This window comes from the organism of the source record quoted next, unplaced genomic scaffold, assembly GCF_019419815.1.
Source record: "Pyrus x bretschneideri cultivar Hongxiangsu unplaced genomic scaffold, Pyrus_bretschneideri_v1 Contig28, whole genome shotgun sequence".
Lineage (NCBI taxonomy): Eukaryota > Viridiplantae > Streptophyta > Magnoliopsida > Rosales > Rosaceae > Pyrus > Pyrus x bretschneideri.
In genome coordinates, this window is record NW_025999590.1 from 4202980 (window position 1) to 4330054 (window position 127075).

General features: G+C 37.2%; 10 protein-coding genes and 7 pseudogenes across 10 annotated transcripts; 11 read left to right on the plus strand and 6 right to left on the minus strand.

Annotated features, from left to right (window-relative positions):
- The first annotated feature begins 337 nt into the window (after window positions 1–337).
- Window positions 338–6669, plus strand: LOC125479189 (beta-galactosidase 5-like). The gene is made up of 18 exons (XM_048588265.1): window positions 338–558; window positions 862–957; window positions 1081–1193; window positions 2389–2455; window positions 3080–3172; window positions 3292–3435; window positions 3544–3632; window positions 3722–3827; window positions 3911–3998; window positions 4111–4229; window positions 4333–4494; window positions 4592–4770; window positions 4856–4959; window positions 5044–5153; window positions 5266–5376; window positions 5474–5587; window positions 5670–6209; window positions 6299–6669. The coding sequence occupies exons 1-18, from the start codon at window positions 382–384 to the stop codon at window positions 6443–6445; spliced, it is 2559 nt and encodes an 852-aa protein (XP_048444222.1). The 5' UTR covers window positions 338–381; the 3' UTR covers window positions 6446–6669.
- Window positions 6670–7019: 350 nt separating this feature from the next.
- Window positions 7020–8977, minus strand: LOC125479190 (thioredoxin H-type-like). Its single transcript, XM_048588266.1, has 2 exons — window positions 8743–8977; window positions 7020–7524 (listed from the first exon to the last, which is right to left on the minus strand). Exons 1-2 carry the CDS (start codon window positions 8824–8826, stop codon window positions 7171–7173), a joined length of 438 nt encoding a protein of 145 aa, XP_048444223.1. The 5' UTR covers window positions 8827–8977; the 3' UTR covers window positions 7020–7170.
- Window positions 8978–10978: 2001 nt separating this feature from the next.
- Window positions 10979–12311, plus strand: LOC125479262 (lon protease 2-like). Its single transcript, XM_048588417.1, has one exon. The coding sequence runs from the start codon at window positions 11309–11311 to the stop codon at window positions 12152–12154; it is 846 nt and encodes a 281-aa protein (XP_048444374.1). The 5' UTR covers window positions 10979–11308; the 3' UTR covers window positions 12155–12311.
- A 359-nt stretch (window positions 12312–12670) lies between these two features.
- On the minus strand, window positions 12671–15448 carry LOC125479261 (low-temperature-induced cysteine proteinase). Its single transcript, XM_048588416.1, has 5 exons — window positions 14936–15448; window positions 13977–14215; window positions 13762–13902; window positions 13218–13658; window positions 12671–12995 (listed from the first exon to the last, which is right to left on the minus strand). The coding sequence occupies exons 1-5, from the start codon at window positions 15354–15356 to the stop codon at window positions 12903–12905; spliced, it is 1335 nt and encodes a 444-aa protein (XP_048444373.1). The 5' UTR covers window positions 15357–15448; the 3' UTR covers window positions 12671–12902.
- Window positions 15449–24570: 9122 nt separating this feature from the next.
- On the plus strand, window positions 24571–26940 carry LOC125479318 (glucose-induced degradation protein 8-A homolog). The gene is made up of 7 exons (XM_048588513.1): window positions 24571–24803; window positions 25063–25204; window positions 25567–25714; window positions 25787–25862; window positions 25963–26074; window positions 26228–26319; window positions 26584–26940. The coding sequence occupies exons 1-7, from the start codon at window positions 24771–24773 to the stop codon at window positions 26626–26628; spliced, it is 648 nt and encodes a 215-aa protein (XP_048444470.1). The 5' UTR covers window positions 24571–24770; the 3' UTR covers window positions 26629–26940.
- A 149-nt stretch (window positions 26941–27089) lies between these two features.
- Window positions 27090–30600, plus strand: LOC125479319 (annotated as a pseudogene).
- Window positions 30601–34794: 4194 nt separating this feature from the next.
- On the plus strand, window positions 34795–35860 carry LOC103942944 (dehydration-responsive element-binding protein 2D). Its single transcript, XM_009353144.2, has one exon. The coding sequence runs from the start codon at window positions 34795–34797 to the stop codon at window positions 35584–35586; it is 792 nt and encodes a 263-aa protein (XP_009351419.2). The 3' UTR covers window positions 35587–35860.
- A 1408-nt stretch (window positions 35861–37268) lies between these two features.
- Window positions 37269–38359, minus strand: LOC125479118 (annotated as a pseudogene).
- A 1711-nt stretch (window positions 38360–40070) lies between these two features.
- LOC125479119 lies at window positions 40071–50183 on the plus strand (annotated as a pseudogene).
- Window positions 50184–62679: 12496 nt separating this feature from the next.
- LOC125479142 lies at window positions 62680–64047 on the plus strand (annotated as a pseudogene).
- Window positions 64048–65534: 1487 nt separating this feature from the next.
- Window positions 65535–67797, minus strand: LOC125479120 (annotated as a pseudogene).
- Window positions 67798–71871: 4074 nt separating this feature from the next.
- On the plus strand, window positions 71872–75067 carry LOC125479168 (annotated as a pseudogene).
- A 1323-nt stretch (window positions 75068–76390) lies between these two features.
- On the minus strand, window positions 76391–79886 carry LOC125479150 (protein WALLS ARE THIN 1-like). Its single transcript, XM_048588192.1, has 6 exons — window positions 79586–79886; window positions 79287–79349; window positions 79057–79173; window positions 78484–78946; window positions 77682–77833; window positions 76391–76950 (listed from the first exon to the last, which is right to left on the minus strand). The coding sequence occupies exons 1-6, from the start codon at window positions 79804–79806 to the stop codon at window positions 76746–76748; spliced, it is 1221 nt and encodes a 406-aa protein (XP_048444149.1). The 5' UTR covers window positions 79807–79886; the 3' UTR covers window positions 76391–76745.
- Window positions 79887–102994: 23108 nt separating this feature from the next.
- LOC125479325 (transcription initiation factor IIF subunit beta-like) lies at window positions 102995–105315 on the minus strand. The gene is made up of 6 exons (XM_048588522.1): window positions 104994–105315; window positions 104640–104748; window positions 104018–104148; window positions 103852–103926; window positions 103620–103772; window positions 102995–103478 (listed from the first exon to the last, which is right to left on the minus strand). Exons 1-6 carry the CDS (start codon window positions 105222–105224, stop codon window positions 103362–103364), a joined length of 816 nt encoding a protein of 271 aa, XP_048444479.1. The 5' UTR covers window positions 105225–105315; the 3' UTR covers window positions 102995–103361.
- Window positions 105316–105785: 470 nt separating this feature from the next.
- Window positions 105786–110491, plus strand: LOC125479121 (annotated as a pseudogene).
- A 1421-nt stretch (window positions 110492–111912) lies between these two features.
- On the plus strand, window positions 111913–114159 carry LOC103928316 (probable cysteine protease RD19C). Its single transcript, XM_009337351.3, has 4 exons — window positions 111913–112459; window positions 112560–112679; window positions 113350–113593; window positions 113680–114159. Exons 1-4 carry the CDS (start codon window positions 111998–112000, stop codon window positions 113955–113957), a joined length of 1104 nt encoding a protein of 367 aa, XP_009335626.2. The 5' UTR covers window positions 111913–111997; the 3' UTR covers window positions 113958–114159.
- An 8399-nt stretch (window positions 114160–122558) lies between these two features.
- On the plus strand, window positions 122559–125127 carry LOC125479293 (protein EXPRESSION OF TERPENOIDS 1-like). The gene is made up of 2 exons (XM_048588459.1): window positions 122559–123775; window positions 124307–125127. The coding sequence occupies exons 1-2, from the start codon at window positions 123115–123117 to the stop codon at window positions 124735–124737; spliced, it is 1092 nt and encodes a 363-aa protein (XP_048444416.1). The 5' UTR covers window positions 122559–123114; the 3' UTR covers window positions 124738–125127.
- Window positions 125128–127075: the final 1948 nt, after the last annotated feature.

Sequence of the window (127075 nt, forward strand, 5' to 3'; positions counted from 1 at the left end):
CAAAGGCGCATTTTAAACGTACGTGATGCACATAAAATTTCTAATTACGTAACAATAAAAAAGCTAAAACTCAAAGTAATATATCCTTAATTTTAAATAATTGCTTGATTAAACTGAATTTTCCACCTCCCAGCTGAACCCATCAAATATTGAATAATGTAGTTAAGAGTAAGAATCACACAGCTAATTTAAGTACAATCCAAACCAAACCTCAGTGTTGCTGTCAGTGTCGTCTTGTCACTGCACAGTTTTATGGATCAGAATTCAGAATTTTAAGCTCAGAACTTCTCTCTCTCACTCACTCTGCCTTTCCTCTTTCCAGTTTCCACACACACACAAACACATTTTCCAGGTTCAAATTTCCCTCCAACATTTGCAGAGATGGAAATTCACTCGGTTTCCAAGCTCTTAGTTTTGTTCTTGACGATGACATTGTTCATGGCTTCCGAGCTGATCCACTGCACCACCGTCACCTACGACAAGAAGGCCATTCTCATCAATGGCCAAAGAAGATTGCTCATTTCTGGATCCATTCACTATCCCAGAAGTACCCCTGAAGTATTTCTCCTCTCTCTCTCTCTCTCACTCTCTCTCTCTCTCATATTTTTTGTCTGAAAAATAATTTCCGCACTCTAGTTTTCTCATCTTGCACAATTCTATTTATTTATGTCTTTTAATTCTTGTTTGATTTATTTAATACAAAGTATAAAAGATAAAAACGAGCATTGTGTATGCGAAGAAAAAATGTGTGCGAAAATCACTTACACCGTCCTTCTTTCACTATCCCAAAATCATAAAAATGTGAATTTTGTGACTTTTTTTTGTGGTCTTTGAGAAATCATGAATTGGGTTTTTCTGTAGATGTGGGAAGGCCTCATACAGAAAGCCAAAGATGGAGGCTTGGATGTGATCGACACCTACGTTTTCTGGAACGGCCATGAACCTTCTCCGGGCAACGTACTATTTTTACTACTACTCCTATTAATTTTCACTTAATTGTTCAAATTTTAGATTATTATTATTATTTTTTTGTAATTCTATTTTCCTTTTTTATTTATTTATTAATTTTGTATTTTTCAGTATTATTTTGAAGGGAGATACGATCTGGTACGGTTTATAAAGACAGTACAGAAAGCAGGGCTCTTTCTTCATCTGCGCATTGGACCTTATGTTTGTGCAGAGTGGAATTTCGGGTACCGTACTTTCCCTTTCATTTATTTATCTATTTTTGCTAGAAACTCCGCTTATCTTAGGATGTAAATCTGGATAAAAAAAAAGGAGGAAGAAGGCATTAGATAGTCGACAGTTGGCAATCCGTTTTCACGTCGAATCCCTATAGTTTATTTTTGCTAGAAACTCCGCGTATCTTACGATGTTGGTCTCAAATCTGGATAAAAAAAAGGAGGAAGAAGGCATTAGATAGTCGACAGCTGGCAGTCCGTTTTCACGTCGAATCTTTATAGTTTATTTTTGCTAGAGTTATATCAGAGGGGGCGTTAAGGGGGAGCAAAAGGTGCAGTCGCACAGGGCCCCAAATTTGAAGGGGCCCTAAATTTTTGCCATCTAACATCATGTAATAATGTTCTATATTTAAAAAAATTGATTTATTAGCACTTTAAAACCGCGTTGTGCACTCCTTATTAGAGATTTTTTTTCTTTTTAAATATAAAAACTTAGAGTACAATGAGATATTTTGTGTGTCTAATAACACCCTAAAAAACGAAAGTTTCTTAATTTTATTATATAACAACATTATACATTCAAGTAAAACTTTAAAGTTAGAGGCTTGAAGTTTTTTTTTTTTTCATGTTTGATTGTTTAAGATAAAATTGCTTCTGATTAATTAGTGAAGGTTATGTTTGTAGATCTTTTTACTTATCATTAATGACACTTGTAAACATGCAATCAGTAAGTGCTAAAATTTGTTTGTTTGTTTGTTTTATTTGTTTATTTTTGAACAAACAATATTATATACACTAAGGATGTGGGGGAAGTGGGCTAAGCCTCACAATGGGCTAACAATTATGTGGTTCAAATTTACCTTTGACGATAATTAAACCGAAGACCTCTCACTTACAAGTAAAGAGGAATATTACTAAACCGTAGTACTAAGTGGCTTTGTTTTGATTTAAGTGAATGTTTTCTAGTATCAATATATTGTCATACTTTTATTAATACTTAAAACTATCTTAAGGAGGGCCCTTTTTACAAATTTCGTACAGACCCCCAAAATTTCAAAGACAGCCTGAGTTATATCTGCATTCTGTATGATGCAGTGAGGAATAAACGCTTCAGATATCAGAATTGTTTATTTATTTTAGTTTTTCTGATATTCCATATTTATTATCTTTAACTTGAGTGCTTAAATTTTGACTCCCATTTGTGCAGAGGATTTCCTGTTTGGCTTAAATATGTACCTGGCATCAGTTTCAGAACAGATAATGGGCCATTTAAGGTATCTTTCTTCCTGAAAAATTCTACTGAAAGCTCTAGATTTTGACCAAATTAGAGGGTTAATTGTAGAGCTTGTACCTAGCAAACGCGGATTAGGCCAGTTGGCTAGAAGAATGTGTTTGTCCCTTTGTCCGTAGATTACAGTAGTTTAGAATATTGGTATGTAAAATGAAAAAACTTGAAACTTCATTCTTTTGTTTTTTGGGTGAAGGTGGCAATGCAAGGGTAAAGCTCTAGATTTTGTTAGATTTTGATGAAATTAGAGGGTTAATTGTAGAGCTTGTCCCTAGTAGATGCGGATTAGGCCAGTTGGCTAGAAGAGTGTTCTTCCCTTTCTCCGTAGATTACAGTAGTTTAGAATATTGGTATGTAAAATGAAAAAACTTGAAACTTCATTCTTTTGTTTTTTGGGTGAAGGTGGCAATGCAAGGGTAAAGCTCTAGATTTTGTTAGATTTTGATGAAATTAGAGGGTTAATTGTAGAGCTTGTCCCTAGCAGACGTGGATTAGGCCAATTGGCTAGAAGAGTGTGCTCGTCCCTTTCTCCATAGATTATAGTAGTTTAGAATATTGGTGTGTAAAATGAAAAAACTTGAAACTTCATTCTTTTGTTTTTTGGGTGAAGGTGGCAATGCAAGGGTTTACCCAGAAGATTGTCCAGATGATGAAAAATGAGAAGCTATTTGCATCACAAGGTGGTCCTATCATCCTTTCCCAGGTAATGTATTCGAGTTTCGATCAACTTGATCCGCTGGAATTCGACTACATTTACTTGAAAATGTTTGAATTCTTTGATGAACTTGTTTGACTCGATCTTTTGAATTTTGTGCTGTGCAGATTGAGAATGAGTATGGACCGGAGCGGAAGGCACTTGGAGCTGCTGGACAGAACTACATTAACTGGGCTGCTAAAATGGCAGTTGGATTGGATACGGGAGTCCCATGGGTGATGTGCAAGGAAGATGATGCCCCGGACCCTATGGTTAGCTGCTTGTTTTTTTTCGGTTTTCTTGGTGCGCTAGGATTGGATTGGATTGGATAACTCTGATGCTCGTAATCCTTTCTCGACGTTACTATATCTTGGTTACAGATAAATGCATGCAACGGTTTTTACTGCGATGGATTCACTCCCAACAAACCTTACAAGCCTACCATGTGGACGGAAGCTTGGAGCGGCTGGTAAGTCGATCTTAACCAATGTTCGGAATTTAGCTCAGTGTATTCATGTTCATTCTTCTAATTCCGTCAGTGCAACAAAATTTTTTTAGGTTTACGGAGTTTGGTGGCACAATTCACCATCGACCTGTTCAAGATTTAGCATTTGCAGTTGCTCGATTCATAGAAAGGGGCGGCTCATATGTGAATTACTACATGGTTAGTTTCCTTGTTCATCGGTTCCTAGTTTTAAAAGACTGCCGGCTGAAAATTTGAGTTTCGCCGTTTATGGTTTATGACAGTATCATGGAGGAACAAACTTCGGACGCACTGCTGGAGGCCCCTTCATTACAACCAGTTACGACTATGATGCCCCCATTGATGAATACGGTACAAATTTAGTATGAAAATCTATAAATTTTTTCGATGAATTCAAAATACAGTTGACTTTCGATTACTGTCTTATGATCGTACACGGAACTAACCACCCAACTGTTTTTAGGTTTGATCAGACAACCGAAATACGGTCATCTGAAGGAGCTTCACAAGGCTATCAAATTATGTGAACATTCTTTACTCTCTTCAGAGCCTACCGTCACTTCACTCGGAACCTATCATCAGGTTTGGCTTCTTGAATGCGCATAATTTCTTGCATCAATCGCACGATCCCTGCTACATTATCAACCTTATGGAAAAATCTTTACATATCTTGGTTATCTTCCAGGCTTATGTATTCAATTCAGGACCGAGAAGATGCGCAGCGTTTCTCTCAAACTTCCATTCAGTGGAAGCAAGGGTGACTTTTAACAACAAGCACTATGATTTGCCTCCTTGGTCTGTAAGCATCCTTCCTGATTGCAGGAATGAAGTATATAACACTGCAAAGGTAAGCAAAGATGTTGGCGCTTGTATTGCAAGTCCTTTTATTCATAAATTCGTATCTCTATCTCTCAATTTACTGATACAACTGGCTTTCCATCAAGGTGGGAGTTCAAACGTCACACGTGCAGATGATCCCAACGAACAGTCGATTGTTTTCATGGCAGACTTACGATGAAGATATCTCTTCTGTACACGAGAGATCAAGCATACCAGCTATCGGACTTCTTGAGCAGATAAATGTTACTAGAGATACTAGTGACTATCTGTGGTACATGACGAAGTGAGCAGCCACGCAATCCTTTCTTTCAAAAATCGTTTCTTAATCTATGTCACACTTTGACATTTTCGGTTTCCATGCTATTCAGTGTTGACATCAGTTCTTCAGACCTCAGCGGAGGAAAAAAGCCTACTCTTACTGTACAGTCAGCTGGCCATGCCCTCCATGTCTTCGTCAACGGACAGTTTTCAGGTATGCTGTCAAATTTTTGTTTTCCAACAGCAAGCAGGAATTTACTCTCCACTGGAAGTAAAACTTTGTCATAATTTTCTTCAGGGTCGGCGTTTGGAACTAGGGAGCAGAGGCAATTTACATTTGCTGATCCAGTCAACCTGCACGCTGGAATAAACAGAATTGCACTGCTCAGCATAGCTGTTGGATTACCGGTTAGAGCCTTACTCATAGAGTCATAACTCATTGACTCCGAAAAACTTGTGCATATAAACTCAATGATGATGCCCGTAAAAAAACTCATAAGTTTTTGTTTTGGTGTTGAAGAATGTCGGGTTGCATTACGAGTCATGGAAAACAGGAATCCAAGGTCCAGTTTTTCTGGATGGTCTTGGCAACGGAAAGAAAGACTTAACATTGCATAAGTGGTTCAACAAGGTCGGACAACCTGCCGAATATACATTTCTGTCACTTGTTGTTCTCACCCTCTCTACTTTTCGCTGAGGTTTTAATCTCATTAAAATCTTTCAAACAGGTCGGCCTTAAGGGAGAAGCAATGAATTTGGTCTCTCCAAACGGAGCATCATCGGTTGGTTGGATTCGAAGGTCACTAGCTACTCAAACCAAGCAGACATTGAAATGGTACAAGGTAAAGATTTCGAGATAGTGATGAAAACTAGTCAAGCATTAGGCTTTGTAAGCTAAACTAAATGTTATCTCGGATTGTGCAGGCTTATTTCAATGCACCCGGAGGAAATGAGCCGTTGGCGTTGGACATGAGGAGGATGGGAAAGGGACAAGTATGGATCAATGGGCAGAGTATCGGTAGATACTGGATGGCTTATGCCAAAGGTGACTGCAGTTCGTGTAGTTACATTGGGACATTCCGACCCACGAAGTGTCAACTTCACTGTGGCCGACCAACTCAACGATGGTATCATGTTCCTCGTTCATGGTTAAAGCCAACGCAAAATTTGGTGGTAGTGTTTGAGGAACTAGGCGGAGATCCATCAAAGATAACCCTAGTGAGGAGATCAGTGACCGGTGTATGTGGTGACTTACATGAGAACCACCCGAACGCTGAAAATTTTGATGTCGATGGTAATGAAGATTCTAAAACGCTTCACCAGGCTCAGGTTCATCTGCATTGTGCACCAGGGCAGTCTATCTCGAGCATTAAGTTTGCAAGTTTTGGAACTCCTAGCGGAACTTGTGGGAGTTTCCAGCAAGGAACATGTCACGCGACCAACTCACACGCTGTTGTGGAGAAGGCATTTCCCCATCTATAATCTTTTACTCTTTTCTTTTCTTGTCCTTTCACACACACAGGTTTACTAATATCCGTTAACATGTTTTGCAGAATTGTATCGGCCGCGAGAGTTGCTCAGTTGCTGTATCAAATAGCACCTTCGAGACAGATCCATGTCCGAACGTACTCAAGCGGCTGTCTGTTGAAGCTGTTTGTTCGACAGAAGTTACGACCGATGAAGCCAATTCGAGGAGATGAAGATATTGCAAAAGGAGGTGGAGAAAAACCTCGACACAAAGATAATATTATATGCACACCACACCATGTACGTTATAAAACATACAAATAAAGGCAGATTGAAGGCATTAATGTTTGGTTTTCACAAAATATTAGTGCATAGGTAAGTGCTTTTACCTTAAGTACTAAAGCACAAGCAAGTGCTTTTACCTTGTGTTTGATTAGATGGCTAAGATTTTGACTCTCGTTCCCGGCCTAGGGCTCGTTTGAACATGCTTATAAATTCCTGAAAGTGCTTTTAAATTATGGAAAGCGCTTTTAGTCAAAATATTTTTGGTACCAATTAACAAAAATGCAAGTGAATCTTGAAAAGTGCTTTTTGTAAGAAACATCAGTCATATGCTTCTTATGGGAAGCACTTCAGGTTTCTGAAATCCAAAGACATTTTCTATAAAAACGCTTTCTATCATTTCAAATGAACTCCCAAACGACATAGTTGGGAACGAGCAATCCCAGCGCTTACTATTGAATTCGAAGCATCTCAATTAAATATGATTCGTCAAGAAAATTCATCTTAATTAAATGTGATGCCATCTTAACATTAAAATAAAAGCATTCATAGATAGTTACCATGAGGCATCAGTCATATACATAAAACATTCAAGTCTTGGAGAAACCCATAAAAGTTACAAACAACCAGCAAAGCACAATAGGAGGTTCACATTCTCGAAAGATAACGCGAAAAGTTAAGCAGAAGCAGTAGTGGGATCACCAGCAGTCACGGGATCACCAGCAGTCGCGGCATCACCAGCAGTAGCGGGTTCATCAGCAGTAGCGGGTTCATCTGCAGTTGCATGCTTCGCAACTTTGAGCTGTAACTCTTCTTTCTTAGCACCCACAACCTTGTCGACTACCTTGCCTTCCTTGAGGAACAAGAAGGTCGGCATTGCCTCCACTCCCCACTCCTCGGAAACAGTTTTCAGCTCATCCACGTCCACCTTTAGGAATGTCACCTCCGGGTTCTTCCTGGCCAACTCTGCGAAGATGGGGGCAATGAACCGGCACGGTCCACACCATGTAGCTGTGAAGTCGACCACAATCTATTGAAATACACACCAAATTAGTTTTAACTTAATTTGCTAAACATTGTATAAAGAAGACACACAAAATCAACCACCAGGTATGCAAAAATTCACAAGCAGTCATTAGCATAAACCCTTAAAGCAATGAAAACAACAACCAAACCTATCCCGCTAAGTGAGGTCGGCAGCTTAAAGAAATGAATCGTGAAAATGACAATTTGTTCTCCAAACGGGAATCTCTAGGACAAAAGTTTAATAAATTCAAACCCAAAGCGGCACCAAAATCTATGACTTCGTTTGAGGAAGCACATTGGAACCCAAAAACGTATGTAAAAGCACTTTGAAACAAGAAGAGAGACTTAGGAATCGTTTAGATGTGCTTTTAAAATAATTAAAAGTATTTTTAGAGAAAATATTTTTGATTTCCAAAAGTATTTTAAGTGTTTTTTCAAAATTTACTTGTATTTTTACTAAAATTGATTCTAAAAACATCTTCACAAAAAACGTTTTCAATCATTTTAAAAGCACATCCAAATGAATTCTTATAATCACCCTGGATGCCACCATGGAGTCTCAAACCACTAATAGAATGTCATACAAGACCGTTACAACACATGACATTGTATTATTGACTTGGAATGACATGCCAAGAGGTGTAGGTAAGTCATTCCCTAATCGACGACATGAAATCGACCACGAACTATAACATATTTAATAAGCTAAGCAATGTACCAAAGCAATCCAAACATAAAGGGAGCAGGATAAACAGCCGTAAACCCTAGGTCTTCCAACCATTACCCAAATTGCATCTTTTCAAAAAATGTAATATGCAACAAACCCAATTATTGCTCTTGATTTTGAAAACCGCACACCAATTTTTACTTCTCATACATCTTCCAATACAAACCCCTTAATTTTCTCAATTTTTTACTGTCAGATAAAAAAATCAATTTTTTACTCTTTTGAATTTTTTTAATTTTCGACCGTCAGATCCAACGAAAAACATAAAAAATTAACAAGGGTGGTCGAACATGTTTGAATAGTCATTTTCTTTTGAAAATTTTACTAAGATTTTTAGCCACAAATCCAGAACGGTGAAAGAAAAATCAAAATCCCTATAGATTTTTAGCCACCGCATCACAGAACTACAAACAAATTCACTAATTTACTGTCTGCAGGAAAAAAATTAAAGAAAAAAAAATAGCAAAAAAAACGATTGAAGATTTGAAAATATACCAGTTTCTTGCTGACGTGGCTCTTCTCGAGGTGCTCGGTCCAGGCGGCAACAGAGTGGCAGCCGATGACTTTTTCTTCCGACATTTTCTTCTTCTTTTACTCGCAAATGTTTACCGAAGCGAATCTAGGTTTTCTCAGAGCTCAATTCTTTTGCGACGATTTGGGAAAGGGATCGGAGCTCCGCGTATATATAGGCCGGGCTTTACAAAAGAGGTCATGTTTCGAGGTTTATTGCGGAATTGCCATTTGGTGTGAATAGCGTGCGCGGTGGTGACGGTAAGCGCGGGTGTCAACAGCGGACGTGGAAGGAAGGTACAAAATGAACCTGGACAGAGAGGCCCAAATGGAAAAGGAACATCTTCGGATCAGTTCCTCTTAATCTTTCAAATCAGCGAACTCGTGTCATTGAAATTTGATCAAACGACTACAAGTATGAGACCACTTTAAAAGTTATAATAATTTCAGTCGTTAAATCAAATTTTAATGGCATGAATTTTCTAATTTGGTTGATTAGGAGGAACGGATCCGGAAAGGATTCCTCTCCGTTCAAATGGAATGGAATAATATTCCACACGGTCGTAGATGGAGCTCACAGAGATATTTCATCGTATTTTTGTCATTATTGTGTGGTTTATTAGCATTAAAAATTAAACTCAAGTTTTGAGCCTATTTTACTTCCTGAACTATCGCTTGTATACAAAAAAGTGCAACGTAATTGAAGATTGATTTTGATCTTTATTTTACTTTAGCTATGTTTTAAAGGTGTTTTTTCAAACGGAAAGGGATTCTTTCTACCAAGTTTATCCATTCGAACAATTAAAATTTGATCTAACGGCTAAAGTTATTATAACTTTTAAAGGAATCCTTTATATGTAGCCGTTGAATCAAATTTTAATAATTCGAATTAGTAAATTTAGTGAATTTAATAGAAGGAATCCGAGATGATCCCTTCAAAACATTCTAATACAAAACGAGATGGATTTAAAGTTTAGTGAAAAAGGACGAGCATTTTGTCTGCACAACCTTATCCAATCACATCTGCTTAGTTGTACGTAATTGACAATTATTATTTTCTTGGTTACTTGATATTGATGGTGACAATGATAATTATAAATTGAAATTTTTTGGAATTGATATTGTAACTTAAAATTTATTTTTTATTTTATTTTAAGTATATTAATATTTTTACATTAGGGAAAGAAATGTTTGGGTAAGTCACATAATGAACAGCCTAATTTGATGTCGAATTTGCCATTCATGAGATTCGAACCTAAGACTTCTCACTTCTAAGCGAAGAAGAATACCACCAAATTGTAATATGAAAAATAAATATACAAAATTATTAAAATCAAAATGTTAGTTTTGGAAAATACATAAAAGGACTTCCTTTAAACCTAAATTGGACAATGGGCTTTTTTCTTCAAACAGAAGGAGTTAAAACTTAAAACTTGCCAGCCCATTTATATAAATGGACTGAACATCACTGAGTCGGCCCGTTTTATTTTTCCGCCTATCCATCAACATAATCGGCTTAGGCCTATTGCATAAACCTCGGCAATTAAATGGGGAAACGACGTTTTTAATAAAATAAAAAATAAATATCAGGGTTTTCATCGCAAATTATCCTTGACAATGACCCAAGTTTTTGTTTTGATCTCTGAATTTTAAAATCAATCGATCTGATTGCCACACAACAATGTGATCATTTTCACGGTAACATATTAATGTGGTCATTTTGTTAAATTTTCATCGAATATATAATTTTTTAACCTTTAAGTGAATCAAAAGAAAATTAGAAGAAAGAAAAAAAATGATAAATAAAAAATTGGAGTACAGATCTCGTTATCCTAACAATATCAACATTATTAACACATTATAGGATGGAAATGAGGACAAATAAAAAAGGGGTTGTGGATTTTTGTGTTTGAAAGAAAAAGATAGACCAAACCATAGAAACCACCAGCCCAACTTCCACGTGGGAAATCTAAAGCCACATCCCAAACACTCCCCATATTTTCAATTCCTTTCGCATCTATCAAATTACAATAACAATTTACATTAAACAAGTTCACTAACGTTTTAATTTAATAATATATTGTATTATGACCAAAAACATAATTTTGAACCAAAACGTTATACAGTGCCACAGTGGTGAATCCGCTCCATACAATACTTCTCACCAAACAATAAACCAAATAAGCTCTTGCTAAGCTGATCACTTGCCCTGAAGAAATTTTTAGTATGGTGAAAACATAATTCAATACATCAAGTGTCACAATACAAATGATTAAATACTTAAAAAAAAAAATTTTAACTAATTATATTATGACACATCCGGACATATTTCCGGCACAAAATTTCTCCCTCTCTTGCCTTCTCTCTCCATATTATCCACATCCCCTTCACTGCCTCAAAGCCACCAGATTTTTCCACATTTTCTAAAAATTTAGAGGGAGAAAAACAGAAAACCAGAAAAAAAAAATTAGTCACTCCCACGCTTACTCACTCTTTCAAACATGGCAATCTGACTACTCTCTCTCTCCTCCTCCTCCCAAACATCACTCCAATGGCTCTCCCTCAGCTCATCCCCTCCCCTTCCTCCTCCTCCCTCCCCCATAAACCCACCTTCAACCCCAATCCCATCCCCTCCCCCTTAAACCCTAACCCTAATTTCCTCTCCCCCCATCTCCGCCGCCGCCGCCAACGACCCGGCTCCCTCAGATGCTCCGCCTCCTCATTCTCTGAGCGCCACCCCACCAATCAGCCCAAATCAGACGACGTCGTCGAGCTCCCCATCTTCCCCCTCCCCCTCGTCCTCTTCCCCGGCGCCATCCTCCCCCTCCAGATCTTCGAGTTCCGCTACCGTATCATGATGCACTCCCTCCTCCAGACCGATCTCCGATTCGGGGTTATCTACAATGATGCCGTCTCCGGCACCGCCGACGTTGGCTGCGTCGGTGAGGTCGTCAAGCACGAGCGCCTCGTCGATGACCGGTTCTTCCTCATCTGCAAAGGCCAGGAGCGGTTCCGGGTCACTGACCTCGTCCGTACCAAACCTTACCTGGTGGCGGAGGTCCAATGGCTCGAAGACCGGCCGTCGAACGACGGCGAGGAGGACCTGGAGGCGTTGGCCAGCGAGGTCGAGTCGTATATGAAGGATGTGATTCGGTTGTCAAATCGGTTGGGCGGGAAGCCGGAGAAGGATGTGCAGGACCTGCGACGGAACCTGTTTCCGACGCCGTTTTCGTTTTTCGTTGGGAGCACTTTCGAAGGGGCACCGAGAGAGCAGCAGGCGTTGCTGGAACTGGAGGACACGGCGGCGCGGTTGAAGAGAGAGAAGGACACTCTGAGGAACACGCTTAATTACTTGACGGCGGCCTCCGCCGTCAAGGACGTCTTCCCGTCGGCCTGAAAATTGAACGGAAATTGGGAATGAGGTCTTGGAATTGCACCCGGTGTACCACTGCAATCTCTGTAAAGGATGAACTAAAGCAATCAAGTTGTAAAATTTTCAATTTTGCTTTCTTTTTTTCCTAGATTTTTAGATATAATTACAAGTTCATTTTGCACATACTTCGTAACTTTATATGGCATTCATGTGCGTTGATCTCGTATAAAAACAAAAAACGAAATGGTTATAAACCGAACCCTTAATCTGAAGATCTATAACCGATAAAAAAAAACAAAAAACAAAATGGTTATCAAACAAATATGTTATTTTACAATTTTGTATTAAGAAGTTCCAAACTCGGAGCCGCGAATGTGTCGATTTTGGCTTCGTGAACTGGAATTATTGAACAATTTATGACCCTTCAACAAAGCAAAGAAACGAAACACAACTCTTTGCTACTTGTTCTCCGTTCGCCTCGCCTGCCGGTCCTTGGGCCGGCAGGCGGATGAAACAGAATGGAGGGCACTACTCTCATTGTTGCGAGGTGAACTAAAATTTTATTCAGATGGACCGAGTAAATGTTAAATATTACATTACATGAACAATGAATAATTTAGACAAAATTGGCATTTGCGAGTGCAACAGTTGTTTGTTTGCAGTTTATATACAGAATCTGTATCTGTGGCAAAGAAATGTGCCTCACCATGTCATTACCAATTTACTACTACACTCTGCAAAGGAAGTTCAAATGATGCAACCCTCAACTAAGTTACCGGCTCGACTTCCTCAACACGCTTCTGCTCATAAACACTTTTGTTGTTACGTTCGAAGTGACCTGGGATTGCATTGATAGTTCGCTACTCTGCAATGCAACAATGGAGTAAATTTAGTACAATAATCGAACAATCTAATTCATTTGATATGTGGTGGTGTGAATTAACGCGCAATGATTGTGATTAGTGCGAGTCCACAGTCCACAACAGGCAATATGACTAAAAATCATGCTTCAAAATTGACGGACAAAAATAAACAGGAGTGTGCGGAAGTCGTTCTCTCTAATTGACAAGGAAAGATTCATGCAAACCTTGAGGCAGAGCGCCCTTTCTGTGTCACAGATGGGATAATCATGGGGACAACAGTGACTGTTATCCTTGCAACAAACAGCGGAGTTCAACTCACAGCATCTCCAAGCAAAGCATATTCCAAAAAACCTCTTGGCACAACAGCAGGTTTCCCCTGCTGCGCAGTGCGTAAAGAGGTCGCATTTGGTTGGACCTGGGGGAGGAGAAGGCGGGGGAAGAGGAGGGTTTTGCCCGGTCTTTATCGGATATGAAGCTAAACTGTTGATGCCACAGACCCCTTGGGAATTGCTATGATCGCGTAGCATGTGGATGTAGCCATTCATTCCCCAACTTTTTCCCCATGAGTTCTTCACAATCCAATAGTCCACCCCATTTTCCGAACCATAACCTACAATTAGAACAGCATGATCCAAAGAATTCGAACATGGACCAGTGAAAATTCCCTGTAACACAAACATAAACATGAGTTAACACACTTAAGACATCTAACGATTATGATTATCCGTCATTGACCTAACAGAATTGGCGTAGAGGATTAAGGCGAACCTTTGAGTACAACTGAAATGCAATGTCGCTGCCACATATGCCGACGCTCACAGGCTGATTTGCCACAGCTTGTAGTAGTTGTTCCTCATCATTTGGGGGCACATCAGTATAATCATCTATGGTCACAGCATGCCTCTTCAACTAAAACGTATGAAAAAAAGAGCATAAGTAACAATGTATGAAAACAGATGCTTTTTCTTCAACGAGTTGGATACCTTTTTCTTATTGCAGGTGCCATCCGAACCTTTATACGGGTAATCCTCCTCAGTGTCGACCCCATTGTTTTCTATGACAAATTCGAATGCATCATCCATAAGTCCACCACTGCAGCCGCTGTTTGGATAAACTCTGTCACAATCAATCAGTTCTTGTTCGGAAAGGCTGAGAAGTGATCCTGTGACGATTTTGTTGATACCTTCGATAGCACCAGTAGTTGAGAATGCCCAACAAGCCCCTATGCAAAAATACAAGAAGCATTACGGCATTACTCAGAATTTAGGTCAAGAAAACCATAAGCTGTAAAAACTGCACAAAACAAACACCTTTGTGGCTTTCGGTTTTTTAGTTTTCATTTTGCATACCATTTCACATACATTTCTCGTCCCCAATCCCTCCAACCATTCTTCTAGTAAAATGTGAGCACCAACCAAGAGCCAGTTGGAGAATACCAGGGAGAGGTTCAATATCATAGGAATTCGGCATGAAGAACAAAGTGTCCACTGCCGACTACCTAACGCGCTCCCCCTTCTTTATCCAAGCTTGGGACCAGCAGCGTAAGATAAAGTTACACAGACGGAGATAGGGAGATGTTGACTATCATTTAAACTATTAAGCAATGTTTTAATTCCCCGATGTAGGATTCACTCTCAACACCCGCCTCCACCCTTCTTCACCTCTCCATTCCCCCGAGTACTCTCGTTATCGTTACTAACAAAAATGAAAACTAAAAACTTAAACGACGAAATGGTTATCAGACGAACTACAATTTGCCTAATTTCTCATAACATTTGGTGCTAACAAACCAGATTTCAGGCAAATTCAAATCACAAACAATATCAAAATTGCAATCATAGATATTAAAGCTAATGATTAACTAAAAGACAATAGTCAACCCAAAAATTTACTCACGTTTCATTAAATTAAACCTAAATATTCAGAACAAAAATCAGCTTACCACAACTCCCTTGATCCTTAACCTTCGTCACCGCCCCTTCCTCCCTCCAATCAATCGAAGAAGGAACATCACGAGCCAATAAACCGGGTTTTCTATCCGGTTCACGCTTAAGACCGATGAACGAGGGCGAGAAGCCTAATCGGGAGGCCTTGAACTCGCTGTGGGTGAGATCAGAAAACGCATTGAGAGAAAGGTTATAAGAAGAATTCCCCATTTCGTTGTGTCGGGTGACAAAGTTGAGATTGCCCTCGAACACTCTGAGCCTGTGGAGCTTTTCTTGCGGTGAGGGGTAGGACTTGCCATACTGTTTGCACCAAGCTTCGAAGAGCTCGGAGGCGGCGGTTTGCGGCGGCGAAGAGAGGCAGGTGCGGGAGAGGAGGAGGAGAGTTGGGAGGAGAAAGAGAAAGACGGAGAGGTTCATTGTGCTGGGTTTGGGGTTTCGAGGGGTTGTTGGTTGCCTTGGGTATAGCTAGAAGTATGGAGAACCGTATACTTGTATTGTATGGACGTTGTCCAATTGGAAGAAGTTTCATCAAGGGTCTTGACCATTAAAACTTGGACATTTATGGTAAGAAGTATGATTGTAGTGGGACCCTCTTCGTAGTGATACGGTTGGACCAGTAATGGGGGGCCATTCGCTAGCGGCATTAGGTCTCCACTTAGTCGAAAGAGGTTTCAAGTTTGGCTTGGATTAATATGAGGATGACTAACTAGCGACATATTGTAACTTGTTTCGAGTAAACTTGCTGTAAAAGTACTTTTTAAATATAGATTGCACGTGATAAAGTATTATTCGACACCTTAAGGTAGGGGAAGGAGTTACGAGTTTATCATGATCGTGGCTTTCTCAATCGAATAATGTAATGTCATTTAAAGTAGGACGATAAACTCATTCCATGTAATTTTCTAAAAATTAGATTTTGCTTCTCTCATTTTTATATGACATAAAAAGGTAACTTATATGACGTTTATTTTGTGAATGAGTCCCACACTGATGAGATGATGAACCTTACATGTGTACTTTGATTACTTCCCATATTGATGAGAAGATGGATCTTACAGATGCTTATAAGTAGTTAGTATCAAAGCAAGTTATCTCATGTGTAAAGCTCAACAGCCACACGTGCTCTACGTCACCCGTTGTATTTTTCATTTGTTAGACTTGAAAATTCACTACACATGAGGGGGCGTGAGAGGAGTGACCTTACATGTGCTTATAAGTAGTTGAACTATTTTCCATATTATCCATTGAATTTATGATGAAATCTCAACTTCTTCAGTTTCTTGCTACCGATAACATCTATGATATAGTGGCATGTCAACTTGATAGGTTCAAGAGAAGGCACTCGAAGTCAGAATCTCTTATAGTAATACTAAGAGCTAGTTTGTCATCTTAATTTCATACCACTTAAATTGCAAAAATAGTGTAAAACATGAAACTTTCCTAGCAAATAATCGCGTGAATTGTAAATTAACTCAACATTAACAATGAACCAGTTAAGGATGGACAACGGTTATAATGGGCAGGTAACCGCGGTTATTTATCCATAATCGTTTATGTTTTTACTCATGTAACCGTTTACATGTAGGATAATTGGCTAAATGATTATACCTAAACTCATAACCGTTTATTTACGGTTAACCATACCCATTTAACCGTAACCATTTACCCGTTTATCCGTTTAGCTGTTTTTTTACCCATTTACCCTTTTTTTTTTCCGGTTTACCCATTTATCAGTTGGTAAAGTTAATTTGAAGGCATTGTTGAGGGACCTCTGTGTGCGTGCGTGCGTGTGTGTGTGTGTGTGTGTGTGTGTGTCATGTATCTGTACATAAAGCACAAGAGTTAGCAAGTGAGATTGATTGGAGTCTATCTTCTCCTGTCACGGCCATATAAGTGTCCCCGTATATCGAATAAGCTCCCGAACTGAAATATGGCCATATTCTCGGAAGTAGAAACTGTAGATTGCCTCGTACTGTCGCCCTTTTTCTCGGAAAAGTTTTGATCAAAACACACATGATCAGTTGCTCGCTTCTATCCAAAACGCACTTATGTTCATAATCACTATTAAGAAAAGTGCTTTTATTAAAATAAATGTTTTAGGGTCTGTTAGCCATGAGATGATCATCTTAGGGTGATCCTTTTGTCGACGGATGCTCCTATTACACTTGTAGTCTCTGAAGAATGAGAACCAACTATGTAGCATCTACATCGAGAATTCAAGTATTGTATACGTCATTAGTCCGATCTTTTGTAAGAACTACCCATAATTAGGGCTGGAAAAAAATCCCAAAAATCCCAAACCAAACCGAAAAAATCCCGATCCCAAACCAAAAAAATCCCAAACCAAAATTCCCGAAAATTTCGGTAGGTCATCCCGAACCAAACCGAAATTTTCGGTATGGGATTCGGTATTACATCTCCATTTTTTCGGTATTCCCATACCGAATAGAAATAAATATTATATATATAAATATATTATTTTTTAATTATAAGAAAATTATTTCAACCGTTCATTGTTTTAGATTTAATCTGTGCCGTTCATTTGTTTTTAGGTTAGATCCCATTTCTTCCGTAGCTTGAAGTTGAAACTTGAAACGCAGCCATGAGCCACCAGCTTTCCTTCACCAGAAATCAGTGAATCACCACCACCCAGCTTCACAAATCAACACCCAGCCACCGGCGCCACGCCAAAGCATCCTTCACGAATCGTCTCCGACACGATTCCTTCACGATTCCTTCACGAATCGTCTCCGACACGAATCGCCGGACAGAACTCTCCAGCCTTCCTTCACGATTCCTTCACGAATCGTCTCCGACACGGCGACACTTGCGAGTTGCGATCTCTCTCTCTCTCGGGCAATTTTCCCTCACAGACAGAACTCTCAATCTAGCACTGAGTCTGAGTCTCACTCTCACCCAAATTAGGTAATTAATTTATGCCGTTAGCACTGAGTCTGAGTTTCACTCTCTCTCTAGTTTTACTGACCCTTCAAAGTTTTCCAGTGACTTCCCGATTTTTAAGATTTTTAAGGCGCTTTTTTATGCCAGTTTTTGTTTTTCCATGTTTTATAGGAAATATAATTTATCAAAGAAAATGATAAGCATTACTGGAGGGGACACGATTGACTAGAGGTCCGCCAAAACAACTACGAAGTGAGACAAACAAAGGTAAAAAACAGCAGATATAACTACAACCTAGAAATCCCCACAAAGTGCAGAGACCAACCAGTCCAACCTGAAAACTAAAAAACTGAAAAATCCAGATTATACCAAGGGGAAAATCCGTAAAAGTTTTAGACATAAGGTGCTTTCTACTAAGATGTTAGATTTTGAAAGGAATAATTAGAGAGCCTAGGGTAGCAGATAAATTATGGTTTGACCGTTTGAGGGCTTTTGGCTTGTTGTCAGAGTAGAATAATTACGAAACAAGACTGTTCGTATAAATATTCTTGTATTTATTGTTTGTATGGGATGATGAATCCGTCCTTTGGAGATTACATTTCTTTGGATCAACTTATATCTACGAACTACTATATTTCTTGTGGTACATCACTTGTCCAGCCTGTGGTCTTGTTTCTGTTTCTACTGTGCATGGTATACCTTGTTTCAGTGACTAATAAGTGGTTCACTTGATTACCAATCACTAATAAACAAAAATTCTTGTGCTTTTTAATCTCCAAATACCAGCACGAGTGGAAGGTATATTTCATTGATATCATAATGGGGTCAAACATAAATAGTAAGACCGTTTCCACAACTTTTGTGGGTTATTTGTTGTTATTGTAACTTTTACCTTGTGTCAATTTGTGGATTGTCTGTTGTAACTTTTTACATGGATGATGAATCTATCCATTTGGAGTTTATATTCTTTTGGATCAATTATACATTTGGAGTTAATAACTTATACATTTCTGAATCTGAAATAGATTTAATCTGTGCAGCAGCGTCGACCTCAGACTCGTCACAAGGTTCTTCACATAAATCAGCTCTCACGCTTCTGCAACTAGGCAAGTACTTGAAGGAACCACTTTGCAACTCTCAGTCAACTGCAATAGGTATGCACACATTAATAATCAACCTAAAAGCTTTTACTCATCAAACGCCACAAAAAAGATCTAAAAAATGAAAAACAAATACAAGTTTTAGATGCAAAAAATGTTCTTTTATAAGGAAAAGCAAACACAAATTATTTTCAAAAATATACTGCTGCATTTATGCATCTTTATAGTTTATGAAGAAGTTTATGATCTATGGGACCTTGTCCCATCTCATTTGTTGTACAAATAGGTAGATAATCAGTTGTATGATGTCACTGTTATCTATGTGGATGGAAATGTAATGTGTTGTTTTTATTTGTTAAACTGAACCCGGTAATATCATGCACTGCTGACTGTGTTGAGGTGTATTTTTTCCAACTTGCAGGACAGATAGTGCCCAGAAGTTTGGTTGGTTTTTCATGTTCTATATGGTATGTACTGATACTGTATCTATTTGACTTATTATGCTTGACTTACCTATCTGATTTTAATAAGTTTTCGTGTGGCAGCTCCACATTGGATTTTGTATTTTCGTGTGGCAGCTCCTCCAATTGTCTTTAATCCCATCTCATTTGACGTAAGTTCTTACATTCTTTTTTGTTTCTTGTTTCTTGCATTTAATATTATTTACTTGTGGTGATAGCTCCTCCAATTGTCTTAGTAAGTGTTTTGATGCTGTGTAACTGAACCAATATATTTTCCTCCTATTATTTTCGACAAATGTGTCCTTTTTTTTATTTTTTCCATTTTTCTTTTTATATACAGGGGAATTCTTTCGGCAATTGATGTTTTTAAGTAAATGAACGTAAAATTTATATATTTTCATCTAGAGAAAATTACATGACTGAGGAAATGTGGGGAAATTAATTAAGTATAGTTTTAGATTAACTATGTCAATTTTCTATGTTGAATGCTCAGATTTTTGAACCATTTATTTTATTTATTGATTGGAATTTGGATATATGCTGAACTGTGGTTGTGATATATTAATGTGCATTGTTATTTTATTTGTTAGGACTTAGGATGGACGGGTCTAGTAGCCAATCTAGTACACCTATGGTCTCGGTATTAGGAAAACGAAAACAAACCCAACCTAGTGGTACCCTTCAACTAGGCACTCCCTCACCTCAAGATTATTTGCATAATGATTATTATGAAGATTGTTGGGATGATGATCCGGATATGGAGGAGGATATTGCATTAGAACAAATAGAAGAAGAGGGGGAAGAGGGGGAAGAGGAAGTAGAAGAAGAAGAAGTAGTGAGACAATGGGAGAGTCCTCCTCGGAAAAAGGGCAATAGGAGAAAGGGTCCAAGTCCGGCGTGGAATGATGCTAAGAGGGTAACGATCACCGATAATAATGGGGAGAAATCTTTCATGGCCGAATGCAAGCATTGCAAACTCTTAGTACCGGCACACCCTATAATTCATGGGACGACGGGAATTCTTAAGCATTTGAGGAAATGCCCGGGTTCTAGTCTCTTTGAGAATGTGGATCCGAAGCAACCTACATTGACACAAGCGAGGATGGGAGGTCCGGTTGTCACTCACACTTTCAATCAAAAAAGACTTGATAGGAGATGTGTGAGGTGGATTATAATAGCGGAGATGCCTTTTAGGGTGGTTGATCAAGAAGACTTTCGAGATTTTATTCGTGATTTGAATCCAAAATACAAACTTCCTAATAGGCATAAGGTGGCGGCGGCGGTTTTGGAGTTGTATGTTGAAGAGAAGGCTAAAATAAAAAGTGTGATTGAGGGGTTGAGAGTGAGCATTACAACCGACACTTGGACCTCAATTCAAATGATAAACTACATGGTCATCACGGCCCATTTTTTGGACACTAATTGGGGGTTGCATAAGAGGATCCTAAACTTTGTCCAAGTTACTTCTCATAAGGGTGATGATATTGGAAGATGTCTAGAGGTTTGCTTGAATGATTGGGGCATTGACAAGGTGTTTAGCATTACCGTTGACAATGCTAGTGCAAATGACACCGCCATTGCATACATGAAAAGAAGACTCAAGTCAAATGGTACTCTTTTACTTGACGGGGCTCACTTGCACATGAGGTGCGCTTGTCACATCCTCAATTTGATAGTTAAGGATGGAATGACGGAGCTTAGTTGTGAAATTGATGCCATAAGAAATTGTGTGAAGTTTATACACTCATCCCCGGCAAGGTTGGAGTCTTTTAGGGAATATTGTGTCTTGTTGAGATTTGATAGGATGTCAAGTATCCCTTTTGATGTTGTCACAAGGTGGAATGCCACATATGAGATGCTTAATAGTGCTTTCAAGTTTAAAGAAGTGTTCTCTAAGATGGCCTTTGAGTGTGACTCTTTTATTGCTTACTTTAAAGAGGAGGTCTCGAAAGAGGTTGATGGGGTGACAAGAAAGACCAAGCGGGTGGGTCCTCCGGAGGTGGATGATTGGGAAAGGTCGATGAGTTTTGCTCACTTTCTTAAAAAGTTTTATGATGCCACCTTGACATTGAGTGCAACCCTTACTCCAACGTCACACTTAATACTTAGCACAGTGATTGCCTTGCAAGTGGAGATACAAGAACAAATTTTAAACGCCTCTAATGCCACTTTGCAAAGTGTGGCTACCTCAATGAAGCTCAAGTTTGACAAATATTGGGGTCACATTGAAAAGGTGAATCCTATTCTCTTTGTAGCCCAAGTACTCGACCCTAGGTACAAATTTGATATGTTGGAGACAAATTTAGAAGAGCTCGGCTATGGATGGGACAAAATAAGGGAGGAGAAAGTAAGGGTTAAAGGCTATGTAACCGAGTTGTATAATGCATACAAGGAGGGAATGGTCCTTAGTAGTAGTAGTACTAGTAGTACTAGTAGTAGTGCTACCTCAAATGTGGAGCAAAGATCAAGTGTTGTACTAGATGATGTGGGGGGTGTGATTGTAGATATTGATGTTGCTTCAAGGATGACAAAGAAGATCCAACGAAAGAGAGCGGAGGCACAACAAAATGAGATAGCCAATGAAGTGGATATGTATTTCAATGATCCACATCAAAGCCTAACATATGAGGGTTTCAATCTTTTGGATTGGTGGAAAGGAAATTGTGCTCAATATCCAACTCTTAGTAAAGTTGCTAAGGATGTTTTGGCCCTTCCTAGTAGCACCGTTGCTAATGAGAATGCCTTTAGTCTTGGTGGGAGAGTTGTTGATCCTTTTAGAACTTCCTTAACACCTAAAACGGTTGAGGCTTTAGTGTGTACTAGTGATTGGCTTAGAGGAAAAGAATTTTGTTTCTATAAGGAGCCTACACTTGACGAATTCCATTTCTACAAGGAGCTTGAACGCTTAGAAAGAAGTAAGTAAACAATTTAATTTCCTCCTTTATTTTCTTAGTATTTATTATCTATTAGACTATAATTCAATGTAAATGATTTGTGGTTTATTGTTTTAGGCACGGCTAATTTGGGAGGTGAGGAGAATACAACACAAGAAAATGAAATGCCACCTCCACCTCCTCGACCACTCCAAGTTGAAGTTCAACAACGTCAAAATCAATCACTACCTCCACGACCACCCATTGCAAGAGGAAGGGCTCAACCATCAACATCAAGGGGAAGAGTGCAAGTACCAACAAGAAGGGAGCAACCACAAGCATCAACAAGATCAAGGGGACGAAGGGGCCGAAGAGGCCAACAATATTTATAGACTTTAAGTTTTGCTTTTTAGCTTTTGGGTTTGTTACTTTATTTATTTTAAAACCTTGGCTTGTAACTATTATTTTTGCTTTTGAGTTTGTTACTTTATTTATTTTAAAACCTTGACTTGTAACTATTATTTTTGGTTTTGGGTTTGGTACATAATTTATTTTTATTGCATGCATGATGCATGTGTAGTGGGCAAATTGAAACTTTGTTATTATTGAAACTTTGTGCACAAATGGGTAGTGGGTAGATTGAAATTTAATTTTAGCCCAAAAACATAATATGTCAAATTTTAGCCCAAAAACATAATATGTCAAATTTTAGTCCAAAAGCCCAAAAACATTTCGGGATTCCCGATTTGTCCCGAAATCCCGAAATTATTTCGGGATTCCCGAAAATTGGGATTCCCGAAAATTTGGTTTGGGATTGGTATTGAATTTGGGATTCCCAAAAATTTCGGTTTGGGAATCGGGACAAGGGTTTCGGTATGGGATCCCATACCGAACCACCCCTACCCATAATAACGAACTTGCAAAATGAATCTCTTTATCAATTTTAACTTTTTTTTTAATTTTACGTATATTAAAACAAACGGTTAAATAGCTACCAGTTTATAACTGCGGATAATACTCATAACCGCCCATTTAAATTTCACGGATAAACGGTTATACCCATAACCGTTTATTTATCTAAACGGTTACCCATAACCGTAATCGTAAATTATAAATGAACGGGTAACCACGAATACTCATACCCGTGAGTATTTTGTCTATCCCTATAACCAACTGTTATCCCACATTTTGTATACAACGAACTTTATTATGTTATACATCACCTTAGTTAGTAGAAAAATATTGAAATAATAATTGTTTTGAATATTTCAAATTTAGGCAGTGCAACTTAATTGGTAAAGAGCATTTCTTTGCCCTCACTGAATTTTTTTTCTCTTTGCCCTCACCGATTAAACTTTCTCCTTCCCTATATGCTACATGTTAACATTATAATTTATTCCATGAAAACTTATCGTTCAGTCGATTAAGAATACTCAATTTTATATTTTAGGCCTTGACATATCACTTTTGTAAAAAAAAATTTAAAAAAAATCTAATACCAACAAAATAAATCATAGTATCGACACTTTGATCACATAGTTACCAGTAATGCTAGAGAGATCCTCAATTTAAACTATATTTTGTAAATATGACATGGTCATTAAAGATTAAGTTATTACTTAAATATCAATTAACGTGCTTATTTATTATATTCTACAAAGAGAACCGTCATTGTCAACTTTTTGCCATCCAATTTTGCTCTCATTTTTTATACACAATACTTATATAAGGAGGGCAAAATAGTAAATTTGTATCTTTTGAGAAAATGACAATTATATCCCTATTTTTCTATTTTACCCTCATTTTTATACACAATATTTACATAAAAAGGGCAAAATGGTAATTATGTAATATTAAGAAAAATATGCCCTAATTAAGAGATACCATCATCATTGTCTCATACTCTTTTTAAAAAAATTAAAAAACTAATCACACTCCTTAATAAATAAATAAATAAAAGAAATTGAAATTGTTCACACACAAAGTGTGTGCTCATCTTCTAGTTTTTTTTATTAATGAAACATCACATGATTTACAAATGTAATCTTAAAATTTGGTCTATCAAACATTAGTAAAAGGCAATGACAACGTGACATAAAGCCAAACTTGTGACCAGATGTGAGTTTTCTCAGGCTCCGAAAAGAATGAATAACCGTAATTTATCACAAATTTTTTAATTTATAAAAAGAAAAAAAAAATGACAGCGTGACATCATATTATTTGCGGGTCGACCCACGATTTATAGAACCTAGTAAGGGCACGTGTACAAGAACCTATAGACACAGTGAATAGCGGTTTAAAGTCGAGAATTAAAGATAGAAATCGGATCACTCTCTCTAGTGACTCGAACTAACTCGGATTCGCCAGCCGATACGTAAAATCGTTCGTCGTGTCGGACCGAGACGGAACTCCCTTTTCTTTCTCCGTTCCTCAGCCGCGCCCGCCTCCGCTCCTCAGCCTCATTCCGCACCGCAGGATTTCAGAACGCGGCGAATCATGGACGTCGATCCTCGTCACTTCAATCAAGTTGTAAGTTTCCAGTTTTCTGTTCTTAATTTCCCAAATTATTGCAATTTCCACAATCTTATTTCGATTCAAAACCCAAGGATTACACAATACTTACCCAATTAGTGTTAAATTTCATCGATTTTAGACATTGACTCGTAAATTTTGTATTTAGGGCTTGCTGCATTTGCCCAATTGGGGACGTTGGGCTCGAATTTTATATATATTGATCCTTTGTTTGATCTTTTTTAATGGGGATTTTCATTTGGTGTTTTATTGATAGGCTATCAATGACAATGATATCAACAGTATTGTTCTGTCATACCTTGTGCATAACTGCTACAAAGAAACTGTGGAGTCGTTTGTTGCTTCGACGGGGACGAAGCAGCCTGCCGACTGCATTGAGGATATGGAGAAAAGAAAAAGTAGGTTTGCAACGACGTCGAGTTTACTGTCATGTAATGATTGAACACATTGTCCCGAATGGTTTTGGAACCGTTGGGATTCTAAAAGCATGTACTACCAACTAAAAGCGCTTTTGATTACGGTGGTTAGAAAAACTTAAAAGTGAGTTTGGGTCACAAAAGCGTTTTCTAGAGAAGCTTGTTTATAATATAGAAAAGTATAGCTAAAGTATTTATGAGCAGTTTCCAAAACGAAAAAAAAAAAAAAAGGTTATTTATGAGCAGTAGTGGCAGTTCCAAACGGACCCTAAAAAACTGTTATTGGGGATATCTTGGATTGGTTGATCGATGTCGGTGCTAATGGTATGTTTTGTTGTCTTCAGGGATTTTTCAATGTGCAGTGGAGGGGAATGCTCAGAAGGCGATTGAACTGACGGAAGAGCTGGCACCTGAGTTGCTGGAGAAAAACAAAGACTTGCATTTTGACCTTCTGAGCCTGCACTTTGTTGAACTTGTTTGCGCTAAAAAATGGTGAGCAAAATTACAATGACACCTTGTTTGTGGTGCACGTTGTGCTATTTTAATTCTTTATTTCTTTGGCAGCACAGAAGCTTTGGAATTCGCCCAGAACAAGTTGGGCCCCTTTGGGAAGGTGGACAAATACGTTACAAAGCTTGAAGTATGCTTCAAACTCTTAAGTTTCCTTTTATAAGTATATGTGTATGTATTTTGTATGTTTATTCATGTCCGTATGGAGCTCAAGTTCGATATTGCTGCAGGATTTCATGGCTCTGCTTGCTTACAATGAACCGGAGAAGTCTCCTATGTTTCATTTGCTTAGCTTGGACTATCGGCAGCAAGTTGCAGATAGTTTGAATCAAGCAATTCTTGGTTTGTTTCCCACATTCCTTACTTCTGTGTATCATATTTGTTTTGATCTTTTGCAGAGATATCCATACTGTGCCAATATCATATCCTTATTTTCTTTGATTATATTTGAAACGATCACTAATGTACTGGTTTTTATTGTGTTTCATGGTTCAGGGCATTCAAACCTGCCCGATTACTCTGCATTGGAAAGGCTAATACAACAGACAACAGTAGTAAGACAATATATGAGTGAAGATAATGTCAAGGTAACATGCAGTTACTTGATTTTTATTTTTGCATCAGTTCTCGGGGTGCAGTTGAGAAAATTTAAGCCCGACTTTCACCATCTGACTTTGGTTATTTGGTCTATATCCAAGTACCATACTATTATTGGGATTGCAGAGGCCTAAACTATCCATGTTAAAGCGATATGCTCATACTAAGTATGAACAAGTAATTAGGTGATAGGATAAGTGAAATGCATGGTGCATTGCAAAATTGCGTTACTTAGTATTACGTGGTTTTTGCAGAATGGGAATCCTGCATTTTCTTTGAAGGATTTTATTAGAAGCTAAATGTATGAAACTTTTGGAGCAGCACCAGATGGGGATGATTGGCGATCGTTGAGCTCTCGTATACTACAGTTTGGCTAGTTTCCTTCCGACAACATTCCCACATGTGGATTTGGTGTGTCATACATTATTTCATGTTTAGAAGTAGTAATCGAAGGAGGTGAACTTGGTGGGTCGTATAGAAAACTCGGATGGGGTATGTGCCAATGGTTTTTCTTTAGGCTTTAACGCAAGGCTTGCATATGTTATGGTGCTTGTTTTAAGACTTGCAAAATTGTGTAATCTATCTATTGAAACTGATCCAAAGTTTATCTACACGTTGCGATTTCCCAATGACTGAACCCTAAACCCACAAGCCACATGCTGGGGATTTTAAGATCTCTTAATTACAAATGAAGAAAAATGTAACGAGACAGTAATATTAAATGATAAATTAACACGTGTCGAAAATGATAGGAGATTCTAACTTCGGACCTCTTTATTACTAACGAAGAAAAATTACATCAGACTATAATATTAAATAACAAATAACACATGTCGAAAATTGAGAAACTTGTAATAAAATTGGAAGTAGGAGAAGTAGAATTCCAAATAAGACATGGGCTTAAGAGTAAAAACATGCAGAAGATTAGTCGCGCTATTTATTACGGCTTTTTGAAATACGGCAAAGGAAACTTCGTCTTTGTCCGTTGGACTGTTCGTCTCCCTCGCTCCCTTGCTCGCTCACTCGCGCTGCTTCTCTATTCGGGTATGGCGTCTCTCATCTCCCCGCCACCGTCAACTTCCTATCTCTTCCGTCACAAATCCTCCTTATACGGCACCGCTTTCCCCCAAAGGTAACCTCTGAACGTTGAGGTTTCCCAATAAATCTGTAAAATATTCTCCTCCAATTCTCAACGATTAAATGCAGCAACTAAGCAGACAGTAATGTATACCTTCATTTGCTCACGCGAGTAGTTTCCATGGCGTTTTACATATAGGTGCGAGCAGGACTCGAACAATTCGAAAAGTGTCAGATTCTTCGGAATTAGCTGCCGAATTAGCACCAGAGCCAAGGGGTTATCTTCTACTCAAAAACCCAATACTTTAATCAAGGAACCCCACAAGTACTTTTGATCAGTTGATCATCACCGTTCGTTCCGGAGACGGAGGCCACAGCGCGGTCCTCGCCATGCCGAACAAGAGACCTCCCAGTAAGCCGTCGCAGGGGAAACATGAGAAGGAGAAGCTGAGGAGGAAGAGCTAGCTGAAAAGGGATTTTGGTGGGGGCCTTGTTCTCGGTGATGTTGTGATTTATGCGGACGTGGGTAAGGATTCCTTGTTGGAATTTCATACGAAAAGCAGGTTCAAGGCGAAACGCGGTGGCAATGTGGCTGCAATGGGGGTCTTGACATCCCAGTTGCACGATGGAGTTTCTGCTCAGGCTCTGCGTATTCCCATGCCTCCCGGTTTGTTTATTGTTTTGTGTTCTTTTGTTATGATTTTGTGCTGTGGATGTAATGAATTGGGAGTTTTTTCTTCAAGGTATAATCGGTGATGATAATGTGGTAGGATGGTCAATTTAATTTGTGTATTTGCGCTATAGGTACTGTAGTGAAGCGTAAATGAGGAACATTGTTGGCTGATCTAGCACAGCCAGGGGACGAAATTCTTGTGGCGAGGGGTGGACAAGGAGGGGCGAGACACCATGCTTATGATAGACTGAGAAATTTTGGCAATTGGGAAGTTAGCCTCAATCTTCGTATCATATAACTTGTCAAGGCTGTTATGCAGATTAGCTAACTTGCATGTCAATGCTAATCTGCAGTTTACATTTAATTTTTCCCACTTTTGTGGCAGATTAGCTTGGTAGAAACACCAGAGCGTAGTAAGAAAAAGGTGATGGCTGTGACCACAAATTTGATGAGAGATGATAGTGATAAGGTATAGTTGTGCTAACGTGTTTCTACGAGTTGTTGCAGGTTTTAGCAGTTGGTCAACCGGGAGTATTCATCCTACGAGTTGTTGCTGATGTTGGTTTGGTTGTAAGTATTGCTTTCCCGTGCTCTATATTTTTTATAGTATATTTCTCTGTTTGAAGTTCTGTCTTAGAAGTTCAATTATCATATCCCCATGGTTTTAATGGAACTGGTGGTAACGATATTCTTGGTACTAGCTTTCCGAAAAAGAAACAATATTGCACCATGTTGATCACAAAATCTGTCAGACCAGACTGTACTTTATCGGATTTGGTTTCCAGTTTTGATTTGCTGTATTGTAATAAACTTGACACAGTTGAGCTGATTCCTAACTATTGGTGTTATGGTAGTGATTCTTCATCTGTTCCTTACACTGGTTAGCAAATTTCGATGAGAAGGGAAATCTAACTAGAGACTTTTGCAAGTTACAGTCTACTAGAGTAATGAAATATTTTGATCAAGTTAATTTCGAATAGAATCAAAGAGAAAAACCTTATATTTTGGTGTTTCATTTCAACGAGAAAGAAATGGAGCAAGACTACTTATAGAAGGTATAGGTATGGTCATTAGATTCCTAATATTTATCTGCCTTTGTTGCAAGGCCTTCCAAATGCTGGAAAATCAACCCTTTTGGCCGCCGCTACACTTGCAAGACCTGATATTGCCGATTATCATTTCACAACCTTAATGCCAGACCTTGGACGCCTTGATGGCGACCCAAGTTTAGGGCCAGGGATGTATTATTCTGAAGCAACTTTGGCAGATTTGCCTGGTCTTATTGAGGGCGCTCATCTTGGTAAGGTAATGCTTGTTATCATGTTTATCACTTATTGTAAAGCTCCAACTCTCGTAATTCAAACTCTGTCCTCCTTTAGGATCTTGGTCGCAATTTCCTGAGGCATCTGAGGCGGACTCGGCTATTGGTCCTTGTTGTTGATGCAGCAGCCGAGAATCCTGTGAATGACTACAGAACTGTCAAGGAAGTGTGTGTGCCCTTGTTCATGTGTCACTCCAGCTGACTGTAGTATAACAAATACCTCACTGCCATTTTACCCAACTGTTGTTTGACCTGCGAACTGCTGTTATATAATTTTCAGGAATTGCGAATGTGTAACCTGATTACCTTGAACGGCCATACATAGTGGTGTTCAACAAAATTGACCTTCCCCAGGTTCGTCTCTTTTTGTTTGGTTTTCCGGCGTGAAAATGCTTCCCGGTTCTAATCACTATTCTTTGCTTGTCACTAATACCTTGTTCTATGAGATACTTTGATATCCTAAATTTCAATTTTGATTAATATTAGAATATATCTGCATTTTAGGCAAAGGACAGGCTTCCATCTTTGACTGAAGAAATAATGAGACTTGGTACTGATAACGCATCTTCTGGGTTAGAAACGAGCATTATTGATGCAGTTCAACGACCGTCCTCTGAAGGTCGAAATGCAGATGTGAGTTCATCAAGAGTTTCGAGTAATGACCGGAAGAAAAAAGATATTGAAGACTATGCACGACCCCTTGTCATTGTTGGTGTCAGTGTATTGTAAGTTCATCTCTATCATCTTTTATGCTTTCTCTAATGTCTTGAGTTCTATACCTAAACTTCATTTCTGTTTCTCTCTACTCTTTTTCTCCACTGGTTTTCGTCAATAAGTTTTTGCTTGACAGATTATGTCGTATGAAAATCTCTAAAGCTCGTTATAGTTGGAGCTACACGCTTAGTTCTATGTAGTAACAACAGGCCCTGCATAGTTCTGTGTAGTAACAACAGCAGCAGCCTAAGTAGAGGTTTTGTTAAGTTGCCATTGGTTTTTGCAGGAAAGGCATCAGAGTAAACGAAATGTTGAAGGCGATAAGAGCAGGTCTGTGGAAGTGCCGAGGCATAAACGAAGCATTGCAATTGAGTGAGACTGGCTAGAACCTTTTTTTTATGCATTAACTTGTATATATACGATGTATAGATTATATCATGTAATACACACTACAAAGAAGGCATGATGCAATATTTTTTTAATCCCCTTCTCCTTTGTCTATCTACTTTAAACCCGCGAACGAATTGAGTTATTCGGATTAAGAGAAGGTTGGACTGAGATAAGAACAAAGCTACATAAGGGTTCAGTTCCTTCTATGTTATAAGATTGGATTTTTAAAATGTTAAAAAGATTGGTGTTTATATGTGTTATGATATGTGATTTTTGAGTGTTAAAGTTGGATAATTCTAAAAGAGTCTTCTGTTCAGTAATTAATAATATAAAGATCTGTTAGTGTCTGTATATGTGAAGTAACAGTTAAAAGTTAAGATTGTTATATACTTTGTACTATCTTAAGATTGATACGTTGTTCTTTTTTCTTTATTTTTTATGACCACAATAAAAATGTAAATCTGACTCTAATAATACGAAATTGTATCTATCCATATCACAGTTAAAAGTTTATGATTAAAATATTAATTTTGTCTTACAGTTCGTACTATCATAGGATTGCTAGGTTATTCTTTTTCTTTATTTTTATTTTTTATGATAACAATAAAAATGTAAATATGACTCTATCATAATACTGAAAACTGTATCTGTCAGTAAGTGAAGTGATCTTAATTTTTGTTGTACAGTTCGTACTATCATAGAATTGTTGTGTTATTCTTTTTCTTTATTTTTATTTTTTATGATGACAATAAAAATGTAAACCTGACTCTATTATAATACTGACAAAATTGTATCTGTCTATAAGTAAAGTGATTTTAAAATTTTAAGATTAAAATCTTAGTTTTTGTTGTACAGTTAGTACTATCATAGAATTATGACGTATCCCTTGTTGTTTAGGATGACATTAATGATGAACTCTTAACTCTATAATAATGCTGACAAAAGCCATATACGCTTTAGTACGTAGTTCAACACACTCCTAAAGTGCTCCCCATCGTTTGGGGTTCAGTTACTTATATTTTATTTGGTCAAGCCTTCAAGAAGGAGAAAAATTTATAAGTTAGTTTATGTAATACACACTATAACATGAAGGAATGAAAGCAATCTTTCTTCCGTTGATACTTCAATCCGTAAACAAAATAATGTTTCTTGGATATATTGAGTGGGGTGAAATTTAGATTAGATAAAAGAGTTAGGCCAGGGTTTAGTCTTTTTTTTCAGTGCGATAAAATGAAGAATTATGATTGAAATATTAGATAATGATTGTATTTTTGTGTTGTACATGTGATGTTTGAAGGTTTAACTTTACAATATTATTGTTTATGTATTTATACGTGAATCATGGCATGTGACTTCTAAGGGTAGTTTCTTTGCTGATAGGATTGTATTTTTGTGTTGTACATGTAATGTTTGAAGATTTAACTTTACAATATTATTGTATATGTATTTATACATGAATCATGGCATGTGACTTCTAAGAATAGTTAAAAGCTGATGTCAATGCACGGTTTGTACAAAGAACTATAAAATTTGTACGATGTACCATTTTTTTTAATTGTTTATCATATAGTTGACAGGTTTGACAATATTATTTCTTCTGTAATGTTAGTTGTAACATATTAATTTTGATGTCATTCACTATTACGGTTTGGTGGTATTTTTTTTTATTTAGAAGTGAGAGGTCTTAAGTTTGAATATCATGGATGACGAATTCGATACCAAATTAAACTATCCACTATATGGTTTAACCGAACTCTCTATTCTCTTAATATAAAAATATCAATGTACTATAAAAAAAATATTAATTTTAATAGTTGTTCTTTCTGTAATGTGGTTAGATCTTGACAGTATTTAGAAAGCTGATGCAAATTTAGGTTATGTATATTTTGTTTCAAAACTAAGATATCTACATGTGAATATGTGTGTACGTGTTGATTTGCTGGAGGACAAGAACAACAACAGCCTGAACATAGAGAAATTTTTTATTGTCATGAATATACAGATAATAAATCATGTATTTTTATATAAGTAGTGAAATTTTTTACTTTTTAAATTATTAATTTTTAACATATAAAATATATTATTTATACAATAACACGTAATGTATTCTGTGTACCGATTCTACTAAAAAATATCTCGTGTACATGAACGGAGGAAATGAGAATCAGTCCGTAGGATTCATTGTCTCCATTAGGATGATGTCATTCTCGCACTCTGGGGCCTGTACATCCCTTCCTATCCTTTTCGGAAAACTCGCAGATCAACGGGACCCAAGGGACCCACGGGATTTAGCGAAACACACCACGTATGCAAGCTTTGCATGCTAAATTGCAAACTGTCAAGCCCTGATTTAGGGGACTAACGTAGGGTTTATCCCCAACCGTTCACACCGCCTCCGTCACTAAATCGTCCAAATTCCTCCCCCCCAACCCAAAACACTTTACTTTTTCCAAAATGAAAAGAAAAAAAGAGAGATATGATGAATTAATTGGGATCTTATCTTGTTATAAATAAAAGAAAAGTGAAGAAAAACAAAATGAAAATCTTACCGTGTCGAGATAGCTTTTTCAAACAGTAATGCTAAAAGACCGAATTTTTAAATTGAATTTACAAATTAAATCATGTGTTACTAATAGAAAATTAAATGATGTGTTACTAATAAAAAATAAAAATGTTAATCAATATTTAAGTAATAATCTAATAATCAATCACTACGTCATTTTATTTGTAAATTTCGTTTTGAAAATTTAGTTTTCATGACTTTACAAATGGTTTTCCTGACTTGATGTGTGTGTGTAACAAATGGAAGATACTTGAAGAATGTGTAATGTTGTACACATTCTTCAAGTATATTAAAATGAAAGATGAATATCTAAACAAGTTTTAACAATTTCTTAAATATCTATTAGATATCCATTGTGAGTCTCTGCTATCCCAACAAATGGTTCTGATGTAAAATTTACTTCTTAATCAGTCTTGTTGTATCTAAACCATTTGTTCCTTTCCATTATTCTTGGGTCATAATTTTATAATTTTAATATCCGACGTGGATGTTCATTGTAATGTTTAAAAAAACTACCACCATTCAAATACCTATGTAGTAAGAGAATAAAAAAAAATAAAGTGAACATGTTTATCTTGTCATCAACAAGTTTCTCAGGTATCTCAATTATTAAGTTTCTCTCTTATTTTGACGGTCAATTAGCTTAAATAAAACATAACCATGCTTTCAAGAAATACTATACTCCTAATCAGTTTTTCTTTACCGTTTAAATTTTTTCCTTCTATTATTCATTGCATTTTTCTCTGAGTTAACATCCCTCCCTCCTTCTCCGGTAACCCAAAACACTTATTTTTCCAAAATATTGAAAACTAGAAAATAGAGAGAAAAAGAAGAGATAAAAATAGAGTTCTTATCTTGTTATAAATAAAAGAGAAGTAAAAATAAAAATATAAATCTAACCTATGTATGTGTGTCAATGGATTCTTCAAACATCTTTTAATATGAGTCAAATATGGTTACAAATGGTTTTAATGAACTAAAGATGTACATATTATTATGAAAAATTAAAATCTAAAAATATTTTAACAAATTTCTTAAGTATATATGAGATATCTACTGTGAGTCTCTACTGTACACAACAAGTAATTTTGCACTAAAACTTATTAATCAATCTTGTTATAATTTTGATGTAGGATAAAAACAATAAAGTGAACATGTTTATCCTTTTATTTAAATAAAAAAAGTAAAAAAAAAAAATGAAAAACTGATACTTGTTTCAGCTGTCAGCAAATCTTTCAGTCAGTCAGCTTCAGTAAAATATACTCTGTTCCAGTAAGATATACTCTGCTCCAACAGAAATACTCATTCAGTCTTTGTGTACAGTTTAAAAATTTTCCCTCTTACTATCATCAATCCATCAATTACATTCGATTTGTCACTGAGTTAAAATCTGATGTGATCTTCTTGTAAAAGGCCGATTTAATAAAAGAAAGAAAATGAAAAATGAAAAGCACAGCACAACTGGAATTATAAGGCTCCTCTCCTATTGCCACCTGAGCAAGAAAGCAAACAAAGGTGTAAGCCAAGTGTGTATTAGGGATTTAAATAGTGAGGCTAGCCATGGACACGATATCTCCTGTTCACCATGCCAAATATTTAAACCCTAATCCTCCACAAGCCACGTTTCTGGTCATGTCTGCCTTACTCCTTATATAAATATCACAACTGATTTCTCAAACTCGCCACCCAAATAAAAGTTCAGGAAATCTTCTCATAAAAATCTCACAATGTTGAAGTCGGAGATGAATGGTGGTGGTAGTACCAGTGTTGGGGTTGAGGAAGGGAAGCTGTCGAAGCGGCCGGTGCAGGCGAGCTCGAGGAAGGGTTGCATGAGGGGGAAGGGAGGGCCGGAGAATGCTATGTGCACTTACAAAGGCGTCAGGCAAAGGACGTGGGGAAAATGGGTGGCGGAAATCCGTGAGCCGAACCGTGGGGCCCGGCTCTGGCTCGGGACTTTCGACTCCTCCCATGAAGCTGCTCTGGCTTATGACGCTGCGGCCCGAAAGCTCTACGGTTCCGGGGCAAAGCTCAATTTACCAGAGCAGCGAGTCCCTCATTGTCATCAGCATCATTTGAATCAGCATCTGCAGAATCAAGTCGTTCCCTCGCCGGCCAATCCCGGCGTGCCACCTCAAATTCCGAACCAAACCCTTGCGCAGAACAATCCATCAGGTACTGGGACTAATCCTGCAGGTTATGTTGCTCTTGTGAACGATATTGCGGTACCTTTTATTGGCGATAACTTTCTGACTGTGAAGGCGGATCAGCCCCATAGAAATTGGGCTGTGGCCCTCCCGGAGCAGGGCGGCGCGGAAGTGGGGGAGAATATGAGTAGTGGTGGGAATAATGAAATGGAGGGGATACTCTGGGGGAACACAAGCGGGAACTTTCCGGTGTTTGATGACTCGATATGGACGGAGGCCGCCATGTCGCTTGATCTTCCGGCGGTGGAAGATTATGGTGTTTTCGGTGGCGGTTTCGTGGATGGAACTGGCTGGGAAACAATGCATTCGTATTAATGGTGCATGTAACTCAAAATTGAAGGTATATAGATAGAGGTGGTAGCTTGGTAAATAAAGTTGCACAATGTCTTCAGAAGTGCTTCATATGTCGAATAATAATATATGTACAGAACTAGTAGGGGGTGTGTGTATATATATAGTCAAAATATATGGAGGTGTATAAATATCTAGAGGGCTGCGGCGGCGAATGAGCTTTTCTGCTCTTTGTCGTGGTCATTCCAGTGTGCTGTATATATTATAAACCAATAAGCAATAAGGTTTTCTTTTCTTAACCCCCTTTATTTTTAGTTTTAATTTGGGAGTGTACTAAAAAAATGTAATGTGCAGGGTATTGTAAAAGAGTCGCAGCTTGCAGGGTTTGTTGCAAATCATAATGTGGGTATATGTATAATATGAATGAAATAATTGTGGCTGTACTCTGTCTTTCTATATTATGTGAATGAATTTCTTATAAATGTGGTGTGTTATCCAATTTAATCTAATTTAAGGCATTGAACGAGTTTTCTGAACTAAATTAGGTGCGGCGGTTGGATTATTTCTTCTATTTCATTTTCTTTATTAACCAAGTTAGCTTTCTTATTTCACCAGACGTGATGGTTGAATTATTTCGTCTATTTTGTCTTTCTATATTAACTAGACATATTTTTCATTTCTGAGTTAAATCAGGCGCAACAATTGGATTGTAAAGTTCACTTCGTCTTTTTTGTATTGTGTGATGATTTTTGTGAGTTATCCAATTTAATCTGATTTAAGACACCATACATGTTCTTTGAAATATCTTTGGCACGATCGTATGATTATTTCGTCTATATCTTTTTGTTAGATTCCTAAATTCCACCTTTTTATGGGAAGTTTTCTAGCCTCATCATTAGGATTTGGAGGATTCCTGTTCCTACCTCTTGGGGAGGTTTAAGGTTTGGGCTTATCCGTACAACAGTTGAGACATTAATTCATCTCTATCTCTGTTTTCAAGCCATGTTTGTCCCTTTTATTCCACATGAACCACAAGCATCTTGTATATTTATCAATGCTGGGAATTATTGCCAATTCTGCAAGTGCACTTATATATTGCAATCGGAGTTGTTGAGTCGTAATTTCATTCTTTACCATACTTTAAAGAAAGTGCGTAAAGGGTAGGCTATGCTAGTAGTTCCATCTGATGTGTAGTTAGAATATATATAACTCGTAAGATTGAATGGAAAGCATTCACACAATATAGAAACATGAAATAAATAAAATAATTTAATCGTCGTGCATAGTCTAATTTAGAAGTTAGAAAGCTCGCATAGTTAATATAGAAAGATGAAATAGGTGAAATAATTCAACCGTCGCGCATGGTTTAACTCAAAACTCAGAAGGCTCACCTGGTTAATATAGGAAGACAATATAGATGAAATAATTCACCGTCCCACCTAATTTAACTCATGACTCAGAAGGCTTGCTTGAGTATCATAAAAAAAGAAAAAGAAATAAGACTATCATCGCACCTTAACTTAGAAAGCCTGCCTAGTTAATATAGAAACACAAACTGAAGAAAAATTGTTTGTTGAATTCATTTCCCTACCTCTTGTGATGAAACCGGCCCTTTCTCTTCAAAAAAAGGAAGAAAGGAAATTGGTAAGTGAAAATGGTTATCTTTGGAGTTAAATGAGGATGAAGAACAGATTTGTTTTATTCAGGATGAAGAATAGAGTGCTATACAATGATTACATGAAACCTTTCTCATCCTTCCGTCTCTTGAACATTTGAATTTACAATGATATGGCAGATGAGTGAAAACCTGTGCAGAAAGTCTACATGGTCGTGAGGGCAGTGAAAATACAGCTAAGGATGATGACTCTTCCAATCTGTTCCAATATCTGTCCTTCAACCACAAAGAATCAGCTTCAACCGCATACCCATCTTGATTCCGATGCCAACTGAAAAAACCATGAGTTCTGTTCTTTATATTGAAAATCCTATGACCGAAGCTGACTTCCCGGAAAGCTGAGTAACTTAGCTGTGGTTCTGACATTCTGCAGAAAAACACAAAATACCACCGAATTTCAAAATTTTTGATCAACAGGAAAGACTGCTCACAGTTAATACCAATGGGAATTAGCATTGTACTCGGTAACCAATCCTTCTAGGTTTCCTCCAATAGTTATGTAAACCGGGGCTGACTGGTCACTTATCGGAGTGCAGAGTCTTCGAAATGTTGTAGGCAACATTTGATAACCGTTCCTGTGATGGAAACATTCATTTCTGAAACCTATATAGTTTAAACAGATTGTTCGCAGGCATGTATAAGGTACACTTACATATCGTTCGTAGGCATGAACATGGACAGGGAAGACAACATCTACTTTATATTCCACAAACTATTCCTGGTACATAACTCTAAAGGATTCTCCTTCCATATAGTGATGCACGTAACTGTTATACAGTGGAGAATGAGAATGCATAAGAACAATAAGCCATGGCGTCACTGTCTTGTTCACTTTCGGAAGCTCCTTCTCGAGCCACTTGTATCGAGGAGTATATTTCCCTGCAAACAAAGCACAATTTGCACGAGAGCACAAAGCATAACGAACCACGACTGACACAGTACAGCAAAATTGCTCGCACAAGATGATTGTGGCTATAGAAGTGAGATGTAAGCATTCTTACCATATCCTGAGTGAGAGGATAAGAATACCATATATGCCGAAGCTCTCTCGATGGAGTACCATAGCGGAGATATACTGCACAAAGCTTCGTACAGAAGAAAATAACGGGTTGTGTATGGTTTGAAGGGTTAACTTTCTCCCTGAAACAACATTGCAATTATATCATACGCTTAATCATTTGTACAACTTGTTGCAGAACAAGATCGAAGTACTGCAAAAAAAAAAAAAAAAAAAAAGAGACATACAAGCTCAGGACAAAGTCAATTTCGTGATTTCCTGTAGTCTAAGTGCAAGGCTGGTAAGCGACATTTCTCTCTACGAACCTCCCTGTTGGAAATTCAAATTAAAAGTCATGTGATCTGTCCATGTGATGCTAACCTTTCTTTACAGATTGTTTCCAGCAAAATATAATCATCATTGCTCCTTCATTATTCAGCCGAATGGTGATGAAAGACAGCAAGTGTGCTGCCATGTGATGTGCTAGCAGGAAGACAGCAGTGTGCTGCCATGTGCTAGTCGAATCTGTGTTATTTGCAGCTGGAAAGACAGCTGCTGTGTGCTAGCCGAATGTAGACAACCTGGAATACATTTGGTCTCTTCATTTTCACGTTCCCATGTGTTAAAGACAGCAGATATGCTGCTGTCTGTGTGCTGTCAATTGATGGTGTAAAGGTGTAGGTTGTGTTGTATTTAAGGAAGCCTCTCGTAAGGCTTTAGTGAATTAATCCCATCTGATTTGTCATTCAATTCTAGAAGTGTATTTGCAATCTGTTTTTAATATCAAAGTGCCTTGTTTGCCAAAGCTTGTAGCTTCCCTTATTTCTCAATTTTTTGTCCAATTTTATTGAGAGTGAAAGTGAGAGGTGTGATAGAGTTTGTAAACTTTTCAATACCAACAATTGGTATCAGAGCCAGAATACCATTCTGGCAGGTGCAGCAGTTATGGCATCCAACTTAGTGCAGCTCCAAGTTCCCACATTAAAGAAAGAAAATTATGAAAGATGGTGCATCCAATTCAAAGCATTGTTTGGATCACAAGAGCTATGGGAAGTTGTCAGTAATGGGTATGTTGTACCCACTACCGAGCAAGAAGCCACATATACTGCAAATCAAAGGAACACTCTCAAGGATTTACGAAAGAAGGACCAGAAGGTGTTGTATCTTCTTTATCAAGGATTAGAAGATTCAACGTTCGAGAAGGTTGCAGAAGCAACAACGAGCAAGCAAGTATGGGACACACTCAGTACAATCTACAAAGGAGTAGATCGGGTCAAGAAAGTGAGATTACAGTCACTTCAAGCAGATTTTGAAACTGCTCACATGAATGAAGGAGAGAGCATCTCCGACTATCACTCAAGGCTCATTGTGATAGTAAATCAGATGAGGAGAAATGGCGAGAGACTCGATGAAGTACGAGTTGTGGAGAAGATACTCCGGTCACTCACATCTAAGTTTGAGCATGTGGTGACTGCCATTGAGGAATCCAAGGATTTGTAGGCGATGAGCGCAGAGGAGCTACTAGGATCCCTCATAGTTCACGAGCAACGCATTCAGAAGAATGCAAGCCCCACAACGCTAGAGCAAGCTTTGGAGTCAAAGTTGAATATTGACAAACCAAATAAAGGTTGTGGGCAGTGGAACTCACGTCGTGGGAGTTCATCCAACCGTAGCCGAGGACAAGCCCGAGGAAGAGGTCGAGGCTATGCACAAAATCTAGGTCAGTCTCAGGAGTGGAGATCTACTCGAGGAAAGGCGCATATCCAGTGTCACAGTTGCAAACAGTATGGACATTATGCAAATGAATGTTCATATAAAAATGGTGAACATGTCAACATGGCTGAATCAAGTGGAAATGCTGGTGAAGAATTTACAGTCTTACTAGCACACCATGATATCAGTAGCCAACAAGATATATGGTATTTAGACTCTAGTGTAAGCAACCACATGTGTGGAAAGAAAGAGTTTTTTGCCGAACTCAAAGATGGGCCTTATGGATCTGTGAGTCTTGGTGACTCCTCAAAGTTGCCAGTTGAAGGCAAAGGAAAGATCAAAATCATCCAGAAGGATGGTAAAGAAGAATACATCTCCGATACCTACTACATACCAGGTATGAAGAGCAACATTTTGAGCATTGGTCAACTGCTCCAGAAAGGGTATGTTATACATATGGAGGATATGTTTCTCACTCTCAGGAATGCAAGAAGAAAGCTTATTGCACGTGTTCAAATGTCAAAAACCGAATGTTCCCGTTGAAGTTGAACACAAAGATTGAGAGTTGCAACATCGATGTAATGGAAGATAGGTCATGGAAATGGCATCTTCGGTATGGCCATCTTCATTTCAATGGCCTAAAGTTGCTGTCAAATGAATGAATGGTTCGTGGTCTACCCCAGATTGAAGCCACACGCCAATTATGTGAAGGTTGTGTGCTTGGCAAGCAAGCACGACTATCATTCCCTGTTGGTGATACATGGAGAGCAAGGGCACCACTGCAGTTGATGCACACAGATATATGTGGTCCATTGGATCCCATGTCTTATGGAGGTAATAGGTATTTTATTACTTTCATTGATGATTTTAGTAGGAAGACTTGGGTTTATTTTCTCAAGGAGAAGTCGGCTGCCCTAAAAATCTTCAAGGAGTTCAAGGCACTCACAGAGGCTGAAAGCAACCACAAGCTTGTGGTTGTGAGATCAGATAGAGGTGGAGAGTACACCTCCAATGCTTTCCAAGCATACTGCAAGGAGCAAGGAATTAGGCATCAACTGACTGCTGCCTATACACCACAGCATAATGGGATAGCCGAAAGAAAGAATCGAACCATCCTTGACATGACAAGGTCTATGCTTAAGGAGAAGAATTTGCCAAAAGAATTGTGGGCAGAAGCTGTAGCTTGTTCGATTTATTTGTTGAATCGATGTCCAACAAAGAGTGTCAAGAGGATGACACCACAAGAGGCTTGGAGTGGGTACAAGCTGAATGTTGCACACCTACGAGTTTTTGGGTGTGTTGCATATGCTCAGGTTCCAGAAGCCAAGAGGAGAAAGCTCGATGATCGAGGTGAAAAGTGTGTGTTTGTGGGATATAGTGAAGAGTCCAAGGCATACAAGCTCTACAACCCACTAACTGGCAAATTAGTGGTTAGTAGAGATGTCATCTTCAGTGAGGAAGAGGCATGGAAGTGGAACAACAAAGAAGTCAGTAAAGAGAAGATCGTTTCCACTGATTTTGAAGAACCAGAAGTTGTACCACCTGTTGAGCAACAACCTGCTCAAACAACCACAACAACTCCATTGCACAGAACTGCAAGGAGTGGTCCGACATCTAGTGAAGAAAGCAGCTCCTCAACTCCAGTAAGGCTAAGAAGTCTCACCGAGATATATGGACAAGAAGAAGAAGAAGAAGAAACCAACCTTTTCTGCTTGTATGCAGACCACGAGCCTCTCTCATTCAATGAAGCTGTGGAAGAAGATCGTTGGAGAATAGCCATGGAGGAAGAAATCCATGCTATCGAGAAGAATGACACTTGGAAGTTGACAAAGCTTCCACCAAATCAGAAGGCTATTGGTGTCAAGTGGGTGTACAAGATCAAACGCACTGCAGATGGGAGTGTAGATCGGTACAAATCAAGGCTTGTAGCAAAGGGCTACAAACAGAAGTATGGAGTGGACTATGATGAAGTCTATGCTCCAGTTGCAAGACTTGACACGGTAAGATTGCTAATCTCTCTTGCCGCTCATCATAAATGGAAAATTTATCAACTAGATGTCAAGTCAGCCTTCCTTAATGGAGTTCTTGAGGAAGAAGTGTACGTGGAACAACCGGAAGGCTTCCAAGTACAAGGAGAAGAAGAAAAGGTGTATCGTTTGAAGAAGGCTTTGTATGGCCTTAAGCAAGCACCACGAGCTTGGAACTCAAGGATTGATAACTACCTTCACCAAAATGGATTTCAGAAATGTCCATACGAGCATTCAGTTTACATGAAGAATGGTGCAAAAGGGGAGTTCTTAATTATTTGTCTCTATGTAGATGACTTGTTGTTTACAGGAAATAATGAAGCAATGTTCTGTGAGTTCAAGCAATCCATGTTCAGTGAATTCGAGATGACTGACAATGGATTAATGTCATACTTTCTTGGCATAGAGGTGAAGCAAGAAAGTGACGGTATCTACATCTCTCAACAAAAGTACATGAGAGATATATTGGAGAAATTCAATATGGATAAGTGCAATATTGTCAACACTCCAGTTGCAACTGGATTGAAGTTGTCCAAGGAAGGAGAAGGTGAGTTTGTAAACTCAACCGTGTACAAAAGCTTGGTTGGAAGTCTAAGGTACCTTACAATCACAAGACTTGATATAGTTTATGGTGTTGGACTCGTGAGTCGATACATGGAAACACCAAGGGAGTCTCATTGGCTGGCTGCTAAGAGAATTTTGAGGTACATAAAAGGTACTCTAACCTATGGTCTGTTTTATAATTTTGGTGAAAATGCAAAATTATTTGGTTATTCAGATAGTGATTGGGGAGGTGACCAAGATGAAAGGAAAAGCACAACTGGCTATGTGTTTTTTCTAGGATCAACAGCTTTCTCATGGACTTCAAAGAAGCAATCAATTGTTGCTTTGTCATCATGTGAAGCTGAGTATGTTGTTGTAGCCTCAACAGTATGTGAAGCAATTTGGTTAAGAAATCTATTGAAGTCAGTGTGTCATCCACAAGTGGAATCGACTGTGATTCATGTGGATAACATGTCTGCAATCAAGCTTGCAAAGAATCCTGTTCAACATGGAAGGAGCAAGCACATTGATACCAGGTTCCATTTTCTAAGGGACCATGTGAAGCAAAAGACAATTAAGCTTGTCTATTGTCACACGAAGGAATAAGTGGCAGACATCTTCACTAAGCCATTACCAGTTGAATCATTCCGGCTGTTACGTGAAATGCTAGGCATGAAGGCGTTTTAATTTGAGGGGGCATGTTGGAAATTCAAATTAAAAGTCATGTGATCTGTCCATGTGATGCTAACCTTTCTTTACAAATTGTTTCCAGCAAAATATAATCATCATTGCTCCTTCATTATTCAGCCGAATGGTGATGAAAGACAGCAAGTGTGCTGCCATGTGATGTGCTAGCAGGAAGACAGCAGTGTGCTACCATGTGCTAGTCGAATCTGTGTTATTTGCAGCTGGAAAGACAGCTGCTGTGTGCTAGCCGAATGTAGACAACCTGGAATACATTTGGTCTCTTCATTTTCACGTTCCCATGTGTTAAAGACAGCAGATATGCTGCTGTCTGTGTGCTGTCAATTGATGGTGTAAAGGTGTAGGTTGTGTTGTATTTAAGGAAGCTTCTCGTAAGACTTTAGTGAATTAATCCCATCTGATTTGTCATTCAATTCTAGAAGTGTATTTGCAATCTGTTTTTAATATCAAAGTGTCTTGTTTGCCAAAGCTTGTAGCTTCCCTCATTTCTCAATTTTTTGTCCAATTTTATTGAGAGTGAAAGTGAGAGGTGTGATAGAGTTTGTAAACTTATCACCCACATATTTTGGTATTGAGTTAGTAAACTTTTCAATACCAACACTCCCCCATGCATCCGGTATCCCACCGGTTATTGTCATGAAACGGAGAATCATCTGCGTAAGAGAGGTCCCCAAAAAAACAATACCGTCTGTCCTTTCATAGGGTTTAATTCATAATGTGAGAGTATACGATTTGAATCGTGAGTTTGGCCAAGATCCCTGCTCAAAATGCACACCACACTGATGAGAACAAGATAGGACACACAAAAATATGGTTCAAAGCATAATAAACAGCACAAGTGTGCCAATTTGTGCAAAATTATTAAATGCATCAAATTTGAATTACCTGTGAGGCCAAGACACAATCACACTTTTCCCCTTATGATCTCGTTGTGTTATATGCACCTTCATCAGTCACAACACTCAAAATTCAGAAAGCCCTAGTCAGGGTTCACTCAAAACACTACACATAAATCAAAATCATAATAAATCATCGATCTTGAAGAACCTATAAAAAAATCTAAATCTCAGACGTGAGTTAGGTAAAAAGAAACTACCATAATGCAAATACCTCCATAGTAATTGAAAAAAATGATAAGTGAACATGTTTATCTTGTTATTTAAATAAAAAGGTAAAAAGAAAAATTAAAAACTAACACCTTGTTTTAGTTGTCAGCAAGTTCATCACTTATCTCAACTCTCAGTCAACTTCAGTAAGACATACTTATAGTCAGTCTTCTCTACACTTTAAGAATTTTCCCTCCTACCATCATTCATCAATTACAATTTATCTGAGTTAAAATTTGATGTGGATCTTCATGTAATGGGCGGATTTAATAAAAGAAAATGAAAAATGAAAGGGAAAACAGGAATTTGGCTCCTCTCCGATTGCCACCTGAGCAAGAAAGCAAACAAAGGTGTAAGCCAAGTGTGTGTTAGAGATTTAAACAGTGAGGCTAGCCATGGACACGATATCTCCTGTTCAACAATGCCTAAGTATTAAACCCTAATCCTCCACAAGCCACTGTAAACACGAGAAATTCCTGAAACACAGCGACAAGAATACGTGTACAAAATATATTTTTTTGTATTAATGATTTTGGGGTTACAATCTCTTTGTAATTTGGTCCTCTGATTCTATCTTCGTAGGGTGTGGGTTTGTGGATGAGTTGTTGATCCAAAGGGCCGTCGGGGCTTGATCTAAGGATGCACAGCTGATGAATGGATCTTCAAGGGGCGTTGGGCTTGATCTTGAAGGTTGATGGATGAACGGATCTTCAAGGGCTTTTGGGCTTAATCTTGAAGGATGAACGGATGTGTGGATTTGTTGAGGTTGTTGATCCAAAGGGGCCGTTGGGGCTTGATCTTAGGATGAACGGATCTTCAAGGGCTTCTGGGCTTAATCTTGAAGGATGAACGGATGTGTGGATTTGTTGAGGTTGTTGATCCAAAGGGGCCGTTGGGGCTTGATCTTAGGATGAACGGATCTTCAAGGGCTTCTGGGCTTAATCTTGAAGGATGAACGGATGTGTGGATTTGTTGAGGTTGTTGATCCAAAGGGGCCGTTGGGGCTTGATCTTAGGATGAACGGATCTTCAAGGGCTTCTGGGCTTAATCTTGAAGGATGAACGGATGATGAGCGATGAACACTTTCTTCAAGGGCCGTCGGGGCTTGATCTTGAGTTGGTGGAAGTTCTTCAAGGGCGTCGGGGCTTGATCTTGAAGGTTGATGGAAGTTCTTCAAGGGCCGTCGGGGCTTGATCTTGAAGGTGGATTTGACGAAGAACGAAGATTGCTTTCTTGATCCTTCGGGATTTGCTTGAGAGCTTTAGAGTTTCAAGGCTTCTTTCTTTCTTCCTTCCTTCTTTTCTTCTTTTCCTTTCTCCTTCTCCTTCCTTCTTCTTTTTTCTAAATGAATGCATTGGCCTCCTATTTATAGAATTTCAAAACTTGATTTTTGGATTTAAATAATCAGATGAAATAAGTCATTTCTGCCAGGTATTGACACGTGTCATATTTGATGACTTTTCCAATTTATTTCGATTTTTCGTTGAATCACACGCTACATATAAAATTTATGTGACACGTGAACATTGAAATTTTAATTATTGGTCAACATTCATTTCACCGAAATTTTGATGTCTACAAATGCCCCCACTTCAAGGCGCATCGTAGACATGTGCTTGTCACGTGTGGAAGATGCGTTTTGAAGTCCCTTAATGTAGATGTCAACCCAAGGGCCGTCGAGGCTTGATCTTGAATTGGGCTGGAAATTTCTTCAAGGACCATCGAGGCTTGATCTTGAGCTTGACTGGAAGATTTTCTGGTTTCCTCCAATCGTTGATTTTCCGCAGGCTTAATCTTGAACTGGGCTGGAGGATTCTTTTGGTCTCCTCCGAAGGTCTGAACTTACTCCTTTTATCTGGAGTTGAATTTGATTCAAGGGTGGTGAACACTTGATTTTGAATCGGACTTGTGATTTCTTCAAGGGCCATCGAGGCTTGATCTTGAACTGGGCTGGAGGATTCTTTTGGTCTCCCCCTACCGTTGATTTTCCTTTGTGCTACTCTTGAATTGGGTAGCAGGATTCAGACACATGGCAGGCAAGCAGGAGGTGGAAGTGATGACCTGTTTCTTTGTTCAATCTTTCCCCAATTCGTATTGAAGAGGGTAGATCGGAAAACTGACTCCAAGTGCCGTCTGATTGCTCTTTTCACTTTGCCATGCGAGTAATAACAAGGACAAAGGAAAGGACATGGAGAAAGCATGATATAAGATACCTTTGCTTTTGAAGAAGCAGCGAATGAATCAGCACATATATTTGTTGTGCTTGTCTCCACATGCTTTGATGTATCATTTTCACTTGTCTTACTTGCTCCCTTTGCAGAAGTGGTATTTCCTTATGCAGGTTTGGCATCTTCTCGTGTAGTATTTGTCCTCTGATGCAGGAATGGAATGCAACCTTTGCATTTAAATGGTGCTTCAAAACATTACTTCTCCGCGACGATGAGTACTCGAGAGCAATGCAAGGTAAGCAACCAGGCAAAGGTTCCAGGCAATCAGTTCCAGGTCGGAAGTTTGATTTCAGGTTCCGACTGATAACTCTATTTCCCCTTCTCCTGCATGTAAAAGCAAGGACAAAGAAAAGGACAGGGAAAAAGCATGATATGAGATACCTTTGCTTTCGCCCTTGATGATATGAGATACTTTTGCTTTTGAAGAAGCGGTGAATGAATCAGCACATGCTTCCATCTACCGTTTCCTCCTGGGTCATCTGGTATCACCTTCGGGGAAGAGGAAAAAATTGAGTATTTTGAGATGTTTTGCTGGGAGTGTACTCTCGGAGGTGAGGAAGAGTTGGGCATTTTTTTTTTTCCGCAGGTCTGCCTTGCCATAAAAGATGAAGGTCGACATATATAGGGATTTCCCAATAGCAAGTGGTGGTACTGTTCTTTTACCCTTGTCGACAAACGTTTTGATCCCGCAAATTCGGCTTTTTGAAATAGTGACGACTCTTCGATCTTTGAATACGCCTCTTTGATTTCTGAACGACGCCTCTTCGATTTCTGAACAAGCGTCTCTTTTGACAAAGTGGCACGCGTTTTCTGAAAAGCAGAGAAAGCGTCGCCGAACTTTGCGCTCGTCAGCTAAAGATGTGTAGCTGCGATGATGACCTCCACGTGATCTTTTGACAAAGTGGCACCCGTGCTCTGAAAAGCCGCGAAAGCGTCGCCAGCCTCCACGTGTTTTCAACTTTGTCGGAGATCTTTTGACAAAGTTGAACGCGTTTTCTGGAAAGCCGAGAAAGCGTCGCCTAACTTACGCCGGAAAATCCAGCTTTTGAGATTTGCAGAGCGATGTTTCTTCACTTTTGAATAAGCGGCCCTTCGATTTCTGAACCAACGCCTCTTTGATTTCTGAGCAAGCGCCTCTTCCTTTTTATAGAGGTATTGATCACCTGTAACATGCATACTTTGAAGGCTGCTCATTCCTGAAAATCATCTCCGGCCTTTTGAGTTTTAACTCCATCCACCCATCTCTTTTAACACCTTTGAAAAATGGCTAATCCATCGAACCTTAGCTTAGAATTGAGTCTCAGCAGTGATCCGGTTGCGCCGCTTCAAGGTAATGTATGGTGCCCTTCTTTCTTATCTTCTAACGGTCCTCTTACAGGTGAAGACTCCGTGATGCAGGACGCCACAACAGCTACAATAGTAGCTAGGAACCTCCTCACTCCAAAAGATAGTAGGCTGCTGTCAGGACGGTCCGATGAATTGGCCGTTCAAGGGTCCCTCGCTCTTAGTGTTCAGTGTGCGGGCTCTGTGTCCAACATGGGCCAACGCCTGCTTGCTCGGTCCCGTCAGGTGGAATCATTGATGGCAGAGGTGGAAGATCTTAAGCAGGAGATTAAACAGCTTAAGTACGAGAATAGAAGTTTGCATGTGCTTGCAAATAACTATTCGTCGGGCATGAAGAGGAAGCTTGATGAGATGCAAGAATCTCAAGGTCGAATTCAAAGCGACCGTCAAAGGCTTGCGTCTTTCTTCCAGAGGCACATTTTTCCGGCGTCATCTAGCGTTCCACCAAGTATTGGGGCCTCGAATGATCTATCTTCGGTGCTTCCTGCTCCTGGAGTTTGGCCAAGTAGTGGGGCTTCACGTGAACGACCTTTGTGAAAGCTCCATCTCTTTTTTTTTTTTTTTTTTTTTTTTTTTTTGTACAAACTTGTAATTTCTGGAAAATCAATGAACATGCTTTGTTTTATTTAGTGTATTGTGCTAAATACAGAGAAAACATGTACATCACCGTCCATCATCATTTTTTTATTCTTTCCTTTGCTTTCGGTGGCGCTGATCCACCGTTCATTTATATATATATATTTCAGATGGTGCCAGAAGCACCACCATCGTTTTTTCCTTTCTTTTTATTATATATATATATATATATATATTTTTTTTTTTTTTTTTCCACATGATTCCAGAAACATCATCATTTGCTATTTTTTTTTTATTATTCTTTTCAAAGATGCTTCCCAGCATCATCATTGCTACTTTTTTTTTTTTTTTTTTTTTTTTTTTTTTTTTATTCTTTTGAAAGATGCTTCCCCCGCATCATCATTTTTTTTTTTCTTTATATGGCCATCTGCAAGGTTGAGTTCGTGGGTGAAAACCCAGGCGAGTCCCAGAGAAGACGGAGGAGATCTTTGGATGTGAGTTGACAAACTTTGATTTTGTCAATCACATTCAAAGGCAGCAGCAGAGGCAAGCAGACGGATGAGATCTTTGGGTGTGAGTTGACAAACTTTGATTTTGTTGATCACATTCAAAGGCAGCAGCCATGGTGGAGGTGCAGAAACAGCCAGAGCTTGAGGGTAATGCAAAGCGTCGAGCTTCACGACCGGCTAGTCGTTTGACGGCGGTCACTGAAGTTTCTTCGCCGATTTTGATCATGGTGGCCAGAGTGAGGAGGTCGATGATCGAAGGAGGAGTGACCTCTCGGATTCTCAAGCCACACCCAGCTTCCTTTGCAGCTCCCAAAGTCGGAGCCTGGTCTCCCAGCGGATGGGGAAGCCCCTCCTCCGTGACCCCAAGTCCTGCCTGGAGCGGTGGAAGAACTAACTGAAGCCCGGCCTGAAGAAGGGCTCGCTCACCCCAGAGGAGCAGGCCCCCGTCGTCTCCCTCCAGGCAAAGCACGGCAACAAGTGGAAGAAGATCGCCGCCGAGCTCCCCGGCCGCACCCCTAAGCGCCTCGGCAAATGGTGGGAGGTCTTTAAGGAGAAGCAGCTCAAGTTGCAGTCTCAGAGGCAAAAGAACAAACACCTTCTGTGCAGTACATCGTCGTCGTCGACCCAGCTGCCACCGGATATGAATATTGCGGTCGCCGGAATTGGATCTCCGGAGAAGGCCGTTAAGGGTCCCTACGACCACATACTGAAAACCTTCGCCGGGAAATACATCGTTCAGCCAAAGGTTTACGGTGCTGCGTTCCAGTCCACCACCATGACGCAAGAACCCGACCCGGTACTTTCACTCGGGTCGGTCGGCTCCACCGCGACGTCCGTAACTGCACCTTCCGTTATGCCTCCGTGGATGAACATTAACCCGTCGTCAACAACGTCATCCACGTCCTCCACCACCCCTTCGCCTTCGGTGAGCTTGATGCTGTCTCCCTCCGATCCGGTTCCCGACACGGACCCGACCCGTTTTTATCAGATGGGCACTCTGATTCAGCTGTGCAAAGAGGTGGAGGAGGGGATGTAGAGCTGGATGCAGCGGAAGAAGGAGGCGACATGGCGGCTGAGCAGGCTAGCGCTTGAGATGACGGCTTCGAACGAGGAACGATCGACTGCGACCATTGCAAGCAGGTCGAAGCAACTTTCACTACCATTTCTCTCTGCTTTCTCAGATCAGAGAAAAATATGAATAAAAATTGATAAACATTTGATAAATTTGCAAAAAGCTTTGTATTTATAAAGCTTGGAAATTTTTTAATCGGATCTGCAAAAAATATCTGCCTTTCTTGCTCCCTTCTCACTCTTTAACTTGTTCGATTTTCCGGCGGACTCTGGTGAGTTTTCGGATCAAGATCGGAAGAAACTGATGAATCCTCCGGGGACGCACTCGCATAGAGAATTACCCTGAAACGAGCTCGAAGAGTAAGACTGCAACTGTTTTGGAACAGATCCGTTTAGCAAATTGTTGGATACATTGAACTGGTCGAGATTGGGCAGCTTCAGCTCTGGGATCGCCACCACGTTTGGCAGAGCTGCAATCAGATTAGCGAGCGGCAAGATCATCAAACTTGGCCTTTCCAGAAAGGATGTCATCGCGGAGAGCCTCGAGTTGAGAGACGACAGAGTCTCGGGTGGTGTTGCTGATGATCCGCCCCTCAGGATCCTTCCATGATGCCTTTCTTCTCGAACCCTGGTGCTTGATGAGTATATGGGACGCCCTCACCTGATTCCCCTCTGACGAGGACATTTTTGTCCTTTTGGTCTTTCGAGCAGCCTGCCTTTTTTCTTTGTCCTTGTCCGTGTGATCTGATGCACAGATCAAAGGAGCTGCTTTCTTACGCTTATGCCCGGACGAATCTATCTTTCCAGCTCAAACACACAATTTTGATAATGTTTGCTTGCCTGTAGTCGACAGACTTGCAACGAAGCAATCCAACGGCGGGTGTAGTGAAAGACCTGAGAGCGGGGGATAGGTGACTTGGGCCGAGGAGCTGCAAATGATGACTTGGAAAGCTTTTAATGACCAGGCCGATTTGGCCGCTGGGCTTAGACTTTAAGGACTTGCTGAATTTTTTTTTTTTTTTTTTTTTTTTTTTTTTTTTTTTTACAGGATAGAGAATATATATATATTTTTTTTCTAATACATATGTTTTTTTTTTTTTTTTTTTTTTTTTTTTTTTTTGAGTAGAGAATATATATATATATATATAGTAACATATGTATATTTTTTTTTTTTTTCTTTTCTTTTGTAACCCACAACATGTAATTTTTGTACAAAGAACGTAATAATATTGACTTTCATTAGTCCCTTTTACTACAACCTCATTTTGATGTGACTGAACTCAAAATTAAACGTTTGAGCTACCTACGTACCCTTCCAACGAAGAGATCAAGTCGAAACGTAGTTCAAACGTTTTTATTATTTTTTTTTTTATTTATTTTTTTTTTATGATGGTGTGACTGTACTTGAAGTTTTGAAGTTTCAAGTTGCCTACGTACCCTTGGTTGAGGAGGGATCAAGTCATGACGTAGTTCAAATGGGTGATGGTTTTGATGATGATTTTGATGATGATTTTGCCGTACACAGTTTATGCTCTTGCGGGCCAGGAGCGCCTTGGTGCCGTTTGCAGTTTCAGCTCGTGCAGGCAAGGAGTGTTTGTTGTCGCCTTTTATGCTCGTGCGGACAAGGAGCTTTGGTTGTCGCCTTTTAGGCTCGTGCGAACGAGGAGCTTTGGTTGTCGCCTTTTAGGCTCGTGCGAACGAGGAGCTTTGGTTGTCGCCTTTTAGGCTCGTGCGAACGAGGAGCTTTTCTTTTTTTTTTTTTTTTTTTTTTTTTTTTTTTTTTGAATTTGTCAAACGATCTTAGAGGGACATTCCTTGCAATCTTCATAGCAAGGAGTCTTGACTGAGTGATTGAAGAAGTCTTTGGGGAAGAAATCGCGCATTGTGATGGCAACGGACGATCTTTTTGTCATAACTTCATCATCCTTAACACTTTCATGTAGCTTTGAAGGTTGACGGTAGCTGCTTTGCCCCCTTTCCGATTGGTGAACTTGTGGAGGAGACCTATGTTTCTTGTGCATTTTCTTTGGAGTGACATAAGTCCACCCTTCAACTTCACTTGACTTGACTGACATGGTTTTGGAGCATGCCCCCAGCGGTTGAGGTGAAGATTTTGAGTTCAAAGAGCCAGAAGTGACGGTGGTATAGTTTGACTTCACCACATCATTAAGATCTAGCTCGATGATCCCTTTCTGAGCCAACTTCATGATGAGATCTTTTAGCACAAAGCACTTTTCCGTCGGATGACTAATGAAGCGGTGGAATTTACAGTACCTTGGACTATCAGTACGGTTCATCTCTTCTGGCCATTTGCACTCAGGTAGGTCGATCACCTTTTTGTCAAGCAAGTCTTTCAACATGGCAACCACGTCAGAGTCGGGGAATGGATAAGTCTTCTCCTCAAGCTCCTTCAAAGTGCGTCTACGTACCTCTTGATCACGAAAAGCTTCGGTTTGAATTGCCTTGCTTCGTGTAGGGATTTTGACTGGAGTTGTGTTGACCGTCATTGCTTCCTTGGTGGGTTTCCATGTAGCCTTATCCACCTTTGGCCCCAAAACTTTGTCATTCTTGTAGTCGGCGATCTGTTCTTTCTTCCCATGACGGTTGATGCTTAACTCCATATCATGGGCGCGGGTGGCTAACTCCTCAAATGTTCGTGGTTTGATGCCTTGAAGGATGTAGTGTAGTCCCCACTGCATGCCTTGAACGCACATCTCAATGGCAGAGGTTTCAGAAAGCCGATCTTTGCAATCCAGACTTAAGGAGCGCCATCTATTTATGTAGTTGACGACAGGTTCATCTTTCCACTGTTTCGTGCTGGTTAGCTCTAGCATGCTTACAGTACGACGAGTGCTGTAGAAACGGTTGAGGAATTCCCTTTCTAGCTGGTCCCAACTGTTGATAGACTCAGGTTCGAGGTCAGTGTACCAGTCAAAAGCATTACTTTTCAGCGAACGCACGAACTGTTTGACGAGGTAGTCTCCCTCTGTCCCAGCATTGTTGCAAGTTTCAATGAAATGGGCGACATGTTGCTTCGGGTTGCCTTTTCCATCGAACTGCATGAATTTTGGGGGCTGATAACCCCTTGGCATCTTCAAAGCATCAATCTTCTTGGAGTAAGGCTTTGAGTACAATACGGAGTCATGCGAGCTTCCTTCGTACTGTGTCTTGATAGTGCTTGCGATCATCTCCTGTAGCTGCTGGATAGAGAGAGATCCCATGGATGCCGTTGCTTGGTCTAGCTTCGGCTTCTCTTCAACTTTCTCCGCTGGTGGCTCCTCTTCTTCGTCATCTTCTTTCTTTAATAGGCCAACAATTGGGTCGACTTTCACGTCGGGCAGCGCATCTAGTTGGTTGACAAGTGCGGCAATCTGCAAGTCCTTCTCTTCCACAGTTCGTGTGAGCTTTGCGATTGCTTCATTCATCTGAGCTAGCTGCTCCTCGATTGAAGTTGCTCCAGTGGTCATGACTTGCATGGTTGTACTGCCGCTCGAATCAGCGTCGGAGAGTAGGGACTCTGAATATTTCCTTGGGCTCTCCCCTTTTGATGCCCTTAGCGAGGCTAGGGTGATCACAGGCTCGTACCTCAGGTGCTCTTGTTCCTTTGACAGAGTTAATGCAGGGGCGGAAGCCGCGGCAAAAAGATCTCTTGCCTTACTTCGGGTTATGATGCCCGAAATATCACCACTTGCGGCGATGATGTTCTTGTTCTTTGCTTTGATTGCAGGAACAGCTTGATCCTTTCTTGATGCCATTTGCTTTTTTTGATGATTTGAGGATAGAGATGAGAGGTAGAGATTGTCCCACTGGGCGTGCCAAATTTGTAAACACGAGAAATTCCTGAAACACAGCGACAAGAATACGTGTACAAAATATATTTTTTTGTATTAATGATTTTGGGGTTACAATCTCTTTGTAATTTGGTCCTCTGATTCTATCTTCGTAGGGTGTGGGTTTGTGGATGAGTTGTTGATCCAAAGGGCCGTCGGGGCTTGATCTAAGGATGCACAGCTGATGAATGGATCTTCAAGGGGCGTTGGGCTTGATCTTGAAGGTTGATGGATGAACGGATCTTCAAGGGCTTTTGGGCTTAATCTTGAAGGATGAACGGATGTGTGGATTTGTTGAGGTTGTTGATCCAAAGGGGCCGTTGGGGCTTGATCTTAGGATGAACGGATCTTCAAGGGCTTCTGGGCTTAATCTTGAAGGATGAACGGATGTGTGGATTTGTTGAGGTTGTTGATCCAAAGGGGCCGTTGGGGCTTGATCTTAGGATGAACGGATCTTCAAGGGCTTCTGGGCTTAATCTTGAAGGATGAACGGATGTGTGGATTTGTTGAGGTTGTTGATCCAAAGGGGCCGTTGGGGCTTGATCTTAGGATGAACGGATCTTCAAGGGCTTCTGGGCTTAATCTTGAAGGATGAACGGATGATGAGCGATGAACACTTTCTTCAAGGGCCGTCGGGGCTTGATCTTGAGTTGGTGGAAGTTCTTCAAGGGCGTCGGGGCTTGATCTTGAAGGTTGATGGAAGTTCTTCAAGGGCCGTCGGGGCTTGATCTTGAAGGTGGATTTGACGAAGAACGAAGATTGCTTTCTTGATCCTTCGGGATTTGCTTGAGAGCTTTAGAGTTTCAAGGCTTCTTTCTTTCTTCCTTCCTTCTTTTCTTCTTTTCCTTTCTCCTTCTCCTTCCTTCTTCTTTTTTCTAAATGAATGCATTGGCCTCCTATTTATAGAATTTCAAAACTTGATTTTTGGATTTAAATAATCAGATGAAATAAGTCATTTCTGCCAGGTATTGACACGTGTCATATTTGATGACTTTTCCAATTTATTTCGATTTTTCGTTGAATCACACGCTACATATAAAATTTATGTGACACGTGAACATTGAAATTTTAATTATTGGTCAACATTCATTTCACCGAAATTTTGATGTCTACAGCCACGTTTCAGTTCATGTCTTCCTTACTCCTCATATATATCTCGCTACCCTTATGGGTGATCACCACCCAAATTAAAAAAAATCGCGGAAAAAGAATCCTCAACTCTTCTAAAAAAATCTCAGAATGTTGAAGTCGGAGATGAGTGGTGGTAGTACGACGGTTGAATTATCCATATGTGTTCTAAAAAATTCACGGACAAAAAATCCTCAACTCTTCTGAAAAAAAGACACCATATGTGTTCTCTGAATTATCCTTAGCACAACAGTTGAATTATTTCATTTATTTCGTCTTGCTAGAAGACTGATTCCAATTATCTCTATCCCGAATTTGAACTTTGGATGGGAAGCTTTCTAGTCTCACCATTAGGATTTGGAGGATTCCTATTCCTACCTCTTGGGGAAGTTTAAGGTTTGAGACATTAATTCATCTATATCTCTGTTTTCAACCATGTTTGTCCCTTTTCTTCAACAAGCATCGTCTATATTTGTCAATGCTGAGATTTATTGGCAGTTCTGCAAGTGCACTTATTGCAATTGGAGTTGATGAGACGTAATTTTACCATACTTAAAGAAGTGCCTCACCTCGCCTTGCCTTACTGTATCGTGCCATTCATTGCAACACCATTTGTTCGTAGACATGCCAAGGAGGCGAGGCTATGTAGTCACCCTTCCCCAAAATCTCCTTTTCCTTTGAATTTACACATAAAACAACTTATGCAAACATTAGGTATGGCAGGTGAGTGAAAACTTGTGTGCAGCAACTCTACATAGTCTGAGGGTGGTCAAAACTTGTTAAAATGCCAGCTAAAGATGATGACTCTTCCAAACTGTTTCAATATCTGTTCTTCAACAATGTCGCTTGATCTTCAGGTGGTGGAAGACCATGGGATTTTTCGGCGCCAGCGAGTTCGTGGATGGAAATTGCTGGGAAACATTGCATTCGTCTCGATGGTGCACTGAAGGTATAAAGATATATGAAGCACTGAAGAGTTCAACTTATTTACTAAGCCACTGCCTCTATCTTTATACGTTCTTCTTTCTATATACTATAATTTTAATTATTCTTGTGTCATAATTTTATAAGTTTTATATCCGACGTGGATGTTCATTGTAATGTTAAAAAAACTACCACCATATACCCAAATACCTATGTAGTAAGAGAATAAAAAAAGGGTGCTTTAGATTTTAGCCCTTACAATTCATTATTTCTTGATAAAAACCCATATATCTTTAAAGATCCAGTTTAAGCCCAAATTTAAATTTTGCAAACATATAGGAATACTATTGACCTATTAATACAATTTATTTACACTCATACCACTCATACTTTATGGTTCCTTTTTCAAATTCCTAAATTTATGCCAAATTAAAAGTAGTAGAAAAGTGAAATAAAATGAAAAAAGTGTTTGCATTAACCGTATCTATGTTAAACTAGAAAAGTGGTTTTTTTTTTTTTTTTCGTGATATATTTTGTAGCAATTTTATCCATATTAATTGGCAAGAAATTAGTTTGTTCCAATTATTTTTTAAAAAATACTGCACCTATATTATATATTTTGAATCAAATAATATTCCTCTAACTTGTAGGTAAATTATTTTCTATGTATTGTTATATATGTTAGACAAGTTTTGTTGTTGTATAAACATGAGTGGAACATAATATTGTTGATTTTATACATCAAACTGCATTTCTCTTGTTATAGGTAAATTATTTTCCAGTACAAGTACTAATGTTAGGCAAGTTTTGTTGTTGGTACATACAATATTTTGTATCATTGTAAAGAAAGATATTACATTACACCCATGGTATAATTGTTGTAGGTAAATTATTAGAAATTAATTTGTAGTTAGGTAATGAACATTTTGCATCATATGAACATTTCAAAGAGTAGGGTAGGTAAATTAATTTGTTCTAATTATATATAAAAAATTACACGACACCTAGTATATTTAATTTTTCCAATTCTTAAAAAAATTTATGCTACACCCAACCAAATAACATTTCTCTAACTTGTAGGTAAATTATTTTCCATGTATTGTTAGATATGTTAGGCACGTTTTATTGTTATATAAACATGGGTGTAACATAATATTTTTAATACTATGCATCGAACTACATTCCTTCTTAATATAGGTAAATTATTTTCCATGTATTGTTAGATATGTTAGGCACGTTTTATTGTTATATAAACATGGGTGTAACATAATATTTTTAATACTATGCATCGAACTACATTCCTTCTTAATATAGGTAAATTATTTTCCATGTAATTAGTACATATGTTACACATGTTTTGTTGTTGGTATAAATATTATTTTGCATCATTGTAAAAAAGAGATATTATATTACACCCATGGTATAATTGTTGTAGGTAAATTAATGTGCATGTAGATAATGAAATATAATGTTCTAATATATTAATAAAAAGGGATAAATTCAAAAGTATTCAAGAGTAGGGTGAAAAAAACTAAATCGAATAGTTTTATGAAAATTCAAAACCTTTCTAAAAAATTAATATGCAATAAATTTTTAACCTTAATGTCTTTTTTTTTCTTGTTGCAAAATCATTTACTATTTCCTTACAATTAATTGTCTACATCAAGTATGTAATAGGGGTATTTTAGACATGTGAAAAATGTAAAATGTGTGAATTAATATGAAGTTAATGAATTTGCTTATATGGATCCTAGTCATTGAGTTTTCTTTAAGTAAAAAAGTTATGTAGGGTTTTATATGAAGAAAATTGAGTTTGAAGGGTTAAAATCATATTTTCATATAAAAAAATGAAGTGAACATGTTTATCTTGTCATCAACAGGTTTCTAAGGTATCTCAATTATTAAGTTTCTCTCTTATTTCGACGGTCAGTTAGCTTCAATAAAACATATGCATGCTTCAATAAATACTCATACACTCCTCATCAGTTTTTCTATACTTTTTAAATTTTTTCCTCCTACTATTATTCATTAGGATTTATTTCTGAGTTAACATCCATCCCCCCTCTCTCGTAAACCAAAACATTTCTTTTCCAAAATATTGAAAACTAGAAAAGAGTGATAAAAAGAAGAGATAAGAAGAATAGAGTTCTTATCTTGTTATAAATAAAAGAGAAGTGAAAATAAAAATGAAAATCTAACATGTGTATAGGGATGGGTAACGGTTATGGCGGACGGGTAACTGCGGTTATTTACCTATAACCGTTTAAGCTTTTACCCACATAACCGTTTACCCGTTGAGTATTTACATAAACGGGTATACCCATACCCAAAACTGCGTACCTGTTTACTTTTTTTTTACCCATCTACGTATTTTTTTAAATACCGTTATAAGTACATTTAACGTGTATTTTTATATTAACGGCAATATTATTTATGAATATATGTGATGTCTCCCAATTATTTAACGGTCAATCTATTACAAGAATCATGCATGGTTGTAGGTTAATTAATATTCTTGTATACATACATATATATATATATATATATATATATATATAAGTATGCATCAGTCTGCTAATAGGCTAATTTGATAAATATTTGGATTTTTATTTAGAAACATATATTCATCGATCCAAGCCATTTAATCGATTTCTAATTTTGGGGTCAAATATTTATTGAAAACTCAAGGCTAATTAAATATATATATATATATATATATAGGTACGCATCATCTAATAATAACATGTTTCTAAATGCTCAAGGTAATCATTATGTTGAATTGGTCAAAGCTCCAAAAGACTCCAAAACAAAGCCGTCGAACACTAATGCTTTAGCACATTTAATCACATATATTAAACATTAGCCCGTTCTATCAATTATATTTGCCCATCCCTAGTGAGGATCCTCCTGACCAAACTCATCGGGCCGTTGAAATTTTATCCAATGGCTACAATTATTATAACTTTTAGAGGGGCCCCCTATTTGTAGACGTTGGATAAAATTTCAACGGCCCGATGGGCTTGGTCAGGAGGATCCTTACCCTTTGCTCAGGAGAGGATCGTGATCTGCATGTTTTGATATGGGTCTAATGTATTGCACAGTCATAGGTAGGGTCTAATAAGTAGAGCAACTAAAGTGCCCATAATTTGAAAACAAAATTGCATCGACTGTCGTTGAATGTTTTATCATGACTCTTCCAGAATTAACATGAAACTTTACGTTACACATCAAATCTCATCATTTCATTAAAAAAAAAAAACTCTCGTCTTTTTAGTGTAAAAGATATCGTTGTATTGAAAAAAAAAAAAGTTACTCATCAAATTTTGTTGTTTCATCAAAAACTCTATCCAACTCCTGTTTTGAATTTTCCTTGCAATTTCTGCAGATTAGTATCCAAATTTGAATTTGAATTCGCATGAAGCTATGAGAACTACAAGTAATTTTACATGTTTTCGTTGAGTCGTTTACAACAATAAGCTTCATTTTTGCTGGTATTTGTTACATGATTCTAGTCTACATGATTCACGAGCATTATACATTGATTGTCTTATGTAAGTAATTGCTCAAGAGGCTTTTGATATTGATTGTGTTAGCTTCGGGGGCTTTTAACATTACCAAGATGGAGGACTATATCTTACTGTAAGAATCATGTAAAATTACTTCTTCCACCATGATAGGTAGTTACAATACGATAGGTAATTTAGCTTGTACAAGTACTTATATGACAGGTAGTTTAGACTGTAAAAGTACTTATATAATACATAGTTTAGATTATAAAAGATCAGTTGAAATCTAAGTTTATGCCGACTAATATTATAATATGATAGGTAGTTTAGCTTGTACAAGTACTTATATGACATGTAGTTTAGACTGTAAAATTACTTATATGATAGGTAGTTTAGATTGTAAAAGATCAGCTGAAATCTGGGTTTATGCCAACTAATAGGGTACTTGAGTTGAAAAAATAAAATAGAAAAATAATATAACTAATAGCGAGGCCCCCCAAGAGATTTATAGGTGTCCGAAATTTTGGAAATATCCTAAATTAATTTTAAGAAATATGTGGTCCGAATAGAATGACTCTAACTTTGGCTTATAGCACATAGTTTTTTGTGAAAAAAAAAATTGAAATTTTTAGCTTTAAGAAATATTTTGCGTTGGAGTTAAGGAAAATATTGCAAAACCTTTGAATGTGATCCTATCGATTATTAGGTCTTGAAACTATTTTTTATTGATTCTTAAAGTGAGAAAATAGAAAAATATCTTTAAACTTAGGTTTTAAATCATTGATTACAAGTGTTTAAAAATGAATTATAATACATTTTGTATGGAAAAAATATATTTTGAAAAACACTAATATGATAGTTGGTTGTTATGATAAGAGAAATAAAAGAAACATTAACAAAATAAAATAAATAAAATAAAAAAAACTGAAAAAAAAATGAAAAGGGAGGGATCGGTATGAAGGTAGCGACTTTTTAGGATATTAGTCGCTATATTTTTAGCGATTATCTTGAAGGAGAATAGTTCGCGAAGTACCGATCGTATCATTTTCTTTTTTTTCTTTTTCCATTGAATAGCTATAGTAGAGTAAAATAGTAATCACAATGCAAAGTATCAACCTAATAATAAAAAGTGTTGACATATGGAGTCCTATTTATGGACCTAAATAAAAAAATAACTAAAAATTAGACTAATCTAATTGTTAGGCCATAAAATTGGGAAAGGGATCGTTTCCGGATCTCTTCCACCAAATACACCCAATCACCTAATTCGGACCCTTAAAATTTAGCCCAACGGTTAAAGTTATTATAACGTTTAAAGGAGCCCCTTGATTGTAGCCGTTGGATCAAATTTCAAGGGCCTAGATTGATTGATTGGGTGGATTTGGTGGAAGAGATCCAAAGAGGATCTCTTTGCAATAAAATTGGACCTATTTCAAGTTAGTTTATTTACACAAAACAGATTTGTAAGGAAAAAGTTAATTTAAACCACATATTAATGAAACTCTTTTTGTCAACTATAAGACTCCAAAACAAAACAAAACTCCAAAAGTGTCACATCCCGGCCTGGGGTGGACCACTTCCCGGACCCAACCCTATCACCGTAGTACGATATTGTTCGCTTTGGGCTTACCATTCCCTTACGGTTTTATTTTTGAGAACTCACGAGCAACTTCCCAGTAGGTCACCCATCATGGGATTGCTCTAGGCCCTTTCTCGCTTAACTTCGGAGTTCCTACGGAACCCGAAGCCAGTGAGCTCCCAAAAGGCCTCGTGCTAGGTAGGGATGAGAATATACATATAAGGATCACACCCCTGGGCGATATGGGAAAACCCCACGGGAAAGCTGAGATTTTTTTTTTTCTTTTCTTCTTTCTATTTCTGATTGGGTCTCACCCTCTCCCTCTAATTTAATTGGTTCCTTCCTATTTGTGTCTAAAATTAGATTGGCCACTTTTCCACAAGTTGGGAATTCAAATAATTTATAACCAAACTTTAAATAGCCATTTTCAAACGTTCATAACTATACCGTTATAATCCGGACTCGCAAACGGTTTTCGCCTATGCGTTCACATCCACGAGTACTATGATAATATGTTAAAAGAATAAGTCATACATCTCTCTGGACGATGATCAATATAAGTCAAAATCTTTGCCTCTGTGGCATTTTTGTAAATTCACGCTCTTAAAATAAAAACGTAAAATTTGGAACAGGTTGTCACAAAAAGATTTCAAAACAAAACTGTCGAACACTTTAATACTTTAGCACATTCAATCACATATATTAAACATTAACCCGTTCTATCAACTATATTTTTCTTTCAAGTGAGGCATAAATATAAATATATATATATATATATATATATTATATGGCCCTTTATAACCAAATATATCTCGGGATACTAAACCTAATTAGAAACTAATTATATATATATATATATATATTTAGTTTTACATATATTAAAATAAACGGTTAAATGAGTACCCATTTATAACTGCGGGTAATACCCATAACCGTCCATTTAAATTTCACGGGTAAACTGTTATACCCATAACCGTAATCGTCAAATTTAAACGAGTGGATAACCGCGGTTACCTGTAACCAATAAGTATGTGTATGTGTGTCAATGGATTCTTCAAAACATCTTTTAATATGAGTCAAATACGGTTACAAATGGTTTTAATGAACTAAATATGTACATATTAATATGAAAAATTAAAATCTAAACATATTTTAACAAATTTCTTAAGTATATATGAGATATCTACTGTGAGTCTCTACTGTACACAACAAAAAATTTTGTACTAAAACTTATTAATCAATCTTGTTATAATTTTGATGTAGGATAAAAACAATAAAGTGAACATGTTTATCCTATTATTTAAATAAATAAATAAATAAATGAAAAACTGACATTTGTTTTAGTTGTCAGCAAATCTTCAGTTAGTCAACTTCAGTAAGATATATTATGTTCTAGTAAGATATTCTAAACTCCAGTAGAAATACTCATTCAGTCTACGGTTTAAGAATTTTCCCCTTCACTATCATTCATCAATTATATTCGATTTGTCTCCGAGTTAAAATCTGATGTGATCTTCTTGTAAAAGGCGGATTTAATAAAAGAAAGAAAATGAAAAATGAAAAGCACAGCACAACTGGAATAAGGCTCCTCTCCTATTGCCACCTGAGCAAGAAAGCAAACAAAGGTGTAAGCCAAGTGTGTATTAGAGATTTAAATCGTGAGGCTAGCCATGGACACGATATCTCCTGTTCACCATGCCAAATATTTAAACCTTAATCCTTCACAAGCCACGTTTCCGGTCATGTCTGCCTTCCTCGTCATATAAATATCACTACTGGTTTCTCAAACTCGCCACCAAAATAAAAGTCCACGAAAATAATCCTCAACTCTTCTCATAAAAATCTCACAATGTTGAAGTCGGAGATGAATGGTGGTGGTAGTACCACTGTTGGGGTTGAGGAAATGAAGCCGTCGAAGCGGCCGGCACAGGCGAGCTCGAGGAAGGGTTGCATGAGGGGGAAGGGAGGGCCGGAGAATGCTACGTGCACTTACAAAGGCGTCAGGAAAAGGACTTGGGGAAAATGGGTGGCGGAAATCCGTGAGCCGAACCGTGGGGCCCGGCTCTGGATCGGGACTTTCGACTCCTCCCATGAAGCTGCTCTGGCTTGTGACGCTGCGGCCCGAAAGCTCTACGGTTCCGAGGCAAAGCTCAAATTGCCAGAGCAGCGAGTCCCTCATGGTCACCAGCATCATTTGAATAAGCATCTGCAGAATCAAGTCGTTCCCTCGCCGGCCAATCCCGGCGTGCCACCTCAAATTCCGAACCAAACCCTTGTGCAGAACAATCCATCAGGTACTGGGACTAATCCCGCAGGTTATGTTGTTCCTGTGAACGATATTGCGGTACCTTTTATTGGCGATAACTTTCTGACTGTGAAGGCGGATCAGCCCCATGGAAATTGGGCTGTGGCCCTCCCGGAGCAGGGCGGCACGGAAGTGGGGGAGAATATGAGTAGTGGTGGGAATAATGAAATGGAGGGGATACTCTGGGAGAACACAAGCGGGAACTTTCCGGTGTTTGATGACTCGATATGGACGGAGGCCACCATGTCGCTTGATTTTCCGGCGATGGAAGATTATGGTGTTTTCGGTGGCGGTTTCTTGATGGAACTGGCAGGGAAACAATGCATTCGTAGAATCGTATTAATGGTGCATGTAAATCAAAATTGAAGGTATATAGATAGAGGTGGTAGCTTGGTAAAAAAAGTTGCACAATGTCTTCAGTGCTTCATATGTCGAATAATAATATATGTACAGAACTAGTAGGGGGTGTGTGTATAAATATAGTAAAAATATATGGAGGTGTGTATAAATATCTAGAGGGCCGCGGCGGCGCATGAGCTTTTCTGCGCTTTGTCGTGGTCATTCCAGTGTGCTGTATATATTATAAACCAATAAGCAATAAGGTTTTCTTTTCTTAACCCCCTTTATTTTTAGTTTTAATTTGGGAGTGTACTAAAAAAATGTAATGTGCAGGGTATTGCAAAAGAGTCGCAGCTTGCAGGGTTTGTTGCAAATCTTAATGTGGGTATATGTATAATATGAATGAAATAATTGTGGCTGTACTCTGCCTTTCTATATTATGTGAATGAATTCCTTATAAATGTGGTGTGTTATCCAATTTAATATAATTTAAGGCACTGAACGAGTTTTCAAAACTAAATCAGGCGCGACGGTTGGATTATTTCGTCTATTTCATTTTCTTATTAACCAAGTTAGCTTTCTTATTTAACTAGGCGCGATGGTTGAATTATTTCGTCTATTTCGTCTTTCTATATTAACGAGACAACCTTTTCGTTTCTGAGTTAAATCAACAGTTGGATTGTAAAGTTCACTTGGTCTTTTTGTATTATGTGATGATTTTCATGTTGAATCTTGTGAGTTATCCAATTTAATCTAATTCAAGACATCATACATGTTCTCTGAATTATCTTTGGCATGATGGTATGATTATTTCGTCTATTTCGTCTTGTTAGAAGACAATTCCAATTATTTCTTTTCCTGAATTCCACCTTTTTATGGGAAGTTTTCTAGTCTCATCATTAGGATTTGGAGGATTCATTTTCCTACCCCTTGGGATGGTTTAAGGTTTGGGCTTATCCGTACAACAGTTGAGACATGAATTCATCTGTGTCTCTGTTTTCAAGCCACGTTTGTCCCTTTTATTCCACAAGCATCTTGTATATTCATCAATGCTGGGAATTATTGCCAATTCTGCAAGTGCACGTATATATTGCAATCGGAGTTGTTGAGTCGTAATTTCATTCTTTACCATACTTTAAAGAAAGTGCGTAAAGGGTAGGCTATGCTAGTAGTTCCATCTGAAATGTAGTTAGAATGAATTATATAACTCCTAAGATTGAATGGAAACCATTCACACAATATAGAAACATGAAATAAATGAAATAATTTAACCCTCGTGCATAGTCTAATTTAGAAGTTGGAAAGCTTGCATGGTTAAAATAGAAAGATGAAATAGGTGAAATAACTCAACCGTCGCACATGGTTTAACTCAGAACTTAGAAGGCTCGCCTGGTTAATATAGGAAGACGAAATATATGAAATAATTCACCGTCGCGCCTGATTTAACTCATGACTCAGAAGGCTTGCCTGGCTAGTATAAAAAAAGAAAAAGAAATAAGACCATCGTCTCACCTTAATTTAGAAGGTTTGCCTGGTTAATATAGAAAGACAAACAAAAAAAAAATTGTTTGTTGAATTCATTTCCCTACTTCTTGTGATGAAACCCTTTCTCTTCAAAAAAAAGAAGAAAAGAAAGTGGTGACTGAGAACACAAAAACAGCAGTGAAAATGGTTTTATCTTTGGAGTTAAATGAGGATGAAGAACAGATTGTTTTATTCAGGATGATGAATAGAGTGCTATACAATGATTACATGAAACCTTTCTCATCCTTCCATCTCTTGTACATTTGAATTTACAATGATATGGCAGGTGAGTGAACACTTGTGCAGCAAGTCTACATGGTTGTGAGGGCAGTAAAAACTTGATCTAAAATACAGCTAAGGATGATGACTCTTCCAATCTGTTCCAATATCTGTCCTTCAACCACAAAGAATCAGCTTCAACCGCATACCCGTCTTGATTCCGATGCCAACTGAAAAAAGCATGAGTTCTGTTCTTTATATTGAACATCCCATGACCGAAGCTAGCTTCCCGGCCGGAAAGCTGAGTAACTTGGCTGTGGTTCTGACATTCTGCAGAAAAACACAAAATACCACCGCAATTTCAAAACTTTTGATCAACAGGAAAGACTGCTCACAGTTAATACGAATGGGAACTAACATCATACTGGGTAACCAATCCTTCTAGCAGCTCCAATGGTTATGTAAACCGGGGCTGAATTGTCACTTATCGGAGTGCAGAGTCTTCAAAATGTTGTATGCAACATTTGATATCCGGTCCTGTGATGGAAACATTTGTTGGAAACAATCAAATGTTAAGTATATATATTATACAACAATTGCACAGTTTATTTCGAATAGTAATTTCACAAGGAAACAATATATATATACATATATATATATATATATATATATATCTTACAATATAAACAATTAATAAAACTGAATTAATGAATCACAAAACACTGACTTGGTTAGGTAGATAGAGGCTTGCAGTAGCAATCTCCTAAGACAGAAATACACCCCTACACCAATGCAGTAGTTCAAATAGACGTCTATCTTGCAGGATACAACTATCTAATCCAAGTTCTTGCACACGAACTTGGATTCTAGGCGAATTGATTGAGTGTTTCTCTGTGAAATATCAAGGAAGGAAAAATGAAATTCATTCCTTTGTTTCTGATTTTATTGCCATATATATAATGGCATAATTTGAACAAACACAACTGTTCATGCTTATCAGTTTTTTTAAAAAGAAAAACCGAAGGAAAAATGAAATTCATTCCTTTGTTTCTGATTTTATTGCCATATATATAATGGCATAATTTGAACAAACACAACTGTTCATGCTTATCAGTTTTTTTAAAAAGAAAAACCGAATGCAACTGTTTAAAAAAAACTAAACGTAACTGTTCAATTAGTTTTTTCCCTTCTTTGACATTAAATATACACACCCAAACTCTCCAAGTCTAAGGCTCAAAGTCCATAGCTTTAGCTCAATTCATTTCAATTTATAAGTGAGTGAACTCACTTATAAAGACTTAGTATGAAAGGTGTTTGGGCGATGTGGGACTGGCAGTCCCACATAACACAAGTTTCCAACAATATTCCTATCTGAAACCGCCATAGTTTAATTGTTCACAGGCATTTATCAGGTACACGTACATATCGTTCGTAGGCGTGAACATGGCCAGGGAAGACAACATCTACCTTATGTATAAGGATTCTCCTTCCATATAGTGATGCACATAACCGTTATACAGTGTAAAATGAGAATGCATAAGAACAGTAAACCATGGTGTCACTATCTTGTTCACTTTCGGAAGCTCCTTCTCGAGCCACTTGTATCGAGGAGTATATTTCCCTGCAAACAAAGCACAATTTGCGCCAGAGCACATAAGCATAACTAACCACGACTGACACAGTACTGCAAAATTGCTCACACGAGATGAATTGAGGCTATTGAAGTGAGATGTAAGCATTCTTACCATCTGCTGAGTAAGAGGATAAGAATACTATATATGCTGAAGCTCTGTCGATGGAGTACCATAGCGGAGATATACTGCATGAAGCTTCGTACAGAAGAAAATAACGGGTTGTGTATGGTTTGAAGGGTTTACTTTCTCCCTGAAACAACATTGCAATTATATCATACGCTTAATCATTTGTACAACTTGTTGCAGACCAAGATCGAAGTACTGCAAAAAATAAATAAAATAAATAAATAATAATAATAATAATAGAGACATACAAGCTCAGAACAAAATCAATTTCGTGATTTCCTGCAGTCTAAGTGCAAGGCTGGTAAGCGACATTTCTCTCAACGAACCTCCCCCATGCATCCGGTATCCCACCGGTTATTGTCATGAAACGGAGAATCATCTGAGTAAGAGAGGACCCCAATAAACAATACCGTCTGTCCTTTCATAGAGTTTAATTCATAATGTGAGAGTGTACGATTTGAATCGTGAGTTTGGCCAAGAGCCCTGCTCAAAAATGCACACACATTGATGAGAACAAGATAGGACACACAAAAATATGGTTCAAGGCATAATAAACAGCACAAGTGTGCAAATTTGTGCAAAATTTCTAAATGCATCAAATTTGAATTACCTGTGAGGCCAAGACATGCACAATCACACTTTTCCCCTCATGATCTCGTTGTGTTATATGCACCTTCATCAATCACAACACTCAAAATTCAGAAAGCCCTAGTCAGGTTCACCCAAAACACTACACAGAAATCAAAATCATAATAAATCATCGATCTTGAAGAACCTATAAAAAAATCTAAATCTCAGACGTGAGTTAGGTAAAAAGAAACTACCATAATGCAAATATCTCCATAGTAATTGAAAAAAATGATAAGTGAACATGTTTATCTTGTTATTTAAATAAAAAGGTAAAAAGAAAAATTAAAAACTGACACCTTGTTTCAATTGTCAGCAAGTTCATCACTTATCTCAACTTTCAGTCAGCTTCAGTAAGACATATTTATAGTCAGTCTTCTCTAAAGTTTAAGAATTTTCCCTCCTACCATCATTCATCAATTACGATTTATCTGAGTTAAAATCTGATGTGGATCTTCATGTAATGGGCGGATTTAATAAAAGAAAATGAAAAATGAAAGGCAAAACTGGAATTTGGCTCCTCTCCGATTGCCATCTAAGCAAGAAAGCAGACAGAGGTGTAAGCCAAGTGTGTATTAGAGATTTAAACAGTGAGGCTAGCCATGGACACGATTTCTCCTGTTCACCAATGCCTAAGTATTAAACCCTAATCCTCTACAAGCCACGTTTCAGTTCATGTCTTCCTTACTCCTCATATATATCTCGCTACCCTTATGGGTGATCACCACCCAAATTAAAAAAAAATCGCGGAAAGAGAATCCTCAACTCTTCTAAAAAAATCTCAGAATTTTGAAGTCGGAGATGACTGGTGGTAGTATGACGGTTGAATTATCCGTATGTGTACTAAAAATTTCACGGACAAAAAATTCTCAACTTTTCTTAAAAAAAAAGACACCATATGTGTTCTTTGAATTATTTGAATTATTTCGTTTATTTCGTCTTGTTAGAAGACTGATTCCAATTATCTCTATCCTGAATTCCAACTTTGGATGAGAAGTTTTCTAGTCTCACCATTAGGATTTGGAGGATGCCTATTCCTACCTCTTGGGGAAGTTTAAGGTTTGAGACATTAAGTCATCTCTATCTCTGTTTTCAACCATGTTTGTCCCTTTTCTTCAACAAGCATCATCTATATTTGTCAATGCTGCGATTTATTGGCAGTTCTGCAAGTGCACTTATTACAATTGGAGTCGATGAGACGTAATTTTATTCTTTACCATACTTAAAGAAGTGCCTCACCTCGCCGTGCCTCGCTGCATCGTGCCATTCATTGCAACACCATTTGTTCGTAGACATGCCAAGGAGGCAAGGCTATGTAGTCACCCTTCCCCAAAATCTCCTTTTCCCTTGAATTTACTCATAAAACAACTTTTGCAAACATTTGGTATGGCAGGTGAGTGAAAACTTGTGCAGCAACTCTACATGGTCTGAGGGCAGTCAAAACTTGTTAAAATGCCAGCTAACTATGATGACTCTTCCAAAATGTTTCAATATCTGTTCTTCAACAACGTCGCTTGATCTTCAGGTGGTGGAAGACCATGGGATTTTTCGGCGACAGCGAGTTCGTGGATGGAAATTGCTGGGAAACATTGCATTTGTCTCAATGGTGCACTGAAGGTATAAAGATATACGAAGCACTGAAGGGTTCGACTTTATTTACTAAGCCACTACCTTTACCTTTATACGTTCTTCTTTCTATATACTTTATATTTACACACGTACGGAAATAGCGAGTGGCAAATATGTGTATATATATAGTACAAATATATAAATATATATAGAGAGAGGTGTTTATGAATATCTATAGGGCTGCGGCGGCGCATGGGACTTTCTGTCGTGATCATCCTGGCGCGCTGTGTGTATCATCAAGCATGGGACCTGCAAGTGTTATTGTCCTTATGTATGCACGTATGATATGAATGGTATACTAATATACAAGTAAACATGTATTTGTGGCTCTACTCTGTCTCTTCCATATTATACGAAAGATTTTCCTTTTGAATCTTGTGAGCTGTCTATCTAATCTGAGACACCAACCGAGCTTTCTGAGTTCTGAGTTAGACTAGGAGCGAATGGTTGATTATTTCGTCTTTCTATGTCAACTAGCCGAATCTTCTGAATTCTGAGTTAGATTAGGCACGAAGGTTGAATTATTTCGTTTTTTTATATTAACCATACAAGCTTTCTGAGTTCTGAGTTAAATTAGGTGCAATGGTTGAATTATTTTATCTATTTTGTCTTTTTATTTCATCTATATTTCGTTTGCTAGGAGAGTGGAAGACTAATTTCAGTTAGTCTCCCTATCATTACTCCTCTTCTTAGATTTAAAGTAGTTTTGAATATTATACTTTTCATGATTATTTATGATAATACGATTCTTATCGAGGTTGAGCCCTCCATGGAAAAATTTGAAGATTTTGTGGATATCAAGAAGGTAAAAATATTTTTATTTTTTAAGTCACTACGTCATCTTATTTTTGTTTGCATGTACCAAATTCACTCTTAAATGACTAATAAAGTAAGTAATATTCTCCCTTGATTTTAGAATTATCTTCTCTCTTTTTTTCTTCATTTGTGATCAATTTTGATATTTTAAGAATAAAATCTTCTTAATAAGGGGATTAGTTATAGAATAAGATCATTTCCCATATTTTCTTCAATTGAGGGACTCTGAATCGTACGGATTCATACTTTCCTGTTTCTTTTTTTCCCCTCTTTTCTTCTACTTCTTGTTATATACCCCTTACTTCATTAGGATTTCATTAGGATTTAGCATTCCTCGCACAATCTTCTTCTTCTTCTTCTATTGTCCTGCTCGTAGATGAGATAGATCGATCGGAAAAGCCTCTAATTTCCACCATATACGTTTGATTGGTAGAAGGACCGAGATTGCATCAGCCAATATCGTCCATTTCTTATGGTAATCTTTTTAACTCTGTAAAACTCAGTTCGTGTTTATTTATTTATTTCAAATGTGAGTGCATGATGCATATATCAACGAGTTTAAATATATTTTCAGTTTTACTATAAAGAGCGAAACGTTCATAAGAAAAAATCAACTGAACCTGCATTGATATGAAAATGGCACTGAACTAAATCCGAAAGCAGCTTATACTTTTGGACACGGATCTAATTGCCCCTAAATAGCTATACACTTGTATGCTATAACTAATCAACATCAACATGCAGGAAGGAAGCGTAACCACAACTTTGGTAAGCAATGGATGTGTGGACTTCAGGGGAAAAATTGCTGACAAGCAAACAACAGGAGGATGGAAGGCCGCACCATTTATCATAGGTACTTTATAGCAATTCTCATATGGATTACAAATTTATTATTAGGCTTTTTATAAAAATGGTCTCTGAAATTGACATAACGTTTCACTATGATCTCTAAGATTTAAAATCAATAGAAGTGTTCTGGAGATTATCCACCGTCAATCATTTTGGTCATTCTGTGAGAAATCTATGTTAAACTGACAATATTTTTGTCAATCAACCCCTCCTCTGGAACTTATGGTTTCTTTAATTTAACGAAGATTTTCCATAGAAGTACTAAAATGAGGAAAATGATCCTCGCCAGATCTTTTTTCTAGGGATCCCGTGATCGTAATCGTTCATCATATATCATGCATTTAGAAATCATTTCAAAATTTGAATTTTAAAATTAAATATAAACAATGCCTAATGAAAACTGACCGCACGATATACGATGAACAATCACGATCATCCCTAGGAAAAGGATCTGGCGAGGATTGTTTTCCCTAAAATGATTGAAGGTGGACTATCTCAAGGATCACTTCTATCGATTTTAAAACTTATGGACAAAAGTTATGAGTTATGACAATCTCAAAGACTATTTTAACTAAAATGTTTATTTTTTTATTTTTTTTAGTACATCGATATTTTTACACTAAGGAAAATGGAAGTTTGGCTAAGTCACACAATGGACAGCATAATCTGGTATTGAATTCGTCATCCACAAGATTTGAACCTAAGACCTCGTACTTCCAAGTGAAGATGAATACCATCAGACCGTAATGCTAAGGTTAAATTAATTTTTTTTTATTTTTTGCTTAATTAATTGTAGTGAATGAGGTGGCTGAGAGGCTGGCATTTTTTGCAATTGCGGTGAACATGGTGCGTTATTTGGTATACGAGATGCGACAGTCGCTGCCGACAGCGGCGACTCATGTGACGAATTGGATCGGAGCTTCTTACGTCCTCACACTATTTGGAGCCTTTATAGCCGATGCTTACTTGGGCCGCTTCAAAACCATCATCACTTTCTCTTGTATCTATGCTGTGGTATGAAAGCCCATTTCCATTTTCATTTTGGATTTTCATCAACTTTGTTAGGCCCACAAGCCATATTGGGCTGAAATTCAATTAATTGCACCCATTTGGGACTAGTGTGAAGTGATGGAACTGTTTTTTTTTTTTTTTTTTTTTTTTTTTTTTGACAAGGGTTTTTTTAGGGTAGCTATGTTTACTTCTCACACATTTTTTGTTAATTTTTTTTCCTTTGATGTTTTTCAATTCTTTCAATCCGACAACTGGAAATTGAAAAGGATATGTGGAAGATAAAAAGGGTAACATCAACCATTTTAATCACAAATGGTCCTTCATCTCTTACCATTTCATCAGTTTAGTCTTTGATATTTCGAACTCATCAATTTCATCATGAACGCTCTCTAGACATAATTTGTCAATGTTCTCTACATGAAACACTTGAATTTTTCAATAAATAGCTTATGAACGTAAGTGCTTCCTGCAAAAGGCCTTACTGCTTAATGTGAAAATAGGTTTAAAACTCGAGGATGTATACATAATTCAAAATTTATGGTTAAATTTCCTCAAAAAGACTTTATGGTAAAATTAATGTTTGGATGTATTGATGTAAAGTGAAAACTAATTAAAATCTCAATGAATGTTGACATATTTTCTAGAACTTCAATAAATCTTGTGAAAACAGAAAAATTCTCAATAGAAGTTGGTGTAAGTTTAACTAACCCAATGTTTTTCTTATAGGGTATGGTCTTGTTGACAGTATCAGCCTCCGTGGACAGCCTACGTCCACAGCCATGCACGGTTGAACCGTGCAGCCAAGCTACCAGCGGACAGACTGCCTTCCTCTACGGCGCACTCACTCTCATCGCCCTTGGAACCGGTGGCATAAAACCATGTGTTTCGTCCTTTGGGGCCATCAATTCGACGAGGCTGATTCAAAAGAAATGGTAAAGAAATACTCGTTCTTCAATTGGTTCTTCTTTGCCATAAACATGGGCGTACTATTGGGGATCACGGTGCTGGTTTACATACAAGACAACAAGGGGTGGACTTGGGGTTTTGTAATCCCGACCGCGTTCACGATGTGCTCCATTATCATTCTAGCCACCGGTGTTCCGTACTATCGTTATCAGAAGCCTATGGGGAGTCCTTTCACTAGATTCATTCAGGTTGTTGTGGCCTCAGTGAGGAACCATTTGAGCGGAGTTGAGGTGGTGCGTGATGCTCAGCTCTATGAGGTTAAGACCGACGAGTCTGACATCCTGGGTGCACGGAAGCTAGCGCACACTGCACAGTTCAAGTGAGTCTTAATATGTCTCGTTTTTGGGCTGCATGGCCATGCTCATATAATTAAGTTCTATCTTTTGTCAGATAGTATGTGTACAGAATGTTTTTTAGTCAAAATGGTCATGAGATTTTCATGACTCCTCACTTTGATCCCTCAAATTTAAAATTAATGGAAGTGATCCCTGAGATTGACGAGATGTCTATCGTCAATCATTTTGGTCATTCTGTGAAGAATATCCGTTAAATTGAAGAAACCACATGTTTAAGGGGAGGTGTTCATTTAAAAAAAATTACCCTCAATTTAACAGACATTTATTAAAAGAATGATCAAAATGATTGACGATGGACAATATCAAGAACCACTTCCATCGATTTTAAATGTCAAAGACCAAAGTGAGTAATTATATGTTAATCTCATGGACCATTTTTGATAAAAGCCCCACATAACCTGTTTTGTGTATTGTGCGCTAGCTTAATGAGCGTGAACTTGCTGAGAAATGCAGTATCAAGATTGTGAATTAACTGTTTTAGAATCCCATTTGTGTGATTTAGGTAAGTTATACGTTAATTAGCCACTTAATTAACTTGTTAATGTGCAGGTTTTTGGACAAAGCAGCTGTGATGACAGACCCAGACGGCAACCCAAAGAGTCGTTGGACGCTATGCACAGTGACCCAAGTCGAAGAATTCAAATGCTTCATTAGGGTTCTCCCCGTATGGGCATCAACCTTAGCTCTCGCCATCTCATTCGCTCAACTCTCAACTTTGTTCGTCAGCCAAGCCATCAAAACCGACCGTAAACTCGGCCACCACTTCGAAATCCCCCCAGGTTCTGTCCCTGTCTTCGCGGCCATCAACGCCTTAATCCTCATCCCCCTTTATGAAAAGTTCATTGTTCCCATCATTCGCAAACGCACAGGCCACCCGCGTGGCCTGACGTCGTTACAACGAATGGGGGTCGGACTCTTTATCTCAATCTTCGCCGTGGCCTCGGCTGCCTTGGTTGAGAAGAAGCGCCGAGACGAGTTCAGTCCTTTGAGAAAAATGAGCGTGTTTTGGTTGGTTCCACAGTTTTTTCTCATTGGAACCGCCGAGGTGTTTACGTACGTTGGGCAGTTGGAGTTTTTTTACGATGAGGCCACGGACGGTACGAGGAGCATTAGTAGTGCGATTTTTCTGAGTGAGATTGGGATCGGGAGTTGGCTGAGCACGGTGCTTGTTAAGATCATTGGGCGTGCAACCGGCGGAGAACAAGAAGGGTGGCTGAGGAATGATTTGAATAAGAGCAAGCTTAATTACTTTTATTGGATTTTGACCGCCATTAACGGTGCTAATTTCTTGGTGTATTTGTGGGTGGCTCGGCGTTACAAAGGCAGGGACGGTACGGGCACTAGCGTGACAGATGGGGACGAAAAGTGATGAGATATATAGTTTGAAAGTGTCATACAATTTGACAGTGTATTAATTAGTTTCTTCAATATATGGTCATGCCATTTCCAATAAAGATTCATTTAAGCTTATATTTCTTGATTTTTTTTTTTCAATGATCGAAATTGAATAATCACTATAAATACTTTGACAATATACACTGATGTTAATTTTTATATATTTTCTTAGAATGTTTACAGGACTAATGGCAGGTAACAATTCAACATTTTTTTTTTGTCATGAAGGAGGGGAGTCAAAATATCTGTTTGAGCCTTCATCAGTGGTTTAGGTGAATATGATACTTATATATAAGAATCAGATACCGTAAGTTTAATTCGTACTACACTTGCCATAGTGCTTGAGTTTTATATCTTAAACATTGTGAGACCCATCGACTTTTCATTTTCTCTTTTTATGGTTGAATATCTATTTTCTCTTTCTTATTATTTATGATACAGATATCACACTTATGAGTTCAATATATTGAGCTCAAAAATAAAACTCACTCTCATAGCACTCAAATTTTCCAATTCACTGTGAAAGGCCTTAGATGCAAAAAGCGTGTAATTTAGCTCATTAAAAGTATGTATATGTGTGTGCGTGTGTGTGTAAGTTCGATTTCATTCTCTTACTGATATTCCTTGTATAAAGAAATACATACTTTCACGGACAATAGTCCTGGAACATGATACAAAATAACTAACTACTTGCACAATGCTCTAATATATGGGGCTAAATGAACACAATTGATGCCATTCACATCACTAAAAGGAAAAGCAGCTTTCCATTATAAAAGGAATGACTGCTTCTTACAAAAAATTACAAAAAAAAAAAAAAAGAAAACCTAATGTCATTACTATTATGGACCCCTTTCAAGTTTCAAATAACGTACCCTTTGCTGATGTGATTTAGGATCTTACAATAATCATGCATCAAATCTTTACCTGCAATTTTGTCACCACACTAACTTAAAGAATTGTAAATAATTATACTTTTAATAGGAGAAGCTAAAATACTTATTTGAGTCTTTTAAAAGAATAAATAGCCACAGCAAAACCACTGGTTGATTATTTTTTAATATAAAAAAGCTTGATATCAGATTTTTCTTATGGAGGCAGATTGTCTGCACTCCTGTTTGGATGCTCTTCTCATTCCCTTCTATTTGTGCAGTCACAGTTAATTCACGTCAACATTTTATTTTCCCATTGCTTTTTGTCTAATTATCTTTATAAAAAAATCAATACAAAATGTTGATATGGTTTAATCGTGACCACACAAAATAGGAAGGGATGAGAAGAGCACCGAAACAGGAGAGCAGACAATCTGCCTCCTTTCTTATTGTGATTATAAAGACACGAGTTGAGGTGATTGTGATATAAATAGTGATTTTTTTCCCATCAAAGTCTAAGGTTAGTTTCAAAATGGATCACGAGGATGTGATTTTCTAACATTGCACCTCTTATAAAATTAAATTTTCGTGGCTCATTTTGACTTGATTCCAAACTTCAATGGTGTTAAATGTACTTCGACCATATGAATTTGTTTGCTGTGATTTGAAGAGCATGAATTTAGCCAGCTTTGACTACAGTGTAGGAAAACCTTTTTCATTTAATCAAACCATAAAATTAACATATAATTAAAGCATTTGAGATTTAAGGCTCTGAGTCCCCCACATAGCTGACAATGATCATGATGAATATATTCATCCCCCTGAGATCTCTCCCTCTCTTTGATTTTCCCCCTTCTCCCCCTACTAAAGAAAGTGATTGAATAAAAGTGAAAAAACAAAGAGAAAAAAAAAAAGAAGAAGAAAGAACACCTTCATTACACACACAAAGCTTTCTGATATATTATATAGCTACGGCAGAAATTTTTTGTTGTCCCCCTGATATCTCTTGAAGGAGAAAGGCCCAAGATTGTCGCTAAAAGTTGGAAAATGGCGATCAAACATTTTCGGTGGATGGGGGGATGAGCGGCTGAGTGAGGGACGTCTTGGTTTGGATTTTCCTGTTGTTTGTGTGCTCTGGAGGGGACTGGAGTCCAGTCCTGCTGCTTCCTTGAGCAATTAGCTGAGCAAACTTTCTTTCTTCGCTTTTACCCCACAGCACTAGGTATAGTCCCACTATAATCAGCACTGCCCCAATGATCCTGTCCAATATTGTAGAAGACCAATATTTAAGTATATGTATATTCCACGACAACAAAGATGTGACCAAATTGTGATGCATGTGTTTTACATGAACTTCTGAATCATTCAAATCTTGTTCGTTTATTATTTATATATATCTTTGTTTTCAAGTGTAAACATAATATTTTACAAAAAATTAGTATATATGTGGCATTTGAAACACGTATAGATATCAAATTTATGTAAAATGGAGTATAAATTCTGAGGAAAAGTACAAGAAAAACACATGTTAAAACACATGAAATGTTATTATGTTATATATATATATATATATATATATATATTACTTGTTTTGACTTGTCAACCTATGTGTCAATGAATCTAACCCGTTTGAATGGATATTCTATAAAGAGAAATTGTGATGACTTGATTAGAATAACTCTAACTCCCACACTATAATAGAATCAGTGTGAAGTTAAGTAGGACAAAATGAGAGTTCATGTTTGTGTACTGCCATACAAAAGACGTGATCGGAAACCCTACTCAAGTTTCTATCTATTCTATGGCTTTCTCTTCTAATATCATACTAATGGTGTTGGGCTGCATAGATTAAGTAAATGTTGGGTACAAACAGTGGAGGGTAATGATGAACGTCAGAGAGAGAGAGAATGATGAAATGAGACGGGAATGATTATTTTTAGGGTTTAATGGACCCAGGTGGTGGTGGTGGTCAGGAGTATGAACTACTTACCCGCCCAAGTAGAACTCTTCGCCTAAAGCGACGGAGGCCATTATAGCGACAACGAGGGTCTGAACAGGCTGATATACGGCCACAAATACAGGGCCCCCTCTGTCGATGCACCATATCTGTACAGCGAATGCGATCCCTGATGCAACCACTCCCTGCAATTGCAATTATACATATACAAGTCCTATTAATTAACCACAAACAAAAATATGTAAGGAAAAAAAGGAAGAGCAAAAAGAGAAAAGATTTAAACAATATCATTTGTTTCACTTTCATGCCCACCACCCTGCATTATTGTGTTTGAACCCTAGAAGCTTTTTAAGTTAGAAGCAACCGGTTCACACATGAACAAGTTGTGCCTTTTATTTATTTTATAACTAATAAGACTTTAACTTTGTCCTTCTGACTTCTTTGGTTAACTAACCAGAAAAATATGGCACATGACACCATACTAGAGAGGAAAAAAAAATTCATCTTCTAAATTGGGTTGAGCGTGTTACATAATAAGAAAGATAAGGAAAAAATGTCGCATTCCTTCGCATAAATTTTATTTTTTATTTTTTATTTTAATTTAGCACACTGTAGTATATGTTTATATAAAGTATAAACAAGTAACCTTTTTTAAAAAAATAAAAAATATATATAGGCGTTTTTCTTTTCATAAGTTGGGTGCGGATTCAACCTAAAAGAGAAATAGCTAGTTAATTAAGAAGGCGTTTTAGTTTTAGTTGAGGATTAGGAGATTTTCATCGATCGTATATATACATATATAATTTAGTAATGATCTTAGCTACTAAGTACTTACCGCGTAGAGGATGCTGAACACTTCACCACCGTTGTGAAAGATCCAAGCCTGATAGTCTCTCTCAAAAACGGCAGCAATAATAATGAACTGTATGAGACCAAAGAAACACGTGTACGTCGTTACCGAGAGCCGAGCTGGGTACTTCTTCAGAACCGGGGCTTGTAGCACCAGCCAGCCGGACCACGACAGGCAGTGCCCGATGAGGTACAGGCAGCCCAGTGTCCAGCTCTTTCCATTTGCATCGCCGAGCGATGAGAGAGTCGACACTATTGCTGATGAAGAAGCTGATGAGATTGCAGAGGCGGTAGTTCCGCTCATCAGGCTCATCATCTGGAGTGGAGGAGTTGGGCTGTATATGGTGGGCCCCTTGTATAGAGTTATTACAGACGCTCCAGCGACGCAGAAGACCGTTCCGACCACCTTGGCGATACCATCTTTGCGGTTTAGTCTTACGTGCTCTATCCTGCAAAAGTGACGCTGACAAAGTAAGTGTGTGTGTGTGTGTGTGTATTGATGAAAAACTTGGAATAAAAATATTATGACTTATTATTTAAGTTAATAAATTAACGTTACCGGAGTATGGCTGCCATGAGGAAAGTGATGGCGGGGACGGAGTTCTGGATTGCAGAAGCAAAGGTGGGTGATGTGTTGTCCAACCCCAGCAAGTAAAATCCTTGGTTTGCTGTAATTCTGTAAATTAAGAAAATAATTAAAGTGAAACAAAAGGTGATTATTAAATAGTTAATTAGCAGAATATATGTGTCTTGGCTTCTCAAATGTGTAATTTTTTTTTTTTATCATACCCAATAAGTGCAAGCAGGAAGAACTGAATGAGAAAGTTTAGAGTAATTGCAGGCCTGTCCTTCCTGATGAAGCAAAAAATCAATAACAAGTTGAACACGTTAATTAATTAATCTCCATTATGCAATATTTATTAATTATAAATAAGCACAGACTGCTTTTCTCTCCTTCTCGCTGATGTTTATTTCTTTTCTTTGGATTGAGTTAATAAAAAAAAATCAGTTGATAGAAATAAACATGCTTGAGCAGCATAAAGAGAAAAGAGATGCGCCGAATTTTTTTATTTTAAAGATATGCGTACTTCTCTAGAAAATAGGCAAAAGGAAGGAGGAGGAGAATAGCGATGATGTTTCTGTAAACTGGGAAGACAAGCTTGCTAATGCCCATGTTTAGGGCAGCTCTTGAGACGACATGGAAACCAGCGTAGCCAAACTGCAAGACCAGCATGGCGCCATGCAGTTGGAGCCTCTCAGGCACCGAACACATTCTCTTTGCAGAGGATGAGCCTACTGCGTCAGCCATTGGTTAATCGCCTAATTAATCTAGCTGATTAAGCTAGAAAATGGAGATTAACAACGTAAGACAAGAAAGAGGAAGAAGAAGAGAAGTGGAGGTGGAGAGTTAGGGATGGAATTAGAGATATAAATATAGAGAGGAAGGGGGGAGTCAACAGAGTCAAGAGATAGAGTGAGGAGATGGATGTGGGTCCCATGTGGGTCCAACAGGGCCCTAAAATGATATTTTGTCAACTGTTGCTAACCTTCAAATGTTTTTATTTGTCTCCCACATTCACATATATTCTGCTTGGCTGACAAGACAACTCTCCAATGGATCGCACTACTACTAATATGGAAAAATAAAATGAATTTAAAATTAAAATTCTTAATCAATGATTAGTGTACACTATTATGAATGCACCTATATGAAGATTAGGTAAATATACAATAGGAAATAAAACATAATAAGAAACAGAGGTAAATTACGTTCAATTCTAAAGATATTTTATGGACACTTTCAAAATTTAATTGTGCACTCTAAATTTTATATATTTAAAAAGAAAATTACTTATATAAAAAATACTCAATTAAATTTTTAGAGTATCATTTTTTGAATTGCACTTCACGCCAACAAATGGTAGGTATATTATGTTGATACATTTCATTGTGTGCACAACCATAACAATATACCTAATTTAAATTACCAAACAAGGAAATATTATCTAATGGAATTACCATAAAAAACCTAATTAAAATTACCAAAAAAATAAAATAATAATACGCCTGATTCAAAGAACGAAAGTCAAAATCTAATCTACTACCTTGACTTAGTAAAAAATATATCTTAAAAGGTTAAAAATGTAAAAGCCCAAAGGGCTTAAACAGATTCTCTATTTTGGCAGCACGCTATTGATGATGATAATCGAGGGGAAAGAGCTCGCCATCGTCCAATTGCATGATCCATGAAACATAGCGCGCACGAGTACCATACGTTCTCATCCCCTGTGAAACCCTAGAACCCCACCACCACCACCCATCCCCATTCCCTCAACCCCCCTCCCCCCTTAACCAATATATATATATATATATATATATATATGAAAAATCCCACTTTCCTCCTGTACAAGTCTCATCATTTCTTGTATTGTATCTGTACAGGTGCACAAATATAGTTTTAAGGAGAAATTAGGTTCACATTTTCATTTTGCTGCTACTACATTGATTAAAACCCTATTTATTTTTAATTTTTGATCAAGTCCTTGAGTATTAATAACATCATTAATTATTTGAATAATAAAATATTTTTATTTTTAAATATATTCCCTTAGTGTTAAAAATGTTACAATTAGTATATCTATATTTATGGCTAAATTTTTTATCATATATTTTTATTTTTAGTTTGTACCTATTTGTAATTTGCAAACCTTTTTAAATTTGTACCAATTTTCTTTTCATTTTTAATTTGTACCCATATATTAGTTTCTTGTTGTGCCCATATTTTTTTAAAGTTTTATTTGCATTTGTACCCATATGTTTACCGTCATGTGACATTATATATTTAGTCAATGACAGAAAAATTACATATGGTATATTTATGTTTTACAGTTAAACTTTGTATCATATATTTATATTTTTAGTTTGTACCCACTTCTAATTTGCAACATTTTTTTTTTAATTTGTAGTATTTTCTTTTTAGTTTTAATTTGTACCCATATATTAATTTCTTTTAGCGCCCATATTTTTAAAAAATTCATTTGTATTCATAATTTTTTAATAATTTATTTGTACCCTAATTTATTTATAATGTACTCATCCTTCTTTATTTAATGTACCACTTTGTTATATGTGAAATATATCATTTTTTTTGCAACATGCACCAATTTTTTTAACACTATGGATACATTCTTTTGCCATTTATTATTTTTTATTGTTACATAGTTTTTATCCATTTATTCAATAAAATGTTTGAATTTTTTTATTGTAACCGTTTCTAATAGTATTATAATGAGGGACTTTAAATTTATAGGATTATAAATCTCATAAAATATCAAACAATTAATGTCAAAACTATAAAAATAAAAATATTAATATTAATATAATGAGGTGTACAAAGTCAAGGGACTTTGATCAAATTTTGAAAACCATTAAGGTTTTAGTCAAAAAATGTTTAGAATTAGGGACCGCATCTGAAGTATCCCACTATAATATAGGAAAAATACTTAGACTTGTTCTTCTGGGAGTAGTCATTTCCAGGCATGCTGATTCCTCCTTGTAAGAATTATTTTGGGCAACTCTAACGTACTATATGTCACATCCGGGCCCGGGGCGGATCACTTCCCGGGCCCGCTCCACCACCAAACTATAGCTTTGGTTTCTGAAAAATTTAGGTTAGTAAATTTACGTATAATACACTTACGAACTTATTCTTCAAAAGTATTTCCTGTATCCATGCATATTTTAATGTTTCATTATATCGCACGTCTTTATAATTCTGAAGTACTATACATATATCATACACGAACATATGTATTTTTACGTTTAAAACATGTTATTTTGACACTTTTTTCAACATATGATTACATTTTATATACATATTTTTAACATATTATAGAAGTAAATGAATAATTTTAATGAAAATATTAAAATAGTTTAACAATCTTGCTCCTAATGAGTATCATACTAATTCAACAAACAGTTTATACATTATTGCTTCTATTGAATATAGTACTCACTCAGAAAAGAATTATTGTAAAAGGAAAAATATAACTAATATATAAAAAGAAAGAAAGAAAATGATTTCCATTTCCTATTATTGTTCAATATTACGTAGCACTAAATGATAATGTCTGAGTTTAAAAATATAAATTATAATAATCAAAGCAAGCAACAAAAAGATCGTTTAACTTGAAAGGTGCAGCCACGACAGCCAAATATAACGGCTAAAACTCTTGCAACACCAACTTATATGTAACATTAAAGTCACACCATAACATTGAATCTTAACGAGTCAAAGATGGACTCGACCAATCACTGGCTCGAAAGATTCTCTCGTGCAAAGAAAATCTAATTTTATCTGTCATGGATGTACTTATGCACCTGAAAAGAGAATGGAACAGAGCAAATGCAAGTTAACATCACAGGAGGTGGATTGTCTGCCCTCCCATTTCCATACTCTCCCCATGCCCTTCTGTTTGTATGGTCACGGTTAAGTCACTTCAACATTTTATATTTCTATTACTTTTTGTTTTATTATTTCTATAAAAAAATTAATATAAAATGTTGACGTGGCTTAACCGTGACCACACATCACAGGAGGGCATGGGAATAGTATGGAAATGGGAGGGCAGACAATCCACCTCTAACATCAGAACTGGGTTGGTCGGGGTGGTGTTCGATTGGTTCATGCAGGCCAGGTCAGATCACCCCGTCCTTCTCTTCCAAAACCCTAGCCTTTACAATAAACAGTACTTTTACAAAAGTCCTATTTGCTGTCAGAAATGAGAAATTTTTCGGCGTGTTAAGAATACGGTCTGATAAATTAAGTGTCACAATACAAGTGGTTGATAAATATATATATATATATATATTTTTTTAATATCCAACCACTTTTATTGTGATACTTAGTGTATCAAACTGTTTTTCGTACACTAAAAAATCTCTTGTTAGTTAACAACACCTTTTAACGATAAAAAAAAAAAACCCCATAATTAATTCAAATTAATAAATATATTGTTCCTGGGCAGGCCTTTGGTTCCTTTTGAACTATAGAATGATGGCGGTCTCAATTGAGGGGAGGCAGCATGTCTCTTAAAGTGAAGAGGATTCATATCACCATATCACAACACAACCTACACAATTGATCGAGCAAAACTTCATTAGGTTTCCTTCGGGTGGCCAGTCAGCAGTGGGAGAATATTTTTACTAGCTCTCACTTAGTGGAAACACTTCATTAGGTTTCCTTCGGAGGAGGATCAATGCATCATCAAACATCTTATTAAAATAAATTAAAGACACTTTAATTCTGAAGGGTGCTTTAGATTTAACCCCTTACAACTGTTGAACTCTAGACATAAACCCACATATATTAAAACATCAAAATAAAGCCCAAGTTTTGAATTTGATGCCATGTAAGATAAAAGATGTTCATACATTTAAATTTATTTACAAAACCATACCACCAACATTAATATGGCTATTATGGTTTTTTTTTTTTGTAGACTTTTAATTTATTGTCTTTTGTTTGTCAACAACATTCAATTAGTTTAAGTTTTTTTTTTGCGTTTAATTTTTTTTTTTTTTTGAAAAAAAGAAGAAGTTCTTTTCTTCTTTTATGTGATATCGCCTAATCCAAATCTAATTAGTTCAATATCATTTCAATTGAAAAAGTAGATACATTAACTTGTGAAAAAAAAAAAAAAAGAAGGTAAAAATAAACTAGTAGATACATTGTTTCTTGTAAAAACTAAACAATAGTTACATTATTTTCATAAAAAATAAACAATATGTAAATTTTTTTTTTTAAAATTACACAATAGGTACACAATTTTTGTAAAAATTAGGTACTTTATTTTTGGAAAAAAAAACTAGTAGAAACATTGTTTCTTTTAAAATTAAACAATGAATTTATAAGGTAAATTAGTTTGCATGTATTTTGCATATGTGGGTTTGTTATTATGTAGGTAAAATATTTTTCATGTATTTTACATATACTGGGTATATTATTTTTCTTCTTTTTTTAAGCAATTTAACATTTTAAAATTTTAATATAGTAGGTGCACTATTTGAATCAAATGTTTTTTTTTTTGTCAGTATATTATTTTCATGAATTTTAAATATATCAGGCATTTATATATATATATATATATGTGTGTGTGTGTGTGTGTGTGTGTGTGTGTGAAATATTTACCTACATTGATATGTAAAATATAATTTATTGACTTAATTAAGCATGTATAATAACATATATTAGACATGTTTTATGTTATTATATATTAGGCAATGAATTTATAACATTAATGTTTTTTTTTTTTTGTAAAATTATTAATTCTCTCTTACCATCCATCCACATGGCATTAATTGTATACATCAAACATTCAAATAGGGTTTATAAAAAAAAATTTCAAATAGGGGAATTTTAGGCATCCAAAAATTTTTTAATGTGTGAAGTCAAACATAATTAATGAATTTGCTGATGTAGAATCTAGTCAATGAGTTTTATTCAAGAAAAAAACTTACGTTGGGTTTTATGTAGAGAAAATTAAATTTTATGGGCTAAAGTCATATTTTCAGTTGAAGCACAAACTGAAAAGATGGCATTGAGGATTGAATTTGAAGGGTTCTCGCACTAAAAAGACTCGAAAACAAAAAACAATGCCAACTTCATCAATTTAATTATTATTTGTTAGAAACTGCTTTTCAAATAACTGGAAGAACTTTTTACAATAATGTTTTTTGAATCAATGCTTATTAAAAATGTAAGTGAATCTCGGAAAATGACTTCAAATAGTTTCTGTAAGAAGTACGTAACTGTGTTTCTTTTAAAAAACACTTCAAGTGTTTTTAAAACCTAAACTATTTCACCAAAAACGTTTTTAGTTATTTTAAAAGCACTTTCATTTATCAATATGGTGACTGTTAATTGCCAAGTTAGCCCTTATATTTTGTTTCGAGTGTTTTTAGTTTGCAGACCTGTCCGACTTGATATAAGATACCATCTTTAAAGTTTATAATAGAACCACTATTGTTTCGCCTAAAATATATTTTTCTTGAGTTTTATACCAAAGGAAACGCGCAGAAAATATGGATTCTTCTTGTTGGCTGCTACTTTTTTTCTTTTTGAAAAATATACTAAAGGTCCTGATCGATCACCTATCAAAGTGGCGTACATTTTTTTCTTACCTTTCTGATCGATCTCAACCAATGGTGGACCCTAATCGAAAAGAAGGTTTTAGTTTATCCTATGATCTTAAAATCTTCACGACCATTTGAATCTTGTTTTCTTTTTTGTTTCTCTCCTTTTTTATGTTTATTTGTACCATACTTCACCAATTTTAAAATTATCGAGCTCTGATCAACTTTATATTTTCAGGGATCCATTGAAGCGTTCATGCTGAGGCACTCTTGCCGAAGCACATGAGTTCCTCTCCAATCAAGAGACCAATCACATAATGATACATATCAATGTCAGAATAAAGCTTCTACAGTCCCTCATTGACTGCGGACGAAAGCAAGCGACTCTTCTTAATATATATTAAGTTATATATTATTCTTTTTAAGCCTTAATGGGAAAGTAAACAATGCAACCTGAGATCATCATCATATCAAGAATATTTTTACTTTTCAGCCTTTAGAAGGGGTGGAGTCTCGTGTCAAAATTACCAGTTGATTCCTTTTTTTAATAAAAATAAAAGAATATCCTTACTTCCATAGTGTGAATAAAGTTGTGATACATGTATGGCATAACTAATTGGTTTGAGCCTCTATACACATGGGCGGAGCCACCAAGGGACCATTGTGGTTCTGGGCCTATCCCAACCACTTTGTAAGATATTTCTAGCAGCGTCAATCTTGTAGTTGTAGAAAAGTTAGACATGAGGAAGAAAATAAATTTTCCTCATAAAAGTATAGATTTGAATGACGTCGTGTCTTATATTTTTCTACCAGTTTTGTTTGTTTTGTCTTTGTGGTTTAGTGAAACTCAGGAATGGGGTGTTAAAATTGACTTTAATGTTATTTCCAAAGCAACCTAATCAATATTTGCAAGCCCCCTCTTTGCCCTCAGTTTTTTTGTCAAACAATTCAAATTAGATTTCTTTGTATTTTCTTCCTATATAAGTTAGTTGTATTATACACTTCTTTTAATTATCTCTATTAAATTTAATGAGTCTTTCAGTTTTGTGAAGATTACTTCAATTGCTCATGTTATGAGTTCAAATTTTTTTTCTCAATACATACGAAAGCCCTCTCTCACAAAGATTTCTAGCTCCGCCACTATCTACAATATATTAAGCACACGACTTTTGCTTTATTTTATTTTGGTAAACGTTTGAAGTACAAAATAAGGTAAGGTTAGAACCGCATGTTCTATTTTGCCGTCGGCTTTTTATCCCTCTTTTGGATTGGAATATTGGGTGGTGCAGATAAAAAAGAGAGATCCCAGAATTTTTTGTTGGGCAAGTAGTAGATAACTATAGTGGACTTTCGTTTTATACTATGATTCTGCCTTGATATGGAAAAAGATTATGAGCATCAAGGATATGCATCCAGAATATCCCCTAGAGTTAATTAACGTTAATTCACATAAATCAAGGAAAAACCCCATGATTAAGATGTTAGAAAAAATTGGGAGGCAGCAATGATCAACTGATTGAATACACAAGAGTCGTCTTACTCGTGCCTTTACACAATTGAACACAAATGTTTAGCAATTTCGAGACAATATGAATATTATTGTCTTCTTTAATTTATTTTTGCCCCCATTTGTACCTTTCCCTCTAGTTGATCAGCATGGACAAAGCTACACCCATCACACAATGCTAATGTTAAGTCACATTCAGTGTTAGCAAGCTAGGATTCTTCAATTTAATGAATCTCAAATTGACAAAAAAAGAAAGAAAGAGTTTTTCAGCTTTATTGGTTAAACACTGTGGAGGAAGTTTGGGTTTTATTATAAAATTATTAATTCGCATAGATATGATGAGTAACCCAAATCGTAAAAAAAAAAGGTGCATTGTTCCTTATTTCTTGTTTTTGGGTGGTGGTGGGTTGGGATTCACACTTTCAACTTATTTTAGCCGAACAAGCTGACAATCCATATTAGATGACGCACGAGGATGTAGGCCGTTGAGCTCAACATGCATGCACTTGGGTATCTATTTTTATACCACAATGAAAATTGAAGTTTCACCATAAAATTAACTTTTTTTTACGCCACAAAGAAAATTGAAGTTCTACCATAAAACTAATTGGCAATATAAAATGTAGTACAATCCTAGACATGCACATAAAATGTCCCCTAATTTCTTGATTGAGATTCACACTTTCAATACTATGTTCAAGGTAGCTAGGCAATTGATATTGCCCCGATGCCCTCCAACCTCTCAGTGATGCAGCATAAAGCTAGTAAGGATTACAAGCATAAATCCTTGAAGGGTAAAATTCTGAAGTCTACTGGTTTGTAGAAATCTCAAAGGATAATTTGATTAATTGATTGAAAGATCATTACAAATGAGAAGCCAAATAGATTAAACAAACAGATTACAATCCTCTGGACATCTCAAAGACTTAGTTAGGTAATTAAGACAAAAACAAATGACAATAATCAAACGGAAAATCAAAAGTCCAATTTAAATTACAAATATTAAAACACTATTTTGGAAGCATAACAATTGTTTTTGGCCTTAAACACGTCGGACTCGTGGTTTACCTGTACCATGTGTCATGTTCGGCTCGTGATTCTCTTCGAATTTATATATTACGGTCCCAAATCAAATATGCCAAACCAACCACTGCATCAATCTGCACGATCCAAAACATCCACTTCTAACATATAGCAGCAGCAAGTAATCTATTAACACATGAATTACTAATGTGCCAATCACTTTTCTCGATTGTTTGCTGCTTCCATCTTTTAATTTTATTGCATGTGAAGGAATCTAATTTTTTTCCTACATCACTCAGAGCCAACAAGTTTTGGAGATAAAATAAGAGAGTTGTGATTTTCCTTCCAAATTAAATAATCATCAGTTAAAGTGTATAATAACTATTTTGAAGTGCTCTCCCAACAATTATTTAAAATAAATGAAAAGTTGTAAGGGTGTAAACCATAGCTTATTGATTGAAGAATAGCTAGCTTTGGCCTTTGGGTCACAGTCATTAGGTAATGTGACCTACCCTATCACGGTTGGACGTTTCTTATGCTTTTTCTTTTAGTCTTACGCTATTGTCTCGAACTTGTTAGTTTAACAATGTGCACGAACATATGTTTGGCATCTAAGTTGTCACACTGATAATATATCTAAACCGCCGCTCAACTAAACTCAGTCCCACTTATAGTTAAAGCTACTGATATTCCAACTAATAATTGTACAATTAAGGTGATCCTTTGAAGGTGTATATGACTGAGTGTGGGCGTTTGCCCCACTGAGATGATGAAATTTGTTCTCTTTTTCTTTTGTAGCTCGAGGAATTTCAATTTAATTTGATCATTGGAGTTTCAACATAAAAATCGAGCTGATCTAATGAATGGTCTATAAATGTATGAATCTTAATATAAATAGAGAAGGAGAGGATTCAAACTTTTGAGTGCAAAAAACAAAATACAATGGTCTAACCAATTCAGCTGAGCTCAGGTATGTCAACACATAATTCTCGTTCTTAATTTATTTTCTTTTGGAGGGTATATGAATTCATATACAATCTTCCAAAACGAATCATGAGAATATACTACAACTAAAAATAACATATGAAGATCCATATGTTCATGTTTGGTAGATGAAATCGGATAGACATGTAAATGAAGGAAGCCTTTAAGGGAAGGGATTCTCATTTTTTTTAATATAAAGAAATGAGGATTAGTTGTGAGGTCCACACCATATCGAAGTTTAACAATTCGAACCGTCTATTTTTTAAGTTGCAGCTCATAGATTATCTTTGCAAAATATTAGCCAAATCAAAAATATTTGAGGCTTTTAATTGAGTTCAAATAAATTTACTAAGTAGACAGTTCGGATCGTTAAAGTTCAATATGGAGTGGTTCCCACAACTAATCTCCATTTAAAAAAAAAAAAAATCCCTTCCATTGAAGAGCCTATGTAAGGGCAAACCAAATAATCCCTCGGTTGGTTCGGTTCTTCTTCGTATTTTCCACTAGCAACTCTTTATTGCTTTTGTTTGCCTCTTTTGGCACAAAAATAGATTCTAATTTGATCATTTGAGTTTAAATTATAATTTGATAATTTGGGTTTCAGTATAGTGGATTCTAATCAAATTTCAACATAAAATCGAGCTGATCTAATGAATGGTCTATGAATGATTGAATATTCGTATAAATAGATACGGGGAGGATTCGAACTTTTGAGTGCAAAAAACAAAACACAATGGTCTAACCAATTCAGATGAGCTCTGGTATATGTCAACACATGATTCTCGTTTACACATTTCTCATTTTTAATTTCTTTTCTTAGAGTATATGAATTCATATACAATCTTCCAAAAGGATCACGTGAATACTTCAAATGCAAATAATATATGAAGATCCATATCTCCCTGTTTTGTAGATGACATCGGATTGACATGTAAACGCAAACCAAATAATCCCTCGTTTGGAAAGATCCCTACGGCTTTATGTGGGTTGGTTCGTTTCTTTTTCATAATTTCCAATAGCAACTCTTCATTGCTTTTGTTTGGCTCTTTGGGCACAAAAATGATTCCACCCACCGGCAACACTATGTAAACATTGTAAAAGAGTGATAGGACGGATATTTTGAGAGTACATACTACATATATTATATATACTATTACTTACTTTTGTTAGAGGAAACTGATGCATGTGGTGTGATATCCTAATGGATATGGTGGTCCATACTTCCCAATTCGAAACTGTCCTTTCCCCTATATTAATGTAATTGTTTCGAACCCTCTTCCTCCCCTTAATTGTAATAAAAAAAAATTAATGAAAAAACAGAGGAAACTGCATGATTATTGGATAGGCTCATGTTTATTATCATAGATTAATCTAAAGTATAAAAAAATCCGACTAACGTACCCATCAAAGACAATTATAGTTTTCTCCTTTTGACCAAAAATCTTTGTTGGTGATTACTGAGTAGGGCATTTTTTATTTAACTAATTGGTTACCTTTAGCATAGTAGGAGTAGGATTGAAATTGTATGTTACTAATCAACTTTGAGATAACCCACATTTGTTTAATTAATCTACGTGAAGGGTTAATACTGTTGACTTGGTGAAGCCCAAGTCTGTTTAATTTGCTTAATTTTCAGTTGTACTTTTAGCTTTACATATCTTTGCACTTACCTTGGTCTTTCATACCCATATACAACTTTAAACACATGTCCTATGACCGAAGACATATAATAGGTAAGAAGCATCGGCTATTCTTGAGTATCAACAAGCATTGTGTAGGTACATTGAACGTTGAATTTGATCAACGACTTAAATTTAGTGAATGATGATCGTTGGACTAAGAGCATGTAGGTATTGAATTACAACAACAAAAATTTTATATACAAATATAACCAACCTCACTCTCGTTAATTTGGTATAACCATCATATAATCTGTCACTTCTGCAGTCGGTTTCTCTTCTAGGGTTGTGATACGTTAATAACCATGAGATCTAACTTGGGCATAAAAGCCTAAGTAGGTAATGCATGTAGAAGAAGTAGTTGTTTTAATCCCCCAAACAAGAACAATAACACAAAAACATGCATTTTACCAATGCGACTTTGTCATCGATTGCCATCTGCCTTCCACATTTATGTCCACAACATACTGTGGCAGACCACTCCTACCATCCCCCATTGAACTGAAACCCTCTCTGTCGCCTCTCTCTCTCTCTCTCTCTCTCTCTCTCTTCATCAATTTGTTTGCCACTTTTGGCATCCACGTTCATGGGAGTGACAGGGTTCCCATTACCCTTCGTTTTCAATCGCACCATTAACGTGAAAAAAAAGAAGGGTCCCAAACCCTAACCCACCATGCACTACCGCATTTGCATGAACAAGTTGATACCTTCTTACCTTTGCTCTCCCATGATCGGGCACGTTCTTTGAGAAGATAGTGTTGGAATCTTTTGCAAATCTTCCAAAGCTGACAAAGAAGATTCCTAGTTGGTCAATTCTCATCATCCTATTATCTAGACTTTGAAACAATCAGTGGCCTTTGGTGCTTGACAATTGACAAGGCCTGGCCTCGATTGTGATCAGCCTTGTTTTAGATAGGCATCATGCATTTTCATGCATTTTTATTGAAACATCAACTCACACACTGAGCTCAGTGGATGTCAGTTGCCTTGAAACTCCAAGTTGTTAGAATCTCGTAGTCACTGGTCTAATCGCGGCACAATCAATGAACTTAATAATTGATTAGGGTTTGTATCCTCACACCATAGATCTGTTTGATAACATTTCTTTTTTTTTTTGTTTTGCTTTTTTATTTATTTATTTATTTTAATAAAAAAAAATTGAGAAGCTGGAACTTACTTGGTAATTATTTGATACTTTTTAAGCTGAAAACCAAAATTTGAATATTTTTGTGAGTTTTCAAGAAAAAAAAAAAAACAAAACAAAATGGTTATGAAACAACTCTAAACAATTTGACATTAATTAAGAAAACATGCGTGATGGATCTACATGTGTGACAAGATTCAAACGATTTGTTTTGTTTGGCATGAGTAATAATATATAACTATGCATTTTTGCATAGAAATAGTGCGGGCAATGATGGTATTGGAGAAAATTATAGATATATATCCCCATACCCTATTGGCATCATAGCATTTTGAATCCAAAATATTTTATGTGTTGGTCTAGTGGCAGCCGCTGCTCTCAACATTTCAACCAGTTAGGTTTTCGTATACCATTTTCATACAAGTTCATCATACAATTTTTCAAAAAGGGGTCAAAGACATGCAGAGTTTTCATTTGCTTGATTGAGTTGCTTTACATTTCATACTATAACTCTTCGATCTGTCTTGATCAATTTAGTTTTATATCTGTTGACTACAAAAATTACAAAACCTACGTGGCGCGCAGGCCGAGTAACTAATGAGCTAACTACGTCCTTCGGTTGAATGCGGGGCGTGCCAACTCGTCGGCCGAGCTCGGCCGAGGAGTAAAATGTGATGCCGCGTTGGGTGCGCTGTTGACTTCTGTATCTTGCGATTGCGACCAAGGAAGGAACGCTCTCGGCCTCTGGGTTCTATAGCCTGAAGACAAGGCTACTAATTCTACGGAGTTCACAAGTCGTCGGACCCTGATTCGGTCACTGTGATTATATTCGTAAGAGTATAAGCACGCCGAATCGAGACCAAACTATATGGGCACAGGTACTCGAATGTGATGTATGTCTTGATGGTAAACGTAGTTCGGCCGTCGGAATGCCGAACCCTGAAACTTACTTGCGAGTATCCAATCATAAACTCACTCGGCGTCCAATACGCCGAGCAATGCAACTCGTAACACCCAACTACGCCGAAAAGGCTTAGTTAGATGACCTCTACCAACAAAGGTTCGAAAACCCTTCTCGGCCGAGACTTAGATAGATAATCGGTCGACCTCGACGCAGTGCTGTTTATCCAAACTAAAGGTGTTTCTCGGTCGGCTGATTCTGCGGCAGCAGTGCTGTTTATCCAAACTGAAGGTGCTCACCGGTTGCTTCCACAGTGCTGTTTATCCAAACTGAAGGTGTGTCGGCAGGAAAAGAAAAGGAAAAATCTCAAGGTGTTTGAGAGGTTTTGCGCAGGGCAATTGTATGCTGATGTTGAAGGGGCCTTTCTATTGCGTAATTTCTTGTATTTATAGCACCTCGCTCCTTGAATCCCGTTCTGATTTGGATTGGGAGTCCTTGTCCCGTTTTACCTTTAACTCGAACAATCCTCGTCCTACTGGGATTCTGAATTCTCCTCCTTTTGAGGCTTTATCCCTTGCCGGTCGAGAATCCTGGTCGCACCAGGATTTCCTCGACCTTTCCTCATTTACCTGGACTACTTAAGATGGGATCTGGCCGACCCTGCCAGCTGGTCCGGGTTTCATTATTTGGCCCATAGCATGTGTCATTACCTTGGGCCGAGCACATCTTGCTGCTTGGCCCAATCATAATATTTTGGGCCCAAACAATATCAATAAATAAATAAATGAAAATAAAAAGCAGATGTTGCACATTTTTTTCTTTCACAAAAATTATGTAAGATATATTTTCTTAACTTTATAACCAATACAGCCACCATTGTACTAACAATGATAATATGATTAGACCAAACCAAGGACGTTAAGGTGATCAGAGAATACTTACATGAAACAAGGACATTACTATGACTCACTCAAACCAATCATGCGAGGCCAGGTATAGAAGCTAAAGCACATAAAAATGCATGGTTTGGGTATAAGGCAGGCACTGCCAATTTGGCATCTCCACTTTAATGCAAGTCTCTCTGCGACAATTGCAATAGGGATGATTGGGCCTTTAGCAGGCCAGTTAGCATGTACGTATAGCCCACACCATTATCGATTAGATAATGAGAGTTTTAACAAAAAGTTCACGATACTGTTCAATTTAACGAAAAATTACATTTTTACATTAAAAAGTCAAACCTGGTACTATTCACTTTACCTTTTATTTTGTCCTTATCGTTAAAACTCAAAGTTTTCAAGCTCTTTTTATTAGTTTTCCTTTGGATAATCAGCCCTTAAGTAGTCCTGTTTAGAGTCGTTTAGTGTACACCCAAATTTTCTCTTTGAACACCTTCGTTTTTCTGGACACTCAATTTACTCTCACATATTTCTTTAGGCACCCAGAATAATTTACTAAACTTCCAAGCATACTCTTCTTTTATTTTTTTATGAATCCATTGTTCTCTATACCCATTTCTTTGTATTTGAGAGGAGTTTTAGAGAAGCACGACAAAGTGAAATTTAGATAAGCACAAAAAGGTGAGATTCGACAGTCGCTTCATTCCCACAATATTTTGTTTCCAAACCAGATTCCGCAGCAGGAACAACTGAACAAGGCATCCAAGATCATTCTGTAAGAATATGAGTATGAGATAAAGAAGTTTTGAGAACAGTTGAAGGTATTCAATTAGAGATGGAAAAGTCCTATTGACAAGAGGAGTGCTGATCCTTTACAGTAAAGGATTTGGTTAGCATACGGAAAACAAGAGGTGTTTTCCAATTAGGATTTGATAGGGAATCCTGATCAGTCTTGGAATAGTCTATATGTATATATATAGTGGCCTCTCTTCTCACAGATACCATGCTCATACTGGACCATAACCTATCTGTGAGTCGAGCTCTTGATACTCTGCAAGAGAAGAGAAGGTTCACTGGTTTGCTGCGATGGCTTCAAGTGCTGGTGTTGCTGCAGGTATGATTCGCTTTCTGTTTTGCAATGTGCATATATTTGATTAGTCCTTTTGTGTTTGTAGTTCATGTTTTGGTCTTGGTGATTAGTTGCTAGTTACATCTTACATGTGGTATCAGAGCCACAAGACCTACAAACTTGAATTCAAATCTGTAAAGGTTAAAAGATGTATGTATTCATTAAAAAAAATAAAAAATAAAAAATAAAATTTTGCCCTGACAGAAAATCGAAGTTGGGTTCTCGAGACCAATAGAACGGCTGTGGCAGAAAACAACGGCTCTTTTTGAAATTGAAAAAATTTTTGACCGTTGGAGCCACTAAACCACAACCGAATGGGTTTTTCTCGGATTGGGGTCAAATTTTGATCTGGGTTTTCATAAAATTCGAAACCTTATGTTTTCAAATTCTAAATTCGCTTCCGCTATCTTCATCGAGAATTTGAAATCAGTAATTAAAAGGTATGGTTGTGTTCTGCAAGTTCTGAAATTCCAGTATCTGGTTGAATATATATAAATACATGTTGCTGCATTCTGTGTTCATAAATTGATCATGATAATCGATATTAAACATAATATAATTGTTGGTTTTGGAAGTAGATTAAAAGATTCTAGATTTAACCTTGTTTATTTTGCATCTATGACATGATTGCGAGGACTCCATGCTCAATAAATGTTTAAAGATACATGGCTGCTGCGACATGTTGATTGGATCCTAAGTATATCATATGTTCTATATATGCTTATCAACAAATTGTTGATTAAGACTATGTATATGAATCTATGATTATAGTCATGATGTGCAAAGGGATGTTGGAATGAAATCTGGAACTAATGAGTTCTTATTGGTGATTTCATTGTTGCTGCAGCATCTGCAATATCATTAAGGACTATGAACTTAGCCAATATACCTATTCTAACTGGAGGAAGCAATTACAAGAAGTGGAGACGAGAGATTGGCCTCTTGTTGACACTTAATGAGTTTGACATTGCTCTCGACACTCCCAAGCCGGTTTTAACTGATCAAAGCACTCGGGCTGAGAAAACTGATGCAGAGAGATGGATTAGAGCCAACAAGGTGGCACTTTCTATACTTGAAAGTGCCATGACAGACACTGTTCGTGGGGGGATCAAGAAGCATGAATTGGATGTTGATTATTTAGGTGCAATTGAGAGGAAGTTCAAGGAATCTCAAAAGGCAGAAATCAGTCAATATATGGCAATGCTTACCACGTACAAGATTGAAGGCACAGGTTCCATTCGGGATCACATCATGAAAATGACCGATGCAGCTGAAAAGTTGAATTCCCTAGATGTCAACATTGGAGAAAAACAACTTGTTTTTATGATTCTCCAAGCGCTTCCAAGTAAATTCAGCCAATTGAAAGTGTCCTATAACACTCAAGACAAGAATTGGGATGTTGATGAACTTATTGCACAGTGTGTGCAAGAAGAGACTAGACAGAAGCAAGAAAGATCAAAGGATACTGAAATAGTAAACTTTGTGCATCCGGACAAGGGGAAAAGGACGTTCAATTCTTTCCCAGGAAACTATGGTAAGAATTCCAATACTAAGACTACCTCTTTTAAGCCAATTGCATCTGCTAAAGTAAGAGACTCTGTTAAGGGATCTAACAATCTTAAATTCAAACCTAAAAATATTGCCAAACTTAGATGTTTCTTCTGCAAGACTAAGGGACATTTAAGGAAAGATTGTCAAGTCTTCAATGATTACCTCAAAAGCAAGGGTGTGGAACATATCAATGTGTGTGTTGAGTCAAATTTGATTGAGATACCTGTGAATTCTTGGTGGTTTGACACTGGATACTCAGTCCACATTACAAATTCTTTAGAGGGCTTTACAATGTCAAAACAAACTGGTTTCAAGAATTATAATGTTTTTGTGGGTGAAGGAACTAAGGTTGCAGTAGAAGCCATAGGTACGGTATTTTTAAAACTGTCTTCTGGTTTTACAATGAGTTTAAATGATGTGCTTTATGTGCCTAAAATGAGAAGAAATTTGGTCTCTGCTTCTAGAATTGTCAAGGAAGGTTTTGCTTTTCTAGGAGATGATGAAAGCTTGAAAATTTTTGAAAAGGGCAAGTTAGATCATGTACTGGGAGATGCTTACCTGAGTGACAACCTGTGGTGTTTGAACTGTACTTTAGAGTCTCATAATCAATATGTCTTAAACACAAGTACTAAAAGGATGCATTGTGGTGATGATTCATTTATTCTTTGGCACAAAAGGTTAGGACATATATCTAAAGAAAGAGTCCTTAAGTTATCCAAGGAAAACTTAATTCCAGAATTGAATTTTGATACTGCAATCGAATGTGTTGATTGTGTCAAGGGAAAGATGACTAATTTTAGAAAACTAGAAGCTAAGAGAAGTCATGACTTGCTGGAAATCATACATACTGATATTTGTGGACCTTTTTCTACCAAAACCATATGTGGAAACTCTTATTTTGTCAACTTCATTGATGATTTTTCAAGATTCAGTTATACTTATCTGATATGTGAGAAGTCATCAGTTCTTGATTGTTTTAAAGTCTACAAAACTGAAGTTGAGAAACAACTAGGAAAGGTCATTAAGATTGTTAGATCCGATAGAGGAGGAGAATACTTTGGCAGGTACACTGAGGCTGGACAAAAGAAGGGGCCTTTTGCTCAATATCTCGAGCAACAAGGTATCGTTGCTCAATACACCACACCTGGGACACCACAACAGAATGGAGTTTCTGAGAGGAGGAATCGAACGTTGATTGGAATGGTGAGAAGCATGATGACAAGGTCAAAGTTACCTGGTTTTCTTTGGGGAGAGGCATTAAAGACAGCAACTTATATCTTGAATAGAGTGCCTTCCAAAGCAGTTTCATCCACACCTTTCGAAATCTGGTGCAAGAGGCAGCCTAGTTTTGATCATTTTCACGTTTGGGGATGTAAAGCTGAGGCTCGAATGTATAATCCGAATGAGAAGAAACTTGATGCAAGGACTGTCACATGCTACTTCATCGGATATTCAGAGAAATCCAAAGGCTATAAGTTCTATTGTCCTCAAAGTCACACTCGGATTCAAGAAACTCATAATGCCAGGTTCTTTGAGGATCAAGATGTTGCAGAATTGTCACAAGGAATTTTCATGTTTGAAGAACAAAATCTCACTGAGGCAGCTCCTTCAGAAACAAACTACAAAGAAATCTTGATACCTTTCTCAGCTGCAGTTCCGTTAGATGAGAATCAGTCTATTCAAGACAGAATGGAATCAGATCCTAGTTCTGAAATTCAACAAGGATCAACCACTGGAGTTATCAATGAACCATCTGCTTCATTAAGGCAATCAACAAGAATCAGGAAGACTACCATGTCAAATGACTATGTTTATTTGCAAGAAAGTGAGTTTGATTTTGGCGATATAGATGATCCTCTTACATACACTCAAGCTATGAACAGCCCTCAACATGCATTATGGAACACAGCAATGAAGGAGGAATTAGAATCGATGTCACAGAATAAAGTATGGACATTGGTGGATTCTAACCCCCAAATCAAGGCTATAGGATGCAAATGGGTCTACAAGACCAAGAGAGATGTTCAGGGCAAGGTTGAAAGGTACAAGGCAAGATTGGTTGCCAAGGGTTTCAATCAGAGAGAAGGAGTCGACTACAATGACACATTCTCACCTGTTTCTTCTAAAGACTCTATGAGGATGATTATGGCATTAGTTGCAAATTTCGATCTAGAGCTACATCAAATGGATGTAAAAACTGCCTTTCTCAATGGTGAACTCCAGGAAAACATATACATGCTACAACCTCCTGGATTTGTTGAAAGGGGGAAAGAGAACAAGGTCTGCAAACTCAACAAGTCCATTTATGGACTGAAGCAAGCATCAAGACAGTGGTTTTTGAAATTTGATCAGGTTGTCACAGGTTTTGGCTTCGTGGAAAATAAATTGGATGATTGTATTTACATCAAATGGTCAGGATCAAACTTCATCATTTTAATCCTGTATGTCGATGACATTCTCCTTGCAAGCTCTAGTGTTAAGCTACTTAATGACACCAAGGATATACTGAGCAAAAATTTCGAGATGAAGGATCTTGGTAAGGCACACTATGTACTTGGTATTGAAATCATTAGGGACAGATCCAAAAGGTTACTTGGTCTATCACAGAAAGGTTACATAGACAGAGTATTGCTAAGATTCAATATGGAAAGATGCAACAATGCTGAAGTACCTGTGAATAAGGGAGATAAATTCTCTAAAGATCAGTGTCCCAAGACATCCGTTGAGGTAGACAAAATGAAAAACAAACCTTATGCCTCCTTAGTAGGTAGTTTGATGTACACTACAATCTGCACAAGACCAGATATAGCATTCATAGTAGGAATGTTAGGAAGGTTTCAAGCAAATCCAGGAGAGTCTCATTGGATAGCTGCAAAGAAGGTTCTGAGGTACTTGCAGAGAACCAAAGGATACATGTTGGTTTATGGCAAAGAAGAGAATCTGGAATTAGTTGGTTATACCGATTCAGACTTAGCTGGTGATATAGATGACAGAAAATCCACAGGTAGCTATGTGTTTATGTTTGGTGGTGGTGCAGTTTCTTGGAAGAGTGCAAAACAAACAATAATTGCAACCTCTACTATGGAGGCAGAGTTCATAGCTTGTTTTGAAGGAATGAAACAGGCCGTGTGGTTAAGGAACTTCTTAACAGATTTAAAGATTGTAGATTCTGTTCAACGGCCGATTAAAATGCACTGTGATAATAATTCTGTAGTATTTTTTGCCAAGAATAATAGAAGAACTTCAGCCTCTAGATTGATGGATGTGAAGTTTCTTAAAGTTCGAGAAAAGGTGAGAGAAGGGGCTATACAAGTGGAACATTTGAGCACTGATTTGATGATAGCAGATCCCTTGACCAAGGCGTTACCAATAGGGGTTTTTAAAGCTCATGTTTCGCGGATGGGGGTACATGAATCATTTGATCAGTGGGAGTAATCCCTTGTTGCGTATTTGACTGTCGAAGTTGCTGCTGTGAAGTTCAAAGAGCTGGTGCAGCAATGAAAACAGGTTTTATGTATTTTAATAAAGCTTAAGGCTAATATTTGTTTAGGTAGCTTTATTTTAGAAGTTTTATTTTCTAGTGAGATTTGTGACAATGGTCTATTGTGTTTCTGAAATAAAAAACTTGATAGTTCATTTGATGCTTGAAAAACAGCTTGTCTGTATAAGCAGTTGTTGTTGAACTATTGTTTCACATGTTGTCTGGAGCAATTGGTTATTTTGCTGTCAATAATGTGAAATAGTGGGAGCAAATTATTTTGCTTATCTGATAAAACTAATTGAAGTTCACAACAGTACAGATACAAATTGGATGTATGTGACTCGTGAAAAACCTTGTTGCATTATGGTTGTAATGAAGATTTTCAGAGTTCTACATTTTGAAATGTATGTAAGATTGGTTGTGATTGAAAACTTTTGTTAACAGGACTTAGTGTACACTTCTGTCTGAGTATGATTGAATAAACTGTGTACTTAAAACTTTTCTCATACTCAAGTGGGAGAATGTAAGAATATGAGTATGAGATAAAGAAGTTTTGAGAACAGTTGAAGGTATTCAATTAGAGATGGAAAAGTCCTATTGACAAGAGGAGTGCTGATCCTTTACAGTAAAGGATTTGGTTAGCATACGGAAAACAAGAGGTGTTTTCCAATTAGGATTTGATAGGGAATCCTGATCAGTCTTGGAATAGTCTATATGTATATATATAGTGGCCTCTCTTCTCACAGATACCATGCTCATACTGGACCATAACCTATCTGTGAGTCGAGCTCTTGATACTCTGCAAGAGAAGAGAAGGTTCACTGGTTTGCTGCGATGGCTTCAAGTGCTGGTGTTGCTGCAGGTATGATTCGCTTTCTGTTTTGCAATGTGCATATATTTGATTAGTCCTTTTGTGTTTGTAGTTCATGTTTTGGTCTTGGTGATTAGTTGCTAGTTACATCTTACACATTCTACAAAACAATGCATCTATGGTTTCATTTGTCCAGCAAAGTATCAAAAGTAATAAAACTATTCAGCTAAAACCGCAGTGAAAGTATTATCTTACAAGCTGATACAGAATTATACATGCTTGCCTCGGAAGTTTAGTTTATCGAAGCATTTATCTCTCTCGTCAGATCAAACACATTATAGTTGCACATTTCAGGTTGGAAAAAGAAAATTAGACTATTGCCTCCGATATTTCGTGGCCTCGATTGTGATCAGCCTTGTTTTAGATAGGCATCATGCATCTTCATGCATTTTTATTGAAACATCAACTCACACACTGAGCTCAGTGGATGTCAGTTGCCTTGAAACTCCAAGTTGTTAGAATCTCGTAGTCACTGGTTTAATCGCGGCACAATCAATGAACTCAATAATTGATTAGGGTTTGTATCCTCACACCATAGATCTGTTTGATAACATTTCATTTTTTTTTTTTTGTTTCGCTTATTTATTAATTTATTTTAATAAAAAAAATTGAGAAGCTGGAACTTACTTTGGTAATTATTTTATACTTTTTAAGCTGAAAACCAAAATTTGAATATTTTTGTGAGTTTTCAAGAAAAAAAAATGCAAAACAAAACAAAATGGTTATGAAACAACTTTAAACAATTTGACATTAATTAAGAAAACATGCGTGATGGATCTACATGTGTGACAAGATTCAAACGATTTATTTTGTTTGGCATGAGTAATAATATATAACTATGCATTTTTGCACAGAAATAGTGCGGGCAATGATGGTATTGGAGAAAATTATAGATATATATCCCCATACCCTATTGGCATCATAATATTTTGAATCCAAAATATTCTACGTGTTGGTCTAGTGGCGGCCGCTGCTCTCAACATTTCAACTAGTTAGGTTTCGTATACCATTTTCATACAAGTTCATCATACAATTTTTCAAAAAGGGGTCAAAGACATGCAGAGTTTTCATTTGCTTGATTGAGTCGTTTTACATTTCATACTATAATTCTTCGATCTGTCTTGATCAATTTAGTTTTATATCAATAAATAAATAAATATAAACAAAAAGCAGATGTTGCACTTTTTTTTTCTTTCACAAGACTATGTAAGATATATTTTCTTAGCTTTATAACCAACACAGCCACCATTGTACTAACAATGATAATATGATTAGACCAAACCAAGGACGTTAAGGTGATCAGAGAATACTTACATGAAACAAAGACGTTAAGATAACTCGCTCAAACCAATTATGCGAGGCCAGGTATAGAAGCTAAAGCACATAAAAATGCATGGTTTGGGTATAAGGCAGACACTGCCAATTTGGCATCTCCACTTTAATGCAAGTCTCTGCGCAACAATTGCAATAGGGATGATTGGGCCTTTAGCAGGCCAGTTAGCATGTACGTATAGCCCACATCATTATCGATTGGATAGTTGGAGTTTTAACAAAAAGTCAACGATCCTCACTTTAACGAAAAACCATATTTTTACACTAAAAAGTCAAATCTAATACTATTTACTTTCCCCTTTATTTTGTCCTTATCGTTAAAACTCAAAGTTTTCAAGTTATTTTCATTAATTTTCCTTTGGATAATCAATCTTTAAGTAGTCCTGTTTAGAGTCGTTTTGTGTACACCCAAATTTTCTCTTTGAACAGCTTCGTTTTTCTGGACACTCAATTTACTCTCACATATTTCTTTAGGCACCCAGAATAATTTACTAAACTTCCAAACATAGTCTTCTTTTATTTTTTTTATGAATCCGTTGTTCTCTATACCCATTTCCTTGTATTTGAGGAGTTTTAGAAAAGCACGACAAAGTGAAATTTATAGATAAGCACAAAAAAGTGAGATTCGACAGTCGCTTGATTACCACATTATTTTGTTTCCAAACCGGATTCCTACCCAGAGAAAATAATTGTTTTTCTTAGGAAATCACTAACCCTATGTAATACTTTTATATATGGATATAAGAATCTTTTTATTTTAAATAAAATTGATAGGTTTCTATAGACGAAACTTGAGTGAACAAAACCTACGACAGAGGAGGGCTTCCGCAGCAGGAACAACTGAACAAGGCATCCAAGAGCATTCTACAAAACAATGCATATATGGTTTCATTTGTCCAGCAAAGTATCAAAAGTAATAAAACTATTCAGCTAAAACCGTAGTGAAAGTATTATCTTACAAGCTGATACAGAATTATACACGCTTGCCTCGGAAGTTTGGTTTATCGAAGCATTTATCTCTCTCGTCAGATCAAACACATTATAGTTGCACATTTCAGGTTGGAAAAAGAAAATTAGACTATTGCCTCCGATATTTCGTGGGTTGAAGTTCTTGATGTTGTTACTCTGCTGCCCCACGCAACCAGCTGGCTATTCTTCTTGCTAATTCATTTCGACTTCCTGTTCTTGAGAGAACAATGGATAACGCTCGATTAGGCGGAGTGTAAAGCTTATTCTTCAGTATCCTCAACAGATTTCTTGTATTCTGGCTTGAGCTCGTAAGTACCCTGGTTCGTTCCCCTTTTGTTGTAAACGCAGAGCTCATTCAGTATCTCTTTCAAGAATTGCTGCAGATGAAACATCCAAAAATTGTAAGATTGCAGAGTTGAAGCATTATTTATCGCATTTATGAAACTAATTCCAATTTTTTTGAAAATATGGAATATAGCAGTTAGCTTAAGCATAAACAAAATGAATAAAATACTAACCGCAGGTTGATTGGTTTCTTGCACCAGCTGCTTCAAGGTCCAGTTTGGTTGTTTTTGTTCAAATAACTTGAACACTATGTCCTCCAGTTCCCCACGATCTCTTCTAGTCCTTTTCATGTCTGATTGTTTAACCGGTGCCGTTTTCTTCTTATCCTGAAATAGATAATTCAAAAGGTTATTCCTTGTTTTGGTATTAGTCTGTAGAAATGGATGAATAGGAAGCAACGGATACCTTTGAGGTGGATGAAACCAAACCAATCATCCCAGGCATGGGCCTCATAAGTACTCCTCGGTCATTGTCGATCATCTTTGGAATAAATTAAAGAGAGACAATCAAAATCTGTTATTCATATACCATCGGAACTGCTGTATCAGAAACACATGGAAGAAAATGGCACCTGTATTTGTCTGTTCTTGATCATGGATTTGTTTGTCCTTTCACGACACAGCTTCCCATACTCCTCAATGTTAGTACCGTGAGGCTTCATATCAAACTTGTGATCCACTTTACCTTCCACAGAAACTTTGCCTACAATGAAAGCAAAAGCTTTTGATTATTTTTATCGACCTCAAAACTAAACGGTGTACAACGAAGAGAGAGGGTAGTAAAATGGTGAGCAGGAAAACAAAAGCAGGACATATAACTTATGACTTGATGAACAAATTGGCCATCGGTAGAGCTATACTTATTGGGGAACAAGTTTCTGCAGGTCGCCCTGCATATTATCTATAACATAGATGCATTATATCATATGTCTTGGAACCAATCAATTTCTACAGCCCAAGACTCAATTTTCGGCATTTTTTTCTTCTGTGCAGTGGTCTAAACCCTGCATAAAGCTCTTATTCGTCTAAACCCTAAACACATCGTGAAAGAGAAGAAATTTTTGCAATCAACGGAGTTGATCATTAGTTTAAATGTGCAGTAAACAAAATGAAGAATCTCAACTCTATTAGATATTTACGAAAGGAAATCTACGAACACAACGAGTGTCAGCAAATTGAATTCCTAAACCTCACCTTGATTTGTTTCCGAAAAAACGCACATGGGAACGAAGTCTTTAAACATATTCAAGGAATAACTTTGTGGCAAATTCGCAGCCGCAGAGCCAGGCATCTCCATCTTGAACTGATTGCAAAACCAGAAATCATAATCAACCAAATGCAGAATGCAAATGGAGCATTCGAAAACCAATCAATCAGTGGCAGAGCATAACAACAATTAGGGTTTTGCTCTAAAATCACTAGTCACAACCTCAACTAAGCTACTAGTCACTGCACTAACCCCAAATCCTTCGAATTTCTAACCCTAATTCAAAATTTTATATCAATAACTCCGAAAGAGCGATGGAATTGATAGAAAGCAACAAAAACCTCCATGGCAGATGGGTCGTCAGCACGGAGGGGATCGAAAGAGAGGACGACTTTGGCGATCGGGTGGGGATCGGAGGGGTTGTGGGAGCTCCACGACTTGGCTACGACCACCGGGCACTTCATCAGCCACACCGGAGCCTCCGCCCTCCCCGTGTCCATCCGACTGCTGCTGCTGCTGCTGTTCCCGCGCTCCTCCTCCGTCGAATCTCTCTCTCTCTTCTCGACGCCCATAGTTTTTAGGGATTTTGTTTCTCACTGACCAGGAAGACTTGAAGCTTCACCGCAGGCAAGAGACGGGGGACGCTGTCTTGGCTTTTGGGTTATAATCCCTGCATTGCAGCTTTTATATGGAGCAACCCGTAAACCTATGGGCCTAAAAGCTTATAGCCCGGTAGGAGCCCAAATTTACAAGTTTATTCCGTATTATAAAGAGAACTTTAACAAAAAAAATAAAAATAAAAAAATTTCGTTACTATTTACTTTAACGAAAAATCATATTTTTACACTAAAATATCAATTATGATGCTATTCACTTTACCTTTTATTTTGTATTTATCGTTAAAACTCAAAAGTTTTCATTCTAAACCCTACCGTATTATAAAGAGAACTTTAACAACAAAAAAACTTTCGGTACTGTTTACTTCAACGAAAAATCATATTTTTACACTAAAATATCAATTATGATGTTATTCACTTTACTTTTTATTTTGTATTTATCGTTAAAACTCAAAAGTTTTCATTCTAAACCCCACAGTTTACCTTGGAGACCTTTGCCTCTCGCTTGCGCTCTCTCTCTCTCTCTCTCTCGATAGCATATGTCAGTTTCTGACTCTCTAATCGTATTTCCACAGTTCAAAGTAGAAACACAACCGACGAAGCCACAATGAGAAAACCCAAATCAAAGAAATCTCACATGCAAAGTAAACACTCGGAGCTCCAGGAAGTCGAGCTTCTGAAATCGTGGATCGAATCCCAGCAACCCGAACGCGGTTCCAACCCCATGTCTCTCCCCGCTTTGCCCTCGAACGCTGCACTGGCCGCCTCGACTCCACAAGATTTTCGCGCTACGCCGGCGTCATCGGGTTTGACCAGCTGCCCATCTCTAAGAAGACCCAAGAACGCCTTACACCAATCCAAGAAGTACGTCCAAATGAGCGATATTCAGAGGGTGTGTTTGCCCCACGCCTTATGCGGCAGAGATGTTCGCGGTGCTGCCAAGACTGGCTCCAGAAAGACTCTTGCTTTTGTTATTCCGGTCAGTCTGTTGGGTGGCGTCGTCTCTTCAGTTTTTTTTTTGTTTGTTAAACAATGTAAGAACTTAGTTGCCTTTGCCTTGTTTTCAGATTGTGGAAAAATTGTATAGAGAGAGATGGTGTCCTTAGGATGGGGTGGGCAACATCATAATCTCTCCAACAAGGGAAATAACTAGTCAAACATTTGATCTGTCAGTTTCTCACTCTCTGATCGTATTTCCACAGTTCAAAGTAGAAACACAACCAACGAAGCGACAATGAGAAAACCCAAATCAAAGAAATCTCGCATGCAAAGTAAACACTCGGAGCTCTAGGAAGTCGAGCTTCTGAAATCGTGGATCGAATCCCAGCAACCCGAACGCGGTTCCAACCCCATGTCTCTAAGAAGACCAAGGACACCTTACGCCAATCCAAGAAGTACGTCCAAATGAGCGATATTCAGAGGGCGTGTTTGCCAAGACTGGCTCCGGAAAGACTCTTGCTTTTGTTATTCCAATCAGTCTGTTGGGTGGCGTCGTCTCTTTGGATTTTTTTTTTTTTGGTTAAACAATGTAAGAACTTAGTTGCCTTTGCCTTGTTTTCAGATTGTGGAAAATTTGTACAGAGAGAGATGGTGTCCTCAGGATGGGGTGGGCAGCATCATAATCTCTCCGACAAGGGAAATAGCCAGTCAAACATTTGATGTGTTGAGACTGGTGGGGAGGCACCATAGTTTTAGTGCTGCCCTCCTAATTGGAGGTCGTCGTGGAAAAGATGTCGAAGCAGAGAAGGAGCTCGTAAATGAGTGCAACATATTGGTTTACACGCCCGGCCGGCTTCTTCAGCACATGGATGAAACGCCAAATTTTGACTGTTCATAGCTTCAGGTCAACTTTATCATCTCTATCAGTAATATTGTATTGAATCTGCAGTTGCCTCTTGTTTCTTAAATTGCTTTATTCTTGGGTAGACTACAAAAAACTACCTCAACTATTGTGACACTTTCATACCTTATCTTTTAAAATTGACAATATCATACCTCATCTTTAGAATTTATGTCAATGTTATACCTTTCGTTAGCTTGACCATTTATTTCTCAATTAAATGCTGACGTGGCTTAATCCGGAACCTATTTTTTATTAAAAAATTAATAAAATATTATTAAAAACAAAAAAAAATTCATTATATATTATTTAAATATTAAAATAATAAATAAAAAAGTACATAAAAATTTTAAAAAATAAACCTCTCCTTTCATCCCTCCCTCCTCTCTCTCTTCCCCATCTTCCTGCAGCCCAGAAAGAAGAAGGAAAAAAAAAAAAAAAAAACTCAAACCAAACCCAGTTCGTCCCCCTCACCCCACCACAAACCCAACCCCCTGCAACCCAGAAAGAAGGAGGAGGAAAAGATGTCGCCGTGGAAAAGATGCCGAAGCAGAGAAGGAGCTCGTAAATGAGTGCAACATATTGGTTTACACGCCCGGCCGGCTTCTTCAGCACATGGATGAAACGCCAAATTTTGACGATTCACAGCTTCAGGTCGACTTTACCATCTCTATCAGTAATATTGTATTGAATCTGCAGTTGCCCCTTGTTTCTTAAATTGCTTTATTCTTTGACTTAATTACATCCACACTAGCTTGGAACTCAAACTTGGTCTCGGTTAACCTCCTGCAACTCAAACCGTCAAATCTGTTAACTTGGAACTCAAGTTATCCCCTTTTTTTGGGTATCCATGACAGTAGTATTTCTCCATTGTCTCTATATATTATGTAGGACCCCGTTCTTAAGAGGGATCCATTGTTCAGGGCACTCCGACAGTGGGTTTCAATAATCAAAACCATCTAGTTTTTAGATACCCTTTTAAGAATCATCCTTACAAAAAATCGTCAAAATCCAAGACTTTGATGATTCAAAATTGAACGGTTCGGATTACCAAAGAGCATTACATGTTTGGGCTCACATGCAATCTTACATGCAATCCCCTTCCGTGATTAGTAGAAAAGGCATCCCTATTATGAAGCTTCTCCTATATATATGTGTATACGTATGTATGTATTTATTTTACTACTAATTTGGGTGGACTTTCACGGCTGTGGAGCAGGTTTTTGTCCTTGACCAGGTGGATAGTATGCTCAGCGATCCGAGTTTTAAGCAGACGATGAATGCAATCATTTCACAGCTACCGAAGCAAAGGCAAACCTTACTCTTCTCGGCAACTCACCTGAAGGATGTTAAGGATCTCGCAGCTCTATGTTTGAAGGGTCCAGAATTTCAGCGTGCATGAGAAGTCTGCGACAGCCACTCCTAGTAATTTGCAGCAAACATTTGTCATTGTTTCTCTTCACCAAAAGTTAGACGTGTTGTGGAGGTTCATAAAAAAAAAAATCTAAAATCTAGGGTTCTAGTGTTTCTATCAACCAGAAAGCAGGTAAGTCGACCTGTGTTATGTGAATTTGTGTTTTTTTCTAAATTTTATCATCTTTTGTACATTTCTTAATGATTCGTTAAAGTACACTTTCTTGAAACTCAAAGCATATTTGCTGAATAATACTTCATGTACATTTTTCACGTGCTACCGATCCATGATTTACTAAGCTTTGTCGAATTGGTGTATTAATAGGTACAATTTGCATATGAAGCATTTACAACGCTTCGTTCTGGAATATCCTTGATGTCTTTTTATGGTAAGTTTGGACCAACATAAAAGAATGGCAACGGTCTCAGAGTTTAGTAAACAACCTTCAGTACTTTTTTCGACTGATGTGGCTTCAAGAGGCCTTGACTTCAACCAGGGAGTCGACTGGGTTGTTCAGGTGAGTTTTTGTCTTCACCATAAGCTAGAAAGGTAAAAGGAAGCTCTGATGGAATTTGTGATGTTGCATCTTTTTCGCATGTGCAGGTGGATTGTCCAGGAGATGTTGCATCTTACATACACAGAGTTGGTCGAACCGCTCGCTATGACTCGGTAGGGAAATCACTTTTATTTCTGATGCCGTCGGAAGAAAAAATGCTTGAGAAATTACAAGCGGCAAAAATACCTATACGGGAAATAAAGGTAAAGTGATTGTACTTTTTCTCTATTTTCCACATCTTTCTATTGTTCCTGCCATTGATTTGTGGCCTACGTTAAATTAGCTGTTCCACTGATTTCTCAGCCTAACAAGAACGTAGTGCAATCAGTGTCCGGAAAGTTGGCAGATTCTATAGTCCAAGACCCAGATCTACACGGTCTGGCTCAAAGTGCCTTTAAAACGTATCTGAAATCTGTTGACAAGAAGGACAAATAGAATTTCGACGTTACAAAACTACCCATTGATGAGTTTTCTGCATCGATAGGTCTTGCATCGACCCCCAGAATCCGCTTTTTAAACAACAAAATCAAGTCCTCATCCAAGAAAGTATCAGAACTATCTCCCACTGTTGAACCAGAGCATTTGGACAAGGACAATGAATTGGAGCTGCTTCGTAAAGAGGAGCTTGATCTTGGTTATTCTAGTGACGAGGAAGGGGATAAAGATCCTCTTCTAACAAATGATATAGCACATGCCGCAGACGGAGAAGGAAGAAAAATGAACATATTTTGTAAGTTTCATGCATATTATGTTTTATACTTGTTTTAACTCAGATGATTAGCTTAAAGGGCAGTATGATAACATTTTTGTTTTTTTTTTTTCAGTTTTCAATGAGTCAACAAAAACTATAAGCTAAACGTGACTTGGTTATCGAAGAAGATCTTGTCCAGCTTTAGTAATAGTGGATGCATTACCATTGTCACACGACGAACTCTGAACTCATAATACTTAGTTAAAGATCAATATCCATAGACCAGTGGGAACTAGAGTTGTTTTTGACGAGGAAGGCAACACGCTACCACCACTAGCAAGGCTGGCTGATACCAACAATGACAGTGGTCTGCTCAATCAAATTCAAGGTATGCATTTTCGTGTCGGATCTTGTCTCTTCCAAAGAAAGTGATTGCCCTGAAATTGCTCTCTTTTTTAACGTAGACAAGAAGAACGAATATTAGAGGAAGCTTAGGGAAGATTTGAAGAAGGTGGACAAGGATGACAAGGTTCCATACCGTCATTGCTGCCGCGAGAAGCGTTTAAAGGATAAGATTAAGTCGAAGAGAGGGAACACGGACGAGCAGGAGGAGGATGATGTTTCAGATTCGGAAGGAGAGCCGTCTGCAGATCGACCCCGTAAAAGGCCAAAGATATACTTTGATAGTGAGAGCGATGGGGAGATAAAAAAAGAGGGATAAACCGGGGTTCATTGCTGACTCAATATCTTTGGAGGAACAAGAAGCTATTGCTCTCAAATTGTTAAGTTCCATGCACTCGCAACTATAGGGAAAGGACTTACATGGAATAAATTTATAGTTATGTGGCTTTTTATATCTAATAATACATGGTCAAGTGTAAGTTTTTATTCACATGATAATGTATTATTAGATTGAAGCGTCACGTGGTGGTAAATCCGTTCTATGGAAGTTGTTCTTAGTTATAAGAAATAATCTTTTTAAATGCTTTATTAGGGTCGGTCAGTTCATGAAGTTGTGTATGCTGTGTTTTTAAATTATGTTTTAATTATTTTAGATGCTTAGTCATAGACTTGTCACTGGTTAGTTTTTTTGTTGATCGAAAACTCGTGCCCATCTCATTACCCCTCGACTACTATAACAACAAACAAATATAATACTCGAGATAAGAGAGATCACTCGAATTGAACTCAAGATCAACTTGAGGGGTGTCGAGATAGTTCGAGTTGTTTTCGGAGGTCGCGGCGACCAACCCAAGACACCTCTGGTGACCCATTCCCTCGACGCTGCTCGCGACAACAAGCACCCAAGACCCTGCTTGTGACCCATTCCTTATATATGAAAGCTTATCCACACATATGGTGTCACATGATCGACTTTCTCCTTCTTTATATCGATTGTGTTAAAAATAAAAAATAAAAAGGCATAATTAGTGTTATTGCTCGTGAGTCGCGAACATGCATGTTAGCAATCCACTTTGCCGAATCAAACTTGTCACCCAAGTTATATCCTCGTGTCCAACTTTTCCCTTATGCTGTTAGGCCGGTCTGAGATGCAGGTTGGTCTGAAAAATTGAATAAAGAGGGGTGTCACTTTAAGTTAATAATTGATATGGCATAGGTTTACCGTTATGGTAACGTTGTGTGTCAATGAGATAAAAATATGTAAAATTTTTTGTCTATATGTCTTTGAAAATGAAGAGCAACTTACATAAAACGGGATTCACTACAACGTGATATTTCGATCTAATAATACATTGTTATGTGAAAAAAAACTTGCACACAGCAATGCATTATTGGAAAATGAACGCCACATAAATGTAATGATGAACCTGTTTCATATAAAATTATCATTTCATTAATATGAGATGTCACGTGATGATAAACTCGTGTTACTCAGGTAAGTTCTTGATTTTAGTGGAGGTAATAATTGATTAGAAGACAAGTAACAATAATGTAGTAGTAGCCATCACCATGAATAATAGAGTCGTACGTAGAACAAAGGAAACAACCCATCTCTTTCTTTCATTTGATTTCTAGCTCAACTTGCTGACAAATCGATTTCTAGCTCAACTTGCTGACAAATCGTACGAACCAAAACAACCCACGTCTCTACAAATTCACCATCTTCTCGGAAGCCCACCCGCACAAAACACCAACCATAAGTATCTGCTTATCTCCCCGCTCCAATAGAACTCACTTCCTCACACAGTCACACTCACCATTAACAATGGATCGTCTCGCCTCCCTCCTCCTCCTCCTCCTCCTCCTCTCCCTCCTATCCTCCGCCCTCGCCTCCGCCGCAGTTTCCAACGACGCCGACCCTATCATCCGACAAGTCGTTTCGGAAACTGACACAGATCATCTCCTCCACGCCGAGCACTTCTCCAGCTTCAAAGCCACGTTCGGGAAGACCTACGCGACTCAAGTGGAGCACGACTACAGGTTCGGCGTCTTCAAGGCCAACCTCCGCCGAGCCAAGCGGCACCAGGCGCTCGACCCCTCTGCCGTCCACGGTGTCACCAAGTTCTCTGATCTCACTCCCAAGGAGTTTCGCAGGAACTTTCTCGGACTCAAGCGTCGTCTCCGGCTTCCGGCCGACGAGAAAAAGGCTCCGATTCTTCCCACCAATGATCTTCCAACGGACTTTGATTGGCGCGACAAAGGTGCTGTCACGCCGGTGAAGGACCAGGTACAAATATTTCTAAAATTTTATTTATTTATTTGAAAAAAATAAATGGAATTTCTGAGGATTATTATTTTTCGTTTTGGAATGCGATGGTGAAAATTAGGGTTCTTGTGGGTCGTGCTGGGCTTTTAGTGCGACGGGAGCTTTGGAAGGAGCTCATTATTTGGAAACAGGGGAGCTCGTCAGTCTGAGTGAGCAGCAGCTTGTTGACTGTGACCATGAGGTTCTAATCTACGTACTTTACTTTCCTTGTATATGTGTATATGTGTATATGTATATATATATGTGTATATGTGTGTATATATATTGTATATATGTATGTGTGTATGAATATATACTGTTTTCTTTATATAATGAATCATTATTTGGTCTTTTCTGTGCTTAAAGTATTGAACTTTTTGCTCTTTGAGAAGAACAAAACTTGAAAGATTAAGCTAATTGCTTCACTAATTTCTATCGTGTTATATTATCATTTACTATCTGAAAACAATTAAACGCATTTGAAAATTTGATTTTTAATGAGGAAATTGTAAACAAAGAGAAATATATGTTCTTTGAGACTGTTTACTGTTTGACATTCATGGTTAAAAAACACTGAACTTAGACTCGTACTATTCGTAGACAAGAAGATTTTTCATACGCTTGGGAGGCTACTGTGGCGGTATCCCAAGTGTAGTTAAGTTTCTTTTGCGGATACTTGTACTTGTGATAGAGAAGATGAACTTTCCTACAATTTGATGTCACCGTGGCAGTTTAGCAAGTGTAGGTAAGTTTCTCTCGTGGTCGAGGGTGGTGTTGATGTGTGTTAATTTGGGAAATTGGGTTTTTTTAATCCTGCATAGATTTGACTATCCTCATTGCATTATCTTATATCAAGCCTGAACATTTTGCAGTGTGATCCGGAAGAATATGGCTCGTGTGACTCGGGTTGCAATGGCGGGCTGATGAACAATGCCTTTGAGTACGCACTCAAGGCTGGCGGGCTAGAACGAGAGGAAGATTATCCTTACACCGGGACTGATGACACCTGCAAATTCGACAAGAGCAAAGTTGTTTCTTCCGTGAATAACTTCAGCGTTATTTCTACCGACGAAGATCAAATCGCTGCAAATTTGGTTAACCATGGCCCTCTTGCAGGTACTTCAGCGTAGGATTCCTTCAAATTGATGCTCACATTTTTATTCTCCGTTTACTGAATCGTTAACTTGGTTTGCATGGTGCAGTTGGGATCAATGCGGTGTTCATGCAAACATACGTAGGCGGAGTTTCGTGCCCTTACATCTGCGGAAAGCGAATTGATCATGGAGTGCTTCTGGTGGGTTATGGTTCTTCGGGTTTTGCTCCGATTCGATTTAAGGAGAAGCCGTACTGGATCTTGAAGAATTCATGGGGACAGAGCTGGGGAGAGCAGGGATATTACAAGATCTGCAGGGGTTATAATTCTTGTGGGGTGGATTCCTTGGTCTCAACTGTTGCTGCTCTGCATACATCCAACAAGTAGTTTACGACGGCACCGTATTATTATTGTACCTTGTTTAGGAATTTGGGGGATTTGTAAATATACTTGTGTGATTTGATCTCCTAGATAATATAGAAAAATGGGGCTAATAAGTTTATGTTTATGTCATGGTTTAATGATGGTTGAAGTTGTATAATGTTTATGTATTTATATTGATCTTATGGGATTGTTTACTTAATTATTATGCTTTGTGTTGTAAATAGTATTTTATAATTAGCATGTTTGTGTAAACGAGAATAGGAAAAGCAAAATCCTAGATTTTGGCTCTATGAGCAAGAGAAAAAGTAATGTGCGAACGTTATACATTACAATTATAATATCATATTTAGATTCAGTTTTTAGGTTTCTGAGTGTTTCATGTGACTTGTCTATTTGGGTTTGATTCATTTAGGTTCTGCTTTTAGCCAAAAATTGAAAATCAAATCGAAATTACTATTTGGTTCAGTTTTTGCAATTTGTAAAGGAGAAACCAAATTATTCAGTTCAGTTTTTGCAATTGCATTTTTTTGTAGGTTTTAACAATCTAACGAATAAGGCTTTCAACATATTTGGGCCCGAAATTGGTTTACGTACTCTTGAATTGAAATTAGACTGGTTGACACGAAATTAGGCTTGGAATTTATTTTTTTTTTTTTATATTTTTTACAAACGATGTGACAATCTATACTAAATTAATATAATCTACAAAGAAAGAGATTGGGAAACGGGACCTCGAGTAAATGATTGCATGCTTCTAACAAGTTGAGTTACAAGCCACTTATAACCCGCTAAAATTATTAGAAAGAAAATTTGAGTTTAGGTGCAAGAAGGTGGTTTTGTTGCCCTAAGTATTCCAACCCACATATTACTTCTCGAGGTACTTAAGTGTAAACTGTAAGCGCGTATTGCTCCTTTTTTGGGCTTGCTTACGTAGTCAGTTAGGCATGCCCAGTTCCTTCATAAGCCACACTCTGTAGGCCCAACTTATGTTGATGAAAATTAATCCAACTCATTTTCCCAAAGAGAAATGGGAATGAGATTATCTTAAAAGTAGGATTCTCTATAGATTTTATGTCATCTATATTTTTGGCATAATATTTTATAATAATGATTAACATTAAGCTGTAAAGTTATAGAGAGGTCGTTGAGAGTCTCATTGAGAGAGTTTCACTAGCATTTCACTTCTTAAAATTGATTAGATATGCAAGCGGCATTACTTATGAGCATTTTTCCGTACATCCGAGATTCCCAGTTTCGAATTTCTCCTTCCCACTATCTTTAAAATTCTCATTTTTATCAAAAGCCAAGGGGGCAGCTTTGCATCCATGGTTCCTTTCCCTTTTTTTTTTAATACCTACATGTCTTATGCATTATTTCCTTTGTGTCTGTTTCCTCTAGGCCTTTGGCAAAGGAGGATTCAAGGATTTGTAACCTTTCGTGAGACATGATGACATTTAATTATCGGCTAATATACAAAAAATCGGCTTTTTAAAGGGGAGCCTACCCTCTAATTATTCACTCTAAAATCTAAATTCCAATCATGTCGGGCAGTGGCCGCATGCAGTGCCACTATGACCCTACCCCTAACTTCAAGCTGGACCCACCCTACAAAAATCCATTGGCACTGGGCCATCTTTACATACGTAATTACGTATTAGGCAGGTACTTAAGAAAAACCTTCAACATCTTCCCCTAAACTTCGAACGTTATTTATCTTTGTCCTCTGGACGTTCAATCTATTTATGAGCCCTCTAAATGAGTTGAATTAGTGGGGGATCCATAATTTTAATTTTGGATGGTCATAACGAAGAGACGTTAGGTGTCAATCCGACAACAAATTGAGGTGCCTATGCAGCTAGACGGGATCTAGGCAACGGACTAGATTGAATAGACTGATTTAACTAAGGGCCGGTTTGAAATTGTGGTGCTTTTAATAAAAGCAACTTATTAAAAAATCTGGAACATTAAATGTGTTTGGTAAGGCAAAAAAAAAAAAGTGTTTTAAAAAAAAAAAAGTGTTGTCAATGACAGTAGAAAAACAGAAACATGGTCTAACATGCTTCTAAAAAAAAGTTTTTTTTTTTTTTTCAAAGCATATAGTAATCAATGTTTATTTAATGAAATTTTCAAATGGCAAGTATACCCTCACATGTTTTACAAAATTGCAATCTTTGCCCCTATATTATTATCTTTGACAATTATTGTATCACATTAAATACCATATCATGTTTAGTCATTTAAATATTCAAAGTAATTTAAGGTTTACCAAGCACTCAAACACTTTTTTTTTTTAATTAAAAGTATTAAAAAAAAAAAAAACTTTACCAAACACTCAACTTTAAGCACAGCAATACCAAACTAGCCCTAAGCTTACTATATATCATACATGTAATGCCTATTTACACTTACAACAAAAATTATACTTGTATTGAGAATTTGAGGTTTATTATTTTGATTAGGTTTATTATTCAACATATATTACACACAAAAATAGAATTTTTGATTTGGTAATTTAATGAATTTGATGGTATGAGATGAAAGTGCAAGCAACTACAAGTTCATAGTACATTATGAAATACTTTGCAGAGATCGTATGAATTTATAAGAAATAAAAAATAATAACGGTGTCAAACATATGGTATAAAAATATTGGCTGAGTACTACACCATCCATTTGCTAATTAAAATGCTTGGGTGGCACATACAACAGTTTTTTTTTTAACAAAAAAAAAAAAAAAGTGGGAGTTGGTCACGTCGGAAATGAAGAGAAAAGTCTTTTTTCTTTGTTGTAACCAAGGTTCAAAAACAACAGAGCCATGGTGGTGTTCTCTCATCTAGCACATGTCCAAACCATTGGATGGTCCTCAGAGGTTCTCACAAGCGTTTTTTCGGACATCGGGGTGGTCCTGGGACCACGACCACCCTGGTCGAAGAGTGGATCCGCTCCTAAGTTGGATCCCACAACTTTTTTGTGTCATATTTCTAATGAGCAATTAGCTCATTTAAAATTAAAAAAAAAAAAAAAAAACCAACGGCTCACTTTTTCAATTTAAATGGACGACCTATATTTTATGAGTTGTTAGAGATTACTCAGATTAATGGTCCATCTTCTTCCAAACCGTTACTCTTACAGTTATTGAACTTACACTAGTGTAAGAATAGTGTTATAGGAATCAAGCTCAGGCAGCTTAATTCTTATATTTAAGTATCACACGCACTTGAACCACTGTGAAAGACCTAAGAGCATATAAGTCAACAAATTGTTACATTCACATGGTAAACTAAACTAGTAAAGATTTGGAATTCCGATAATTGAGGTATGAAGAAAAATTAAGATGAACTGAAACCTATTGTTATATTGCATATTTAAAGGCTTATATTGTACAGCGTGAACTAAAATACGCTCGAATTTGACATAATTAACATGAAAACATCGACATAAATTAAAAGTTAAGGAAGATTCATAACCAAAATGAAATTTTACTGGGTAAAATGAAACGATATGTATAATTAAGGAGGAATTGCTAAATTCTCCAATAATAAGATGAACTAATCGAAATTGTATATAATCAATACATACGTTTGGTGTAAAAAAATGAGAATAATTTCAATTGCATAGTGCAATTTGGCGAATAATTATTATTAGAATGGTAGTGATATTCACACACTCATATTTACTTTTCACATACCATTCTCTGTTTTCGGCCAACATATCAAATGAATTGAAAAATAATCAACGATAAAATAAACAAGGGTGTGTGTGAGGTTAAAATAAATATGTGAATATCACTATTATATTAGAATTCGAGAATAATAACCATGCATTCTCATCCTTGGTCTCTTTTTCAAATAGTGTTGAATAATTCTTTTGGAGAGTTGATAATTATTTATTTTTCAAATACTAATATATATATATATATATATATATGTATGTATGTATGTATAGGAAGCCTTTAAGTGAAGTGATTCTCTTTTTTTTTTTTTTTTTTTTTTAATAAAAATGAGGATTAGTTGTGGGGTCCACATCACATCGAATTTTAACGATTTGAACCTTCTATTTTTCAAGTTGCAACTCATATATCATCCTTGCAAAATATTAGCCAAATTAGAAATATTTAAGACATCTAATTGGGTTCAAAAAAAATTAACGAATACTTTGTTATATAAGAAACAATGAAATTTTATCATGATAATTAAATAGGTCAATGGTTTGGGATTGAATTAAATTTTTGTAAGGATAGTTTATGAATCGAGACTTACAAAATAGATGGTTTGGATCGTTGAAGTTCGATGTGGAGTGAACCTCACACCTAATCCCTATTTTTTGGAAGAAAAAAAAATTGAGAATCCCTCTGTATAAATGACCTATATATATATATATAATAATTTAACAAAATCTTGATAATAATATAAGAACGGTAATCAAGTTTCCACGTGGGTATAGTTTAAGCATGAATATTTGAGGTTAAGGGGGAAGCTAGTCAACTTGCAGGAGAAAGCACTGGGCTCGAGAGTGAAACAAAGAAGAATCTCTGAGACACAATAATTGGGACTTCCACACAAAAATTCATCAATTGGACTTGCATACAAAAATTCATCATCTCCAATTATTTTCTTTTCCCGCGATTTATTCTCAACCTTTCTATTATTTATTTTTGATAATCGACCAATTGATTATTGCCCCATTTTACTTGGTGAATGAAACTTGATAAAAAGAAGATTAGGTGTATAATGTTTACATATATAATGACGTAATTCAACTTAACTGGAGTATGTTTGAATTTTTTTTAGAGCGTAAGTATATTCACAAGCGGATTTAGCAAACAAGCTTCAACAAAAATTCAAGAGATATCAAAGCTACATGCTGGATAGCCCATGAACACATCATTCTACTATTACAAACACTTTTTATCAATTTACATCGAATTTTGCTAAAAGCACTTCCGATTTTCGAAAAACATTTTTGACATTCCTATCTGCAATTCCTAAACAAACCCTGTCTCTTTCTCAAAAGTTTGATTGGGGGAGAGACAAGACCCCCATTGCCTCGGGTCCCTAGTCTACCCTTTACCCTAATTTTGAGGGTATTTTTTTGACTAAAGCGCAGCTTAATTAATCTGAATATATTCAAAGTACAGCTAATCAACATTGATGGACATTTGGAGCTTTTCTTTGCTTAGACGGGCCTCTCTCGCCAGAGTCAAGGTCAGCGTACGGCTAAGGCGGCCGGAGTCTGTACTTATTTCGATCATATAATCGGAAATCCAATAATTAGTGGGCACTAATTTGGGAGGCTTCACGTGATCGTCTTTGGTGAAAAGGCATTTTATCTTTATCAACCCAGCTTCCTTTTTTTTTCTTTTTTTTTTTTAATTTAAAATGAATCAACCGATAGTTTCGTTATAGAAATCCACCATTCTGAGGATCGAGAAGATTTATAGAAGCATTTTAATCTTCCTAATGTTTCTGCCAACCTATATTTTCCACCTCATGGAATTGGTAACCCATGATTTAATGTACAAAACTCCTACTACAAGAAAACTTAAATAGTATATAATATTGATTATTATTTTGTTCCAGAAAAATAGACTTTATTATAATCTAATTAAAATGTTTACATCATCCGCAAGAATGTTAAATAAAAATTCAGGGCCATTGTATGTCAAATTCTCTCTTTTCCTTGTTCCAACTTAGTACTATTGTTTGTAATTAAAAAAAAAAAAATTGGCTAAATGACTTGTCGATATGGCTATTGCACTGACATGCATTTTACCACCCTATTAGCCACTGATAGGTCTTTTTACTGACTACATTTTGCACGATAAGAAAATTGTATTTCCTCTGAACTCATGTTAATGATCACCGACTAATTTTGTGAATTATATGAGTTAGTCTCTTTTTTTTCGTCCAATTGGCAATATGAGGAATAACTCAACTTATTTATAAACTTATGCAAAATCTCTCATCTCATTAATGTAGGATTTATTCTTCAACATGCCTGTGGAGAATTTTCAAACCTAACACATGGACAACACAAATCTAATGACGTAAAACACGTTTAGCTGTTCGGCTTCATACCTGAAATAATCTACTCTGATATCATGAAAGATTATGTAGCAGAGAAGAACATAAAAAGTATGTGGCCGAATTCCTCAATATCTTAACCTATCAACATAATCATACATGGGATAGGGTACAATGTCTCTAGTATCTACCATGAAACATACCACGTTAGTGCTCTAGCTATGACATTTTAATGTTTCATAAAACTTTAAGACATTTTAAATTAAAAAGGAGAAAAGATACCTTCAATTTAGTAACATATAGATTTTTCTTGTCACTCGTAGATATACATTTAAAAATTTAAATCTTTATATAGCCTTTGTGTCCCGTTGGTGCTTTGGCATCACCTTTGTGTCTCATCTCTACATATATTTTTGTGCAAAAAAGCACTATTCAAATACATACTCTTTGCGCTACTACCCAAAAAAGGTCATGCAACAAAACAGTGTGATTGAAAACAAGTGACAGCAACATATTAAAATAATTAAAATATTTTGAACATTTAGACTACGATTTACTCTCATATATATTGACTCAACCCAATTGCAAATCGTTGGGACTACTTGGTACGCTAATCCCACGTTAAAAACGTTTTACTAATATATACAATATTGTATCCAGCTAAAATGTCACGGAGATTCAATTCAAACGTTGGACTTGAACACAATCACATTGACCATAGCAATTGTTTGGAATTGTTTTTTAAATAATTGAAAGCGTTTTAAAGAATATTTTTGAGTTCCTAAAGCACTCAAAGTACTTCTTGGAAACATAGACAAAGCCAAATATCTGTATCAATGAGGGCATCTTTAAACAACAAAATCATAAATTAAAAAGATAAAAAATTTACTAAACAAAACACTTTTATATATTAAATCCGTAAGTTTTCTCACAGAACATATTACAATATCCCTTAACGCGTTTTCATGTTTTAAAAGCGTTGCATAATAACTTCACTAACCATACCATTAATTATCTCCCAATAACAATAGGGGTGTGATATCCACACACCCCTTTTTACTTCGCCCACACCTTTTTGGTTTTTAACCGTCGGATCGGATGAATTGAAGAAAATCAACGGACAGAAATTAACAAGGGTGTGTGAGAAGTAAAAAGGGATGTATGGATAGCACATCCCTAAAAATAACCATGTTATCATTCATCCATGGATCTCTTATATGATTTCTCAATTGATTCTTCAGAAAATTCACGTCTGAAGATGCTCTTCAACGGTAGCATTAGCAACTGGAAGAGTTAATGTTGATGTCATGTCATGTCTATCACATGAGTTTGCTATATCCAATATGTACATTTTTACAAGATTCACTTATATTTTTACTAAATGACTGATTCTAAAAATATTTTTACTAAAAACACTTTCAACTACTTTAAAAACACTTCTAAACGAGCCTATTATCTCTCTATACAACTAGTCCGAATCTCGTGTCTACTAGAAAAAGAAAATTCAAATCTCCAATTTTGTAATTTAGAGTAGAGTACAATATTATTTGGAAAATCAAAATCGAGTTGTTTTTAACTTTTTATCAATCTTATCGATAAATGTATTTGGATTTGAAAAAAATTGAATTTGGTGCCTGCTGGCATATAACCAACATGGAGCTCGGGTGCATATGCCCTACAGTACATAGGAACAGCCCTTCAAGCCTAATTCTGTTAAATATTGCCATCAAAGATGTTGACCTTTTTTTTACAACCGCCCAAATTAAATCACAAAACACCAAATTTTTTGTATCAATTAGTCAATCACAAAATGATTACCCGAAGAATTTTAGTGGGACACGAGGCATCCAGCGACGTCAAAACAAATACGGCCCCCTAGAATTTCGTAAATCTCGATCTAAATTACGTTACCCAAAAAAAGAAGATGATGTTTTCTAGGGTTCCTTAGAAACTCGTCGGATAAAGTCACGGGCGCTTAAAGTACACATGGCTTCTAGATATAGGTCTGTCATGAAGTGTGAGGTTGTATACGGATGTGATATTAGAAAATTTTATAAACACAAATAACGTTTTGTATTATTTTACATGTTACGGTAAAATGGTAAATTTTAAACGATAGTGTTGATGTATTTCATTTTAAGAAAACAACTTAGATGAAATGAATTGATTAATTTTTTAGATTCTCTGCCTAATGATGCAATGTTATAAGAAAAATTACACTACGATTATATTTTCAGACACTACATGACCGTTTACCTATTCTCCTTTAGTTTTAGATTTATATTAACGAAATTCAAAATATAATTTCAATGAAAAAATAACGTAAAAATAAAGGGTGTGAAGATAAACCAACAAATTGCTCATGAGATGTGTTTTTTTTTGGGGGGTAAGATTGAGAAATCAAAATGGGTAAAAATAATATCTTAATTACAGAGACTGGTCAGAAAAAAGTAGTAAGCGGGTTTTCCGGTGCAATGACGAGTAAGGCAAAGCTGATGCGGCGACACGTGGATGAATGAGGACCGTCGAGTGAGGATACGACGTCTGGGATCGAGCCGTGTGAACTGTGAAGGTTGATTGAAACTGGAAGGACTTGCAGATGGTTTAGTCGATCTCCCAGTCGCTCAGTCTCTCTCTCTCACTAAAAACTTGCATACAGTGGACAGGTTCAGAGAGCGCGAAAGAGAGGGAGGAGAGAGAAAGAGAGGGGGGGTTGGGGCAGTTAATGAGGAAGGAAGGGAAGGAGCAGCAGTAGGGGCAGAGTTGGTGCAGTTTCCATGGCGGCGGTTGCAGGGCTCTAATTTCGTGCCAATATTATTATTGCTTCGAACTCCACGACAACACCACTAGATTCATTTCTAAACCCGTCCAATTACTCACCTTACCCAACTCCAACAAAACCCAAAAAATATTTCCTTAATATTCTTCTTAGTTCTTAGTATTCTTACCCTAACGCTAAGATATTCCCAACATTTGCCCCTCAAAAAGCTGCAAAAACCCCGCAAGGAGATCGCGGAGATTTAAAACACACGGTCGCACAGTACTAGAGCACAGATAAGATCACAGGGTCAAAAAAGGAAACTCAAGTTGCGGTTAATTAATATGGATTTGTACCCAAAATTGAGGTCATCAGAAAAATGGCAGGCTTGTTTTGCTTAGGAGGGAGAGATCAAGGCCCAACCAGCGGTGACAAACAAGCGGGAGAGGATCAGAGCGGAAGAGTGGGAGGAGCAGCAGCGGAAGCGGCGGCAGGAGGAGGAGGAGGAGGAGGAGGGAACTTATTTTTGTACAGATCATCAGGCGAGGAGCAGGCTGAGATCTACAACAAGGGGTTTGAGATATGGCCATCACAATACCACCCACACCAAAATTTGAACTACTACTCGTTTGGAGTGGATCCTAGCTACAACCATAGACACCTGGACAACAACAACGACGGTGTTTCGGCGGATGATCTGTCGGCGGGGTTGAGGCTGACGATGATGAGAGGAGGAGGATTAGGAGGGTTGGGAAGCAGCAGCGGCGGCATGAACTGCCAGGACTGTGGGAACCAAGCAAAGAAAGACTGTCCGCACCTTAGGTGCCGGACCTGTTGCAAGAGCCGAGGGTTTCAGTGCCAAACACACGTGAAGAGCACGTGGGTTCCCGCTGCGAAACGACGGGAGCGGCAGGAACAATTCTCGGCCTTACAACAAAACCAAAACCAGCAAGAACAGCAGATACAGTTTCGAGGTGAAAACCCCAAAAGGCTAAGAGATAACTCTCTTGCCTGCGTTCGTATTCCTTCCAACACGTCAGGTAAAACTTTTGGCTTTACAAACAAATATATATAAGAATTGCACCAAAATTTTGCTTTAATTATAAATTATAAACATTTTTTTTGGGAGGAAATCTACTGAAATTTCGGAATTAATCACTTGACATTATTAAGAAATTTGAAAAAAAAATAATTTTGTTGCTTATTTAACCACAATATATAGTAAGATGTAGATCTTGCTGAAAGTGTGAATCCAACGAGGAATTAAGGGACAATTATATTTAAAATTTCATTTGGAATTTTTTCCGCCATCGAATCCGATATAGATCGTTTGCGTGTGGGAATATAGTGAACTCCAACGGATCCACACAGCTACCCACTCTCCATGCTTTTCTTTCTGTACATCCTTGTTCTTTGCTTTCACTGTTTGTTAGTAAACCTGACGAAGCAAAAGTCCCATGAAATTTCTTCACCATAATTTACATATATTCCCGTTTTATGTAATCTTAATAATTAATAACAACGAGATATTACTTATTTTTCTCTTTGTTGTGGGGGAGAACAAATTCTAGGGTTGGAGTTGAATCCATTTCCACCAGAAGTGAGCTCACCGGCGGTGTTCCGCTGCGTAAAAGTAAGTGCAATGGACGATGTAGATGAGCAATTCGCGTATCAAACGGCTGTCAACATCGGAGGGCATGTGTTCAAGGGACTTCTGTACGATCAGGGCATCGATGGTCAGTATTACCCAAGTTCTGGAGGAGGAGGAGGTGAGAGCTCCTCGGGCGGCCGAGGTACTAGTCATGATCACCACCAAGACGGATGTGGAAGCGGAGGAGGAGGAGGTCATCCACATCATCAGCAACATGATCTTGTAACGGTCGCAGCTGCTGGCGGGACCTCTGGCAATCCGTCTAGTACGTTGCTTGACCCTTCTCTCTTCCCAGCTCCACTCAATGCTTTCATGGCTGGTACGCAATACTTTCCGCCTCCGAGGTCTTAAAAACCGAAAACAAAAAAATGGCAGTATTTGCTTGTTTGCTTTTAACCAAAATCTCTTATTGTTAGCTAGCTACTAGCTTGATTAGTCTAGCTGATGATGTTTATTTCTCTGATTATCATGGTTTTAAATTTCTTAATTTAATATCATGCACTCAAAGTAGAAGAAGACCTAGCTAGCTAGGGCTGGAGAATTGGATCGAGATGTCGACTCATGAATGACGAGGACGATATATATTTGGATGGACAGGGATGTTTGGTTTTTGTTCGAATTTCAATTCTGAGTTTTCGTGGTTATTTATTTTGATGAAGATAACTCTTATCAATGATGATGATGGTGACTCTTTAATAATCTAAATTAATTTAGAATTAATCTAAATTAACCATTTGTTTATCGTGGGGTTTTTGTGTGTGGTTTGGTTACTTGTTTTGTGCAGCATGCATTTGGATATGTGCGCATTGCATATAAATTGTTTGTTTATGATCATGTTTTATGTTATGTGTTATTTGGTTGACCAGTTTAATTAGTTTAATTAAATCTTAATTAGATTAGTGATTAGATATGAGTAGTGTTATCATATCTGGGTTTTCTGAGTGGCGGTGAACTCGAAACCGCTTTTCCAGTTTATCCGTTCCCTTGCCGGATGAATTACTAGGTTTCGTGTTTGGTTACCTAAACAATATTCTGAATTTAAATTCTTTCCTGTTTTGATCTTTTCGGTCCTACCAAATTCATCAAGTACTGTAAAACAAAAAGAAAGGGAGAACGAAAGGATGGAATGACATGGAAGATCTAGGTCTAGAAAAATGACTCATATTAAACTCTAGTGTTTCGAATTAATCATGTTGTGTTAAAAGTTACACATGACATTTTGTTATTAGTTTGAGATGTCACAGTGACGTCTCGAAAAATGTAGGTAAGTTTCATACTTTACATCTATTTTTAGAGAAAATTTTACATAGAATAGATTTACTAACATAATGGTGTTTCGGTTCACTAATACAACACTATGTGAAAAGAACCTTCCATATGTCAGTGTATTATTGGATCGTGACATCACGACAGCAGTGAACTCGTTCTATATACGTTATTCCCCTCCTTCGAAGGGCTTTCAAAATGCGCATGCATTGACAAATGGCAGGGTAGGCATTTCCCTACTCCGGAAAGATAAACTCTATCTCTGTCTCTCTCTTCTGTGTGTTTGTGTGTGTAGAACTGTTATCTGTATGATGAGCACAAATCCTTTAATTAGTTAGCTACGTATAAGGATAATTACAAAGGCATTAACGCCAACTACTTGCCTGCAAAACTGCATAATTTGGGCACTTGAAATTGACAAGCGTGGATCGATGTGACATGCATGGGAAACAGGGAAAGACCTATATATCCAGCCAGCTTAATTGCTGGGCATTAGCTCTTAATGTTTAATGCAGCTTAAACTCTGAAAGTGTGTGCATGTGATGTGTTTATTTACAAATATTTGAGATCCTTTTTTATTCTGTGATCAAGAGATCCGAACCACTATTTAAAACCCTACAACCCTCATTTGTTGATTCTATTGGCTTACGTGCCTCACACAAATCAAGAATTCGGATCTCTCTATATGCCTTTGAACGGCCCAAATTTTTGGGTACGGAAGCTTCGAACTTGAAAATTCAAAGAGAAAATTCAGAGAGGATCTTGATTATTTATATATGTATGTATATAGCTATATAGTGGGGATATAGGCTGAGGTACAAAATCGCATGCATGATTCAATAGGATCTTTAATGACGCTTCCATAGACTGCTGCATTTGGTAATCACGAAGGGAACATAAAGCTTACCCCAAAATTTCCCTTGTTTTGTATAGTTTTTCTGACCCTAACTTGTGCAACCGCATCCTCCACCGTCCGATTTAAAACATTATAGCCTTGTTATATATACGTACACTTGATGATGATGATCAATTTCTTATGTATATGTGTTTATTTATTCATTTATTTATGATTTTCTTTCGTGTTTGGGTATTTATTTAAAAAAAAAAAAAAAACTAATTAAGGAGGTAAGCATGCATATATAATTGGTAGCGTTTGGATGTCATAATAAAGATAACAAATATTTTTGATTATTGAAGGGGGAAGTACTAGGTAAATGTGGGCAGTGGAGGATTTAGAATTTAAACTAAATGCAAGTTTTTTAGATAGGATCCGAGCACGAAAAGAAAAATCAGTTTATTCACTTGGATGACTTGTTGTGCACTTATTAACAGATATCGGCATACGCCGAAGTAATCTGATAAGTGATATTGAAAGAATTTGTCGAGTGTTGTTGACGCAACATGTTGAGATATACTTAGCATG

Coding starts and splice junctions, on each gene's coding strand:
- LOC125479189 (XM_048588265.1), top strand. CDS start 382: ATGGAAATTCACTCGGTTTCCAAGCTCTTAGTTTTGTTCTTGACGATG. Junction 5,377..5,473: donor TGCATAAGTGGTTCAACAAG/GTCGGACAACCT, acceptor TCTTTCAAACAG/GTCGGCCTTAAGGGAGAAGC. Junction 5,588..5,669: donor AGACATTGAAATGGTACAAG/GTAAAGATTTCG, acceptor CGGATTGTGCAG/GCTTATTTCAATGCACCCGG.
- LOC125479190 (XM_048588266.1), bottom strand. CDS start 8,826: ATGTCGGAAGAAAAAGTCATCGGCTGCCACTCTGTTGCCGCCTGGACC. Junction 7,525..8,742: donor GCCACGTCAGCAAGAAACTG/GTATATTTTCAA, acceptor GTATTTCAATAG/ATTGTGGTCGACTTCACAGC.
- LOC125479262 (XM_048588417.1), top strand. CDS start 11,309: ATGGCTCTCCCTCAGCTCATCCCCTCCCCTTCCTCCTCCTCCCTCCCC.
- LOC125479261 (XM_048588416.1), bottom strand. CDS start 15,356: ATGAACCTCTCCGTCTTTCTCTTTCTCCTCCCAACTCTCCTCCTCCTC. Junction 13,659..13,761: donor CATTTCAGTTGTACTCAAAG/GTTCGCCTTAAT, acceptor TTTGTGTTACAG/GGAATTTTCACTGGTCCATG. Junction 12,996..13,217: donor AAAGGGCGCTCTGCCTCAAG/GTTTGCATGAAT, acceptor GTTGCATTGCAG/AGTAGCGAACTATCAATGCA.
- LOC125479318 (XM_048588513.1), top strand. CDS start 24,771: ATGGACGTCGATCCTCGTCACTTCAATCAAGTT. Junction 25,205..25,566: donor GGATATGGAGAAAAGAAAAA/GTAGGTTTGCAA, acceptor TGTTGTCTTCAG/GGATTTTTCAATGTGCAGTG. Junction 26,320..26,583: donor TGAGTGAAGATAATGTCAAG/GTAACATGCAGT, acceptor TGGTTTTTGCAG/AATGGGAATCCTGCATTTTC.
- LOC103942944 (XM_009353144.2), top strand. CDS start 34,795: ATGTTGAAGTCGGAGATGAATGGTGGTGGTAGTACCAGTGTTGGGGTT.
- LOC125479150 (XM_048588192.1), bottom strand. CDS start 79,806: ATGGCTGACGCAGTAGGCTCATCCTCTGCAAAGAGAATGTGTTCGGTG. Junction 79,350..79,585: donor TTTGCCTATTTTCTAGAGAA/GTACGCATATCT, acceptor TTGCTTCATCAG/GAAGGACAGGCCTGCAATTA. Junction 79,174..79,286: donor TTCCTGCTTGCACTTATTGG/GTATGATAAAAA, acceptor CTTAATTTACAG/AATTACAGCAAACCAAGGAT.
- LOC125479325 (XM_048588522.1), bottom strand. CDS start 105,224: ATGGGCGTCGAGAAGAGAGAGAGAGATTCGACGGAGGAGGAGCGCGGG. Junction 104,749..104,993: donor ACGACCCATCTGCCATGGAG/GTTTTTGTTGCT, acceptor TTTTGCAATCAG/TTCAAGATGGAGATGCCTGG. Junction 103,479..103,619: donor AAGAAACCAATCAACCTGCG/GTTAGTATTTTA, acceptor TTTCATCTGCAG/CAATTCTTGAAAGAGATACT.
- LOC103928316 (XM_009337351.3), top strand. CDS start 111,998: ATGGATCGTCTCGCCTCCCTCCTCCTCCTCCTCCTCCTCCTCTCCCTC. Junction 112,460..112,559: donor TCACGCCGGTGAAGGACCAG/GTACAAATATTT, acceptor GGTGAAAATTAG/GGTTCTTGTGGGTCGTGCTG. Junction 113,594..113,679: donor TAACCATGGCCCTCTTGCAG/GTACTTCAGCGT, acceptor TGCATGGTGCAG/TTGGGATCAATGCGGTGTTC.
- LOC125479293 (XM_048588459.1), top strand. CDS start 123,115: ATGGCAGGCTTGTTTTGCTTAGGAGGGAGAGATCAAGGCCCAACCAGC. Junction 123,776..124,306: donor TATTCCTTCCAACACGTCAG/GTAAAACTTTTG, acceptor AACAAATTCTAG/GGTTGGAGTTGAATCCATTT.